The 144179-nt window shown below is 38.4% G+C and overlaps 1 protein-coding gene across 2 annotated transcripts; it reads right to left on the bottom strand.

The window, feature by feature from the left end:
* Positions 1 to 28469: 28469 nt before the first annotated feature.
* Positions 28470 to 134191, bottom strand: PCNX1 (pecanex 1). Of its 2 annotated transcripts, XM_063289839.1 has the most exons (36): positions 133897 to 134191; positions 118896 to 119104; positions 115916 to 116021; positions 115224 to 115269; positions 113390 to 113479; positions 108233 to 109918; positions 95691 to 95823; positions 87749 to 87933; positions 72482 to 72572; positions 71752 to 71809; positions 70825 to 71042; positions 69991 to 70144; positions 67606 to 67638; positions 66762 to 66933; positions 63578 to 63688; positions 62177 to 62268; positions 60550 to 60659; positions 59346 to 59451; positions 57719 to 57811; positions 56540 to 56690; positions 56111 to 56252; positions 53185 to 53362; positions 52177 to 52285; positions 51829 to 51958; positions 50336 to 50394; positions 48946 to 49161; positions 47842 to 48095; positions 47080 to 47310; positions 45246 to 45346; positions 43616 to 43766; positions 42145 to 42375; positions 39735 to 40009; positions 38861 to 39066; positions 34320 to 34759; positions 33303 to 33443; positions 28470 to 32673 (listed from the first exon to the last, which is right to left on the bottom strand). In XM_063289839.1, exons 1-36 carry the CDS (start codon positions 134047 to 134049, stop codon positions 32533 to 32535), a joined length of 7002 nt encoding a protein of 2333 aa, XP_063145909.1. In that variant the 5' UTR covers positions 134050 to 134191; the 3' UTR covers positions 28470 to 32532. The 2 variants fall into 2 exon arrangements, with proteins under 2 accessions (XP_063145909.1, XP_063145910.1); XM_063289840.1 differs by lacking the exons at positions 87749 to 87933; positions 95691 to 95823.
* Positions 134192 to 144179: the final 9988 nt, after the last annotated feature.

Raw genomic sequence — 144179 nt, 5'->3', positions numbered from 1 at the left:
CAAGACATTCATTGCATGAGTCAAAGATGGTGTTCCCTTCCTAGACATATACATAATTGGACTAGACTGACAACTAAATTGTCTTTTAACGTTACTAAGCCAGTGGCAGCACGTGAGTTACAAGACTAAGACGAGTTGTACAGTACACCCTGTTAACTCCCCCAAACCAGGAGGCCAATGAGAGAGTTCATAAGAACAGTTGGGAGAGTACCACTGCTATTCCCCACTATCAGTTGTCCAAGATGACCAACTCAAGCCCTATGGAGTGGTAGAGGCACGCTGCCTGCAAATGCTTTTTAATTATTCTTTAGGATGATGAATACTTAGGGTAACGGTGAGTCATAAACCAGTTTCACTGTAGTAAAAGAATTTGTTTCCATGGTAACAGCTAATGTTTCCAGAGGAATTTTCCACAAGACGAATTATCCTGAACAACAACAACAAAAAAGGCACACATACACAAAACCCAGCATATTTTTAAATAGGTGCAAAGTGTTGTGCCCACACCATACCTCTGTTAAATAATCCATCATTCCAGCATCCATCTATACAAGTGCAGGTTCATATTCCGCAGAGGGCGGAGGAGAGGGCATGGGTAACAATACAGTATGTACCTCTAAATATATAAAATCTGCACATTGGTTAAGTACTTGGATTTTTCAAGAAAGCCTCAACCACTCTGAGCCCCTCCAGACATACAGACCAACATCCAGAATTCCCCAACTAGTGTAACCATTGCTGACAATTCTGGTAGTTGAAGTCCCCACATCTGGAGGGCAATCAGGTTGGGAAATCAGTTTCAAGAAAGTACATAGCAGTTAATTTGGTGGGCAAAACCCATATGAATTCAGAGTTGGTGATTAAACTACCAAAACAGCTTAAAAGGACAGCACAATGCCCAGTGCCTCAATCAGCAATTCTTGAGTAAATTTCTGCAACATTTGTGACTATATGCCAAATTGCTCCAGAGGGATGTTGCAACAACAGATACGTTGATGCATAATATCTATTTTTAATCACCTTTTCAATTTGAGAAAATAAAACATCTTTTTAAAGAGTTATAGTTCCCAACAATAGGTGGGAACTACACTACTATCATACTAAAGGTAAAGGTAAAGGCTTCCCTTGACGTAAAGTCCAGTCGTGTCCAACTCTAGGGGGCGGTGCTCATCTCCGTTTCTAAGCCTTAGAGCCGGCGTTGTCCGTAGACATTTTCCGGGTCATGTGGCCAGCATGACGACACGGAACGCTGTTACCTTCCCGCCGAAGCGGTACCTATTGATCTACTCACATTTGCATGTTTTTGAACTGCTAGGTGAGCAGGAGCTGGGACTAGCAACGGGAGCTCACCCCGCCACGCGGTTTCGAACCGCCGACCTTCCGATCGGCAGCTGAGCGGTTTAACCCGCAGCGCCACCGCGTCCCTACTATCATACTACTATCTGCTTTTTGGCTCTCTCCAGCTAATCAGTTTTCCTAAAGGTCAGGAGAGGATGGATTGAGTCATTCTGAGATTTTCAAGAGTGCCTAGAGGGCTTTTCAAAACTGATCAACTAAGTTTGGAATCCTCCAAGTAAATTCTGGCTCTTGCACATTTATAAGAGTGCACTATTGAATTTATAACCATGCAGTCCACATCTAGCTGAAATCAGAGCCACCAGTGATTTAATATTGAATAGTTCAGAATTATACAACATCTCATGCATAAATTCAATATTACGAAATGGTAAGAATATTATTAGAAAATGTGGTTCAGGATTTGTTAAATGTATCTTAATTGAATACTTTTCTGAAAAAATAGAGTTGTTGTCAAAAGATATCAGCATGCTCCTTTTGAAGCTCTGCTCACCACCTTGTCCCCTTCCTTTTTCTCCTTGTTCTTGAATTCTCAGCTGCCCATTCCATGTACTTGAGAAGTGGCAGGAGTAAGGAGAAGGAGCAGCAATCACCACTGGTTTATCTCTGGCAGATATGCATGATGGACATAGAAGGAAGCAAAGAAATTGATTAAGAATCATAAAGTTAGCATTACAAACAAACAAACGAGCATATAAAAATGGAAGCAAAACCAGCAGCCCCATGCTTCGTCCAACATTAGCTCCACTTAAATAAGAAGTGCACCCCTTCTCTAAAGGGAAGCTGGGCCTATTTGACCTTATTGTCCTCATGCTGCTGAGGCTGGGACAGAAAGGCAATATTGTTGGTAAACCATCCACCTTAACTATCAAGGACACTCCATGTTTTGTTTGGGCAGGGTAATCTTGAATATGGATCAGAGTCTCTGAGGCTATTCATTCTGGTGGACTTCAGCCTGTTTTGGATGGAGTAATACCCTGAAGAATTAGGTTCACAAGAATTAGGTAGTAACTGTAATAAGGAGAGCCATTGTCATATTTAAGCTGATGCACCAGCTGCATTCATTCCTCATGAGAACAGACCTGGCTACTTTAGTTAGATCCAGATAGGATTATTGCATTATACTCTGCTTACGATGGTATTTGAAGAGTTTCTGGAAATTGCAATTAGTCTAGAATACAACCACAAGAAAGTTGGTGGGTATTTGCTGGGAGAGCCATATGACATTGGTCTTAACAAGGGCTGCAGCAGCTTGTTTTCAGGTGCAATTTAAAGTATTGACAACAGTGTTGAAAGCCCTTGAAGATGGGACTTCTGGTGGGAACATGGTGGACTGAACAGTTGTACCCGTGAGTTCCGCGGGCAGAACTGGCATCATGACAGTTTTCTTGGGCTCAGGATGAAGCCCAGGAGCATTTTTCTGGATCAAAGAAAATGTGCGGAATTGACCCATTTGTCCTCCGGATGGCAAGTTGCAGCCAGGAGATCATAAACAGCATTCACGATTGACAAGTAAGACTTCGCTGGGGAGGCTGAGATGTCACCATTTCCAAGCTGTGCTGCAGCCTGAAAGGGACATTAAGTCCAGTATCCCATTTCTAAAGCACCCAATTTTTTTTTAAGTATTTCTACCCTAAAAGAGGCTTTCTACATTAAGGAGAAACAATCTTTCTTGGTGCTTATTGTTATTTTTGTGATTAATTTTTAATTTTTTTTTAAAGCTTTGGATTTTGTTTTCCATCCAATACTAAGGAGGGTTCAGAGTATGTTATAATCTCCCTGTTATTATCTTTTGCTAATTCTGAAGATTTTTGCATTTTTCCTACACATTGAATCTGCCGTTCTGAACTTTCACTTTCCTACCACTACTTTCTCTGGGGAACTGTCTGTTACCTTATCTTAACTCAGTTTCTATTACCTTTCACTTCTGCTGGTTAAGTATCTAGGAGGCGCCATAATTTACAGCCTCAGACATGCAGGATCTTAACCAGACTTCCTCTGACTTTCACCGAGATATTGAAGCAGATATTAAGCTGATTTTTTCTGATTCCTGCCAAGTTATTATGCAAAATATTCAGAGCATTGTGGAAAATATGTGGTCTAAAATGTGCCATCTTGTTGGGGATGTTGGGGATGAAGCTGAAGAATCTAACAGCAATGGAAATGTCTCTCTTAAGAGTGAGATTCAGTCTTCTGTTGAAATCCTGTCTGAAATTGACAATGCTGAATTGAAGAACTTAAATGGAGAAATTGAGCTGCAAGACATGAGTGAATTTGACTTTCTGATGGAATGTTATGGAAAAGAAGGAGTTATTATGTATGGGAGGTTTTTTGAAGAGAAGTCTGTGTTTGTGAGGGGAGCAGTTGGGCTGTTTGATTTCTTTAAGAAAATAGCTCTGTGCTTATTATGGGGATATGTAAATGTTTTGGTCTATTTTGAAATGGGTTAAGGGACCAAAAATATTTATCTGGATGGGTTTTTGTTTTTTGGGGCTTTGGATGATTTTACTTATCGTTAATGATTGGGATTATGATTATTAAGGTTTTTAAAAATATTAATATTAATTCATGTTTCTTGTATTATTAATTATAATGGCAGACAATTTACATGCTTTTTTATTTTTGATCCTTATCATAGTAGACAGGAATGTATAGAGTAGTAGTAGGAAGGGAATAATTAAGTAATTGTTATTTGGGGGGAGGAGTTGATTAGGTGATTTATACTTTTTCTTTTCTTTTAATATAAAGGGAGGGAGCAATGGCATTTAGTGATTTTTATAATGTGCTAAGGGGTTGGCTTGTAGAAATAATGTGATTTTGGTTTAATATAGAGTAAGGTATTGATTATGGAAAACTGCTGTATATCCTTGCTGTTTAAAGTCAGAAGTCACTTCTTTTTCTAATCTATTCAAAATATTTCTTTTGTGTTTTCACACTTTTTTATTTCTTTTTAGTAGTTTTTTTGTTGTTCTGTATCTTTTATCTTTTTCTGAAATTTAATAAAATCATTAAAAAAAAAGAAAGAAAGAAAGCCCTTGAAGACTTCGGTCCAGAATATCTTAGGTAGTACCTCCTCCCATACCAGCCCATCTACTCCTTAAGTTCTGAAGGGGAAATCCCAACTGTGGAAGAAGTGAAAGGGGCTTCTCAGGGCCACATTTAAACTCTGGAGCTGGCCTCTCTGTGAAGCCAGGTTGGTGCAGTCTCTGCTGGTGTTCTGCCAATATTACTGCTCGTGCCACTGCATTTTGAACCAGTGGTAGCTTCCGGGTGGTCTTCAAGGGCCGCCCCATGTAGAGTGCATTGCAATAATCCAATCATGAGATAATGAGGGCATGAGTGACTGTCTGAAGGGCCTCCTGTTAACATCTCTCACTTCTGTATGATTTATCATTTTCTTAGGGGTTTTTTGTCTTTATTTTTATGTTTTTCATTTTGGCTTTTTTGGCTTTTAAATATTTTACATTTTATATTAGTTTTAACTGTTGGATGATACACTTACATTAGAGGGTGAGATAGAAATGTTATATAAATAAATAATCATGTGGGATATATTTTTAATTACCACAATGTTTAATAATAATAATAATAATAGAAAATGAATACAGCTACCATAATTTCCTTGAATGAACAAAACTGGGTGGGTGAGAAGGGGTTTGTGTGGGGGAATCCTGACTATATATCAAGGCTGATCAGAACCATTCTTCTTCCCATTTGGGAACAAAGGTTTGTGCAATAACAAAAATCTAATATTTTTAATGCATCTTTCTTTAATAGTTGTTATTAAATTACCTATAAGTTGAAATAACTACATTTCCTATGGGGATATTGGTGGAACATCCACAATTTAGTTACAGCTGACATTCCAAACAAATGTTGTGGAACTTCTCAGCTGCGGTTGGATTAGAAGCTCAGATATGGATGATCCTCTGGAGTACATTCAGAAGGTCCCTGTTGGTTAATCTACATATACAGCACCCAGAATTGTGCAACTGCTAATGTATGCTGGAAGAGTTCAGTGCACAGATTTGCTATATAGCTTTGGAAATTCAAGTAACTTACTTACTGAGATGGGAAGAGTAAAACTGTCGGGTAATGTTAGACTCTGGATATGGTGGTCCCATTGGGGCTTTTCTCTTGCAATGGCAATATTTTATTTATTTATTTGTTTATATTTCAAATTTCCATCACCGCCCATCTCCCCCGAAAAGAGTATGTCTTACTCTACTTACTTCAAGGTTGCTAAGTCAGCCCCCCTGCTGTTTTCTGCTGAGATCTCTTAGAATTCTCCCAAGCCTTACCCTAAAAACACCCCCACACCTCAAATACTGACCTGATTTCATGAATGCCAATGCCAGGGATATACAGAACAGCCTAAATCCAGTCCATGTCAGCATTCGTTCAGGTATTAGTTTGGTCCATTTTTTTTCCAGTCTTTTTAAAAAATATTCTTAATAACCATAATATGTCAAATATGTAAAACAGTTACATACAACTGTTGTATGTAATTTAAACATATTTTATACACATCTTTTCCTAATATATGTGCATTTGTATGCAACTATCACATATATATTTTTTCCTATATAACCTGCCCAAATACATCTATTGGCCCATCCATCCATCCATCCATCCATCCATCCATCCATCCATCCATCTTTCTGCACACATGTCCACATACAGAACCAAGAAATATTTTAATATGGATACTAACAGTCTCTGTGAATTATGTGCTATTGCACATAGGAGTTTCTCAATCAGGCCCCAATTAATTTACGCTGACAGAAAATGTTCATTTGTGTGCAACATTTCTCATTAGTTCATTTTTCTCAGACTTGGCAGCCAGGCCTCAAGAAGAAAAATTGCAGTATTCCTCTGTGAATTTTTCTGAGCTAGCATGTGGAAATAAATCACATCTTCAGTACCTCTGTCCTCCTATAGAGTTTTGTCACCAATTATAAATCATGAATGCAAGTCAACAACCAGCAAACAAAAGGCTATTGAGACTTTAACAATGTTGTCAAAATTCCAACATCTACCTCTCTTAAATGAAAGATTACAAGAACTCAAAGAATAGAAAAGTTTTTCACTGTTCAACTTCTGCAACTACGCCTTTTATTATGCATGCAATTGCCGCATCTCTGAAATTTGCACCCTTTTGAGTCTTTTAATAGCCAATAGGTTTATGCTTACTTTACATGTAGCCTTATACTTTAGGGGGGGGAAAGGAAATAAGTAAAGAATTTGATAAGAAAGACCCACCCTGTCCGTAAACTGTTTTAACAGGTAAAAGTACTCCAAAATGGGTTACCAGTTCCTGTAAGCAGAACAATATTCACCAGGATACAGCGGGGATGGGGAGGAGGGGAAGGTTTTACCAATCCTCACACCCGCTTGCCATCCCTGGAAGGTTGTAGATCCATCACCCCCTTCTCAGTCTGTGGAAGTCTCCCCTGGACTAACCTCTTCTGTTCGTAGAAGAGACGCCTCTGGTCTTGATGCTGTGACTGAGCTAAATGATCTCTCTACTTCACTTGCATCATTTGATTTATAGCAGGTGCTGCTACCTCCCAAAATGTTTTGTTCTCTACTGTAAGGAAAATTAGGGCTCAGTATCTTAGACTTCAAGATAATGAATGATGTAAGGGGGAAAAAACTCAGGGCAAGGATTAATGTCCCTGAACATAGGCATCAAAAGGGTTTAAACCATTTTCATCCTAGCTTCAGACCACTGAAAGCTCCAAATGTCCTAGCATTAACTGAAGCTGCTCATTTAATACTACCCCTCGTGCAATAATACCATTGGGGCTACACATTTTTAAATCTTTAAAACACGTTTAACCCTTTCTTTATATGGACCCAGAGCTTTCAAGCCATCTAGAAGCTTGGGAGTTATTCCAGCAGCTGCAGTGCACTCGGAGCCGTGAGCTTCCTAGTTATGAATTAAAACCAAACCCACCACATGTTTGTCTTTAATCTTCCGTGTTCCTCAGTCAATTGTAGTGCCATAAAATAAAAGGAGTACAATGCAGTTCTGATCTGGAGGGTTTTATGGCCACTTGGCCCCACTGCTCTGAGTGTGATTGTGCAAACCATCCCCTCTCCAACTGGCAAGCGCTTGACTGTTAGGTGAAGCAGCAAAGCAAAGCAATTGCACGTAAGCAAATTAGTCACAGCCACAACTCACAAGTCAGTGTGATCACTGCCAAAGTACACATTCCTGAAACATTCCTTTGAAATTTGGCAATTTGAAAAACCGTACACAAACCAGTGGGCTAGGACCCAAGCTGCCATGGCAACACTCAGTCTATCAGAAGCAGTATTTGTACCTTTTATCTTCTCTGAAATTTGTGGCAAAAGAAGAGGAGACAAAAATGCTGGCAAATCCCTCTACCACCACCCTCAGCTTCTGCCCTTTTATACACACACATACACACATGCCTGGTTGCAGCAATTGCTCCCTTAATTTGATGCTGCCTGACTTCAGATGGGAAAATTCAGCTGGGTTGTGTGATGGGGCCAAGTGCAGGTAGTCCTCACTTAATAACCATTCATTTAGTGATGGTTCAAACTTACAACAGTGCTGGAAAAACCAACTTACAACTAGTTCTCACACTTATAACCATCACAGCATCCCCGCAGTCACATGATCATGATTTGGGCACTTGGCAACCAGTTCACATTTATAAACTTCCCAGTATCCCGTGGATTGCCATTTTTTACCTTCCCAGCCAGCTTCTGGCAAGCAAAATTAATGGGGAACCATGTGATTTGCTTAACAACCACATGGTTCACTTAATGCTCACAGTGATTCACTTAATGGCCACTGCAAAAAAGGTCGTAAAATTGGGTTGATTTGCTTAATGACCACTTCACTTAGCAACCAAAATTCTGGTCCCAATTGTGGTCGTTAAGTGAGGACAACCTGTAAAGCTCTCCCATTGCTCTCATTCCTTCCTCAAAGAGTCTAAGCTGGAAGAGGCAAACCAGCTGTACAGTCTCTGCCTGGAACCATCCAATATTTGAGTGACCACAGATGATGCTTGTCAAAGCTCATTACACTTTAAATAAGTTTATTAATACTAGGAAAGTATTACTGCTAAGAAGGCAAAGACCCACTCATTACCAACAGTAATTGCCGCTACTATTTTGCACTGATTTTGCGGGGGGGAGGGTCCTAATAAAAATAATAGTGGAGCCTTCTGCACCTTCTGGGTGCTTTTGGGACTACAACTACCGCACCTCCGGAGAAAATAGGAGACAGGATCTTTAGGTATGCCACCTTGAGTTGTACAGAATAAAGATGGGGTGTTAATCTAATAATAAACAAACGATTGATTGATTATGTCCCATGAAGTTGGTGCTGATTCTCAGGACATAGATAGATTTTCTCCATGACAATCTGTCCCTAACTTGGCCCTCCAGGTCTTCCAATGGCACACGCATTGCCACTGTAACTGAGTCCATCTACCTTACTATTGGTGATCCTTCCACCTTTCCCAGCGTTAGAACCTTCTCCAGAGAGCTGGGTCTGCACATAATGCGGAGTCTTCTCCACAAAATTCTGATCATGTTGAAGTTTCAAAACACGTGGAGGAAGCTAGTTTGGGAAGGGCAATCCAACCCAAGGCTACTCTTGGAATTCTTTTTCTTCTTACAGACCAGCAGTGTCCTTTATTACTATAATTTTAGCAGAACCATAACTAGACTAACAGCTTAGGAGCCTGGGTGTGATGGACTTTGCTAAGATTAGCCTTGCTGGGTTGTTTCTGGTGATGATGGTAACTTGCTTAAAAGCAGAGAGTTGCTTTAATAGTTGACTTAAAAATTGTGCTCCAAGAGTGCACATTATTGGTTCCTCCTCACATTGGAGACAGGTTTCAAGCAGGGTGCCACAAAGATCAGCCCTGGGTCCCCTACTTTTCAACATTTTCATTAATGACTTGGAAGAAGAGGAGGCAGAAATACTTACAAATTTGCAGATGATACAAATTCGGAGGGATGGCTGATATTCTAGAGCAGTTTTTCTCAACCTTGGTGACTTCAAGATGTGTGGACTTCAACTTCCAGAATTCTCCAGCCAGCAAACTTGGCTGGGGAATTCTGGGAGTTGAAGTCTACACATCTTGAAGTCGTCAAGATTGAGCAACACTGCTCTAGAAGAAGAAATACAATTTAAAATTATTTTGATGGCTTGAAAAAAATGGGCTGAAATGACAGAATGGAATTTAGCAGAGACAAGTGCAAAATTCTTCACTCAGGAAATAAAAATCAAATGCACAGGTGCAGGATGTAAAAAAGACTTCAGAAGGCTGGTTGATTGTAAACTGAATTTCAGCCAGCAATGTGGTATGTCTTCAGAGAAGGTAAACGTCATTTTAAGCTGCAGCAACAGAAATATAATATCCAAATCCCATGAAGTAATTGTTCCACTTTATTTCAAATTGGTCATACCCTCCTAAAATACTGTGTTGGGTTCTGGTCACTGTATTTGAAGAAGATTTCAGAGATAGGACAGCACTCTTTAAATTGCTTAAGGGTTCTTTCTTGCTGAATGACTTTCACACCTGCATGACAATATAGTCATTCCTCTTGGCATGTTGATGCAGTTAAGTTGAAAACTTCACCTGCTGAATTCCTGCTTGTCGTGCAGTTTTTATGATTCACAGGAACTCTGTTAGGGAAATATTGGCAGCTTGCAACAATATCTCCATGCCAAGATGATACAGAATCTGTTTTGCTTTAAAGAGCTTCATGGAATAGAACACAGGAAGCAGCATTTTATCAGATTGGACTTAGAGCTATCCTATCTGGGCTGCAAAAAAAAAAAAACCTAGATGGCAACAAAAAGATACCAAAATAGCTCTTTGCTCCCATGTTGTAATGGTTTTCCAGATTTTTGCAGCCCAAATATGGTAAACCTAGTAAGACTGCTTGTACAAGTCTCATGTCTGTGGTCTTTTGACTTTTTCTTTTCTTTTCTTTTTTTTGTCTTTCGACCTAAGGCAGAGTTTTTCCACATTAGCTGCTGGATTTTTGCTGTAGAGATACCAGACATACTGTAGATTGGAGATGGGACCTTCTACATGCTATCCTAAACTAAGATTCCAGGTGAACTGCTAATATCACTGTAGCATTTTGATGAGGTCACAAGAGGAACAGCACCCAATGAAGTCCTTTGAGGAAAGCTAAGTAGAGGTGGACCTTGTTAGCAGAGGTGCCAGCAGGATCCAATCCTTTATCAAAGGGGCAAAAGCACCATTGCAATGTAAACTCCACCCTTTCATACATGAAAGTAATGCCACCAAGACTTTGGAGATAAAATGTAGCCCTCCTTTAAGCATGTTTTCATTCTGTACCACCCTTTGATCAATTTAAAATCTATTTAATCACTACCAAACTCATCCCAAATCCAGCAATGATAATGCATATCAAGGAAATGTTAGCAGAGGCCAGGAGTTTATGCTTGGTAGCTCTTATGCATTCTTAAGTAGTTTAATTAGCAATGTAATTTCCTGTAGACCCCCAGTGCTCTTTTGAGAACAAAGCTGAATTACAATTACAGTTCTCCTTGGCTGAAAAAAAGGAGCAGCAGGCAAGAGCCCGATGAAGCATAGCCATTTTTCTGCAAAAGTGGTATAATGAGGGAGCAGCAGTGAGCTAATGCAAGCATATGGAACTATTCATAGGCATGGCCTATAAACTGAAGGCATCATGCGTCATTAGGTGTTCAGTAGCAGAAAAAGCAGCCTGTTTGCTGCAAAGGCAAAGTGCTTGCATTTTGTTAAAACAGAATAGGGGAAGCATCTGAGAGAGTCGCATTTGTTTGTTTTTCTTGGAAATTCAACTAATATACCAAGTGCCACTCTTCTATCACGTCTGGTCACTTACTAGTCAATTTTGTGGAAGCCCTGGGTAGACAGCCTTTGTTTATTTTGAAAGACACTTTCCAAGTGCTGCTGCATTTGATGGGGTTGATGTTAATTCAGACTTATGAGTGGAATCCTAAACATCTGCTCCAGAATGGGATCCCTGCATAAAGATAGCCCACGCTTAAAGCAAGCTTTTGCTGGTCAGATGAGATTTGAAGCATAAGCTTTGGTGGGCAGGAGCCTGCCTTTGAGGTACTCATTGAGTGTCTATTCTGATACTGTAGGCTACTTTGAAGTGTGAAGAGCAAGAAAAATCACAGCAGTGTGAACAAATTTTTAACAGAATCCCTTACAAATGGAAGCCTTTTCCTGTCACTCTGGATTGAATAAATGATTTTGAGGCCACCTCTCTTTAAGCCTGGGTCCTGACTAAAATACAATGGATATCAGGAAGTTTGTAATTTGACAAGGATGTGTCAGGAGGTAACAGATCTGTCCCTTGAGATTTTCCCTAGCTTGATGAAATACACTCCCTACATGTTGTGACTATGAATTGGCGTAATAAAAGTGAGCATTTTTTATAACCAGCATGACTTAGGGGGAGGGGTATGATTTGGAGAATAATGATTTTACCTGTTCAGCCCAAGATTTCTATATTGGAGGAAGAATGTTTATAACACCTGGATTCCAAATGTTATTTCCTGAGGGTACATTCCTTCCAACTCTAGGCAGAATAAAATGTAAACGCACTATCTAAAATCATATCCATATTTGATAATACAACAACTGTCTGGTTTCCTCTTAGTTCTGTTTTTCACTTACCAAACAGATTCCTTGGTGCAACCTGAAACTACTTCCACGCCTGGCAGAATCTTATCTGGATGTCTGGATCTACTCTCATATTTCTTTTTAAGGTTGCAACTAAATTTTTATTTAATTTATTTATTTTTCAGATTTTGCCATCGCCCATCTCCGCTCACAAGAGGGACTCTGGACGGTTTACAATAATGCCAGTTCCAGAGCTAGAATTGTTTTACTTTGATTACCATCTAAGCATGATGAAGAACAGCTCTTGAGAATTCAAAAGATTGTTCAGTATTCTGTGACCTTGCATTGGTCTTATTGGTGAAATGTGGATTTTTGAACTTTTGGAATAGTAATTTGTTGACCTTCAGGAAAGGATCGTTACCTTGTTGTGGTGCTGGAGCTTGAGCACCTCAATGATGCCATGAGATAAACCGTGAAGGGCCACCCAAGATGGGAAGGTCATGACAGAGAGGTCAGACTAAATGTGATCCCTGGGGAAGGTAATGGCAACCCACCCCAGTATTCCTGCCGTGAAAACTAAATGGATCAGTAGAACCAGAGATATGTCGGTATACCATTGGAATATGAGACCCCCAGGTCAGAAGATGGTCAAAATGCTACTGGGGAGGAACAGAGGATGAGTTCAACTAGCCCCAGATGTGATGACGCAGCTAGCTCAAAGCTGAAAGGATGGCTAGGGGCCAACGGTGCTGGTGGTGAACGGCGAATCCGATGTTCTAAGGATCAACACACCATTGGAACCTGGAATGTAAGATCTATGAGCCAGGGCAAATTGGATGTGGTTATTGGTGAGATGTCAAGATTAAAGATAGACATTTTGGGCGTCAGTGAACTGAAATGGACTGGAATGGGCCACTTCACATCAAATGACCACCAGATCTACTACTGTGGACAAGAGGACCACAGAAGAAATGGAGTAGCCTTCATAATTAATAGTCAAGTGGCTAAAGCAGTGCTTGGATACAATCCAAAAAACGATAGAATGATCTCAATTCAAATTCAGGGCAAGCCATCTAGCATCACAGTGATCCAAATTTACGCCACAACCACAGATGCTGAAGAAGCTGAAGTAGAGCAGTTCTATGAGGATCTGCAGCACCTACTGGACAACACGCCTAAAAGAGATGTTATTTTCATCACAGGAGACTGGAATGCTAAGGTGGGCAGTCAAATGACACCTGGAATTACAGGTAAGCATGGCCTGGGAGAACAAAATGAAGCACTGGGTACCCCAAGGATCAGATCCTCCCACAGAGTCCTCCTTGTGTAGTAACAATACCTTCAGAATCCTCCTCTAGGTATATAGCTGGAGAAGGTATTACTTGGTAAGACTGAAGATCTTTTTTTCCTGCAATACCCACACTTTTAAATTCTTTCCAAAAGAAGGGTCATATTTTCAGTGCCAAGTCAAGAAATTTCCAGTCGATTTTAAATTTCTTATGCTGTCATGCTTTTTTTACTTTGTTGATATAGTTGTTTGCAGTTTTTTTAAACTCAGAATCCGTATTGAGAAGCCTTTTTTTTTTAATTCATTTGTCAATTTTTTATCACCGCCCATCTCCCCCCTAAGGAGGGACCCTGGGGGGTTTACAATAGAAATAAAATTTAAAATTCAATACAGACTATAACTAATACATTAAATATAGATGTAAATAAAAGATAAAAATATAAAATGCAAAAAAATCCAGATGGCAGTAACGTTCTACTTCAGTCCATGAATATATAAGAGGCCATTCTAGGGTTCCAGCGATACCCAAGAATGACTATTCATTTTAATAATGAAGGGTAGGCTAATGAAATTAAAGAGAGTTAATAAAGAAAAAAAAACCCACTGTTCAGCAGCAGCAGATAAACAAACAAACAAAAAATGGGACAAACAATAAAAGACAACGTCACTATTGACATTGTTGATATTATCTTCTGATTCTATTTTTCAAAAGTATCCTTCGGTATTTCCAATGTTAGAATGTTTGAGTCATTCTGTAGCTGTTAATCAGGTTTATGTATTCTTCTTTAATTAAAATCTTTATTTCCCTCTATTGTCCAATTTTTAAACTTGTTTATCTCCTTTATCGCTTAGAAAAAATCAAAACAAGTCAACTTTCCCATGAGAAGGATTCTTTATAATTAATTCCAAAATCTTATTTCAAATTTATCTGGATCCTTAATCAATTTATAACTTTCTAAAATCAAAATCTCAATTAGCTTTTTGCTGTTTATTTCAATTTTTAAAAGTTCTTAATCTTGTAGTTAAAATTTTCTTTCATTAAGATTGAAGGCAGATTCACCTGGTGTTTTCAAACTTGACAATCCAAAGCTGAAAAGTAGTTAATAAGCAATTTCCAAATGTGATTAGAATAGAAGGTATGTGAACTTAGTGTCCTTTTAAAGATGCCAACTGCGGTTTGAGCAAGATGGCTATTCTCTTGTCTCCCAGTGCTCAAAAGCCGCTGGAGACTGCTGTCTTACAGTCTCCTCACAAGGAGCAACTGTCTGGAGCACTGGTGGGCAATCTCCCATCCTCTCTTTGTCCAGAGAGGTTCAAAGAGTCAGTCTACTCACCAGCTCTTTGTTCTTTGCCACAGTTGTCAGCTCCGCTTTTCACAGAGCCATCTTCAGTCTGCCATTTCTTCCTCCGGAAGTCTGTCATGATGTTCTCAAACATCTTTCCTGATGCACAGCCCATTCATACCCTTGGGAACCATCTCAGCTGAAAGCAGTGAAGCAAGTCAAGAGTTGATGAGGACACAAGTGGAGGAAAACTTGTCTCAAACCTAATCAAACACTAGTAAGAGCTGGTTGTTGAGCCTACACTGCATCCCCCCAGAGTCACAAGGCAGAGCTTTTTTGTAGAGAGGTCCTTGACAGAAATCCGCAATAATTGATATATGAGCAAAAGGAGCTGAAACATTCTTTAAGACCTGGAAAACAAGGTAATATTCAGAAGCCTCCCTGATTCACTCGAGTTGAAGAAGGAGGGTAGGTAAAGCACAATCAGGCTTGCAACATTGTTATTATAGCCAATCTCATACAGTTTGAGCCTTCCTGTGGAGTTGATTTTCTGGTGTGGTCTACCTAGTGGGCCTGACATTTTCTGAGCAGTTTGGGAATTTTGGGATCTGGCTCTGCTAAAGATCCTATAGAACCCTCAACAGCTCACTGTGACATGTTGGCTAGACAGGTTGAGGACAAATTTGATCAAATTCACCATGACTTGGTCTCTGCAGTTTCTGTAATTCAATCTATAGATGTGTCCATGACCCCATCTGGTCAGAATTGTTTGGATGCATTTCACTTCTTAAGGCCAGTGATACAGGCAAGCCATGGAGCCTTCATTTGTTTGTTTGTTTATCAAATTTTATCACTGCCCATCTCCCCCCAAAATGAGGGACTCTGGGTGGTTTGTAAGTCTGCTTACCACTAGAGACCAAACAGCAAAGCACAACACAAAAGTTAAAAGAAGGAGATCAAATAGTAAGCTCTTAAAAAATCAAAGTCTAATTATTATCAATTATCATGTCTCCCTTACATAATCACTACTGAGCAAAATTGGTTGTTCCTATAAATGAATCCACTAATAGGGGGGGGGGGGAAGACACTTTCTTCATATGGCTGGCTCCAATGAGCAAAAGAGTTATTAGGTGAGGACACAGGGTTAGTACTTAAGACATCACAAGAAAACATGAGAAACTGATTCAGTTGGCCCTTTGGAACTAGGGCAGAGCCAATCTTATACTCCTAGATGTTAGGAAATTATATCTAATCAACAAAAACACTCTCCAGTGCAGAAAAGACACAGTATAGGTAAGATAGTTGACTAGAGGAAAAGGTCTTCTGTCTCAATCATCTTTGCAATAATAGAAGAATAAACTTTGATCTTTCTGGAAGATCTTGTCAAGAACATCCTGTTTTATCTCTTAAACTGCTTCCTCATATTCTTGTTGGAGCAGAAATTGAGCTGAAAGGCCACAACAACTTTAGTCTAATTAACATATTTATTCCAGGAAGAAGCAAAACCATAAACAAGAATTAAGGGCTTCAGACTTCTGAGTTATTTAATTTCAGCCAATGCTGTAGCCAGCATATTCTAATATGAGCCTGGAGAAGAGAGTCTGGTCTCCAGGTATAACAGAGCATTAGGTACACACTGGGATCACACAGCATTGCCTTTATACAGTATATTTGGTGTGAGCTCCTTCAAAAGCTCTTAACTCTTTATGTATGCACAGCTGTATGTCGTAAAGCAAAAGGCTGAAAACCTTGGCTCTGAAGAATATGACTGTGGCAGCCACAGCGTTATTTCCTTTGCAGCTAGCAAATTGCATTATTGCTTTAGATTTTTCCTCCTTGGCCAGATTTGAAGTCTTATTTACAGTTATCCAAGATGGTTCCCTATAACAAGTATCTAAATTAGAACATACCTGTTTTCAGATAATAATGATAGTAATTACAGTAATAATACATGTCCTCCCTCGTTTTGCCAAAAAAAAGTTTCTCCTGAGGACTTGTCAGGAGAGCCATTGAGTTTTTATGTAACGTTTTTATTTCAACAAGCTAACAAAAGCATTACTTTTTCTACAGCCAGTTACTGAATGCGGGGTATGCACCTCAGTCTAAAGATAAGATGACACAGATTCAGTCTTAACATCTGCTTACTCTGAGCTATATAATGCTTTGATTATATTTTTATTGTCTAAGTGCAGATATCTGTAATTCAGTTAAGTTTTAATAGATTGCCTTAATTCTCATACTCATATGTAGTGGCTATTGCTTATTATCACATTACATGCCCTTGTATTCTTCAGCCTGCCCTCTGGCCGTGCTGGCTGGGATGGATAAGAATTTAATACACCAAGCAAATACCAGGATGAAGAAGACAGTATGAACACTGACAACATCTCTGTCTTGAAAAGGTGAAAGGTAAAAGGTCCCCCGTGCAAGCACCGAGTCATGTCTGACCCTTTGAGGGGATGCTGCTTTCACGACATCTTCTAGGCAGACTATAGAGTGGGGTGATTTGCACTGCCTTCCTCAGTCGTCACCTTCCCCACAAGCTGGGTACTCATTTTACCAACGTCGGAAGGATGGAAGGCTGAGTCGACCTGAACCGGCTACCCGAGAATCCAGCTTCTGCTGGGATCGAACTTGTGTCGTGGGGAGAGTTTTTGGTTGCAATACTGCTGCCTACCACTCTGTGCCACACAAGGCTCTTAATGTCTTAAGAAGACATTATTGAAAAACACTTTCCTGCATCTATACCACATCAAAGGACACAGTAATGAGGGGATATTGCTGAAACAGCAGTTGGTGAACACATCCTGGAGGATATCAACATTTCTGAAAAATAAAATTAGACTTCTTTTTTTGGAGTCTGTGGTGAGGAGAGGTGGGAATTTCCTGAAGAACTTTGCTTCAAGAGTGGGGCCAAGCTCTGTCCAGCAGTACTGCTGTCTGAAATATCAACAGGTGCCAAGTGTCCATGATATCCCACGTCATCCTAATTTTCCAGCATGGACTTGAATCCTGGGATGGGATTGTATCTACAAATCTCAGCATCTGCAGAATTTTGAGGCATTTTCTCAAGCTACCCAGTAAGAAACAAATAATTCTTACAAAAGTTAATTAGAAGCGTGTTTGTTTGGAAGTCTTTTCCCAGCCTTGTAACAACAGGGAACGTCAGCATATATTCTTAGGCTTAATTTGCTTTGCACTGTAATCCATGTACTTAACCTATACTAAAATGCAGGTAGAGAGAAAGGGGGGGGGGGCAAAGCCAGCAGTAATTAACTGTTAGCAGCGGGTTTTGAAATTGTAATTTAAAAAAACAGCTGCCAGTTTTGGTCTGGCATCCCAGTGTAACACCACAGCTTCATAAGCATGCCTCATCGACTTTCAAGATGAAATACTTCAGACCAGTTGAGGATTTCTTGCAGCTTTAAAATTAAAAGTCACAGATATTGACACATTAAAGGGGATACCCCTGTTTGTGATATTTTGTTTGCTTTGTTGTTGGATTGCTATCTTGTGATTATGTAGTAGTTATTTTTGTACTTGTTTTGGTTAATTGTTTTTGTGTTTGGACGTTATTTATTGTGTGACCTATCCAGAGTCAGTTGGAGTTGAGTGGCATCCAAACTGAATAAATAAAAATTAAGGAGTTGGAAAAATGAGCAGGTCCTTTACTGAAGGCAACACCTCTACTATCCTGGGGGTTACATTAAAGTTTAGCAACAATTTATTATTAATAATAGCTATTATTTTGAGACATTTATCTACCCACTTAATTTCTTAATGTTATCTCCGCCTCCTTCCAATGCAATCTAAATTTGTAAAAGCCCTTCTCATTTAAAATTCAGTATTTCTCTTAGGGAGCGTTCTATAGAGACATCGCACTGAAAAGGGTCATTTAGGCTACTGAGGGTTAAACCTCCTGTGCGGTGTAGGAATCCAGACAAATGTCTAGATTTTAACTGAACAAGGACCTCTGTAGGAGAACCCACCATCTCTACAAATAATTTGTACCTCCATATAGATCAGGATTATTAAAAAAAAACAATAACAGGAAGGCCTAAAACAGAGAGGAAGTAGTGAGTTGGGGTAGAGGAATGGGAGATTTCTTTAAAGAAATTAAAAGCAACATAACATATCAAATGATTCTCAGGAATGTCTTCCTGTTAAACAACATTTGTTTGCAAAAAAGTCCCTCATTTCTTTTCTCTCTAATGCCCTGATTTTTAACATTATATCATCATAGACTACATGACTCATTCACTCTAATATTGATATAGATACTATCCGGTTATATCTGCTTGTTTATGTTGTCCCTTAGAGCCGGGTTCCTCAACCCTGGCAACTCTAAGCTGTGTGGACTTCAACTCCCAGAATTCCCCAGCCAGCAAAGCTCTGGGAGTTGAAGTCCGCACAGTTTAGAGTTGCCAAGGTTGAGGAACCACTGCCTTAGAGTACAAATTGAAGAGGGTTGATAGGGCTGAATGTGGTTCAGCAGCACATAATCAAACACACAGCAAAACTGTAGTTGAGCCTGTGGAGCACATCACTTTCCAAGGATGCATTGTCTTCAAAGCTGGGTTATCTTAAGTTGGTCAAACATTATTGACCAGCTTTAATCAAGATCAATCATTGACCTGATTATGTGTCCTCTATCTGATCCTGGCACCTAACTAGAAGCCTGAATCTGGTAAATGCAGACTTCACTTCACTGTGAATACAAGTATTTATGCACGTTCTTTGTTCAGACTCAAGTCTGATTCTGAGCAAAGAACATATGTAAATATATTTACACTAAAGTCTGCATTTACTCAAAGTTAGATCAACTAGGGCAGTGTTTCTCAGCCTCAGCAACTTTAAGACCTGTGGACTTCAACTCCTAGAATGTGTGGAGTTGAAGTCCACACCTCTTAAAGTTGCTGAGGTTGAGAAACACTGAGGACACCTAACCAACCCCAATATTATTTGACTAGCTTTAACCTCTTTGGAAATACATTTCATTCTGAAAAAGTCCTTTGTTGTTTTGAGGCTGGAAATGAATTAACACCTTGACCTACAGGCATCTTAAGCACCGAAATTCTAGTAAATTTGAGTTAGTGCTATGCTTCATTATATTCTAAAAGAGACTGATTAGTTTTGCTCATCTTTTGTTTTGGTTCTTTCCTAAGCATAGGAAATAAGAAGGTGAAGTTTGTTTGTTTGTTTATTTGATTGATTGATTTCTATAGCTGCCCATCTCAGCAAGTGACTCTGGGCGGCTTACAACAATAAAACCATAAAACAATTAAAACAATTATAATTAAAACAGTTAAAATATAAAATAAATACAAAATAAATATATGGCTGCCAAGTGAGCAATGCATAGATATTAATACAGCCAAGAGACGGGACCATCCACACGCTCGAGGCCCCAGGCCCAGGCACAAAGCCAGGTCTTTACGGCCTTACAAAAGGCCAACAGGGTGTCATGAGTGCCGTTGAGCTGAAGTCATCAGCGCAATGGCACACATGACAATAGCAAGGAAATAGGTGAAGGGGCTCAAGATAAGTAGCCATCAACCCACAACGACTAACGGCCAACAAACAATAACTAAACGGATCATGGAGCACACCCAAGCCATCAGCGCCAATACATCGGAGATCGCCCAGCTGACAGCAATCACCAGAGGAATAGAAAACCTGATGATGGGCGATCCCGGAACGCCAGCGGGGCCTCACAACCCCTCACCCACCGGCAGGGCAACGTATTGGACAAAGGGGGGTGACGTGACCGCGAGTGAGGGGGCGCTGACCGGCGCGGGGTATTTAAACCCCGCACCGGCGCGCTCCTGTCACTCTCAGCTTTTTTCTTCCGACGCTGTAACTGCGCTGTGAATAAATCAGAGCCTGATCCACGAACCAGTGTCTGAGTATTATTCAGAGGCAGGCAGCGCATGACACAGGGTCAGGGGCATCCTAATTTCTGGAGGGAGGATGTTCCAGAGGGCAGGGGCTATGGAGGAGAAGGCACGCCTTCTAGTTCCCACCAGCTGACACTCCCTGGCTGACGGGACCTGCAGCATACCCAACCTACTAGATCGAATTGGACGGGCAGAAACAACTGGGAGAAGGCGGTCCCTTAGGTAATCCAGCCCCAAGCCATGAAGGGCTTTAAAGGTGACGACCAGCGCCTTGAATTGCACCCGGAAGCACACTGGCAACCAATGCAGCTCACGTAGCAGTGGTGTTACATGTGCCGAGGAGCCAACACCATTTACTATCCGTGCAGCTCCATTCTGCACTAGTTGAAGCTTCTGAATGCTCTTCAAGGGCAGCCCCTTGGTTGGTGATTTTATTTATGCTCCTGGCCAATGATATCTGCAGGTATAGTTTAAAAAGTCAAGATGATGGTGATAACAGTGTGATGGAAGCTGCATCTTTTTTTCCTCACAGTGCTGTGGTCTCCATCTTGACTTTTTTGACCTTACCCTGTGGACAGTCCTGCTCCTGTTATTTATCTGTCCGTCCATCCATCCGTCTGTCTGTCTATGTATTAAATTTGTACACTACCCAACTCCTAATAACTATTAGGTGAACATATTGACCTAATTTTAAGAAGAGTAAAATAACTTACACAGTATCCTATTTTTCTTTATATGTTCCCAACATAAAGTTGGATACCTGCATGTCAAGTCAAGAGTATTTATTAATCAAACAAACAGGTGATAGCTGTTTTACTTTTGAAATGCACCCTTAAAGTTGGCAAGAGAAGCTTAAGCACATAGGCAGGGATGTCTGTAGCATATGGTCAAAAAAGTCAAGATGGCGGCCAGGACAGTGTGATCAAATCTCTACTGGTTTTTTATGTGCATTGCACACATAACCCACATAAAAAACAGGTGAAGGTTCAATCACACTGTCCTGGCCACCAGCTTGACTTTTTTTACCTTAACCTGTGACACCTCTGTGGGCCGTAAAGCGTAAGTCTTATGAGGGAGTAGACCTCGAGACATCTGAGGGAAGTCACACTGGAAGAGCAGAGATCACAGCCAGGATCAGCCCTGGCCTCAAATATTTTGCTGCTTGAGATAAAGTAGTAATGACTCTACCATCTCAGAAAGTCAAGCTACATAGTACACAAAGTGGGTTATTTTAAGAATGAGGCAAAAAGGGGGCTTTCTTTCACCCTCCTAGCCATGAAGATGATGACAGTGATACATATGGCAGTTGTTGCTCGTCCAAGGAAGCAGCTTATGACAACTGCCCATTCAAGCCAACAAAAGAGAAAAAGCAAGTTTGCAGCCCAGGAACTGTCCTTAACCACCAGACAGCTAAGCAGTCTTGTAGGAGAGAGACAGCCTCTCCCCCTGGGCTATTAGGTAAGAGGGGCCTTTCTCCAGGGTGGTGGCTTTAGATAATAGCCAAAAGCGGTCATTTCCCCAAGCGTTGAACTGTTAGCATGATTTGGTCTTGATTTTAGTCCTGATTTTAATTGCATGGATTTTATTGTTGTGCTTTATAGGTTTGCATCTTGATGCATGGCTTGTGAATACTGCCTTGGGTGCTTATGTAAGCAGAAATGTGGGATATTAATAATCATGCTGTCAAAGGACAAGGAGAAGAAAGGGGAATTCAGTCCTGAACATTCTGAACCTGAGACGATCACTACATGTATAATTGTCTTACTGTATTCCAAGGAGAAAACAGCAAGAGTCACAATTCTCCTCACTAATTCTACTTCTAAACACTAATCCCACCATCAGGGTTGGAGCAGAAAATGTTGTTGTCTCAGTGCAACTTGGTTCTTAGAGACAGGATTCCATTTGTACCTTTCATCACATGCTCGAAATTCTGCCTGTTGCCAGTAGGCAGAATTTGTTTCTCTTCAAATATGAGCACTTAAACAATCACAACTTCCTCATGATTCCTGATTTTAGGAAAATGATATTTCAGGCTTGCTGTCTCCTCAGGATGGGTGGGCAAAACCAAATAAGTGTTCTCTTTATTTCTCCCATGAGAACCACCAACTGCTGCTCGCTTCAGCTGTGTGTCCAGATTAACAGGGCAACATTTCATTTTCTTCATAACATGTTACAAGAGCTTTTATCATTTATTTCATAGGTTTCATATCTTGTATTTCATCAGGGAATACAAGAGAAGTAAGGAAGTGACTAAGCAGTATATCACAGTACCAGAAAAACATCTCAGCTCTTCCACAGCCACAGACTGACTTGGGTGGGGTTGTGTCAAATATTTGGAGGCTGCGACAGGTCAGATTTATCAAGACAACATTTTCCAGAGCTTTTCTTTTTTTAGCAGGAATCAGTTTTATGGCTTATCTTTCTGGATTATAGAGCAACCATAGATGATCGCAAAGCTAATAGCTGCTGCAGCCTGATAGGACTTATCTCAGTTGGTAAACATTAGTACTGAATTGCCAAAATGCAAGATATCTGTTAGCAGAAGCAATTTCAGGATTAAACAGAGACTTCTGACTTTTGCATGAGTAACTCCTCTTCCCCCACAATCGGCCAGTTAGAAAGCTGGGCCGAGTGAGGCAACTACATGAGGCAGGGGATGTGTGGGGAGGACAGAAAGGCTTCTCTTGGGGTTCCAGACAACAGCTTGCAAAATATTGGGTATTAAATGCTCAGTCAGAAATGTTGGGCTTAGGCATTAAATGCTCAGTTGGAAATGAAGAGTAAGAAATTGGGCAGGTCTTCAATCAAATGTAGAGGATGAAGCTTAACTATGGAAAAGAGCTCAGGATAGTTAGTGTAGTTTCATACACCCTATTCCAATCTTAACTTTTCGCATGATGTAAGACTGCAACTCCAGTCATCTCCAGCTACTGGCCGTCTTTTTTTTTTTAATCTGTTCAATCGTGTCCGATTCTTGGAGACTGCCTGGAGAAGTCCCTTGGCCATTTGGATTGGGCTAAAAAGACGTGTGGTATTACAACTTCTGGGGAAACAACTGGAAATGGTTTGAATAGCTCTGCTTGGATTCAGTCTTGACCATGCCTACAGCTTACCGAAATCCATAGATCTCTTCTCAACAAAGTAGCCCTTAAAGTTTGCATGGTAAAAGCTGGAAAGGAAATTGCTGTGTACAAACTTGTAAAACAGTAATTATGCTGCACTGTAGATGCATCGTAACAAGTTTGTGGGAAAGCAAAATGTTCTCCTCTTTGCTTATCAGAGTCATCAGAGCTACTTGCCTCCCAGGGCCGCAACTAGGGGGAGCACTGTGCTGGGGGGGGGGCAAAATGAGTGCTGGGGGGGGCGCCAAAATGCGCACTGGGGGGAGGCGCCAAAATAGGCGTGGAATCCATGTTTGCCCTGGGTGACACAGACCCTAGTTGCGGCCCTGTTGCCTCCACCCACGTAAAATGCTGATACCAACTTGAGAATCACAGTATAGGAATTAACAGAAGGGGGAGCATTTGGGAGATGGGAAAGGATGGCAGGAGGCGTGCATGGAAGAAGGAGGTGGCGTGGAGGTGTGCTGTGAACCACTCACTTCAGTCAGGAAAGCTGTCATTAAAAAGGTTTATAACAACATCACTTGTGGCCTTGAGCTGAGTAAGACATCCTACTACAAATTCCCTGATCTGGTGCTGCCCCTGTTATTCTCCTGTTGGTCGTGATGGCTGGGAATTCTGGGAACTTGAGTCCAAGGTCTCTGGAGATTGGTTGGATTGTATTAAAAAAAGGCAGTTCTACTGCAGCATGAAGTCTCCTGCTAAGAATGCCTAACCGTAAATGGATGCATTATATTTAAGTATAATCTTTAAACCCAAAGAATGTCATAACACTCTCTTTTTAGACATCTGGATACTTTCACTGGAGACAAACAGAATGGCTATAAATCTCTGGCACTGGGAGAGGAAAAGAGATATTAGTGAAAAATGTTAATGCAAAACATTCAATATTAAGGGCAACTGCTCAGACTGGAAATTCAGAGCCTATTTATAAACAACAGCTCTAAGCAATCACAGACAAAATTAGAATGGCAGTGCAAGATTATCTCAGACAGGAGATGGACAAAATAATTCATCCTCTTGATTTCCCTGTAGGGGAGTTCCTCCCTAGAGAAACGGAAGAGTACAATTGTAGGATTGTGCTGTCATCCAGTTCTAAGGCTCACTTATGTAGGAACATACTTTGCAGCTTCAGGGAAAATATAAACCAGAGCTTTGGTAGCTCATAACTAGTTTGGATAAAAGAACATTTTGATTTATGGCAGCTTATATAGTTTGCAAGGAGGTCTGTTCGTGTCTGTGGATTCTATTGCGGTAATAGGGTACTGTAGATGTTTTGAAAACAGCTTGCTTTAACTAGCTAGTTGATACCCATCATGGCTTCATTCCACTGCACCCATTAGCGCAACACTATTTCAGATGATTTCATATCCATCTTCCTGGTGCTAAAGTGTTTTCATCTCTGTGTAGAAGTCTGAACAGTACTTGTGCTTACTTTAAGAACTGAAGCTTTGCAATGAATCCTATTCACTGTTTACTGTGAAATTAATTCCACTATGGTTTACGGGGCTCACTCCTAGGATATGTGCAGTGATAGGTAACACTAAAAGGCTGGATTGTTACTGCCATCTGCTGGAGGCATCGTGTTAGTCCACAAATAAATTCAAGGGGGGAAATCCAAACCTGGATTATTTTGAAAATGAAACAAATGTGCTTTTTGCTTGAGAACCTTTCATTAAGAAATAGGTATAGCAATAGCAGTAACATGTAAGCATTTTACCACAGGAGGAGATTTAGAAAACATGGAAAAAAACATGATGTGCCTTGGGTTTGCGCAGGGCTCAAATCAAACTCGACTTGGAAATCTGATTCCGTTTCCCATTGAAAATCATGGAAATAAATAGTTATGATTTTTTAAAGAAAAATGGATTAATCCACAGGAACAGGGGGAATTAATCTTGCCAGATTTCCAACCATGGATGATGCCATTTTTGTGAATAAGACTTCAAATCTGGTGTGTGTGTGAATTGCTTGTCTTTAACCCCTGGCTGTTCTTTTAAAGTGTGTGCATGGTAATTTGTGCAAACTATGTATACATCACAGGAATATCTTAGCCAAGATGGCAGGCTTCACACAGGGACAGCCATAAATATCAGACATGCAGACACTTAAAACCTTATTCAGAAACTGGCTGATTTGACAGGTCTTACAGATGATTCAGCAAGATTGGTCTCTTTATTGCGAACAGAAATGGAGCCATAAACACAGGGAAGATTTGTCCACTGTAGGACAAAGAAATCAATGCCCTTATAGAAGACCTTGCTCCTGATTTCCCCCCAAAACCAAAGGATTTTGGTAAATCAGAAGTTGGTTTTCTACTCAAATGGCACCAAATCATAGAAAGCACAACATAACAAGAATGGATGATGAAGGGGGAATATCCAACAGCAGGGACAAACTCCAGCATTTTCCAAATTATATGCCCTGGGTTGCAAAAGCCCCCATCAGTCTTGTCCTTGAGAGAGCAAGAGCTAGCAAAAAGTGCTGGACAGTGGCATACAGTAGTCTCGTATTCATTCAATACACTTTCATAAAGCACAAGAATTGGAGAGCTTGGTAAAAATCACCCATTATAATTATCAAGTATAAATCAGGAAAACTCAACTTCCCTTTCCCTGGGTTTTTTTTTTCCCTTTAATGAAGAAAAAAAAAGCCTTGGCTTGTGGAGAAACACAGTAATTTCATAATGAGACACAGGCTTATCTCAGAAGATTTACAAGACTAAGTCATAAAAGATATGGCTTAGGTACAGTGCATCCATCCATTATAGTTTACTTTTATATGTAAATAAACAAACAATAAATCAGACCAACATGCATTACTCCACCAAAAGAATTCTGGCTTAACACTGTGTTGAATGCAGCCATTTTGTGTCTGTCTGAATTACTAGAAAAACATCAGTAAGGTGATTTAGCCCTAGTCCACATGGAACAGTCCTGGATTTTTCCAAATCAGTTCATTCTGGTTATGGCTGTGGCCAAATCCAGTGCCTACGTGAAATACTTTTTAAGATACTAGATTGGGATTATGGAAATCCATGTTCAAGACCTACCTTAGCAATGGAAGCTCACTGGGCACTTTAGACTATTTAGCCCCATCTACCTGATAAGAATTATTGCAATGGGAAAAGTTAGAGGAGTGGTCTGTATACTGTGGTGAACTCCTAGAAGAAAGGCTTGATATAAATCTATAGACTAGATGAATCAAAATAAATGGTCAGTCCTAGTAAAAATCACCATTAAACAAGCCTTTAACCAATCACATCAGTAATTTTTATTTTTAACATGGCCCAGTACAGTACTTTTGGATATGCTCATCTTGTTTTTATGAACCTTTAGATTTAACCAAATTATCTTCCCCAAAAGGTACTTTTTCCCATCAGAATGTGATAGTAAAAGTTCTCAAAATATTCCCAAGAACTGCTGTGCCTTCCAATTCTTGTTCAATTTGCAGGATACAGCTTCATCAATATAAAATGACCTATTCTGGCTGATAGATAAAACAAAAGCATGTGGATGTGAAATGATAGTTTTGATATTTCTTATGGCAAATGATGTACATGCCTTGGCTAATTTTCGTCCCAATTTACATAAATGTATCATTCATAACATTCCACATACCCTTTGTGTATATGCCTTCTTGACACTGATGTCTTCACTCCTACCATTTCCCATTCTATCCTGATAAGTGTATCTTCCCTTTTTACTTCTTACATGTTGTAATTCTTCCCTCTTGTACTCCAAAGTGTATTGTACTGCCAAATCACATCAGTTCCTCTATTAAAATACTGGTCTTCATCCCTCATCTTCATCTAGCAGAAACTTCTCTCTCTCATCTTCCTTTAGCTCATTTCTATTCCAGAATTATACACCTCTTTCATTGTTTTGACTATACAACAATTTCTAAAATGTACTTCCTTGCCTTTCTTATATCTAACATTGCTTCCTGAAATTTCACTTGCCAGCACCAGCTCCTTAAATCATCTTCAGAGTTGTAATCAAAATCTCTGGAGACCATCTGTGGAGGAAGAATGATCTAGTAGGTAAGAATGAGAAACTGGGAAGTCTCTGGATCAAATCTTAATTTAATCATTCACTACATGGCCATAAGCAATAATTATTCCTTGGTTTGTCTGGTTTTATTTTTTTTTATAAATTTGCAAATACGTTTATAGACAGGAAAAAAAAGAATGATAAAAAGCAAACTAAGTCATCTCTCTCCAGGTTTTGAATGCTTGACTTTGAATCTTCCTATATTCTAAGTCATGTTTCTCATACAGAATTAGGGTTTCCTCCACTTTATTTCTTCAGACAAGTTTCTCAAATCCACCTACTCCTCAGAGTTTCAGTAATAAATCAAAATGTTGCAAGCTGAGGATCCCAAGAGCTGCTGCTAGAAAAGGTCACTATCAGAGAGTTTCTACTTATAAAGTAAATGCTATTGGTCAAGTGATCTTACTCAGCATATAAATGTGTTAAGTGTTACTGAATATTACTGTAATCTTATATAAACCCAACCTCAGATGTGGGAGTGTAGAAAGAAGGGGATGTGCCCTGCTGAAATTTATCATGGAATGATAAATTAGGAGAATGATGATAATAGCAGAAGCTAAAGTATAACATTGGTATAATAAAATGCACAGCTGGTAAAAATGCAAAATATTGAAGCAAAACCTTTAAATAAATGACAGCTTTGGAGTTCGGCAATGGAAGCATACATGAAGTCATTTCTGTTCAAAAAACAGAATAGAAGGTATATTAACCAGAACATTTTTCACCATTATTCTTCAAGGGAAAAAGAGTCATGAAACATCTATATGTGGTTGTTCAAAATTCTTTGATGTGAAACACTAAATGTGAAAATAAAACAAGGGACAACAGGAGGATTTTTTAAAATTTCATTGTTTCTTCACTGTCAATACTGTCCTTTTCAAAGCAATATGTTGCAAACAAATCCCCTCAACTTTTCCCAGTTTTAAACAGTGACAATATTTACAGGCTGTTTCAAACAACACCCCCCCCACGCGCTCAGACTCTCACGGACACATACAAAGTACACATAACCCTATCCCTGGCAAGTTCTCCATATGCTGGTAAATGCAAAGCACTTAGTCCATTTCCCAACTCATTATATTTTCTCCCTCCCTCCATTTAATGTAATAATAAGCAGTTCATTGGCTGAGTTTCATAAAGATGCTAGCAGGTTTAACTCTCAATCTCTGTGACTTTCGTCATCCACTTGGTTCATGTGTAAAGTTAGTAGAAATGTCTAAATCGTATTTTCAAAAATGTGTTCTAATGAATGGTGCATACAAATCTATGAAGCCTTTTGGAGCAGCCATCTTTTTAAAAAGCCTTTTAAAAAATCTGGGTGAAAACTAGATAATGGGCAGTAGTTCCCACCAAGGTCTTATGTACTCATCATCATTTTACTAAGGCACATATTAAATACTGCTTACACTGTCTAGTATCAAAGGGCTAATGGCATTAGGTTACCAATCACCAAGTAAGACCAGACAAGTAGAACCTATATGATAGGTAAGAAAAATCTCTCTTAATAAAATTAGGTATATAAAACCATGGTGGCTGAACCTACAGGTAATATGAAATATTTAGGTATGCTTTGAAAAGCTCTGTCAAGTGCACTACTCCATTGGTAGAGCTATTATCACTTACAAATGTGTAGAACTAAAGGATTGGCATCATTGCATTATCTCATCTGTTAAGGCATTTCACTGCCAGCTTGGGTAAAATTTGGCCCCCAATCCAAATTTTCAAAGGCCTCTTCCATAACATTCTGTACCATCTATTTAATATTTTCACGCAACATTGCAACCATTAGTTCCCCAACAGCAAGCCTGGGTAGAAAAGCTAACAATAATAATAATTAAAAAAACCTTCTAAAAGATGTAATTTTCCAAAAACATTTTCCTTCCCTCATTATCTATTCCTAGGTTACAAGAACATCTACAGAACACTATCTTGAAATTTAGCAAGAGCAGGTTTGTGTTCTTTATGAATATTAAAGCATTTTAAGAGGTAAAGGAAATTTCTCCTTTAATTTCCCAAAACATTAACTGGGAAGCTAAGTATACTTCTGTGTTTTTACATTAAATTAGTGCCTAGTTAGATTATCAGCTTATTATGCATATATTTATAAACATTGATAGTAGGCAAATTGACTTTCACAAACTCTTTCTACATAAATATTATCCAAGCTTAGTCTGGAAATTAATTCAGTAGATTACTAGTTTTGTACAAGACTTAATATCAAACACAAAAAAAATTGTAAAGTTTTCAGAATGCTTGTTATAACTGGTTGGAGAAATTGATGGAGAAAGCCACCAAGTCCACATATGAAAAGCTGCAAAAAAAATTTGGCTTCCAAGCTCATATACTGCAATAAGCAAAGAGAAAAGTTTCATAAATTCTAAACAGTTAATCATACATAAAGGAACAATCCACCAAATTCTTGGGAGATGAGCATTTTCAAAACCTGAAAATAAAACTGGATACATATATATATTCTCAAGAATGCTAATTAGATGAGATCTATACCTAACAAAGGTGTGATTGAAATTACGTTAATCAAGTAATTTGTTTTCAATTATTTAAACTAAATTTATCACATTCTAAATGAATCTACATATAATCATTTCAAAAGCCTTGAATTTATCATTTCTTTTAATATCCCTTTTTAGTTTCAAATACAATCAGTAGTGCGTAGTATCCTATGTCATGTCACAGAGTGCCATTTTTTGTTCCTATTAATGATTAAAAATAGGAAAGAAAAATCTTATCAGAAAAATCTAACTTTCCATATTACAGTGTTCATTGCCTCATTCAAGGTAACTTAAGAGCACCCTCTTTATCAATAAATTTAATATATTTAAAATTATTGATTATCTTTTTGAAAGGTAAATTGCATTTTCTTTCTATTTTTGGGAAAGTCAAGATAACTGAATACTGAATTGTCAATTAAAATGTGAAGAAAGATAGTTGACCAAAACTCAGAAAATGACTTTTCTCCTGTTTATAAAATTATGACAATACAATAGCATCAGGGATTAAACTGGAGGCATTTAGATATTAGCAGGTGATGTACATTTTACCAGAAGAGCAAAAACTTTCTGAAGCTTTTTTCTACATTTTATTATTCATGCTGCTTTTTCCCGCCCATTTCTTGGTTTGTGGTTTCAGATGCTAGCAACAATTATCTGCAGCGATGAGCAGCTTTGCAAAGTGTGTGACCTGGTCAAGATCATAATGCAGTAAGAATAGCATTTTCATCTCACTGCTACAGTACTTAGCAAGCCACAAAGGCTGTTTTTCATGGAATCAGACTGTCCATGTTATGACATTATTTGACTACATTCATTAAGTATGTAACGGTTTTGTTTTCACTGCAATTTCTTCCTTGTAAGATCACCCGTGCATAATTAATACTGGAATAGTTCAAAAACAAAAGATGGCTGCTTCTAAAAGCTACAACTGCAAATCGTTCCGTTTCCCACTGATCCCCAGAGTTTCAGATCACACAAAGGAAACAACCACTACATATAAAACTTTCCATTAACATTGTGAGCAAGTCATAGAAACAGCAAGTTAAAAAAATTGCAACTTTGTCCCCTTACTCTGTTGCTGTTTGAGTAACTTGTTTCCCTGAAAACACACACTAAAAATCCCAATCAGTAAAAATCGATGATATGCAACATAAATCAGTTTCACAGTTATATGCCAAGTACAATTATTACAGAATATGTAACTACTGAAAATAAATTCAAGTCACAGAACATAATAGAAACTAAAGGGAGCTAAAACGCAAAATGGTACAGGTAATATGATACAACATGCCTTCTGATTTTTATCCTTTAATTTTTAAAAAAGTAAAATTATTTTGCCTAATAAAGGAGTAAGTCCCAACACAGAGATAAAGTCACAACCTTATTTAAAACAATGTATGTCATCCAGTTTTCCATAAAAAGAAAAGCAAACTTTTTCTTCCAAAGGAGACCAGTAACGTATTTTTGTTGACTCTATATTGGAAAGTAACAAAAGTAGATGAAGAAAATGCATAATTGTATGATTGAGCCCATTTTAAAAAGATAAAATTACTGCACATTTGCACTATCAATTTGTTTCACCAAGAGCAGACCTCCCTGGAGTTTTCTTCTATAATTACTGGTACTCCATCACATATTGTGAATAGGACAGAATAAATATGCTGCTGGGCAACGTAGTATATTAAGCTGAGAATGAATCAATGATACTTCCTACCATCATATGAATATGGAGGAGGAGGTGGTTAATTCTAAAGGCAATTTAAATAATGTTATTTTCTTCTTTTTATATATTTATATACATATTCTATTTATATATGTATATATATAAATAAATGTTCTGAGCAATCTCAGATTTTTTTAGTGCATTGCCATAAAAAAAAAAATAGTGCAGTTTTCTCAATGATCTTTTTTCCACTTAGAAGAAGTAAGATTTTTTAAATCTGGTCACGCTTGCAATTAATAAAACATTCCATTCAGCTTCACATTGATCTTAACATTTAAACAGTTTTCAGTTGCTTTAAAAAAAATGAACTGAATCTACATTACTGAGACAAAACATTTTTGGCAAGACAGTTAGAAAAATGAGATGCTCCTATTTTAAAACTTGGAAAATGTGGGGTTCTTTTAAAGCATTGCAATGGATAAAATAATGTATAAAGCAAAAGATATATCCTGTTTACCCTTCATGCACAGTATTTTCCTCAGTAGCTAATTTGAACAATATCAAAAATGACCCCTTAATCATTTTGGAGGCTGACACCCTACCCTTAACTTGGTTTTCAAGTCTCTTCCTATTACTTGAGCGGTTAGGGTATCCTTCTGAGACTCCTTACTTCATTTCTAAACATTCTGGAGATGGGTAAGAAGTTAATTGTCCAAGAAGGTCACACTTCAGCCCCAAGTTCCAGGACTCCAGTTTCAATCACTGCAACATACTTGTCTTCAATTTGGACGAGCAAGATGGTTCTGTCTATATGGGACCTATGCCCTGGATCTCTACTGCAAGGCACCCAGCGGTGAATCACCTAGCAGGGGGGGCAAGCAAAGAAAACACATTCAGGCAGTGACACTAGAACTTGATCATTCTGAAATAACTTTATCATACAGACTATGTGGGGATCAAGGTTAGGCTTCCAGGTCTTGCTTATCTATATTGCTGCTCCAGCACACAAACTACTTCAGTTCTACTCTAGGAAGTTATTGGTAAGAACCTCCTCTTTGTATCTTTTTCTAGTATAATACTGGGAATAAAATAACAATAGAAATATTCCTATATTTCACATGGGAAAATACCTTCTAAAAAGCACTCAGAACTGAAACAGGCAAACAGGGAAAGTCATTCTTTGGTAAATCGTGCAATTCTTTATGTATATTTGCCTCATATGGATTTACCGTCCTGCGCTCTTATCTTCCAAGGAAGTTTATGAAGAATTGATTGGGTCTTAAGTTGTTGTTGTTGTTGTTTTTAAAAAGTTAAGGTTTCCAGAACTCATAATGCAGAGACAGTGTTATGTATATTCCCTTAAATTTTTTATAATTTAGAATTCGTAGAATTGGCTTTTTCTTATTGCTCCATTTTTTGAATTCACATACATACATTCAATATAACCTCTGAGGATGCCAATACCAAAGGCTGTTGATGAATGAAACTTACATGGCCTTCCATGCCTTCCTGAGGACTCCAGTCTTTCCAGCTGTTTCTTCCAGCTCTTAGTCTTATCGTTTCATCTGGCCACTGCAGTTCTTTTCTTTTGGATAAATTGATCCCTTCCAAAACCTGGCTAGGATCTATTATCTGCAAAAGAAGCAGCTTAAAAATTAGTGCCATGCAAGAAGTGAGTTTGAAATGCCCCATTTTGAAATAGTTCAAAACATTTTCAGTTTGAAATGTTTTGCATATCGCTCCTTAAAAATTATGCAGCCATTCATTTAAAGCATGGTTAAGGGTCTGTGGTCCTCCAAGTGTTAATGGATTCCAAACCCGATAAACCACAGACGGCACAGTAAGGGATGAAGGGAGATATATTTCAGCAAACTCTAAAGGGTGACAGGTTTCACACTCCTATGACTAGATTGAGTAAAACACAGAGGAAAGATGATATAATTCAATGTTTCCTATTAGTGCTTTTCTCAGTTTCCAAACTTGGGTCATCAGGCTTGGATCTCAAGTCAACACTAGACAGGCAAACCTATTCAATGTAAAAACATTGAAACATGGAGTACAGAAGAAACGAATAACTACTTAATTTATATCCTCCACCTAAAAGCATTGTTGTAACATTATAGAGAGCTGGTGAACCAGCTTTAATGCTTCACTTAAACCATATTTTTCTTCAATACAAAGATCTTTATTCTCTGCGCATAACTTTGCCTTATTCATTCTCTGATCTTTAGCGAAGACTTTCTTTCCTGTATACTCTAAAGTACCATTTTGGAAGTGTATCCAAAGCACAGCACAGCCCTAGAGAATACCAACTTGTTAAGGTGTATTACATCTGAAGACACTGTGCATTAAGAATTTGTTTTTCACTCCACAGTGTTGCATTTCAGATATGTAGAGATAATTTAAAATTTTTAATTTTTTAATTATCTCTACATAACTGTCTAGCAACAAAAACAGTCATTAGATAATAAAGGGGATATAAGATAGATCTATTCCTGTTTTATCTACCTGAATTCTGTAAACAACGTCATCCCTTTTGGTCTGTGTTTGGTTCACAGGGCTCACATTTGTGCCTGCCTGTGAATCAGCGACATTTGTCATTCCATCTGTCCCTAGAAAGCCAACAAGGGCATGCTGTTTGCAGGCTGGGATGCTCTGACTGGAGCTGCTTGAAGAAGGGAGGCCATGCTGCATGTTGGCAACACCAGTCTGGTTAGCAGGCTCCATTTGGTTCACCATGGACAGACGGGACTGTATGGATGATGGAAGATTGCGAAGGGAAAGCTGGCTGGTGGAAGAGCGTCGGCAAGGCACAAAGCCTGTGGTGGATGTCCGGAGGGATGAATGGCGGCTGCTGTAGCAATAAGTTGACTGGCTGGCAACCGAAGCACGAGCAGGGGAGTGCCTGATAAGGCTTGACTGCACAGAATGAGCACTCTGGCTGGTGCCTAAAAATAAAATACACGAGCAAAGAATAAATGGAAGTTTATATTATACAATATAGTTTTGTTTATTCTTTTGTTGTACAATTCCAATGATCTAAAACTGAACAGAAAATTGAAAACGCTATTGGTTTGGACGTTGACTAAAATTCAAATTAAATTCTGAATAGTTTCCTTCTAGAAGCAGCAACGCCTATTAAACTGATTTCACACACATTGGAGAAAGGGCATCCAGTAACTATATAGGACTCCAACTGCTTCCATAACAAACTTAGATTCTTCTTTTCCCTCCAGGCCTTCTTTTATGGCTGGTGCTCTTAATAACTGGCAGATATAGTCTGTTTACTATTGCTCTGTATGACAGCTTTCACCATGTAATCAGCAACTTATTTGTTCTGGACATTTTACTTCTTTATATTATCATTTGAGGAGGAGTAAGGAACAGTTGTAATTGAAATTATTCAACCCCCATTGCAAATCAGGTTGATTGTCAAAATGTACAGACTTTCAGCTGTTTGCAATGAACAAATCAAACAAAAGCAATTGAAATAGCTCAACACAACGAATGCTTCAAGTGGTGTCCCCAAAGTCAACTGAAAATGCAACTTATCATGACTTCTCCAGTCTCAAAATTATTCAACCCCTTCATGGCAAGCATCATCAGTACTTAGAAGAGCAGCCTTTTGCTGTTATGGCCTGCTGCAAATGAGATGCATAGCCAGACACCAGCTTCTGGCAGTGTTCCTAAGGAATCTTAGCCCATATCTCATGAGCAATGGCCTCCAATTCAGTAATATTCTTGGGTTTGCGTGCTGCAACCGCCTTTTTCAAATCCCACCAGAGATTTTCTATGGGGTTTAAGCCAGGTGACTGTGATGGCCACTGTAGAATCTTCCAGGACTTCTTCAGCATCCAAGCCTTAGTGGAATTTGAGGTATGCTTGGGATCATTGTCCTGTTGGAAGGTCCAATGACGTCCGAGTTTCAGCTTCTTTACAGACGACATGACGTTTTCTCCTAGGATTTCCCGATACTTCATTGAATCCATCTTGCTGTCCACACGCTGCAGGTTTCCAGTGCCAGAGGATCACTGAGCATCACTGAGCCACCACGTTTAACTGTAGGCAGAATGTTCTTTTCAGCGTATGCTTCATTCTTCTTCCTCCAGACATACTGCTGATCCATCAGGCCGAAAAGTTCCAGTTTTGTTTCATCACTCCACAGAACAGAATCCCAAAACGTCTGTGGCTTATTTATATGATTTTGAACATATTGGAGCTGACTTTTCTTGTGCTTTTGGGTCAATAGTGGTGTACATCTTGGAGTTCTGGCATGGAAACCTTCTGCGTTTAGTATGCGCCTTACTGTGCTCACTGAAACCTCAGTGCCTGTTGCCACCAAGTCTTGCTGCAGGTCTTTTGCAGTCACTCGAGGGTTTCTCTCCACCTGCCTTCTCAAAAATCTGGTTGCAGCCATTGACAGCTTCCTTTTTCTGCCCCTTCCAGGTAGTGTCACCACTGTTCCTTTAACTTTGAACTTGTGAACTATGCTTCCAACGATGTCTCTAGGAACATTCAGTGCCTTTGCTATCTTTTTGTATCTTGTTCCTTGTTTGTGAACAGCGATGATGACTTCTCTTACCTTTTTGGACCATTCTTTTGACTTAGCCATACTGTATTTCTAGCATGCAGTAAAACATGACACTCAACAAACCCCTAGCCACTTCAGGTATTTCATGTGTCCCAGCTCAGGCACACCTGGTGCAACTAATGAAGCCTTTGATTAGTTGCATCAGGTGTTCTTGAGACAACACCTGTTTTGCATACTGTATGTGTGCTGTTGTGACGGATTCTATTCAGGGGGTTGAATAATTTTGAGACTGGAGAAGTCATGATAAGTTGCATTTTCAGTTGACTCTGGGGACACCACTTGAAGCATTCGTTGTGTTGAGCTATTACAATTGCTTTTGTTTCATTTGTTCATTGCAAACAGCTGACAGTCTGTACATTTTGACAATCAACCTGATTTGCAATGGGGGTTGAACAATTTCAGTTACAACTACATAGATACGACTGTTTCTATATAGTTTAGTGATTCATTAAATCAATAAAAACATTAGCCAAGTGAAAAGCCAACAATGGCCACCAAGGATGGACCCAACAAGACAATGAACAGAAACTACTCAAAGGGCCATCTAACCTCCCAACCCCCAGGCCCTGGAGCACATTCCAGTTTTATCCTTTATGGAAGACCAACAGGGTTGGAGCCAAACTGGTCTTAGGGAATAAGGTGTTCCAGAGGGCAGGGGCTATGACAGAAAAGGCATGCTTCCAAGGTCCCATAACATTCTTTAATTGAAGGGACAGGAGCACGCCTTTCCTGTCAGACCTAGTGGGACAGGTAGAAACAACCAGGAAAAGGCAGACCTGCAAATAACCTGGCTACATTCCATTGAGAGCTTTATAGGTGAGCACCAACACCTTGAATTCCATCTGGAAGCACAATGGGAGCCAGTGCAACTCGTGGAGCAAAGGTGTAATATGGGTGTACCAAAGTGTGCTCATATCTGCCTGTATCACTGCATTCTAAACCAGCTACAGCTTCTGGATAGTCATAAAGGGCAACCCTGTGTACAGTGCATTGCAGTAATCTACTCTTTAGGTGACTGAGGCATGAGTGGTCAAGGAAGGTGTGCAACTGGCACAGAAAACCAAGTTGTGTAAAAGTCCTTCTGGCCATAGCTGTCATCTGTTCTTTGAACTGAAGTTGTGAGTCAAGAATCTCCCAAATTGTATGCTGGATATGCTTGGAGTAGTGAAACCAGAACCAAAGATGGAAAAAACACTGGATCTAAAAGACCCACAGGCACTTGGTCTTGCCAGGGTTGAGCTGAAGCCTGTTCTCCCCATCCAGACCGCCCCAGGCTCCAGACACTGAGATAGAACCTCCACATACCTCATGAGCAATGGCCTCACTTGGTCTGCCTGGGATGCAGGTATAAAGCTGCATCAGCATGCTATTAGTATCACCACGTGCCATTGGATGAGCTTGCCCAGTGGCTTCATGTAGATGACAAATAGGAATGGGGAGAGCAGTGAGCCCTGATGGAAGAAGGGGTCCTGGGCTAGATCTCTCACCCCCATCAACACTGACCAGAACTGGACAAAACAGTACCTCCCATTCACCAGAGCTGGTCTAGAAGTATACCATGATCAATGGTATTGAAGGCCACTAAGAGATCAAGAACAGCCAACTTGAACACACCACCCCCACCCCTCTCCCACCAGAGGTCATCCAAAAGTGCAATCAATGTTGTTTTGGTCTCACACCCAGTATGAAACCCAGCTGAAAAGGGTCAAGATAATCTGTTTCCTTCACAACTCTCTGAAGCTGCTGCACAACCACCTTCTCAACAGCCTTCCCTAGAAACAGAAGATTGGAGGTGGAATAAAAGTTATCCAAAAAGGCTGAATTCAGTGATGGCTTCTTGAGGAGTGGGTGAACCACTGCCTCTTTAAGCAGCAGCAAGACCACTCTCTCACTCAATGATGAATTTACCAGCAGGAGGATCCAGCCACGTCACCGCCCAGGAAGCCTTGGCTAACCAGGAGGAGCACAGGTCCAAAGCATAGGTGACCGAGGTAACAGTTCTAAGAACCCTTGTCTGTGTCATCAGGACCAACAGGATCAAACTCATCCCAGATAACCAGGCAGGCTGAGTCTCAGTCATTTCCAGAGGTTCTGCCTCAAGGCTGGAGTCCAGCCTTGATCTTATCTCTACCAAACTGCTATGTTAGGATTGGTTTGAGAAGGCACTTAGAAAATACAAGCAGCTTCATGAATTTAAAAGCTAATTTCTAGGTCTTTTATATGTGTGCTGATCTTCATGGAAAAAAAATACACTCCACCTTTCCTATTACCCTCCACTGAATCACCAAAGCTGTAAGGGGATGGGTGGTATGGGACCTGTGGATTCCAAACACTGTTAAACAGCAACTGCTGATGGGAAGATGAAACTTAAAACCAACAACATTTGAAAGGCTAATGCTGCCAGTCTGGCAGTGAGGTATTTGAACGTATACTCTTCCATACACTTGCTCAGTTTTACCTAGGGTGACAGGATGAGATGTGACAGGAGGATGCGGTCCTACTCCAGATCCCTGCCCAACAGTTGCATTCCCTCCTCCTTGAGATACGCTGCTCTGAGAATCATTGACAGTTGCACTGTTACTTGTGCAGGAAGCACCACCTCCAGCATCTGAGTCTTCAATGTTTCCCCCACTGTTGCAGCCAGCACCACAGCCTTTTCTTAGCCTGAACATAACAAAAAACCAATAGCAAGCAGACAACAAGATTCTAACAAAATCTTCCAAAATAACTAGTATCTTGACCTATTCTCTTCATGTTTATTTCTCTTACATTTAGACCCTACTTTTCTTCCAGGAATTCAAGATGGCACACATAGTTCTCCATCCCTACATAGTTCTACCTCACAACAATTCCTTGAGATAGATAAAGCTGAGCAAGTGTGCCTGGTCCAAAAGTTAATCAAGACAACACCAGTTCTCTCAACTGTATTGGGTGCTGCTGCAGGGATGGAAGAAACAAAAAAAAGGAGACATTGTACTACCCAATTTACTTCCAGAAACAGTATATTCCAGAAAAAAATATGTACCAGGGAATATCGAGAATTCTGTGCCTGGAGCAGAGTTTTGCACAGAGCAAACTTTATCCATAGATAACGTTTGCAGGAGGTAAACAATACAACTGAGATAAAGTGCCTGTTGACAAACTCAACTTGACAAGGTACTGGAATGGGCTTTCCAAATTTCTAACAAAAGCAATATTCCTGTTTTAACACGAATCTTATGCTGGGTTTACATCATAAAAGGGAAGTGGTAAAATAAAAAACTTTATAATGTGCCATTGTAATTAAACATACTAACATGAGCAATTGTACTCTGGAGACTTCTGTAACTCACCTGTGCCATGTAGATACTATGAAGTTCTTGATGTTTCCCAGACTAATGGCACCACCAAGAATCTCTCTCAGCTGTTCATGACTATCAGAATATGAAGTAGTCAGAGGTGAGACATAAATTGGGTAACCAATAGGTTGATCACAAGATGAGTTAATCATGTTCCTCAAAGCTTGTTTTGCATTTTGGATGCTCCCTCTTTCTGGGTTTCGATTGCGCAAGAAGACCAACTCCTGCTGTTGCCCAGCCCAAAGGCCACGCACACATTCCTTATTTACCTGCAACACAGAAATGGGGAAGGTATGTCCAAAAATAGTGCAGCAAAATGCATAATTCAGACAGAGTAGCTATAACTACATGAATCCTATGAAATAAAATATTCACTGATGATTTTACCAAATAAACTTATTAATACAAAAGTGGTCTGAAATTACAACTATTTTTTAAAATGCACACTGAAAACAGGATATACGCACAGAGACATATATACTTCAATCCTAATCATAAATCCCTCAAGATTTAAACACTCTTAAAATTGCAGATTAAAGTTTTACCTTTTAATAATTAACCACAATTAATTAATTAATTCAGAAACTTATAGCCTCTGTATTTAACTTTACAGAAAGCATCCATGCATATATTCTTCTTCTTCTTTTGTATCCAGATCAAACCTTAAGCTGCCAATATGACGCCACCTTCTTGGCTTTGTCATTGGCCCAAAACAAGTCATTTTCAGTACACACTGTTGGTAATAATCAGCAGGTCAGCAAGTGGGCTGAATTCGGTATCTCTCCACATTCACACAGCGTGTTATTATCCGTCAGCAATCCCCATTTGAGCATATTAGTCTTGCACTTAGGCACTCCAACCCTCAACCTATTCAGAGTCCTCCAAATAACATAGGGGAGGTCAAATCCCTCAGCCATATTCTCCTCTGGGACTCTTCCTTGGTCAGTGATTTCTCTCCTCCATCTTCCAGTTCGGTTCTGCTCTTGTGTGCCCTCAAGAGTGTTTGTTCTTGCCATGAAACTCCTCCTAGATTTTAGTCGATGAGTCTGAGGCTCGTACCCATACAGAGGGTGCCGGGGATCCTTCTCTTGTTTTGTTCTCTCAGCATCTGCTGCTATGCCTCTCCTGATCTTGGGTGGTGCAACACCAACAAGGGGGTACATTTTCTCAATTGGTGTAGGTTTAAGACATCATCTCACTATTCGTACTGCTTCATTTACAGCGATGTCAACTTGTTTCGCGTGTGTAGACGCACTCCATCCTGGAGCGGCGTACTCTGCTGCAGTGACACTCAAGGCCAGAGCTGATGTTCGTAATGTGGGTGGCCCGGCTCCCCATGTGTAATTTGTCAATTTCCTAATAATGTTATTCCTCGCACTAACCTCGGCCTTAATATTCAGGTGCTGATAACGCCATGCATATGTTATGTTATGTTATGTTATGTTATGTTATGTTATGTTATGTTAATTTATTCAACTTCTACACTGTTCCAATCCAAGCACAATTCTAAGCAGCTTACATTTTTTGATATAAAAGATTAAAACCATACCAATAACAGAAGAAAACGAACAACCCCAGCATTTTCCATTGTGGAAATTTTGCATTCCTGTAACTTTTCTCTATTGATTTTGTTACTTTTTTGCAATTGTTACCTTTTTTTAAAAAGCCTCTTCTCATTTCCCTTGTTTTACTTATGGCACTCCTGGATTTTAGAAAAGGACAGTCTGCCTCCCTATTTCTACCTTCTTGTTCTTCTACCATTGAACTTCCTTCCCTGCTTTTCCCTTGTTATTCCAATGCATCCTCAGCATTACTTAATCTTTTCCCCACTATTGAAGTTTCTCAGGTGGAATTCAATTAAGATCTTTACCTAGATACACATGGTTTAAAAATCTTCCTGTTTATACTTCTTAAGACTTTTGTTAAGTGCCTATATCTTGATTAAGTACTGTGAATCCCAGCTCAACCTCTTAACCGCTAATATGTCATCAGGATGTTCCCGTTTCTATTGCTCCCTCTCATTTGTTTGCATTCTGCTATTGATTTAAAATTTACTCATGTAAAAGAAATATATAAAAACTGTATCACTATGCTGTAGGAAGGAGGATGTACCAAGGTAGTGAGAGAGATGCCTGTGCTACAATTCTCCCGATTCCAGAATTAAAAATAAAATATAATTGCTTTTTGCCTAGTCTGCAAGTCCTGCAAATTTCCTTAATTAAAGCATAAAAAACGTAGAACAATTTAACATAAAAGAACTGCTTAGCAAAATCACAGCATTTAAAAAGGAATCAAAAGTCAAAACACCTGTTTCACACTATCAAGTAACAAATGCCCACCCTCCCCACTTATTACACTTATCCTGGAATACGTGGTCTCACCCGCCCTATTAATAGTATCTTACTTTAATGACTCTGAAGATTAGATAGCGCTTGTTCAGCATGATGATCTTGTATTCATTGGTGCCATCATCCATCACGTGGCGAAGGGCAAGCAAGGAGGGAGAATTGGAAAGAACAGCACTTCGCCAAGCAGGGTCCCCCTCATGAGCTATAACCAGGTTTTTTTCATGTGTTGTGATAGCTTCGTAGAGAATAGCAGGATCCTCATATTCATCTGGAGAGGTGAAATGATCCTAAACAGAAGAGTAAAAGCACTGTTCAATATGAGCATTCACTGTGAAAAGGGAAATTATTATATTCTAGTCTATGCTAAAATTATAGAATCACAGTTTATATCTTGCCAATCTCAACAATTATTCAAGATTACATCTAGTTATCAGCTTAACCAAAACATCTAAACAATGAAGAGTGCTCTGTGTCCCTAAAGACTGACTAATTTACTTCCATATAAGCATTCATAGATCACAGTTTAGGTTTTAAGTTGAGATGTAAAAAAACTCAGCCATGAATTTCTCCAAGGGTGGATTTGTGAGATTTGGCACCATGGCAATACCAAATGCAGTTAACTAACATAGTTTTTCTCTTGTCAAAAAGATGTAAAAAATTGCATTTATTTGTGAGAAATGCATCTGAAAAAGAATGTATGCTTCTGAAAGTCTGATATTAAAAAATGGGAAAATAACCAAACAATGGAGACCAGGGAAAATCTGATACAGCAATACCAGGGAATTTTGCATTCAGTGGCATTGCAAGGCATAGACTGCTTCCCTTCAATTTCTAGATGCTGAATTCTTCCCTTCTCCATTTAATTCCAACCATTTCCTCAAATTAGTTCACTCTATGTACTATGCTTTTTCTTATATGAGGTAACCTTGTAAGGAAAAACAGAAGTTGTTTTAAAAAAAACAAACAGATCTGTTAAAATACCCATTCAAAATACACTCTAGACTGAATAGCTGCTCCTGCTAACATGGACAGAAAAACAGATTCACACAATTTATATATCCCTAATTGTAAAGCTATTTGTGAAAATAAATCCCCTTCAAGCAGGTGACTGAAAATTTTTCAAAGCCAATTTACTTCTTAGAAGTGAAGTATTTTCCTGGATAAATTATCCTAAATAAACTGACAAAGAATGGTATCACCAATCAATATCCATTTATTTATCGGTCTACTGGAGCACCATTCTTTGTATATATGTCTATTATGTATACAAATACATATGTGAATCAAGCATCATTTACTGAAGCATAACACTGAACTAATTTTTACTCTGTTTTCTGTTATTATTTTCTTAGCTAAACATTTCCTTGCACATTACTACAAAATGACTCCCCTTTCAAAAGCTCCATTTGCTCTTGAATCAAACTTTTACCAACGGGAGGATTGCAACAGGTCCCATGCCCACAGTTTGAATTACAACAATCTATGCCACTTTCAGCTGATGCGCATACACGCAAGCATTCTTTATACCTGATGCAGTTTTAGTGACATGCGTATTCCAGGGACCACCACTTTTCTCAGTAATTCCATGTCCGCAAAAATCCATTCATCTCGAATTGATGAGATACGAAAGTCCCCTTTAAACAAGGCATGGAGTCCATACAGGAAAGATTCCAGATTACTGTTTAGTTTGGGAGAGAAACCCCAAACATTAAAGCAAGCATTCAGCATTCTAAAATTAGTTGAAAAAAGTAACACTTTCATTTCTATATAAATAGTGCAGACTGCCAAAACAAATTAGGATTGCCATTATAAACAAATATAAATCAGGAGAGTTTTTTTTTTAACTGACAATCATTCTTCAGTTCCTCATCTGTCCTGGCTATGCATTCAAGCAGTGGCTGAAATGCTAAAGGAAAACTAATAATCCTCAAGTTACTTGGCAGAAAAGTGGCTTAGTTTCTTTGGGTAATGAGAACAGCAGTAGTTCTGTCTGGGAACTTCCATTGCCTTGTACTCTGCAGTTATTTACTGAATAGGCACCTGGCCTATTTACTGACAAATTATTTATATGTCTCAGAGTCTTTAACCATTAGGGGAACTCTTAAGATTTCTGATGTTCCCTACCATCATTCACTATGTTAGTTAAATTTCTTTATTCATTTTAAAAGGAACTGACAATATAGTAACAAAAGTCATACAGCAACAGTGGAGAATATATGTAGCTCAGGATTGAACTGTTGGGTTCTCAGCATTCTCTGAGTTCCCTTTTCTTCTTCCAAATGTTTATAAACTGAGCTTGTCTCAAAGACTAACTTAGTGCTGGTCAGTGGCTGTAATAAAGTTAAAGACCCAAAAATGCAAGCAAATTCTTTAGGGGCTTGGCACTCTGAGAAATCAGCCATTAACAGACACACTGAGATAAGGTCTAGCTATGAACCATTCAAAAAAGGAAGCAACCAAAAATCAAAGGAAGGGGCAAACGGATCTAAGTACATCCTTTCTCATCCTGCTCCTGTTAACCAATGTCAGATAAACAGGAACCAGCACTAAATAAACTGGTCCCTCTGGTGGGAGGAGATGGGAGGTGACAAATTTGGTAGGTAGGTAGGTAGGTAGGTAGGTAGGTAGGTAGGTAGGTAGGTAGGTAGGTAGATAGATAGATAGATAGATAGATAGATAGATAAACAGGAAGAAACAAATACTCCAATCAAGGACAAACTACCATATATAAACAGCCAGCGAATTTCACTCCGCCATTCACTGATGAGGTGAGCTAGCCTGATTGTGAAATATCTGGAAGGGGAAAAGCAAGCTCAGAGAGCGCCAAGAGCCTAACCAAAAATCATATTGCATTAACACTGTCGCTAATTTCAAAGAGTTGCAACTTTTTATTGAAAACATCTTAAAATAATCTAGATGAGGGATACAGAGGCCAAAAGGCAAGACTTAGGTGTTCTAAAATACTAAATGTTTATGGACGGAAACTGCAGCAGGAGAAGCTTCCTCTCTCTGTTTAGCATCCTGTCAGAATTTGTCACTTATGTTTAGAGGCTGAAATCAGCTACTGAAATCTGATGTGTCAAATTTTAAGAGCAGGAATGGAAAAAGACATAGGCATAGTCTAGGGGACCTACTCTGGAATAATAAGTGACCGTACCTAGCCATATGATGTGAAGCAGTTCCCAGAGCTCTCCGACCCAGAACAGACAACCCATAGCAAAGGGTAACCAGGGAAGAATCCTTATCTGCGCTGAGTGGCTTTGAGTAAAGAAAAAAACAGAAAATGAAAACGTTAGGCAAAGCATGTAAGGTATTTTTGTTTGTATAATACCATTATGTTCCATCATATAACTCAAACTGTAATGTTTCATATACAGTATGTTTTCCTACTTTCTTAGGAAAAAACCCCACAGGGAATAATACCCAACATGGGACACACACTTTCACTTTAATAAAAGTGGCTGCAAGGCTTTATCTTCCATCATCAGGAAACGGGAGCTTGCATTACTGAGAGTAGATTCTTGGTAGCAGTGAATTCTCTTCAGATGTAATACAAATACTTTAAGCCAACATGTAAGTGGGACTCTGCCAAGTGGTCTCTGCCACATTCCTGACATCTCCTCATATAGCGTGAATATCTATAGCTCTGCATGTGAAGGCCTCCTCTCTGCAGATCAAATGAAATCAAATCTTAATTACAGTCATAGACTGGCATAACCTCTCTGCAGAAATTCCAACTTACATAAATATCAGGAGAGCAGCTATATGGAAAATGCTGGAGGTGAACCTATTCAACATATCCTCACTTTTGTATTAATTTATTTGGCCTTTATCTACCTAGTAGACTCATAGATCAATAATGTATGCTGATATCTTCAGCCTGATATAGGCAGCAATATTGTTCAAGATGGTGGACACCTTCTATCTGAAAAAAAACTGTAGTGCTTGTGGCATTTCAGTTTTGAAAACCAGAGTTTATAAAATTTATACCAAGGTTTATAAAATTATGCAAGGTTCATAACTGAAGTGGCAACATATTGGAACAGTCAAAAGAAGCATTTCTTCATACAATTAATAATTAGCAATATAAAGTAGATTTCCAGAAATATGTGAAGAGTATCAGCTTAAATCCATCCTTCATGATTTATCAAAGCCAAATTATGATAGCCAAATGCATTTTCAATTTTTAAAAATAATACTTTTCTGAGTATGAACTTTGGAAGGACATGCTCACCTTGTGGATTTTCCAGAGAAATCTTGGCCCTATTTTAAGCAGAATGCTGGAAAACCACCTTGTCTTTGGTACACAGGTAGGCAATATGGTGGCAGTAGTTATCTCTTTTTTCTACTTCCTAGCCTTCCTGCTCTGCCTGACATCATTACTTTTAGGTCAAGAATCATTTAGTCACTTAGGTATTCTTAGAAAATGAAAAAATGCTTGTTTGAAAGTGTGCTTACCTTCCCAGAAAAAAGACAGGTAGGGTCATCTGTGGGACAGGCAGCTAGCAAGAGTCACTGAGAGCAACCTAATGGATTTGCCTTCTAATAAATTGGTATTTAACCTGTATCACACCTCTATCGCAAGCCTCTACGTCAGAAGAATTTGTTTCTCAATTACGTTCCTTTCCACAGAATTTTGAATAGTATGTAGTTAAAATATATTTACCACCCATTTTGAAGTTGATTTATATGTCATGTATTCTGAAGTTACTATGCCTCTGTTACCATTTTGTGCAACTGTGAAATTGGTAGCCTTTTTATGCTTGCTGTTGACTGCTGTATTATTCACTAGAACAATGGGAAATTTTTAAATTGACTCTGGGAGGCTTAAATACCTTAAATAAAAAACATTTTCTTAACCAAATGCACAATTACTTCCTCAGTGTATGTTTTTACATTTTAATATGCATTATTTTTCAGGATTTAGATATTGTTTGAGAGGTAAGACACCAAATCTTTCTAGGATTCCTTAATCATTCAAAAGTACTTACTTTTTCTCTCTGAGAGCAGCAATATTCTACCCAGTTGAGATAAATTATACAAAAACTCTCTCTTGAAATCCCTGCTAGGCGATGATCATAATCCTCGTCAATATTAGGATTAAATGTAGGGTCTACATCAACATAATTTTGGTCTGCACATTGCTGCAGCCCTTCCTGCATTGTTTCATTTGATAACCATTCCTCTAGCTTGGGAGAAGATATTACATAATAGATGATACCCTACAAGATAAAAAGCTAAAGGTATTAGAATGTACACATCTGATCATAACTTTTAAGTATTTACAGAAAACTAAAGGACTAAACATATCCTCTGTAGTTGTTGAAACTAGCTGGTTTATTCACCAGATCCTAACCATAGCAGTGAAGGAAAAGAAAAGAAATGGAGAAAAAGAAAATGCTCTGATGTATTAGTTTTTCTGCTGGTTTATACAAACAAAATGTGAAACCATTTATAAGAATAACTTGCACAGTATTAATTATTTTTGGTTTCTCTGGGTGGGAGGATGGAGATTTACGTTTGAAGTTCAGACTCTGCACACATTCAACCCCAAAGCAACTCCACTCACTAATACATTTCTAGCTAATATTTTTTTCCATAGGCATGTTACCACCTATTCTTTTGAAAATAATTAGAATAGCGGTATATATGGATACAAGTGATAGCATAGATATCAATAGCTTGGATAAAATCAGCTTCTTACATATTTGTAAAGAGGAAGACAATTCTACATTCCTGGCTTACAGATGTACCTTGACATAATAGGTGGTGAGTATTTTCCTTAGGTCAAAGACCTGAAGCATGGAAGCAGCACTGTTGTCAGTGATGCTGTAGCCCTCCAAGACATACTTTGTGACTAGAACTTCCCAAGCCAACCAACGCTGGCCAAAGGCAGCATTGAAAGACAACACATGAGGGATATGACCAGGTTCACAGCAACAAAACCCTTCATCTTCTTCAACCCCTTCAGTAATAGCTTCTACTTCTCGTTGCTGACAATAAGTTCCTGAAATGAAAAAAGTAATTCTTAGAATAAGGAGCATTAATGACAACAGCTCTGATAGTTTAGTAGTAATGATTGTACTTGCTATGTGGGTAGGGAAAGGGATGAGAAATATTGGGATAGGTAATTAAGGACCTCCATGAGTTCATGGTTCACTTAATCAGAGATATCTGGATCGTACTTCAGATATTTTAACTACAGTGCCATACTCATTGGAAAGATGTCAGAAATTACTAAAATAGAATTCAGTGATGACAAAACAAGTAACAGAATTTTTGTTGAAGTGTTTGAAGAAAGTAAGGATTAAGTGATCTGAGGTTATAGAATGAACTCTGTTCAGCTCTACAGGTAGTCCTCGACTTATGACCATTCAGTTAACGACCATTCGAAGTTACAACAGCCTCAGAATGAGTGCTTTATGGTCTATAAAGCACTTCTGAGAGTCGCAAAATGTCACATCCCCCATGGTCACATGATCATATTTCAGATGCTTGGCAATCGGTTGCAGCATCCTGTGGTCATGTGATCGTGTTTTGTGACAGTTTTTGCATTTTCCAGCAAAAAGCACCCACTGGGAAAGCTGGATTCACTTAATGACTGCCATAAAAATGGTCATAAAATTGGGTCCAATCACGTGGTGACTTGACTTACGACTGCAATGACTTAAGATGGAAATTCTGGTCCCAACTGGGGTCATAAGTCGAGGACTATATGTATTAATTTTACCCAGACTCAGACAGCACCTCAGTCTAAAATGCGTATTAATCCAATGGGCTAAATTTGCATTTTACAATGTCTGGAGCAGAAAGTAGTACAGGAAGATTAATGAAAAGTGCATCCTCACAGATTTTACCTCTAAATTCAAGCCCTCTCAGTTGGAAGGTGACTAAGCCATTGCCTATCTCTATAAGGTGTACAAGTGCATTGAGGTAGTCGGAAGCAAGAATAAAGCAATCTCCAGTACTGTAGTTCCCCCATCGCCCCAGGAGTAAGTCTCCACACAGGCTGTGCTGAAGGGACCGAGTTAAATGTTCATAGAATATTGAATTCAAGTTATTGTCATCAGAACCTGCATGGAGGGGAAAAAACAGTATCATTAAACTGACACTAAAAATATAAATTTATTTTTACAATTCTACTGAAAGATCACCCCAAGGTATTAAACAGACCAGGATAGATGATCACTTTAAGAACTTTTAGCCGAATAAACATAGCTGCCTTTTAGCCATGTTATTTCCACTGCTAGTAGTGTTAATATAGTTCCCTTGGCCCCAAGGTAAACTTTTGAGGTAGGGCACCCTAAAGGTGAGAGAGACCAGGAGTAGAACCCCCTATCCTCCAGGAACTCAGGATAGTACCTACAGCACTCTCTTCTCCATTTTTTTTCTACAATAGTGCTATAGAAAGTTAGCCAAAGTCGAAATAAATGTATACTCTCTAACTCCTAGCAACCAGGATTAACCTTTGCCTTGCTTAAGGTTAATTAGTTATTTTTTTCCGACAGTTCTCCCATCTTTGGATATATTCTTTTTGAAAAGGGGAATCCAAGCAAGAGGACAGGTTACTAGAATATGTCTAAAACAGGGATTGTGAGAACGTGCAAAGAGGAATATTCATAAGGACAGCAGCAAAACTTCAGTTTTTCTAGAAAAACAGAAGAAGAACATAAAAGGAAGGCTTTAGATTTATTCAGATGGGAGTCATATAGATACTGAAGGGCACAGCAACCGGAATTACTAGTTGTAACTTTGAGGTTGTAGCTTAGAAAAAATATGGTTCTTTAATTGAAGAAAAAGATTTTCATCTACTAGTTGATGAATAGTATGTATCACATCATTTAAGAAGTAAACTGATAAAGATTTCAGATAAGATCAATGAAACAAGCAAAGATATCTGAATGCTTAAGGAAAGTAGTCTCTAAGAATGACCTGTATTTATTGCAATTGAATTTCAAATAAATCGGTAACAATCTCTATAAGACAAAAACTCCTATTAAGATTTATCCTCCATAATACACTTCTCAAAGCTAGAATTCTAATGCATGTTATAAAAACATGTATATTCTGTTACATATACACAATATAGTTATCCATTAGAAAGAGCTCCCCCTGCCCCAAAGATGCAAAAATGTCATTATCTTTCGTCAGGTTAAGTTTGAACCCCCACCAAAAAAAGTATGGACTAAATTGAGCCATCACACAATCTACTCAACAGCCTCATGTGCCTACTTCTGTTAATATTACCTGGGTTTCTGTCAAGCTGAGAAGCCAGTCTTGTGTTTGAGTGGTCCACTCGTTTTGTGCTGAAAAAGCAAAAAGTAAAAGAGTAAGAGTTACTTGTTCTCCTGAAATGCCTTGAAATGAAACACCACAAGGTGCTTATCCTGTATCTTTTTCTATCATTCTACCTTCCAGATAGAGGCTCATTTTTACATGCCTTCTCTCAAAACAAGTAAGGGGAAAGCTCATGCAGATGCTAGTATACCCTGTGGGGTTAACTGGTGACCAACTGGTGACCAACTGGTGACGGTCCAAAATATTTGATTCCCAGTGTGCCATTCCTCTTACAGAACTGAAAACAGTGCTATGAACACTGCTAGTTCTAGTCATGTTTTTCTTCTTTCTGATAAGAGAGGCTGAGCCAGGTATGTTTTCTGAGTATGAAAACACATCCTGTCAGATTTGACTTGCCATCTTTCTCAGAAAGCAGACATATGCATATATGGACACTGATCACCAATCTTCCACCCAGAGAGAGAGAGAAGTTTGTTTAACAAATTCATATAGCCGCCCATCTCACAGAGCGTGACTCTGGGTGGCGTCCAATACATAAAAACCATAAACATCATAAAACAGTAAGTAAAAACAGAAAAACAAAAAAAAAGATATAAAAAGATAGCAGGAGAGATAACCATCACTAAACATCACACAACCATCTGGCTGGCTCACCATGAGACTTCCAAGGTTGATGGAAAACCCACACCTTGAGGGCTTTCCAGAAGGCAAGTATGGATGGGGCCAATCTCACCTCAGTGGGAATGACATTCCATGGTGTGGAGGCCACAGCAGAAAAGGCACACCGCCTGGGTCCCGCCAGATGTAGCTACTTAGTAGATGGGACCTGCAGCATACCCCTCCTGCTTGAACTGACGGGATGGATAGATGTAACCGGGAAGAGGCAGTCCCTCAAATAACCTGGTCACTCACTTCCAAAGTTCTGAATGATACTTTAATGAAAGTTTGTGGCAACCAGAAAACTAAAATTTACAACTGCCACAAAGATCCATTTTTAGAAAGGCATTAGAATAAAGAAATCAAAATATTGCTAAAAAGCAGGAGAAACATAGTGAATAATAGTTGTTTAAATTCTGGCAAGACTTGCTAGAAAAACATATCAATAAATTTCGGTGAAGTGAGGATGGGCAACCTGAAGAAAGCAGAAGCCTAATTCTCCAGCACTGTGAAACTCAGAAATCTATTCCGCCCATCTAAAAAAGTTATTTGTTAAATGGAAATATCTGAAGTTCTGTAAGTTTCATTTTTTTCTTTAAAAGTTACACATTCAGAATAGTCAGTATCAAGAAAATAAACATTTTTTGTGCCTCCGAGTCATTAAAAATATTATTTTAAATTCTAGAGTGAACCAATCCAACAACTTCATGTAGAAATATCCTATTTTTTAATGCATTAAAAATATACAATGCATGAAAGCCTTGTATGATTTCAGTAACACCTACTTGTAATCTCTCTCCCAGAACTTGACGGGTCTGACGTAAGAAGTGATAAATATTGCACTTCCCAAAAAAGGGTTCAACGGAGTAGAGAAAAAGGCAGACACGACTGCCTGGACAAACAGCATCGCAGAATCTATCAGACACTAAAGTTAAGGGTGCCATAATTGTTACCCAGGTCACTTATTAGCAGGGTAGAATGAAGCTGGATATTAGTCCCTTATCCATTTTTCTTATAACACTGAGCAAGTAAAATCATCTTTGCTTTTCTAATCACTTACTGTATATTTTCTCTACTAGGTTTCAGACTTCAGGAGATCAAATTAAAATATGTTTGAATTTCAAAAAGGATACGGGGCACAGCAAAAGGCTGGGCGAAAGCATGGAAAGCAGATCCCCATGTGATTTGCCAAGGAGCAATATAAGTGTACACAAATCTCAACTTGTAAAAAAGTTCCCAAAGCTACAAAAGAAATCAGAAGAAAATATAAAATATAAGCAGCAGCAGCAGCAGCAGCAATACAGAAGCATAATCATGCATGGATTTTATTCCCTTGAAGCACGTGCAGAATTAAGTCTTGATTAAGGGAACTCAATTTGAGGGAGCCAGACCACCACATCCCATGTTTGTGTATAAGCATGCCCCATTAAACCCATTAAGGACTACTAACAAGAACAAAACAAAGTGGAATTCTTCTGGGTTCCCTTTCAGGATTGAGGGGAAATAAATACCATGAAATTGCAAGATTTATTTCACATTGTAAAACTAGAAAAATTTAAAATGTAGAGTCACCTTTGAGTCAATCTTTACTTCTGGTGATTACATGGACACACCCATGTATTTTTCTTGGCAACAATATGGAAGTAATTTCTATTGCCTTCCTCAGGGATTTTTTTTTTAATTTCACAGTTTTTGTCTACAGCCCTAAGATTTCCTGTTAAGTCTCCAATCCAAGTAACTAATATGTCCAATTTTACTTAGCTTTCTGAGATCAGCCAAGATTGACTAGGTGCTACATTTACCCAAGTATCACAAAATGCATAGGGGATAGCCTATCTTTATCCCTTGTACCATAGCAACTCCTGATTATCTGTTTATTTATTAAACTTGTGTACTGAAACCTACTTGGTCTCTCAGCTATTAACAAGGCAAATCAGAGTATATATGAACTAGATCTGTGTCATAAAGGGCTGCCTGGGCTTTATAAAAGTTCCTGAGCAAGAAGATGGCTCTGCTACACAGAAAACCTTTTTCCCCCTTTGTTCTGGCAGATGTTGAGATGTTCACACTAGGCCAGGTCCTGCCAGCTCATTTTAATGATATGGAATAGAATGGTTGTGCTGTGTTTTATTTGACTTTACCTTGCTGAAGAGTATGGACATGAAGAACAAGTCTAGCAGCATGGTCTCGGAGAATCGATTGTAATCAAACGTAAAGAAAAGCACTGTAAAAATTACAGTAACATACTGGTAGGTTGGATTGCTAAAAGATGAGCGCAGCAACTTCATACCAGCTATAGTAATCATTAAAGCACCAAATCTGCAATGAGAAAAATATAATTTCAGATGAAACCTGAAGCCAAAGAACTTCCTGCTTAGTTCTTTCTTTCTCTCTCCCCCATTAGTTCCTTCTTGCCTCACTCCTCTCTAATTGCTTAGTTTGTTGATTGTTCTCTATCAACTTATTTTCTAAGAGTCCTGTATATGAGATTTCCTAACTCCCAGGATCTCTTTTGGGTTCTCAGCATGTGGCTATATCCAGAGGCATTTGTAGCTAGCCATGATGATGTTAAAATGACAAAATGTGTATTTAACATCAGAATGCAAGCTCCATCCTTTTCTATTTGCTTTGCAATAATGTATGCAAATCTGTAAGGGGAAGAATTTGCACTGCAACTTCAAGACCCCCATTTTGTCGCTTGCCCCTCTGTGGATACCCATGCCTACATCTAGGGGTATATGAAGCCTTAATCTTACCCAAAGAAAAAGCTAAATTGTATGTGTTTTTAAATTGTATGTATTGTATGTAGAAAAAGCTAAATAAATAAATGCAATAAATGTAGACTAAATAAATACATCAAAGACAATACAGTGTAAACATTCAGGTGGATTTGTTTCTGGACAACTGGAATGTTCATGAACAGCCTATGCCTTCGTACCAACTCATCCAATCAGTGTCATAGGCTTCACTGCCACATACTTGTTTTATTTTCTCCTTTCTTAAAATGATACATAGGAATCTTCCCTTCTCCTCATTATATACCAATGATCAGTTAATAAGGTAGATTAGGTTGAGATGGTAAAGGGCTTCAAGATCCTGTCATCATAAGAAACGTTCTGTCAGATGAGACCAAAGGATTAGCTACGGGGGTAGCAGATACCCCACCTAACAAGTAGCCATTGAGACTGTATCTCGGATACATTAGTCTTATTCCATTTTAAAGCTAAGTCAATTTGTGCCTATCATCTCATATTTTAGTAGCAGATTCTGTGATTTAATATGGAAAGTCTTTATTTCTTCTGTTCCAAATCTGCTGCAATTTAGTCTGACTTAATAATGCCAAGCTATACCATGAAGAGAGGGCAAGAAGCTTCTCCCAATCCACTTCATCTACACTCTGTGTAACTTCACAAGGCTGTATAATAGCAACACTGAATGCCCCCAAACTGCAACCTCTGCTTTTAAGGGAGTTGCTGTAGCCCCCTGGCCATTTTGGTGTTCTGTTCCTTTACTTTTTTCAGTTGCAGAAATCAGAACACACCCACTGGGTCAATTTTATTGAGCCATTTGCCATGGCCCTTTAATTGGTCAGATCTCATCAAAGTATATGTGTAGTAAAAACATATGTTCCATTGTAGATCCCTTTACATTAATTTACTATCAGCCCCACTTGCGATTTTGTTACCTATTAAATTGGAAGGGTCTTTTTGAAGTTCTTCATAATCCCGTTTTTATTGTTATCACCCTGACTGTTATCACCCTGGAGTCATCAGCTGGATTAACAAGCTCACTGCTCACTCCTAATCCTAGTTAATGTATTAAAAAGCATTGATTCCAGTACAGATACTTGGGGAATGAAATCAGCTAGCCCTGAAAATGGATGGCGCTAGAGCATCAGGACCATATCCAGCCATCACACAGTTTTATCCAGCCAAGCAAATGATTAGAAGTCGTGTTGAGGAAACAATCTCAACCTATCCTCAAATGGAAAATTCATTTTTTATCTCCCTCCACTGTAAGAACTGCTGGTGACCAAATCCACTTTAATACTCCAAATTCTCCACTCCTATAAAACTAGATGTAGAAAGAAGGGTTTGAAGCCAGACCCTCTGTCTGAAGAGATAAGGAGAGGTAGAGAAAGCATGCCCAGTACAGCTTCTGGAATTCTTTCCAACCCCTTAATAGCAGCTGCACTCTGGGCCATATGAGTGGATGGGAGGAAGGAGGGAGGTTTAAGAATGGAGCAGTCGGTAACATTCGCACCTTTGGCCCAATTGTTTCCCCACAGTGATGCACTGGGGAATTTTTCCTGGGATGTGTTTCTCTGTAGCTCCAGGTTGGATCCAGCCCAAGTTTCTCCTTTCATACCAAATTTGGTCCCATTCTGTTATGAATTTGGAGAGTCATCTCGGTGAGAGATAGACAGGCAAACGGACAGAGTTCTGAGTCTTTTTACATACTTTTTTCTGATATTCCATTCAATTGGACAAAATAAAAGGTAGCGTTCAGTCATACAAATATTAATTTACAACCTGATGCAATAATATGGAAGGTTTCAGAAAGGTTTGGAATCTCAGAGCCATGGTGTTTGAAAGGAGGGTAATGCATCAAGAAACCTAAACCTGAGAAAGGATAGATGGAGAGTTTGTGGGGCAGTTTGTCGAGATTTAGACAAGAAAGAATTAATGGGAGATCTGAATCTCCCTTCCTAACAGTAAGAGAACTTCCACGATGGAAAAAAGTTACCAAGGGAAATTGTGGGCTCCCTTTCCATAGAAGAACCTGCTTTCTGCCATCTATTTCAATCTGAATTTCTGTACTAGGCTGAGGTTTGAACTCAATGGCTTGAATGAGACTTTCCTATTTTACAGTTCTGTGAGAGGGTCACTAAAGCCAACATTCACAGTGCTGAGGGTGAAGAGGGGTTGAACAGCGGGGAAGTGAAGAGAGGTTCAGATGCTGAAAACAAAGCCAGAAACAAAGTTCCCCAACAGATATCTTTTTTCCAAAATGCTAATCATAATTAAAACAAAGGTAAAATAAAGATGCATGCATTTTTCTACTTACTCTGTACCTAATCTCTTTGGACTAGCAATAGCCTTTGCACTGCTGCTGAGCTCATTGAGGACCACCAAGGGATAGATTATATTCTTCTCCACAAAAAGAAGCCATATATTAACTTTCTCAAACCACATAACATGTGCGGCATCTAAGAATTCAAAGAGCACATTATGGAATCAAATATTTCTGGAGCATGAACAGAGTATCATCAAACTCAGTTCTCATCCCCCAAGCTGAGCAGTCCCTAAGACAGCCGAACCATCTTTTTTTTTTGTACAGAGAATAAGGTTTCTGTGGCAAAAAGAAAAAGTAATATGTAATCTAACTGTAGATAGAGTTTTCTAATAAATGCAGCTTAATTATAGAAACTCAGTATATTGAGTGATAACGCAAACAATATTTAGAGACAAATCTACTGCAAATTGTACTACTTACTGCGGACTTCAAATTGATAGTATTCCCTGGTTTTCAGTAATGGATGAGAGAAACAGTGCCATGGGAGCTGTTTCCGGAGCTGAGGCAGCACATAATGGGTCATAAAGCCAATTAAGCCCACCAATGCATACAAAACGTAACTTAAAACAGGCTAAAAGAAAAATTTAAGAAAAAAGAGTAAATCTCAAAATCAGGAAAATAAATCATCATCCCTTGCAGAATTGTGTTACTTCATTTCATTGCAAATAGCAGCTCTGGCTAAAAAGCTATTTTCTCCTCTGCTTTTCCCTACCATCTAATGTTGTATGTCAGAGCACATCAGAAACACCTGATACAGTCCTATATCAGATCCTAGCTGCTACCCTTGATTAGGCATATATTCTGAGTTTGAGGGAATATGATACCATCTTAAGAAAAAAGGGTTTTCTTATATATATACAGATTCTGCATTTCCCTTTTAAATGCTGCACAGATATTATACTGCATGTTGTTATTACTAGTTAAAATTAAATTCTGCTTTTTGTCCAGGAGCTCAAGACAACTGAAGAACTTCTTCCTCTGATTTTTTTTCACCCACCCTTTGAGAAATAATGTGTGTCCTAAAGCGAGCTTAGATGACGATGATTAAAACCTAGATTCTTCTCCAACTCCTTAACCACTGATTCCACTGGAAGTTTGCCATTCAGCCACCCACTGATGTGTTTACTATAATCCTTTCAGCATTTGCATATTTATGGCATGTCAAAGTATCAGACAAAACAAAAACAAACCAAAAAAAGTGAGATTCTTGACTGTTCAGAGAACAAAGTTTCACTACATCATACTTTTTAGCATCCCAAGTTTCCACATTTGCTCATATAATAGACACATCAGTATGGTCTGAGAATGTTGCACAAGCAGGAACATGGAGAAATTAGAGAAGTTTCAACTCTCAGGCTAGCTGATATCTTTTCCCTCTTGCTTAAAATTCCTAAGATAATAATGGGTGCTAGCTGGAATGAACTCAGTAGTACTTAAGGCAGGAAAAAAAAACTGAGACGTACATTGAGTCAACATGCTATAACTGAACCTGAAAACAAGCTATTCTATACAGCTGAGCAATGAAAATAATGTCCAAGAAAGACTTATAAAAGAAATGTATATCATTATTTTTAAGTGGACAACAGAAATAAGTGTTACCTGCAGTACTGTGAACCCTGTGCTGACATGGATTGCAAAATAAAGCACACCAATGACTATGCAAACAACAAGATCAGATTGCAAACGTTCACTCTAGAAGGGAAAAAAAAGAAACAAAGAAAATACATCTGCATATCAATAAGGTTCTATAAAAAATCCATCTTTTTATTACTCATATAGTTACTACGAGGACAATTTCAGAATAAAGTGTGTCAATTAATATTTATAGATCCCCCCCTTCAGTTTTTATTGACATATTTGTGGAATTTGAGTTTAGGTACAGGATGACCTGCCAGGCTATATAAAGATAATTAGCTTCTGAAATTTTTTTAACAATTATTAGAACAGAATATCATAAATCTTTGCACAACCTGAAAAAGTCATTTAAACACCTGAACTGCATGCATAGCTTTGCCACAGAGTATTATCAGAGCTTCATGTGGCTTTTATATATACTTATAGCAGAATATATAGGGAGAGATTAAGTGAACAAAGTAACACCAAAGTTTGGTGGTTGTTTCATTTATTTCATAACCAAAGTCATCCAATAATAAATGTGTCCATGTGAAAAAGTAGTCATTTCTTAGATTCAGTAACTAATTTCACCAACCGCTGCAACCAAACATTCCCTGAAATTAGTGATTAGCTTCTGATATTACTACTTAGGAATTTTGGTCCATTCCACCATGGTGAACTGCTTCAATTGAATGGCATTTGTGGATTTTCTTACATTCATAGCTTATTTCAGGTCCCACAAAATATTTCTATGAGATTTAGGTTGGCACTTTGACTTGGCTAGTCCAAAACATTGAGTTTGTTCTCCATCCATTATCTTGTAGATTTGCTTGTATATTTGGGATCACTGGCTTCTTGTATGACCCATTTGTGCTTCACTTCAGCTTCATGTGACAGATGATCTGATATTCTCCTGTAGAATTCTCTGACAAGATCAGAATTCATGCTTCTTTCAACAATGACAAGTGATCCAGGTCCTGAGGAAGCAAAGCATCCCCAAACCATGGCACTACCAGCTCCATGCTTGACTAATGGTATGAAGTTCTTATAGCAGAATGTATTGTTTGATTTACACAAGATATAATAGCCTGAAAAGTTGATTTACACTAGATATAATAGCCTGAAAAGTTCCAGTTCTGATTCAGTGGCAAAGACATGCAAAAATTTAGAAATTCTGAAATGGGTCAAATATTCTTTCCACAGAACTGTAGAAGACATGGAACATGCATGTTGGTATGCCCTCCAAATGTCCTGGACAATATCTCCCATAGGAGATATCTCTCATATAATGAGCAATAATTAGTATTAATAGTTCAGGCAGTATCCCCTGCTCATGAAATCTATTAATCTTCTCCAGTCTGACAGGGCAGATTTGGATTATAAATAGTAGAGACACTAATGGTGTTCGTTCTATTGGAATATAACTCTATACAACCCCAAAACATCTGTAGGCATCAGGCTGCAACCAAGGTGGCTATTATTTCTGAATATTCCAGAAATACTGTATATCAACTATTTAGTTCAATATTTAGTATGCATTTAGTGCGCATTTAGTATGCATAATAGCAAACTTGTCAGTATTATTATTAATTTGAAATATGATTCAACTTACCACTGAATTTCTAAGTTTTTCAGGCAAGGGGTCTTTGACTTCAGACAATGGATCTTCTGGATTTTTATCTTCTGAAGTAGGAAAAAGCTTTGATTGCACTAAAGAGCTGAAGTAAATATTTGTTTTAAACAAAGTCTGTACAGAAAAGAACTGTATTACTCATTACTGTATTCTAAGCAAATCTAAACCATCCCTCCCATTTTAAAGGAAAATTAGCCTTCCTTTTCTAATAAAATAGTCAATCCTGGGGGTGGCTAGTGCCTTAAAGTGGTTCCTGTGTATTTATGAATCTGAATCAGAACTTTTAATTGCCATCTTGGATGCTATTTTATTCTTTATATTTATATTTATACTTTATGTAATATATCTTGTTTTTATTGTATTTTAATCTTTTTTAGCTTTATTGTAAACTGCCCAGAGTCCCTCTTTTGGGGGCGATGGGCGGTGACAAAAATTGATTAATAATAATAACAACAATCCATTTCTGTCAAAAAAGCTCCATCACTCTTCAGTATTCCCACTGTCTGGGTATGTTTACAATGCTGCAGATCAAGTGATTAAAGCATACTTCTGTATACTCCCCACAGCAAGGTGCCATTCATAGTTTCACCAAAACTGTTGAAACTTGAAAACGTAAATGACTATCACTCACTCACTATTACATATTTATCTTTTGGATATCATCAGAGATGTTTCAGCTCAACATTTCAAATATATTTGTAAGTCATTTAAAGTATTTCTGTGTATTTTTTTTCGCTCACTGTTCTTATGCAAATAATTGATCCTACGAAGCTCTGGGTGTATCATACATATTCTTTGTGTCCTCTAGCCTCCCTGAACAAGTGAATGAAACACTTTACTTCAGAATCTCTGAACAATGGAAGGAGAGTCACCTCTTACTACAGAAAGAGGTGATGGGCTAATGGACAGAAGAGATGATTGCATCCCCATATACACAAATGCTTCAGAATTGTCATTCTTTATGGCTGTAATCAGGGTAACCTGGCACTTTTAAGGAAGAAATTTCAATGCAGCGAAGAGTCACAGCTCCAATCCTATATGTATTTACTAATAGATCCAAGTGAGGTCACGGTGACTTATTCATAGAAGCAGCTTTAGGCTTTTAAAAAATCAGTTTCTTCTAATATTTCTCAATTAGAGGAACGAAATTTATGCAATATAGGAAGAGGAAGTCACCACTTACAAAAGGACAGAAGGATCACTACTTTGTCGGCTGAGATGATAGGATATTGCCACTAATGTACCACAGAACACTGAAAAAAGCACTGGAATATGTTGACCATCCCAAGAATCCTGTGGACAAATATATATATATATAGCTTTATATATATATGACTTGAGTCAACTTACAGAATGACTGAGTCAACTTACAGAATAAAATGTCATTTTTATTTTAAAACAGTGATGCTATTAGAAATTCTGCACTCAAAAATTAATAATCCTATCAATGTGTGTAGATAAAGCACAAGGCTATTTGTCTTTGGAATTATCTTAAACCTGCTTTCTGATTCAATACAAAAAAAAAAAGTAATGTAACCATAAAATAATCCAACTCCAAGAAAACAGTGACTCAGGACCCATAGAACTCCAACTGAGAGCTCTGAAACAAGGCTACTTTTTATAAACCAGGAGTAAGTATCTGTAATATATATTCTCTAGAGGAATAGTGTTCTACAGCTGAGCAAAGACTAATCCTCTGTCAAAACTAATTTGATATTTTCTACAGCCACCATGACAAAAACATGGACTAATATCTGTCCATATCAGATCAATATGCGTGTAATATATTCTTCTCTATCTGATTTTCAGAGTTTTCTCTCTTCTTCCTCAGTCCCTCGTGCCATGTGCTCAGTATAAAGATCAGAAAGTGTTTGGAAGAATTTTAATCCCTTGGGAAAAATAAATGGAGGACTTTGGAATGGTCAAATCTCGGATTTAAGTCACGCACATACCATGCTCTTCCAAATTATAAGCAAAATTAGGACAAATGCAAAATTGAACAAGTTATTTTCTAAAATTACATGACATTTTAGAAACAAATACAAATGTGGCCAACCAGTTGCCACTAGGACATATACATGCAGGGTGTGAAGATAGCAGATGTCCCCAACTTCTGCTTTTTAGCAATTTATATTCAGAAATACAGTTTCTCTAAATCTGGAGGACCCATGTAACTATGTCTACACATCTGCTCTATGAACCTGTCAACTATCCTGTTAAAATTTAAGATATGAATCTATCTATTTTTGAAAAGCCTTCATGTTCTAAAAAAGGAGAATGAAGCAGTATATTTCCATATGGTCTAGATTTAATTATAAGCTTAAGGGCTAAATTAATTCTCTATGGATCTTTTTTCTTTGTTTTTGTTTTTTATTTCTTTTTTTGCTAGGTTTAATTTATTTTAATCATCACAATATACACAGAGAGAGAGAAAGAGATTCTTTTTTCACTGCAAACCATTATTGTATTTTTTTCCTGATGTTGCTGTATTATAATAAATAATAATAAATAATATCTCATTTAATTTGTCTAAGGTAATAACCATTACAACTTTTATCAATGAATATTTAAAATGTATTTTGTTGTACAAAGTTGTGAGATTTTTGTGTGCGCCTTGAAGCTATTTCAAATTAAATTTACTGGAAGATCTCTGGGCTTTTGTATTGTACGAAAGAAAGGGCATCTTATCTCCATCTATAAATACTATGATATCAAATGACAACATTTATCCATTTTACAAAAGGACAGAATGTAAGAATTTTAAATCTAACTGTACTATATAAAAATATAGCACTGGTGGTATTACTCACCTTTAGAGCCCCATAACACAATCCATATAATAATGCTACTGCCACAATACTACAGATAAAACTGTAGAGTGCTGCAATGAGGCTTGTCGTGGCTAGACAATAAGATGATAATAAAGGAATGAGTAAAATGAATCTTGATGTAAGAATTAAGCATTTATTATTTTGAAGTTTGTTTTTAGGTGTACATCTTCTGGTAAGTTATTTTTCTAAACTAAAACTCTCCTTTGAGTGACATCTAGTAATTTCATGAACCTGGAAAGCTAATTCAAATAAATGACTTCTTCCTAAATCCCAAATGAAAGTAAGTAAATTGAGGGCATTTCCAGACATTTTTTAAATCGTGAACATTGCTATACATACAATATAAAGAATTTAAATGAATTCACTTTCAGGAAATAATTTTTTCACATCTTCTTAGTTATAAAAAAATAAATTATTATTACTTCTTAAATCATATATTCTTAATTAATAGAAGCACTATAATTTGAGGAGATTTTTGGAATTCCTAGCAACTTCTATTACAATTCATCAGATTATGTGTAACACTATTCTGGTGCATGAAAAGTCCCTATCAGTGTTTTGGTTTGTCCAATTAGCAAGCCTTGAGATATTATTTTCAGATTAATCAGTTGCCTGGATAATGCTGAGACAATAGAGAGCAGGCATAATGCCAAAAGAGAGCTAGTTTGGTGTAGTGGTTAAAGACACCAAGCTAGAAACTGGATACTGTGAGTTCTAATTCTGCCTTAGGCACAAAGCCATCTGTGTGACTTTAGGCCAGTCACTCTCTCTCAGCCCTAATAAGAAGGCAATGGCAAACCACTTCCAAAAATCTTGGCAAGAAATCTGCAGGGACTGGCAGATGCCAAGAGTCAAAAGTGACTTGAAGGCACGCACACATGCACACATACACACAATGCCAAAACAGGGTTTGGCATACAAAAGCAAAATTGAAGTGAGCCCTAGGCTCATGCACTTCATCCTCAACTTTCCTAATTTGTAGCAAACCATAATCTACTCTTGTATTTCAACTGATACGTTACGGTATACATTTTCTTTGCAATTGACATACAGTGGCAAACCAAGTACTGTAGAGAGAAAATCTCATTCCGAATAAAATGACAAAAAAATGTATAAAACCAAGAATTGTTTCATGCACTCCAACATTACATCAAAATATGATAAAAAATATGTTTGCTTATATAAATTAGTACATAACATACATAATTATCTGATTATCAAGCCATTGCCTTGTATGAGTACTTAGCCAGATAATCTGGACAGGCTAAAATGTGATACGCTTAAAATTGACAGCCTGGATAAGCACTCAAATTATTTTTAGAAACACACTGAAAAGTTGTTTACTGCTCATTTTTCATGAAATAGAATGGTTTAACTCACCATTGCCACCAAAGACATGAATATCTAATTGTTCACAGAGGTACATCACAAATGTGTTCACCTGAGGCAGAAGTCCAATGAAGAATACTATAGGGAAACATAGTATAAACACTATAGGAGACAAAAATGATAAAAAGTGGTAAGTACATATAGAACTGCTGACTAATTTTCCATATTTAACTATGGTGAATAAATGTTCTCTTTCCTTTGGAGAAAGAATTATTTCAAGTAGCTCTTGAATTTCATTTTAAGCTGAATACAAGCGGCTATGTGCATAGTTGCAGGAAGCATACACTGTTTCCAGACCCACTTTCTACATAATAATCATAATAGTAGCAGCGACTATCTGTATTTGTAAAAATGTATTTGTTTAAGTGCAGGCCACTAAATAAACAGCAAAACATACTGACATTAATTACTGAACAATTAAGAAAAACTACCAGTACGTTAAGACATAGACACAACATACTCAGTCCTATGACCCAAAAACGTATCACTCCTCTCAAAAGCTCAACCAACCTTTTTTCTAACTTGTTAGCAGCCTACACAAATTTAGCAGTACATTCCCTAGCAGCTATTTTGTTTCGTTCAAAAGTAGCTTCACAGAAGCACTTCTTGTGTGTGTGTATGAGTGAGAGAGAATGAGACAGTATGCACAAGCTAAATCTTTCTTCTTTTTTCCTCTTTACGTTAACATGTTCAACAGAAAAGTACTATGAGGTCTGAGATAAAAACAGACTGAGATGATTATAAGGAGGTAAGCTAGGTGGAGAAAAGTATATAATTGGTGTTTACAGGTAGTCCTTGACTTACAACAGCAATTGGGACCAGAATTTCTGTTGCTAAGTGATGCAGCCGTAAAGTGTGACCGCATCACTTAGCAACGGCAATCCCTGCAGTCCTGTTGCTATCGCTAACTGAATCCCACTGTCATTAGGTGAGGCAACTTCCTGCTGGCTTCCCACAACCAAAGTCAGTGGGGAAGCCAGCAGGAAGTTGCAAGTCCCAGGCATTTTAGAAACAAATACAAATGTGGCCAACCAGTTGCCACTAGGACATATACATGCAGGGTGTGAAGATAGCAGATGTCCCCAACTTCTGCTTTTTAGCAATTTATATTCAGAAATACAGTTTCTCTAAATCTGGAGGACCCATGTAACTATGTCTACACATCTGCTCTATGAACCTGTCAACTATCCTGTTAAAATTTAAGATATGAATCTATCTATTTTTGAAAAGCCTTCATGTTCTAAAAAAGGAGAATGAAGCAGGAAAGTGGCTGCTACTGGGTGAGGGAGGGAGCAAGGGGGTCTGCAGGGTGCATGAAAGGTGTGGCACGGGTCAGATAGGGGGTGCAAGGGGGTGAGGGGGTGCGCAAGAGGCACAGTGCAGGTTGGGGAGGGTGTACGGGTGTGTGTGAGAGGCAAGGCACAGGTCAGGGAGGGTGCGCAAGGATGCAAGGAGGTACGGGTTGGGGAGGGTGTGCAAGGGTGCAAGGGGTTGCATAAGAGGCGCTGCGTGGGCTGGGGAGGCTGTGAGGGGCTACGTGAGAGGCATGGGTCAGGGAGGGTGCACAAGGGGCGCAGTGCAGGTCAGGGAGGGTGTGCAAGAAACACAGCGTGGATTGGGGAGGGTGCGCGAATGGCCAGTGCAGTGTGAGTGCGGAAGGGCTGGGAGAGGGTATGTGGGTGGGGGAGGTTTACCCCAGTGACTTGCAACCTTCCCTGCCAGCTTCCCCATTGACTTTCTGAAGGCTGCAAATGATCTCAGGGCGCTGCAACCGGTCGTAGGTGCAAGTTGGTTGCCAAGTGCCCAGATCACGATCACGTGACCGCAGGGGTGCTGGGACAGCCGGAAATCTGAGGACCAGTCGTAACCACCATCCGTTCAGTGTCGTCGTAACGTCGAACAGTCGCTGAATAAATTATTCTGGGTTGAGCACTACTTGTAGTGGAGATACCACCATGGTGTTTTGTGATACCACAAATAAAAATGGTAGTATTTCCACTAAAAACATACATTATGACAGATTTTAAATACATTTTGATCTAAAGACAAAATTGGGTCAACAGTGACACATTTGGGACTCTCTGGCGTTGCCCTCAGTTTCATTAATCCAAGGATAGGACACTGGGCCACATGCATTACAGACTCATTCTACAGGCCTCCAACACCCTAGGTTGCATTGCTGAAATTCGCTCACATAAATGGCTGATTTTTGATAGCATGCGTTTTTACTGCTTTTAGCAAAAATAACAATGGCAATATCTGTGTTAAACTTCTGTAAACAAAAGGCATCATATTTTATCTTTAAATTCTTCTAATTCCCAGTGCAAAAAACAAAGAAGCAAACAGAAGAGCTGAACACTTTTGGCCATGCCCGCCCAGTTGCATCATATATGGAGAGACATGCTCTCCATATGGCCTTCAAAGGCCAATGTATTTTTAAAAAATATCCACAACCCAGGCTGAAAAAGGTCACCCATTTCTTCACTAAATGATTTATTAGATGGTCGATGGAAATGGTTGTAGCACATGAAGCGAAAGATCCCTTGACCCTCCATACAATGGAAGGATACTGAGGATACTGTTGGCATAATAAAATGATGAAAGTCATAGAGAGACATTTGTTTTCTTATACAGGTAGTCCTTGTTTAGCGACCACAATTGGGATCAGCAACTCAGTCATTAGGCAAGTGCTCACTAAATGAAACTGCAACTGTGCTTATGATCCTACTTCAGCTTTCCTTTGCTTTGCAGACCTGAGAAGGTTGTAAATGCAAGGATTGGTCGTAAAGTTACTTCTTCATCACTGTCATAACTGCGAACATTCGCTAAACGAGGCAGTCACTTAACAAGGACTACTTGTACTGGTTTTCTTCCTATGCTTCGATTAAATTCTCTAGCATATAAATCCTGTATGTTCACTTAAACTCTATTTGTTCAAAGATCTTGGGACTGGTGCATCAGAACCACTTAATCCTATTTAAAGAGAGAGAGAGAGAGAGGTTCAACAGAGCAAAGATGACGAAGTAGGCAATCAGAACTTACATCAGGGATGGGAAAACCTATAGGCCTCTAGATGTTGCTAGCTGGGATTGCTGCATTTTTGGTTCAACAACATCGGTTAGGCTACAGGTTTTCTAGCCCTTACCTAAACATACCATATGGAAAAGTTACTCACCCATAATCAAGTCCCTTGCTGAAAGCAGCAATATTGGATTCGTGAAAGCCATTCCATATACACAGAACCGTGCAGAAAAAGAGCTCTTGCTGCCATAGTCCAATAGCCAAATGAGACTGCAGCATATACAGAAGTAAACAGGCCTGCTGTAGGCTATGATTCGGTTATGACCCTGGAATACAAGTTTGAGTACTGCAACTTAAGTTGTAAATCATAACTACTCCTTTCTTCAAAAGTCAGTCAGTTCTGAAACATTTTGCATGCTAGTTCCACCGAAGACAGAGCCTATGCCCTTTCTAGATGAAGGAATAGAGTTTGTTTTCACACTCCAATAAGACATGGCATAGCGTCATTTGAATTCCGTATCAGTTACATAGGTTTCATACTCCGTGCAAGTAACAAAGATTCAAGTAGTATTAATTTCCAGTTCTAAACATCAACATATTTTCTGCAATCATTAGGGTTTTTGCAGCTTCTACTAAAGTAACACAAATTACCTTAACTCTTTTGTGACTTTCTTGAATTCATATCAGACATATAAGGCATCATTAAAACACATGTTGTTGCATCTGTGTGTTTGTTGTTGTTTTCCTATGTTCTGTGGTTAACACTCCAAAAACTTTCTATTTAGAACACGATCTTCATTTTGAGTAGATTTAATTAGTACATTTTGAACCGTATACAGGCCATTTGAAAATGAATGATATATAGCTACGATTTCTTTAAAAAAACATCTATCTAAAAGTGTAATTTCTTCTTAATGGCAATGTTTTTGAAACAGCAGCAATAGTTGTGGCAATTTTTGATTTGTCAGACTACATAAAGACCAGATGGGAAAACTTACGTGTCGAGGTGATGAAGAATCTGGCTGAACACTCTGAAAAAGCAGCAAAGACAACAGAAAAACATTATTTTTGGTTTGGAATCTCCTAAGATAATCATCTGAACAAATGGTATCTAAAATGACTTCCATGGACACATTAAAGCTTTCAGGACAGCATTTTTCAAATGTGAAAAAAAATATCTGGAACATCATCCAGAGCTAAGGGGGAAAGTAAAAAGCCTATTACAGTTTAGATATGTTTAGTCACAACAGAAAAAACCCAAATCTCTCAGGGAACAATAATCTGGCCCATTCTGCTGCACAAACTATCACACTGCCAGTTGATCTTGAATGCAAGAAGATATATCAGAGATGTCACACTTTCAAAAGAGGGAAAGAGTTACTTTCCTTGGCCACTCCTGCAATGACACAGCTCATCTGTGAGTAAGTTGTCCTCCATGACCTGGTGCATTATGACCAGATGAACATTGTGGAATATGTACAAATCTTGCAGCTAAAGAACATTTAGGAAGAACGTAGACTACATCCCTCCCAATTTCACTATATACTTAACAACCATAGAGTTGTCTGCTACTTCCTGAAAAATCTGGCCATGGAAAAGTCTCTTGAAGTCATGTAAAGCTCTAAAAACATCAGGACCTCAAACTTCTTAATGTGTAGAGGCTTCTGTTGTTAACCATGATTCTTGAAACTGAAATGCTCCCTCATCCAGTTAGGGATGCATCCATGATGACTATTACCGATGGAATCAGGGACAAATGGCATACATAGCAAAAGATTGTCTAGATTTCTCTACCAATTATGGCAACCTTCTTGGGTTGGCCTCTGACAAATCAAAGGGAAAATGGTGTCTATTTTTCCACCTCAATATCTCAGCAGGAGACTGACAGGATCTTGGATCTGAAAGATCATAGATCTTAGTATCTCAGTCCCTTCAAGTTCAGAGGTGGCACTGCATTTTATTGATGAATCTGCCAGGCATCAGGGAGGCCTGTGGTGCACTGCATTACCTGGCTAAGTTAGCACTGACAATAGCAACATCGACTCATTCCTAAGCATAAAAAGACTTGGCATCCATTGACAGTATTGGACTCCAAGAATTGGATCTCAGGCCTGAATGGTTTTCAACACTTATTCCTAAGAAATCACTCCATGTCAAGAACAGTGATTTTTGTGGGCTTATTTTGTAAAATTTGGCATTCTGGCAAGACCTTACCAATAGTGCTTTCTTAAACACAGGAGATACAAGCTGTGGTCATCCGGAGAGGGAGCTTACTCTTACAGTGCTGATACTTGTAAAGTAGACCTTCAAGACCATGTGAAATCAGCAGCAAATTGCCAGTTCAAGTTCCCACACAAATAAGTACAGAAACTAGCAGTAAAGTGAAGAAGGAGAGTGAGAAAAATATTGGAAAACTATAATTTTTGCTCTGAAGAAGTCCACCCAATGTGCTTTTATGTAGCAGCCAAAGGAGAACTGAAAAAAAGTGTAGCAGCTGCAGCTAGGACATGCATGACACACAGGGGAGAACGTGGCTCCTGCCAAAGATCTGTAAGCTCCTGGACATTCCAAATCAAGTCTGTATAGATGTAAAATCCATTACTCATAGTGTGACAAAAAGAATTCAGAAATATACAGAGAAGCCTAATGAACAAAGGAAGAGCAAACTGTTTTTCTATGCGGGTTACCACAGAAAGCAAACAAAGTTGGGCTGCTCCCTATGGAAAAAAAAAAAGCCAAATCGACCATCAAGCAATAGCCTCATTTGGAACAATCCAAATATCTCAAATTATGAGTGAGCTTTTGAATTATTCATAAAACTTCTGCATATTTCTTTTTAAAGATATTATCCAAATGTGGTTTTTAATAATTTGTAAGCTTGCAGGTTTTATGAATCTCAGTTCAAAAAAATCTAATTGTAGAATTAATGATATTTCCGAGTGTAGACAAGAGACTACAACATCCACATGTATTAAAATTTCCTGTGACAACTAAACATCGGGAGTAGTGGTTTCTTAATCACAGTTACAAGAACAAGCCAGAGTCAAATCCAATCCAATCAAATGATTTCAAGTACAAGCTTGTTGATGCAACCATAGTTGATGCAAACTCCTGAGCTATGGCTGGTTTACACTTAAAGGAAATTTCAATCTCATTCTCTGGCATACAAAAAAATAGAAACTGAGGGGAATATGAAGGCTGAGAAGATTTGTTCACATGTTGGGAAACATCATTCCATATTCCCCTTCAAGGTGCTCTTTCAATTTCATGATACAAAAATAAGCTATAAAACAGGGACACATTTTGAAACTACTGTGTATTAACTCACACAATTGACAATGCTAATAATTTAAAATTAAACAATAGTGAGGATAAAACGTTACCTTCAGCAAAGAGTACTGGCAGCTGGCAATCACCAAACAAAATTGGAAGACCCAGATATCCTTGAAGAAGCCTTCTATAAGGAGTACAGAACCTAGAAAAGCCACTTGGATAGCTAGGATGACAGCTAATACATTTTCCAAGATCTCACGATTCCTATGGACAAAGAGATGTGTGTGTTAGCGAAATGCTACAGTCAAAAGGAACAAAGAATGCAGGAAAGCAGAACAAATCAAACAAAATTTTGTATTATTCTATAGCCTCTTGGATTTTATATTTAGTTATTGCATCTTATAATTATAATGTGTTTGATTTTTAGGAGATTTTAACATTTATGGCTGTAGTTTGATCTTATTGTAAACCGCCCAGAGTCCCTCTTTTGGGGGAGATGGGCGGTAATTAAATTTGAATAATAAATAAAATAAATAAAATCTTATTATCCATACTTAAAGGAGACATTTGCTTATTGTTGGCTTTCAAATAGATTTCAGATATAATCAACTACGTTTTCACTTGAATTCAAGTGCACAACCTATTCTATAGATCCAAAATGGATCATCATTCAATTCAGGTTTTAATCAAATCATCTGCTAGTCCAAATCCTAATAAGAAGATACCACCACCACCTCTTTGTTTTTCTAGATTTCTTTTCCAATCAGTAGTAAATACTTTGTGATTAGTGATCATGCTCAGTACTCAGTAAACTATTTTATGGTAATCTTATCCCTTAATGCTTTGGTATTTTTACAAACTTTAGATTTTCTCCAAGCAGACTAATAACCTAAACACAGAAGCAAAGATTCTGTTTTAGAACAGTACAAACATACAGGACTTACCTGTCAAACAAAGCCAAAAGAGTCAGTCTATCAAAATTGATACCAATCCAGACTTTGGGTAGGATCCAAAAGCGATAATAGTGTTTCACTTTTTGGGATGCTTCCTCTTGTGGTTGTAGATGGTCCTGCAGATCAGGGCTTAGGTCCATGTCTTGATGCTCCAGAAGATCTGTATCTATGGTCAACAGTCTGTTCAGTCTGATCTGGGGGAGGGAAAGCTACAATAAAGTTAATAGGGTTTTGCTTTCATATTTTACTTCTTCAGTCATGCTTTGAAAGAACATAAATGTTAGGAGAGAGATCCTGCTAGGGGATGACTATTTTATCCCCCACCATCTTTATGAAGCTCTATGATCACTGGGGGGAGAGTTAGCCCAGGAAGATATACCTGAGTGATAGTTGCTTCAGACTCAAAAACACTTAGGGTATGTCACAGGATATCTGGATTGGCTAGTTGTCTCCAGCAAAGAAATACTGATCTTTTCTAAGGCTAAATAAAACAGCCGAGATAGCATACATGCATATCAAGCTACAGGAATCTCATTTTTAAAGCTACATCAAGGGACGAGACTAAACATCTAGGAGGCTGAACAGAGAGTCTTTAAGGACCATAATAATCATGACCACAGTCTTGAGTATGGGCAGTATGTAATCCAATCCATATGCTGAACAAGGCTTGCATATCATTTTCTCATCTGTACAAGAGCATGGGTACATTGACATATTAGCCCCAATATATTAAAGCACCTGTGTCATTCTGATTATTTGCAGCTGTACTGTCTAGCTGCTGACCTGTACCCATTTAATTGGACCAGCTAAGTTTAGAATATAAAGAAAACTTTATATATATGTGTGTGTGTGTGTATATATATATATATATATTTGATCATTTGCTTGCAATAAATAGTAGCAAATGCAAAAACTTACTAAATCATGTGGATAAAAACGAACTGAGGTAGAACTTGATACATGAGAATCCGTGTCACTATAACAACAAGAACATGACTTTAGTTTGATACTCTATTTTCCAATTCAATTCACTTTTCTATTTTAAAACATGGTTTTAAGGACAGCTTGAGCTAAGCTAGTACTTTCCAGATCTCCTGGATAACAGTTTTTGGTTTGTTTTTTTAACCACCCCCAGCCAGCATGCTTATGGAATTTTGCCATAATGATTGGGACTGATAGAATTGTAGGCCAACACATCTGAAGGTCATAAGAATGGAGAAGTCTGCCGTTGGATATCTCTTAACCTAATTTAAATAAAACTGTTTCAGAAAAGGTATATAAAAAAGGATGTACCAAACTGTGTAAGTTGCCTCATTACATGATGCACATACACACAAATGCACATGTTATATTGAAACAAATGTTTGATTTTGGCTGAATGTCTAATTGGAGATCATGAGACAGGATGACTCTCTCTCTCTCTTTCTCTTTCTCTCTGATGCACATACACACACAAAAATAATACTGGTCTACAGTTTCAATCATAAGTAAGTCTCAGTTTCAATATATAAACATTATTATTTAATAAAATATAAAAAACTAAAAAAAATGCTTTCAGTATCAAAATGAAAACCTGCAAGTATTATCCATTTTACATGTAAAATTGGCATTACTGCATAAACTACAGCAACTACTTTCAAAAACACACCAGATGTTAGATGTTCTTCTTGCAGCTGGCTCAAAATTCACAAGCGACATATCGCAGCCCCCTGTCTCATAGAGTGTGGAACTGAACTTACCTATTGAAGAGAAAGTCAAGAGAGATTAAATATCATGACATCTTTGAACACTGTAGTAACAAACATATTTTACACAATTCTCATCTACATAACATACACACTAATTTAAAAATCATGAATAAGAAAAACCAGTAAGAAAGATCCCAAAAAAGAGATTGTAACTAGGAATATAGATTAACACACACATGGCCACTTATGAAGCTCTTTAATGTACATACACATTTTTCATCACCCTGTCCTGGTCGGGGCCTTGTATCTAGTTGGCACAGTCTGTTAATACAAACATTAAATACCCAACATTGAGACAATTAAAATATTTACAATGGGATTTTTTGTTTAAATACTTCACCTTATTGGGCTTACCAATTCCTAAAGCAGTAACTTCCCTGTAGGAGAAAGCTAGTATGTTGGATCTATGTATTTGCAGAAAAATAATTAAAAAGAGAGTGGGGAGGAATTTCTCTTGCATAATATTTGAATGTGAGGTCATTCGGTGAAATTAATTGGTAATATGCTTGGAACAGACAGAAGCAAGTGCTTCTTTGAAATCATGCTAATGTATGTCATTTGCTGTCATGATACATCTACTACCAGATGAAAACATGGGATGATTGCTTCCATTAAAATCTACATGTTAGCTACACATGATTGTTAGCCATTGATAGAAACAATTATTAAATGGTTCCTAACTCAGATGTTCCTAAACAAAAATAAAGGAAAGATTAAAAGACAAGTGCTTGATTCCAGCTTCCCTACCTACTGTGAACAAAATGGCCTCATGAAAACTAAATCTTCTCTTGTTATGTTATTATGTATTGAAGCCTACTCTTTGTACCTTCTATCTAAGAGTGTGTGTGTATCTGTGTGTGTGGTATAAAAATACCATAGACTGGTATTTTTAAATTAGTATATGACTTAAAACAAAATGTGCACCCTTCAGATGTATGCAATCCTGGGAGTTGGATGTGTCCTCAAAGCACCCCCAGTGAGGATGAGAGTAAAATTTCCGAACCCCGCTTTTTTGTAATTTGAGGATTTTGTGGGATTTTAAAGGGTGACATGGGTGCTTGGGCCTTGCAAAGCCCAAGATAGTCACTGCATCAGTTAAAAATCTGATTAAAGTTGGTTAAAATCACAGATTTTCATGATTTTTTGTTTTTTAAGGGGCAATGCATTATATTTCCTCATTTTACCCTTTAAACCCCTGAAAAACTTTAAAAGGACCTTGAATCATATTCATTCTGGTGATTTCCTTATTTCACTTGTTCTTCTGAATCAACCAAACCACAGATAAAAACAACTGGCAATGTCTTCTTTTTATCAGCAGAGGGAGATATAACTCTGCAGTTCATTAGAGTGGAATTCTGCTGTTACTAAACATCACACCAAAATGACAGAATGAAATTAAAAACTAATCAGAATATAGAAAATTGTAGGGGGAAAAAAAGGCTCCACTCACTTTTCAAGTGTAGCCATTGACATGCTGTACAAAGTCCACTACAGATTTTGAGCAAACAGAAGCTGTGCATTTCTGTTTTATAATATGCACATCAGTTCTTTTGAAGCTGCACACTCCATTGTTTGAAACAGGGAATGAAGGAGTCGCAGAATCAGTTAAACCTCTCCTCAGACAAAATTCACCATAGTTTGAGTTCAATACAGAACAATTATATACATACATATATGCCTATCATGTTCTTCCTGTTCATGAAAAAGATTGATATGCAGAATCCACGAAAAGTGTAATAAAGAGTAAGCCAAAAAATTAAGATGTAAGAAAAGAAGAGCAAAGAGCAAAGAGAAGAGAAAAGCTAAAACTACTGTACAAATGTAACATGGTCTATATTTTTCCATACCTTTCTAGCCTTGGAAAAACACATTCATCTTCTACTGTATCCTTACATAGATTCATATACTGCTTTCTATTCTTTAAATGTCTCATTTCTTTCTTCTTTCTGAGAATCTCATCAATTCTATCCAACCGTGCTTATTTTGGAGTTCCCCTTCCTCTTGACCAATTCACTCTTCCTTCATATATTTGTTTTGTAACTTGATCTTCATTCATTCACCCTATATAAGCACATCATTTCAACATATTTCTTTCATACTGTTCACTCTTATAATTCATCACCCAACACAGGCCTTCACTTCCATGCATATATTCCTAAACTCCAAATCCATAATCTCAGACTACCTTCATTCATTACTTTCTTATCCTTTCTCTTATGTTTCACCAACATGCAAGATACGTATTTTTCTTTCTTTTATTTGTTGATTCACATTTTTTGGGACAGTAGATATCCCTCTTACATTCCAAGTTGTAATCTTCTATATGCTATGGTCATGGCCTGATGGAATCTTAAATCTATCATAATTTTGTTCATATAACTTTTTAGTAAGGAACAGTATAGATGTGATTACCAGTCTTAATTGCACTCATGTGACAAGTGGCATCTCCTGTTAACAGAAAGGACCGGAGTTTTTCAGCTTCAGCTTATTTTGGTCAATCTGTCATAAATGCCACTGAAGTCCAGTTTTACCCTAAGCATGTTCACACTATTATATGCAAGACAAAGTTTCTAATTAGAGATTGCAAGCATCCCACCAGCCAGAAGGTACATGCAATGTACAGACACACCCTGAGAATGTTATGATAACCCTATTAAGTGAATAAAGAAATATAAATACAATAATTTCTGTAACTGACTTGACATCAGCTTTCCAACTACTTTCTAGTTTAGAAAATACCAATTACATAGGATTATCATATTTATAAATCCTGTTTGCCTTGCTGCTTATATTGACAGAAAATCAAATTCAGATTATCAGACAGAAAAGTTTCAGCAAAACTGCAAAAGATTTTTAAAAATAAAATCAAACTCAGGCCCTCAATGTGTGATCTATTTTTGATCTAGCAAGCCAGTAATTCATCTGTATTTGCAAGGATGGCAAAGATACTGGCTGTGTTTTGAGAAGAGTACCAGCTTGCTTACAATTACAATACTTATTCAAAACTCTCTCATTTAAGGGCAGTTTATACAATACAGAACAAAACTATTTAACAGTATTAATTCACTTATCCCCCTCTAGACTCCAAATATGGCAATACTATGCATTTGCTGACATATTATCCCCTTTCAAGTTTTCTCTGAAGAACATGTGGTAAAGCTGTTATATTAAATTTCAAAATTTGGCAGCAATGGAGCAATATCTAATTTGGGAATGCAATGAACACTGCTTTTCAGACATTTCAAAATGTATCCCTAATAGGGCTGTACAATGTATGGGAATATGCAAGGGCTCGAAACTAGCATCGGTTTGTAACTTAAAGCAATCATGTCTTTTCCTGGGATCATGTAGTAGCATTACGTTATGGTTGTTTTAGAGAGCTGCAGACAGGTGATGTCTTTACACAGCCCTATTACCTAGTAACTAAACTGAAACAAAAAGCAACCAATGTAGATTTTGTTTTTCCTCCAGCAATCAACTCAGCTGTGATTATTTTTAAAACTGAAACAATTAATATAGCAATCTCAGCAAAGTCCTCTAACCACTGAAATGTAGGTTGAGGTACTATTTTAATTAGTATATACTGTACTGACATCTACAACTTCTGCACTCCTTCACAGCACTTTCAACTTAATCTCACACACAGAGCTAAATCTCCTTATTTATTGTTAAATGTATATGCCACCTTTGTGTTTTTATCAATACTCAAGGCAGCTAACAACAGTAAAGAATGAAAAGTATAAAATAAAACTTAACGCAATACAATTAAAATTAAAAATCAGTCATTAAATAATTAACAAATAAAAGCTTGGCAGAAGGGATGTATTTTTTTTCCATCTTCCTAAATAATGGGAGAATAGGGGCCAAATGTATCTCATTATGAATTACATTCCATAGTTACACAAGAGAAGTTCCTTTCTCATGTATCAGATAGTTAAGCTTCTAGAAGCATAGGCATCTTCAAAAGGCCTCTCCTGTAGATTTATGTAACCAAGCAGGTTATTGCAGGAGAAGGAGTCCTGCAGACAATCAGCTCCTAACTCATTTAGGATTTTAAATGTTAACACATAACCTTAAATTGTGCATGGTAGGCAACTGGCAGCCACTACAAAACTTTCAGACATCATATGATCCTTGTACCTTGCGCTTGGCCACTGCTTCATGCTGTTTAAAGGGTAGTCTCAGGGGCATCCATGGGGGGAGGTCAAAAAAGTCAAGATGATAATTGCAACCATATGATTGAAGCCTCTCCCCTTTGTATGTGCGCAATGTCGATGGATGTACAGAAAGGGCTCGGCTTCAGTTGCAACACCCTTCCTGATTTTTTTAACCTCCATGCAGACACCCTGAGTAGGCTCATGTAAAGCACACTGCAGTGGTCAAGGCAGACTATAAACAAGGCATCGGTAGCTATTGCTAAAACTGATTGACCCAGGAAGGGTTGCAGAAGGCACACTACCTGTAATTATACAAAAGGCACTCCTCAGCATAGCCATCAAATCCATTGACAGCTGGGGTCAAGGAGCACTCCCAAAATGTATACCTGTTATATTGGGGGGAGGGGAAAGAGATGAAAACTTCCCTTCGACTGTAGGGGCCAAACAATTCTTTCTCGTCTAGTTTTAATTCCAGTTTATTGTCCCTCATGCTGTCCATATTGCCAATGCTTAGGCAACATTCAACATTGTTTGCTCCCTTAGGCTTTGATCAGAGGGAACACTAGACCTGGATGTCATCATCTACTGGTAGAATCCCACTCCAAAGCTCTGTATGACCTTCCACTAATGGTTTCATTTGGATATACAGTAAATAGCAAAGATGATGAGGTAGGATTCTGTGGAACACCATCGGTCAGTGACCTACAGACTGAATATAGTCATCCAGCACCATTTTTTTAAAAAATTAGTTTCTAAATTTAGTGTTAATACCCAAAGCATGGAGGAAAAAAATCTGATACAGGGGACCTCCCTTTACCCACCAGGTCCTCCTCCAGAAGATCCAGCTGACTTAAATTCTCAAAGGAACCACTATCCCTGCTTTCCTGGAACACTGCTGGATGGGAAGTCAGAAATAGAGATCCTGCGTTCATAAGTTACATTTCCCAATTCAACATTCTCATGTTCCAAGAAACATAATCAATTAATGATCTGTTTATTGAGGGATATAAATCCTTAGCCCTCCCAGCAGCCCCCACTTTTGGTCGAGGAAGGAACTGTGCTGGTTTGAGCATCCATATTTCAACTGCTCTTAACACTGAGATCATGTCAATAGACTCATTTGAGAATTTTGCACAAACAGTCATTCTTAACTTTTCTGCTGAGAAATTGCTCCTCATTAATTTTTACATACCACCCAACATTACTCAACCATGCACTGCAGAAATTTGGGCAAAAGCAGAAATTTACATTAATAATATTCAATTACACTTTCCAATTGCCCATATTGTTATAGCAGGGGACTTTAATGCTAGACTAGGCCCAAATGATAATCAGTTGTTTGCCAAATTCCTTCAAACTCCACCTAATCTGCAGACTGTCTCTTCCCTCTTAATTAGAGAATCTAAGGATCATGTTGGAGATTTTAGGGGCCTATATATGTTGCAGACATTGTACAAGTTGGATCTCCAAATTATGAATGGCACCATCATTACCAACTATCCTGCAGAGTTTTCACATTGGGCTGGTACAAGGCCCTCTTTGATTGATTACACTGCCATATCAAGAAATCTATGTTCCTCAGTCCTTCGATTTCAGATTGACAACTACCCTGAGAGTGATCACTGTCCCAACATGCTGTTTTTGAAGCCCTTTGGTGTTCCCTTTTTGGAAATAGACCCTATTCCATCTGAAGATACCCCCATGGATCAAATACGAATGAAATGGACAGCTCACATGAAGGATAAATTAACCCAAATGCTCTCTACTGATAAGGCACTCCAACTTCATACAGCTACTCTTGATGACAGGTCCTCTGACCAAATTTTGCCATCTTATACTCAACTAGTTCAGCTTCTTCAGCCAATCCTCTCCATTCACCCAGCTGGTGTAAATAGGAAAATGCTCTTTCAACCAACCTTGGTTTGATAGTGAATGTCATGCAGCTAAGAAACAACTGATTTCCTGCTTTAAGGAATATAAAAATAATCCTCTCTCTTATTCAACCCAGGATCTGTTGCTCCTCAAGAGGAAATATAAACAGCTGCTACAGGCAAAGAAGAGGCAGGCTCTGAGAGAGTCTTGGAATCAACTAATTTCTGCTACCCATTCTAAGAATTCAGCTTTATTCTGGAAATGTGTAACTCTCCAATCTGCTTCCTCCACTTTACGAATCTCGTCTCTTATTCCTGCTTCAGCCTGGGAAGACCACTTCAGATCACTGTATACACAGGGGGAATCATTTCATCTGAAGAGAGGATTAGACTATGAAGCTCACTTGCTCCCCTCCTGGCCCCCCATCTCAGGCTCTGAGATTATAAACCTGATTAAACAGCTGAAATCGGACAAAGTTCCAGGATATGACTTCCTTTCAGCAGAGGTCATTTGCAACAATTTAGATTGGTGGGCACCCGTTTTGACTTCCCTATTCACCTATATTGACAATTATGCTAAGGTCCCTGATGATTGGGGTCTAACTCTGGTGATGCCAATCTATAAAAAAGGAGCCAGAGATTTACCTGCCAATTATTGGCCCATTAGCCTTCTAAGTGTGGTTAGCAAATTATATGCTAGACACCTATACAACAGGCTCCTGGATTGGGTTATAACTGAGAATATCTTGGCTGATGAGCAGGCAGGCTTTAGAGAAGGTCACTAAATCTTTGACCACGCTTTAACTCTTCAACATCTAGTCAAGAAATATTCCTCCAGAGCTCGTTCAACTCTATGCAGCATTAATTGACCTTAGATGTGCTTTTGATTTCACTGCTAGAGCCAAACTATGGGAAAAATTGAACTATTCCTCAATTGATAGAAGATCACTTGTTCTTATATATAAGCTTTATGAAAACTCTTGGATGAAGGTGCGATGTAATATGTATGGACATTGCACCATGGAAATCCCAGTCAAGAGAGGAGTGAGACAAGGGTGTATTCTAGCTCCCCTTCTTTTTAATCTATATATTAACTCTCTCATAGACATATTGAATAGCCCATCTCTTCATCCCCCAAAACTGGGAAATAGACATATCTCTGTTCTTTTAAATGCAGATGATGCCGTGTTGTTTTCTTGGAGACAGACTGGCCTGAAGCAGGCACTCTGTATGCTTGCTGAGCACTGCAGAGAAGAATGGCTGGAAATAAACTACTCCAAAACCAAGGTTATGGTTTTTGCCAAGTGTCCTAAGGCACATGTCTGGTGGCTAAAGAATCATTTAATAGAGCAAGACAAGACCTTTAAATATTTGGGGATTGTTTTTCATGCCACAGGTAACTGCAAATTCCACACCAACTACGTCAGCCTGAATGCACAAAAAACAGCATCAGCACTACAATCTTTCTACTTCTCCAAAGAAGCTCAAGATATACCAGCAGCGATTAAAGTTTTCTTAGCTAAGATCCAAGCTCAGCTCTGTTTTGGAACTCAGGCCCCTACAGGTCATTCCTTTCTCTTGAAAGAATTCAATCCAAGTTTCTAAGATCTATCTTTCAAGTACCTCGCTGCATTCCCAACGTGGTGCTTCACCCTGAAGCTGGCCTACTAAAAATAGAAACTTCTGCTTGGGTTTATATTTTTTCTTATGGCTCAAGCTTTCTTTTTTCCCAGTTGGCTTGGCCCCTTTGATTATGACCAATAGCTTTCAGTCTTCTCGGTGCCAACACCAAACTGCATTTATATGGCTTTTCAGGGGCAGCCATCATCTTGTTGGGCTATGAACGTGCACTAGCTGATCTCAAACAATGGGCCATCGATTTAGAGCTACAATCAGACTTATCAGTTTTACCTAAAAACATTTGGGGGGGGGCCATTCTGCACATCTCCAACCAGCCAGATATCTTAGCTGCATAACGATTCCAAAATTTTGAAGGGCCTTACCTTTGGCTACATTCAATGCCCTTCCAACAGCTGTTACTGAAGGGAGATATCGAAATATCCCTTTTGATCGAAGACTGTGCCCATGTGGCAGAGCAGTAACTGAAACGGTGGAACACGTCATTTTATACTGTCCTGTCTATGCAGATGCTCACCAGGAATTATTATCTCCATTTTTTACTAAACATCCAGGTTGTTCGGATTCTTTTTATCTCAAGCTGTTTCTATCAGACCGATCTGATTTTACTTCATTGACCACAGCTAAATATTGCTCTATAATTTGTATAGCACACTGCAATATCTCCTCTAATTTTTCCTAGAGTTTTTAGAATTTTAAGTGTTTTTTTTCCTTTTATTCTAATCAGATTTGAATCTTGTGTTTTATTTGCTGGTCTATGACCGAATAAAAATTTATTTGATTTGATTTAGGGACATATGATTCTGCCACATTTTGGATATCTAAACACTTGAAAATGATGGTACCTGCCCTATAGTGCATCTTGTGGCTTCTTTGCCCTTCCCTAAGTATAGTAAGATAAGCCAAAATCTATAGTCACAATTAAAAAGTAATAAAAATGTACATAAATGAATTCAACAATCTAGATTTCCCTCAACAGAGCTTAGATTTTCTCAATGTTTTATTTGCTTTCTTTAAGGTATGTATTCATGTGAAAAAGTAAGTGCACCCCATATAAAGTTTTTCTAAAAAATATATGGACATACCAATATTTTATCCTCATTCAAACAGTATATAAAGATGATGTAACTGAACAAAAAAGACTATGAAAAATTGACTTTGCAATCATTTATTCAACAAAAAAGTAACAAATATGCCATTTCCTTCTGTGGAAAAAGTAAGTACACCCTTGACTTTAATGCCTAGTATTGCCCCCTTTGGTGGAAACAGCCTCAAATTGGCATTTCTTATAACTGCCTACCAGTCTCTGACATCAATTGGGAGGAATTTCTTCCCACTCTTCCATGCAGATTTTTGTCAGCAGTGTGATGTTTGACGGGTTTCAGCCCATTTCAGTCACCCCACAACATCTCAATGGGATTTGCTGTAGATACAGGCTTTGACTTGGCTATGCCATATCCCTCCGTTTCTTGGTTGTTTTTTTTTCCAGCCATTCCTTGGTGGATTTACTGGAATATTTAGGGTCATTGTCATGTTGCAAGTTCCACTTTTGGTTAAGCTTCAATTTTCTGATAGATGCTCCCACATTATCCTCAAGCACCCTCTGGTACAATGAAGAACTCATACTAGATTCTATGATGGTGAGCAAAGCAGCCCCAGACCATAACATTTCCACCACCTTGCTTTACAGTTGGTATCATCTTCTTCTGGTGGAATGTTATCTTTGGTTTTCTCCAGACATGTCTTCTGGTATTGTGGCCAAGTAACTCTATCTTTGCCTGTTCTGTCCAGAGCACATTGTTCCAGAAGACTTGGCCTTTGCTTAGGTGTTCATAAGCAAACTTTAGTCTTGCCCTGATGTTCTTTCTGGACAACAAAGGTTTCCTTTTGGCCCTCCTCCCATGTAGATCTAATTTATGTAATTTTTTTTTAATGGTAGACTCATGCACTTTGACATCAGTAGTGATGAGAGCTGCCCATAGGTTACATGACATTCTGAGACTTCTTTCAGCATTTTGCATTCTGCTCTCAGGCTGAACTTGCTGGGATGGCCTGAACAGTTGTTTAAAATCTTCTCCACTTGTAGATGATCTTCCAGGCTGTGGAATGATTGATGTCCAATTATTTGGCAATATTTTAAATCCCTTCCCAGACCCATAGGCATCTATAACCTTCTTTCTGAAGGTCTCAGAGAGCTTTCAATCTAGGCATGGTGATACCAAACACTTCAACAACGAAGTGCAATTCAGACTAAAATACTGAGGCTTTAATAAGACAGGTTCCTCTCTAATAATGTTCTAAGCATTTGTACCTGGTCTGGTGCACCTGGCCTAACTTTAGGTATTTCAGGTAGTGATAAATGTAAGGATGTACTTACTTTTTCCACATGAGAAATTGCATTTATGTTTATTTAAAGTACACAGTGGACTACAAAGTGCAAATGGTGCATGGTATTTGTTATATTATATCCCCTTCATCTATCAATATTGCTGAAATGAAGAGGGTGTACTTACCTTTTCACAAGATAGTAGTCTTAGATAATAACTTTCCTCACACAGGAAAAGAACAATGACTAGAGCAATTTAGGAGGAGCAGAGAAAAATACAGAAATGAAAGAGGAAGAAAAACAAAACCTGAGTAAGCTATAGGTAACTGGTCAGGACATATCTACAGATGGACATACTAAAATCTGGACTCTGAAAGCATACGGCAAGAAGGACTAGGTGTACATATTTTCTTACAGAAATCTGGAAACAATAGTATCTGGAGAAATGTTAATATAGGCCAGCACACAATATTCACCTACTATATACATATATACAAACATGCACATGCATACTCACAAACACTCCCATAATACATGTGTAACACCAAAAATAGAGGTTGCCTTGCTTTGTTCCACGAACTACAGTTACAGTAAAAGTATTTTATTAAAAACACTTAGTGGACAAAGACAGCAGGACATCAATTACAATGGGAAACATAGAGGGAGCTATTGTCCAATCTGGATCACATGACCAGGAGACAGTTGTGCTTAAAATGCAACAGATAGCAACATTTCAGCTGCTTCTCCCATAGGGATGCACTGGAGAATTTTTTTCTGGAATGTTTTCTCCCACAACCCACAATCAGATCCAGCCCATTTTCAAATTCAATCTTTCTTTTGCCAGTTTCTCCCATCATACCAAATTTTGTCCCTTTCTGTTCAGTTATCAGAGAATTACCCTGGTGGCAGATGGACAGACAAACAGAATTCCAAGCCCTTCTATATAATTTATTTCCAGCTTTCTATTGGGTTGAAAAGAATAAAAAGCTAACAGAATCTTGAAAACAAGAGATCAGGTTTCAGTTTTACCATCCTCATACAATGTATTCAGCCTAAAAATGTAGGTTCACAGTTAGAAGAAAATAAATTAGTGGTCCCTCTCTTTTGATCACAACATCTATCCCAATACAGCAATACCAAAGACTGAATAACTTACTACTGATAGTATTTAGTTGTGGACCAGAACACAACTTTTAAGTTACGTTTATCTAACAGAAGAATGTTTATCAAGTCTGCTGAACACAGCATACCTTCAATTCTAGTATATTTTGTCATTTCTCAGCATAAATGATTTACTCATTGCAACAGCAATGGGTCCCTAGATCAAAGTTGAGGTATCAAAAGATGACATAATAACAGAATATATAATGTGACTGTTTCAAAGAGAGATATGGTAGCATCTTTTTTTTAAAAAGCGAACTCTTATTACTGAAAGCCAACATTTAACCACTTTTAAGTTAACTATTTTTTACAGCCCCTCTATATGCTTCCCTGTTCTGCCAAACAATGTCAAGTATGATAACAGTGGGGTTAATTGTACACTCCAGTGCCATGGACATCTGCCTTCTCACATTTTAAGCTATTTGATCTAAGCTTCCAGCATGCAAACAATAGAACTCCAAGGATGTTACTGAGCCACAATTACAACTCTGAAATGTCCTACCAAAAGAGGAACAATCTCTGAGAAAAAAATATTTCCTAATCAGAAGTGGCAGACTTGTACTACTCTTGAATCAGAACTCGGTGACATGAAATGAGGAAGTCCCTACATCTGAATCATAGCAGTCATCTGCCCATTCACTCCAAACTTAAACAGAAAAGTAATACATTTATTACTACAAGTATTACTTTACAAAGTAATATTTCGCGCAACTCCATGTTGTGCTCTAGTTATGCCCTTTCCTGGAACAAGAGGCCCTTCGAACAGTCACTCATGCCCTGGTTATCTCCCACATAGACTACTGTAATGCGCTCTACATGGGGCTACCCTTGAAGAGTATCCGAAAGCTACAGCTGGTCCAGAATGTAGCCGCATGGGTAATTCTTGGTGCCCCAAGGGTGGCACATGTAACACCTTTACTGCGCTAGCTGCACTGGGTTCCAGTTTGCTTCCGGGTCCAATTCAAGCTGTTAGTTATGACCTTTAAAGCCCTACATGGCATGGGGCCAGGCTACCTGAGGGACCGTCTCATCCCCATTACATCGACCTGTCCCACCTGGGCATGCAGAGAGGGCATGCTACGGATCTCATCTGCTAGAGAGTTCCATCTGGTAGGGTCACAGAAGCATGCCTTCTCTGCAGCAGCTCCTGCCCTTTGGAACATTCTCCCACTGGAGTTGAGACAGGCCCCATCGCTCCTGGACTTCTGCAAAAATTTAAAAACCTGGTTTTGTCATCATGCCTGGGGGAGGAAGGAGAACAGCTCCTCTTGGGGACGGCTAGCTCCCTAGAATTACCGTTTTGCTTATGGATTGAGAGAGAACTCTGCCACCTGGATTCTATTATATTTTAGTATATTTATATTTTATATTTTATTGTCTATTTATATTATTGTATAGCATTTATTACACTGTGGTTAATTGTTTTTACTGTAAACCGCCCAGAGTCCCTCCTTGAGGTGGAGATGGGCAGTGATAAATTTGACAAATAAATAAATAAATTACATTCAGAGATTACTGTAGCTCCAAACTTTTCCTATTCTATAGCTACCACTAAATGCTGCAGTGTAGGGTGAGTGATATTACATGAGACAGATACCAGTAAAACAGTCACATTCCAATAGTCAAAGCCATAGCATTAGAATAAGAACCCCATCAAAACATGACGTGATCCTGAAGTTACTCTAGCAAAACAGTAGATGGCACCTCAAATCTTTCCAATAGCTTTCCTGATCTTTTCTTCATTATACAAATTATTTTTGAAAAGAGCACACGCATGACATTAAAAATGCATCATGTTCTCAAAGTTATCAGCATCCTATTGTCTGATTTAACTCTGGAATACTAAACCATAGAAAAATGAGGACACAGTAGCTCTCTTTCTTTGTGAAAGAGAATGCTAATAGAGGATGTTCCCCATTTTGTCCTTTGGAGAAGTTAGAATCAGCATAATTCCTGTTTGCTTACTGTTGAATAAACAATTTATATGGAGGTTCCAGCTATTCATGCAAGATAAGAATTCACAAATATTTTGTGGTTCTTTAGTAATAACATCTACTCTGGCAACCTGATGAAGAATTAAACCAAAATGAACAACATTAAAACGGTGATCTGAAGGGCAGGCCAAGTGAAAAAAAAAGTATAAAATAAGAAGTATTGGTCTAAAAGCTTATAACTGGTTCCATACACTTGATATGCCAATATACTGGGAAAGATTCTCCTGAAGTAAAGTCAGATTGTACAAAATCACTATGAAACAGTTCTTCTAAATCCTTGTCAATGATTTGGAAATTCAAAAGGACATTGTGCAGCTCATATCCAAAATTAGTATTTTTCCACAAGATAGCTATGTAATAAAAAAGCAAAATGAGGAAAGAGAGAGGTATAGCTTCCTGATTTAAAGGTCTAATTTTCAACCAGTGAATAACTTCACCAGGATCCTTCTGTTTATTTCCCAGCACTGTTCTTTTAGGAAGAATATACAAAATATTCACTTCATTTTATGACTGTGCTTGCAGCAAAACAGAGTTTTGCATGATCAGTGAGTGACTACTATTGTCACCAATTGTTCAAAAAAGCACACATTACCAATGTGAGTTAACTTTCCTTAGCTCTCCTTCTGGTTCCCAGTAAAGGTACCATCTTCCTGTTAATTTATTGAATTTCTTAAGACTTAATTTTAGGAAAATATAAATAGAATTGTAGCCTTAGCAAAATAGCATGTTATAATTTACTCAATATTCTGTAAACATTTTTGCAATCTGCAAGTTGTTGTTTTAAGTATACCCTTCTTCAAAATCCTCAAAAACCAATCTTATCAAATTACTTTATTCCAGTTAATCATGAGACGGTAGCTTCAAATTCTAATACTTTGCCACAAAGATGGAGTAGAAAAAGACTGCAAAATGAGACATCTGCAACACCTAGATGAACTGTGATAAACCTGGTCATAAATAAAAACCTCTGTTTTCAAAAATCAAATTTTGGATGTTGTAGCAAGGGGGCACAGCTAGCATATATATATCATATACCCCTAACCCCAAAACAGGACATTCCTATCTGAGATGGTCATCCTCTTCCACCAAGCAGGCAGCGTTGGAAGGAATGCACATGGAGCAGTGAGAGAAGAAGGGACAGACACTTGGCCAGACAAATCAATCTTGGTGATTGAAGGAGCAACAGACATCCCAGCCAGTTTGCTCTTACATCAACTACTGAAAGCACCGGTGTTTAAATTTAGCGCTGCTTTTATATATACACACAGGGAAGTCATAATTATTTCCCACCAGATTAAAATATTAATAGGATTTTAGATAGTGGATGACAATTCAGCAATCATCAGAGGTCACATGACACATTTTATGCTCTAGTACAAATTTAAATAGTCCAACATGAAACAGTCTGTGGAAGTCATTTCTATGAAAAATTGCAATTATGTTTTAATTAAAAATTAGTTTGCTGAATTATTAACAGTACAAATAATATTGTGGCTTCTCCAGCTTTATAGTTCTCCATATATAGTTCTCCATATCCAAACACAAGTTCCGCTACAGAATTCAGAAATGTTGATCAATACAACAAAACAATCACAAGTCTCAGTATTGTAAAGAGGACTGTAAACAATTTACAATGGGAACATTTAACACAAAAGTATATTATAACAACACATTTTGAAATACTATTACTTGCATTCTGGATATTAATGCTGAAAACTGATTTATTATAGTTCCATGCATAATTAAAATCTTTAAAATAAATGCAAAAAGTTGAGACATGGTATTTTGAGGTATTTTAATATAAGTAATTCAATATCTTCAATCAGAGCTAAAACCTAGCTAATAGTTTAACCTATGAAGTCTTGCAAAAGAGAGAACCAGAAGAAATTTGCTATAAGAAACACATCTCAACAGTCTGAAATAAAGCCAAGACTAAGCAAGTTTAGGTAGAATGCATTATGAGCCACAAATCTACGGAATAAACACTTTGATTGCACCAAGTTATGTAATGCCTGCATACCAAGTTCATTGTGCAAACTGCTGCTGCCGACAGCAGATGCATTGTCATGTGTTGCTTCTAACTGGACACTCCCATTTCTCACCAGCAAGGAGGTGCTAGCGCTGAGCACTGCTGCCTGGGAATGGGGGCGTGACTGGACTTTGACTTTGGCTGTGGACTGCTGCCCTTGCTGAACATCTTGAAGGCTACGAAAGAACATGGATGGTGGAGACATTACAGGGAAGAACACAGAAACAGCAGCTAGAAACCAAGTTAACACTTCATTTTGTATTAAGGTTAAAAGAGAACTGCAATACATTGAACTAGCCAATCTAAATGAAGAACATTGTTACAACATATCCAGGAAGTTAAACCAAAGTTAAAATCAGCTGGATAGCCATTCCAAACAGTTTACTAGACCAACTTGGAGTTATTACTTCAGAACGATTTCTGCTTCACATAGTTCTCTTCTAAGCAGTATTTGAAGGTGCACAATTATATCATAATATCAAAGTGCAATGTAGTAGCATGGTAACTTTTTAAAATGTAAGCTTTGCTTTTTTGCTAACAAACAATTTTACTCTTTCATGCAAGTTTACAGTAAACTTTTAAAAGACTATACGGAGTAAATGCTTTGCTCAACTCAAATAATTTAAAAATAGTTTAAAAATAACAATATATATCTGTTGCTTAAAAAATTCATTTTATTTATTTCATTTTATTACTTATGTATAGTGAAGAAAACAAATTATTAGTACATGTCCAGTTTCCCTTTTTTCTATGTCCCTGTCAAATGTGCTCTGTTTAAAGGGTTGTCCAGGGCAGATTCAGAGGTGCACATAGTAGTGAAGATGAGAATAAGGAAAATTCCTGCTGGACAAGTGAATAGCCATGTATTACATAAAGCCCAGTTTTCCTGAACACTGAACAAAATTCTGATATTGAAAAATTACATGCACTGTGAAATGAGCCTATTCTGAATGCAGATACTTGATACCCAACACATATATAATCTATAGATCCAAGCCTAATTTCAATTGTGACTTACAGTCATAGTTATGTAACCTTAGTTATTTAACCTTAGTTTGTTTTTGGTGAGCATAAAACAATAGCAATCTAGTTTACAGGTAACTGCAGGAATCACACAGAATAAGATTATGTACAATCTTGCAAGTCATGATTATGACTGTAATATTAGCATCTTTAACATATTATGCCTGCAATATTAGCACATTTTAAAAGGAAGTCAAAAATTATGTATTTTACTGCTGGACTAAATTCTACTGAATTAAATCAATCTTACTTCTTGGTAAATTAATAAGGGGCTATTATATATAGGGACTAATATATATGTCTATTTATATATCCATGAAAGAAGATTTCAAGTGTGATATGATCCCTTCATAAAATTTACAATGCAAAATCACATTGTGCTGGAAGTAATAAATATGCACAGGTGTTTATTTTAAAACTACATAAAATAGGAATGAAGTATTCCCAAAATGAACATGCAGCAATCTCTAAAAGTGTAATTTTCCTTTTTTAGTTATTTAGTTATTTATTCGATTTATATTCCATTTTTCTACATACATTTACAGGGTTGCATGCTCAGTCTTGCACGCTGCACTTGTGCCTTGAAATATTATTATTCTGTGTTCATTTATTAATTTCATATGAATAAAAATGCAATTGTTGTAAAATATGCATAATCTATATTTCTACAATATACAGTATTTTATATGAAAAAGAACTCTTGATTTTCAAAACAATCAGCTTAAAAACAGTATTAGTGCCAACAGAAAAAAAAACTCTATATAAAATATGACTAACAGCAATCTGTTGATGAACAGTAAAACCACAGATTAATGTTTAATTATTAATATTGGTTTCTCAACATCCTTCTATAACTCCATTCCTTACCCAAATAATAATATTTCAGATGCAAAGAATATTCCAGCAAAAAAGAATCTAGCTTGATAAATTCACATTGCCCATAAAATTGAAGCAATATTTAAATGACCATAAGAGGTCCATAAAAAGTTTCATAATTATTCCTTTCATAGTTTTATATTACTCCTTGGTTCATACACCTAATTATCCAACCATTCTTTCTGCATTGTAGAACTTCTAAACCTTTAAATCTTTCCTGATTCTTGTGAAGAATTTTTTCAATTTTTTTTTAATTTTTTCTCCTTACAGAAGAAAAGGAGACAAAGGATTGTTGGCTTCCTTTATGTGTTAACTGACTCTTCCATTAAATGTGCATTTTGGAAATAGATTCAAATGATCTATTTCAGTTCCATTAAAATGTTACAGGAGATTTTACATTAAGAACAATTATAAAAAAATGAATCTAAGTTCAAAACTGTTGACCAAATTATACTACAGAAACACATGCAATACAAACCCTTAAATTTCATATGGTTGAATATGCATAATTCCTAAAATTGTAGTCTTTCTACTACTATCCTAATCTTTTAAAGAGTCTTACTATCATATTTCTGTACAATAAATAACTGAATATCAAGGATACATTTTAAAGAATCATTTGCAACCGAATAACAAATTGGTCCCAACCCTTTAAAATGGATAGCCATATTTCTAGAACTATAACTGAATTTTTTAAAGGCCATGACTCTCAACTTGTTGCATTACTCCATATTCATAAAACTTGGGTCAGAATCAGAAAAAAGGTTTCAAACATCCTAATCAAGTAATAAGAGCATACTTTGTTTATTGTAAACAGCTTGGGTAAGAAATGTCCGTGGTGGTATAGAGCATATTAAGCATATACCATTGTGTTATTTAGTGCCTTTGTTTAAAATATTTTATGTTTTTAAAAGATTTAAAACATTATGCAATATAATGTTAATCTTTACACATGCAAATGCAAGAACAGAAAATTTATTTAATGCTAGTGTATATTTTATCATCATTTTTCAAAACTTTTAGGAAAAAAAGTATATATGTGTATTTATATAATGGGGGTGGGGGTGTTAAATAGAAATTTTATATCAGAACAGACTATTGTAATACCAGGTTTAAAAAAATACATTTCACACAAGAGAAAGTAAAATTTATCAAAATGGAATAACTCTCACAGGAATATAGTTGGGTAGTCTTTGGGAAAAAGTCATCTTAGGTTTCCTGCTACTTAGACTGTTTTTTGTGACGTGACTTATCAGAAGCCTTCATGAATTACAATTTTAATAAATATTATTTACTCCCAAGCCTTTGGTACTCCATTCTACTGCACAAAAATTACAAATTAATAAATCACCTACAGTATAAGTTTCAGCCATGAACTTTACTAAAAGAGCCCTAAGAAAATATTCAACAAGATATGAGAAATTATAATGGATATGAAATGCTATTGATGAATATTTCCAGTCAAACTATCATTTAGGGATGCATTTTCAATGGACATGAAAAGAAGTATCACCATACAACATCCAACCCAGTAAGAACAGTGTTAGTCTCCATGATCCATAAAAACACTGTTATTCAGTGGTTTAGCAGCAGCCACAATTATTTTTTCCTATTTATATATGATAATGCCTTCTTCAGTGTAGATACACTGGGTTTTGGATGCCCCTTAAAAGCTAATGCTGAACTGCAACTCTAGACTTTTTAAGTTCCACCAAGATATTCTACATAGAGCTGGGAAATTCCCACCCGATCCAGTTAGTGCGCACTATTTGGCTTGACAGACAAATGCTATACCTTAGGTTAATTCAGCTTCCCATGTGTCTGGTTCTTTATTTCTGGGTTGCCTGTAATTTTTTTTTATTCTGTTTCACAGGTCAGGAGAAAAACAACACTGCATAGCTGCCTCAAGTAATGGTACGACAGACTGCATAATAACTTTATGTTATCAAAAATTTAAAGAGTTTTATAATTGTATAGAAAACAAGCTAGAATTAGTTCAGACAATTTTTCTCCAAGATGATAAAATATTTAGGAGTCCACCTAAATTTAGGTTGAAGCATCTGTACTGTCCATTATGGCTGGGAATCCAAATTTGACTCAAGGACTGAACAGCAGATCACATGGCACCATGAGTGGGCTTTAGGGAGAATCCCTCCCCAAGTCCCATTTCCTGAGCCAAGCCCCACTCACTCGGCAGTCTTTTTCTGCCTCTGTGCAGGGAAAAAGAATCTTCCTCCATACTCAGAAATGAATAATTTTTAAGTGCTAAACTTCCATTGGCTAGGTAATGTTTGTAGGCCATGGAGTCATTTTATGTTATAGCAATATTGTGATTGAAATTGTTCCAGACTGTCCTAAATTTTACAACTGTATTTCAATTCTTTGATAAGATAGAAAGGAGAAGTAGATATGCATTCAGGTGAAAGATCAACTACACGGCTGAATTTGGCAGTTCATTAAGTTTATTATTTAGGAATATCCTGGTACATCACAAAAGAAGGTTGGAATGTTTAAAATATGAGGGGACAATGACTTCAACAAATAGTTACAGTGAAAAGAAAATGTTAGAAAGGTTCCACCAATTTTTTTCATTGTTGCTTGCTTCAATTTAACACATTTAATTCACTTTTCCCCCCTACTTTCAAGGGATGAAGATGCTTGAAGAAATCCATTACTACTATTCAATGCTACTATTTATTATTTAATTACGACCTAATTATACTGTTCCTAAAATGTTTTCATCTGGAGAAAAAATTCTTGTCAAGAGAACAGGAAACAAGCCACTAAGACATCAATACATTATTTCAGCAAATGAGAGTTTCTCTGTTAAAAGAACTGCACATCTTCACATGAGTTATAAATCTGACTGGAACTATACTTTATTGATATAGGCTATTGTAACAGAATCTTGAAAGGCTAAGGGAGTTTCCTCCTCCTTCCCACTTATACTACAGTGAATTAGAGAGGAGTCAATCTGAACTTCTTTCTTATGCTTTTGCTACTGCGTGGGCTTAAAGTATGCTTTTGTTTATGTAACTCCTGCTGCCTCTGCCTGGCTTCCCAAGGTGATCTCCATGGGTTTCTACAGGTACTTTCTTGTGGACTTCTACAAAGTATAAGTAATGCTTTCTACTTTGGCCACTTCAATTATACCTGAAAAACCCTGGAGTGGCAAATTTAAAATCAGTTAGATGCCATATAATATGCATTTGTATTGGCAAGTGGAATACCATGATGAATATATCCAAAGAGTTTTTGTATCAAGATTGTACAACTAAAAGGTCAACTCAGTAGTGTTTTTTTATTCCACTTACCCATAAAGGAGCATGGAAGATATGGCTTATTACTATACTCTTAGAATCAAAAATGAAAAACATTTACTTTCATCAGAATTTCAACAGTACTAATTGTAACCAGAACCTTTTATTTCTTTATTATACTGTCATGCTACCCATTAATGGGAATTCTCCAGACAGTGTACATAATTTAAAATTTATAAAACTAAAATATGAAAACAATACAAAATATTTTCCTAATATTGAAAAAAATAATTTTGGAGTGCTTCAGATACTCACTGTATTATCTATAACTTGATGTCCAGTTTGGATTGCTTTTAAGACAGTTCTGAGTAACGAAGGTTAAATGACAGACTTAGGAGTTGATAAATTTGCTGTTCTCTACTTCCATATAAAGAAATTACTTCAATATTATTAATTATAAGGAAGTATTTAATAATCTTATAGGAGGAAAATTACAAATACTCTTCAATTAATGACTATTAGCCAACATACATATCATTTGGACATGGAATTCATTCACTCATTCACTGATTTGTAATCACAGCTGCAGCTTAGAAAAGCAATAAAGCCAGAAGCATATATTTAGCTTCTCCTTACAGAAACAGTGATTTCATATGAAATACTGACACGTATGCAAAATATATTTGCACTCACCTTACCTTGTAAAATGACTAGAATTATTTTTTTGCAGAATTGTGTGTTCACATTTTTGTTCTAGATTTCATTATATAGTTCTGTTCTATAACACTTCATGCATTGTTATATTTATTCTATTATTCTGAATGCTGTTGGCTTTATTTCAGTTTCTTATTAAAGTATTGTAACTGATTTTTAACAAGGGCCATTGATGCATCTTATAAGACTCTCAAGTGCAGAGGAAATAATGATGATGGCATGGAACCACAGATTTTGGCATAGGAACTATATGAAGAGCCCTTGGTGCTCTCTGAGCTTGTTTGTTTGCTTGCAAACATTTCATTACCTGACTAGGTAACATCATCAGTGCTAGTGGGTGTGGGGTTTGCTCCCAGTTTATATACAGTAACTTCCCCTGCCAGCATTGCTGGGGGGTGGTTTTCTCCTTGGTACTTCCTTGATTAGGGCATTGTGTTCTGCTTGATTCTTTGGTGTTAATCCCTGCTTATCTGGGTGTAGGCCACTGGAGACAATTTGTTCTGGTCTTTTTGTTTCCTTCTTAGAATTTTTTTATTGTCTCTTTTAAATGGTGTCTAACCATTAACAAATCCAAAAACACTAGGGAATTCCTGGAAGCTTGGCATTCGGACAAATCAGCCATCAATAAACACATAGAGATAAACCGCATTTATACACCATTCAAAAGAGACAATAAAAAAAATCTAAGAAGGAAATAAAAAGACCAGAACGCATCCTCTCCAGCACCCTAAACCCAGATAAGCAGGGATTAACACGAGACAGACAATCAAGCAGAAAACAACACCCTCATTGAGGAACTACCAAGGAGAAAACCACCCCCCACCAACACTGGCAGGGCAAGCTACTGTATATAAACAGGGAGCAAACCCTTACAATCACTCACCAGCACTGATGATGTTACCTAGTTGGGTAATGAAATATCTGCAAGCAAACAACCAGGCTCAGAGAACACCAAGGACTCCACAGTACAACCCCGAGCTACGTATATTTTCTTCTGTTGGTATGCTTGTGTTCTGTTTTGATCACACCAGCTTCCCCCTTGTTTCAGCTACATAACCTACAATATGCAGTTCTCAGCCCCTCCCCAAATTCTGTGTTTATGTTTTACAAGAATAGAATAGCACTACTACATTTTCCTGATTCCCCCATTTTGTTTCCAGCCTATCACATATAGTTCCAGAGGGTCCCTCAATCTCAGGAATACTTAAAAGGGATGCCAGGAAGAAACTGTTCAGTGAGAAATGCTCTGGTTATCTATCTGCATCAAATCTAACAAACTGGTTTTCCAAGTTGAAAAAATACATTGCCTATAACAATCTGAAGTATCTGAAGTGATGCTTAAGAATTTGAATATTGTTTTTCTAACACTGCACCAATACTTCTTTCTCTTGACACTTGCCTTCCATGTGTATTCAGTAGCATAGACAAGAGAAAATCTTTGACAGCTGTGAGATTTATAAGCATCAAAATTATAGCAGTACTTTACAATTACAGCCGATATTTATTTCAGATTTTATATATTTTAAAGAAATCTCTATACTACAATTTTGGGGGATTTATTCTAATATTTGATTGTTTATTAAATTTGAGATATATTTTGCATTTAAAGGCTAGTCAGAGATGAATATATTGATAATGTCAAAAATATTAGACTAATTTAAGATATTTTGGTTTCTCTGCACTGGTTTACTCTATGTAACTGATAGCTCATGAATTATTTAAAGCAATTTCTGTATTTAGTATCTGTAGAAAAAGTAAAAAAAAATTGACAAACTTAAATGAAAGAGCTAGTTTTAGGTCAGTTTGTTAGCATTCTGGCTGTCCTAGATGACTTTCAGTAGACTAATCACTTTGAAAAGATGGACGAAATAATGAACAACCTAGTGTACACATGCACAATTGAAAAAAATATCACAAATGCATGCAGTAACAGCTTAAGGAGATTGATTGGTTGGGATAAGGAGAAAAGGCAAAACAAAGCATGCCTACAACACCATTGGGAGTTGGAAGCAGTGATCAGCTGCATGCATGTTAGATACTGTGGAACACAAATACCATACCTGAGGGGAGAGCCGATGAGCAATGAAGGAGGGATAGGGTTACTCCCTGCATTGTGACGGCGCCGTACTGCCTGACGCCTAAATGTGCTGCGTTCACGACGAACTGTGACTGCTTCATCACTGGCTTGTGCTGCTGCATCAAGATAGACCAAGTCAAATTGAACCCCAGACCAGTAATGTTTACACCATCCTATGCTTCCCCCACAAATCAATTGTTCTTTCTCTTGCAGTTCACTGACAAGTAGAGACTATGAGGATGGAAGGTCACCTTAACAAACATACAGCTAAGGTTCTCCTATTTCAAGCAGAGTGGTTAAGTCAATTTAAAAAAATAATTTGATTCCACAAAGCCAATAGTTTTAAGCACCCATTGAAAATATATCTTGATTTGAAACAAAATCTAAATTAAATAACAGTTGATACTGATCTTTTAAATAGGGCCCACAAAGCTTTCTAAAAAGTTATAGCCAACCCTTCTATACTGAAATTGAAACTGCTAGGGAAGAATATGGGGGGGGGGGGGACCTTAAATCTCCCTTGATTTCGTGAAAGAAATTTCATGCTTTTTTGAACCTATTTTTTAGTTTGTCTACATGTACAAAAAGCAAGCAGAAACCAATTTCTCAGTTGTTCTTTTGCCTCTTGGCAAATGTAATTATGATATGCAAAAGAGCACGTGAACTACATGATCAAAGTTTGAGGCCATACCATATAGAATCCCTAATTTAATTTTATTATGTGCCATCAAGTCATATTCAACTCCTAGCGACCATACAGATAGCTTTTCTCCAGGACGATCTGTCCCTAACATACCCTTTCAAGTCTCCCAAATATATCAGAACTATTTTCTAGCAACTAATTAGCAAGTATGCCTGTCCTGGGAATATATGAAATACATTTGGAAAATGTATTTCAAATAATTAATTTAAATTTTGAACACCTGATTCTAAAAATATCTTCTGAGGGCAGAGACCTGTAGAAATCCCATGAGAATCTTTCTAGTGTATTTTCAGTTAATGGAAATCCTTGTGGAACACTGTGGTAATGAACCTTCCACCAATGATTATCCTTTGGGGGGTGGGCAAATGGGGAATAGGAGGTTCAAGTAACTGGGTTTTAACATGTTGCTCTTGAATGCTTCTGAAAATAGATTTCTTGCCTTCCTAGGAACCAGGGGCATTTGACTCCGTAAGAGGAGAGAGGGCCATGTGTTTTTAATATGCTAATCATACTATAACAGCTGTATATACTTTGGCTTCAGAATGTTACCGCCTTCTCAAACATATTGTAACATATCTCATAATACAGCAGCATTTACTGCTGTATAAACTGAGATACATTCATAAAAGATTACTTTTAAAAGCCACTACTGAATTCCACTTTGAAAGAGTGACATTCAGAAGCAAAGAGCACTTTCATCAGACCAATGCAATTTCTGTACTGAAGTCTGTGTCCAGGTACGGGAGGAGAAGAATGCAAATACATAACTAGTTCAACTGGTACCAAGCCAAAGTTCAGCATTAATCCTATAATTCCAACACTACTGAGTACTACAGACATCTACATTCCAGAGTTCAGCTTTATTATTGTTTTCCTGCAAGAGCTCAAGGCAATGTACATACCTTATTTCCACCACCACCCCAATTTTATCCTCAAAGCAAAAATAAAAATAGATTAGGCTAAGACTGCCCTAAGTCATTCAAACCTCCATAGCTAAATGAAGAACTGAACTGGGTCTCCTCCAATCCCAGTTCAGTATTTTAAACATTAGATCTTAATGGCTCTCAGTGATGGAGAGGAGAATCCTCTGAGGGTGTTGATTAGCTTGGTGAAATGGGATCTGAGGCTTGTTCTGCTTACACTGAATTTTCAGACAATTGCCTACATTCATGAAAAATGAAAAACATAACTTGATAGAATGACACTCTATAGTTTGTTGAACAAGCCATTGTTTAACCATGAGTTCGTACATCACTCTAAGCCATACACATACATAAACATCTTCCGTTTAAAGGGAGCATGCACTTCTAATACACTGTACATAGCTGGCTTCGCCTACAAGCAACCAGAGTGCCACTACTTAGAAACCATGTTTCATGGTTTATAAAATGGGTATATCATCTAAAGACCCCTCTTCTGGCTTAGCCAAAACTGTATATACCCAAGTTTGCAGTACAGGTAGTCCTTGCTTAACAACCAGTTGCTTAACAACCGCTCGAAGTTACGCTGGCCTGTAAAACACTTCTGACCATCACAAAATGTCACACTGGCCCCCTGCAGTCACATGATCACAATCTGGGTGCTTGGAAACCTGCTCACACTTACTACCGGTTGCCAAGCACCCTGTGATCATGTGATTGCCATTTGCAATCTTCTCTGCCAGCTTCCCCAGAAAGTCAGTGGGGAAGCCGGCAGGGAAGGCTACAAGCTGCTGCTGCTGCCTGCCGAGAGGACTCCCTCTCATCTCTGGGGGCTGTTTAAAGAGCTCCCAGCCAAAGGATTCCTGCTCCATGTAAGCAGACACAAAGGATTTAGCCAGAGAGACACTCACGCACAGCTTGTGCCAGGCTTCCCAGGATCTCTCCTACCCCAAGGCACCCCGTGCTCCTTACCTGGGTCCGCTTACCAACCCACGAGATCACTTAACGGCTGCAACCAGGAGTGCTGATATTGTGGTCATTGAGCGAAGCAGTCATGTGTGTCTCACTTAATGACAGCTTCCCTCAACAACTGAGATTCTGGTCCCAACTGTGGTCATTAATTGAGGACTACCTGTAGTTTAGTTTAAACATAAGCTACCAGAAGGAATTACGATACTTAACCATTTTGTGAACCAGAATGGATTGTTTGCAAGCAATGTCCCACCAATAAAAAGAGCCATGTACTGACAATACCCTTTGTATTTTAGAAAAATATATGTTACTGATGCAAGCAAAAACAAGAAGAAGAAAACCACAAAAAAAAACTATCAAAATTGTCCTAAATGATGCAAGCACGACAATGGTATTACAAGGCTCTTCCCAATCCTAGTCATCAACCACCTGGACTAGAGAGGAATTAACACTATTGATAGTTTTCCTAGGCATGAGAAGCAATGTCCATTTTAAAACATTGTAAAACAAAATAAATGTGGAAATCCACAGTGATTATGGATCACCAGTAAATGCTCAGAACCCTGAAGTTTTTCTTTTAAAAAGAAAAACCAACTGATCACTGTGTTACTTCACACTGCTAAATCACTGTACCTATTTTAGTAGAGTTGATAGATAATACTCTCAATCAGCTTCATTTTATTTATTTATTTATTTATTTATTAAATTTATATCACTGCCCATCTCCCCCAATGGGGGACTCTGAGCGGTTTGCAATAAAATAACACTAAAAACATAACCACCTAAAATTACCATTAAAATATAAATAAAAACAAATGTAAAATCCAAGTGGAGATGGAACACAATCACTAAGAGGTGCTATGGCACCAGCCATCCCCAGGTGGAGCTATCACTCTCCCCCTCCCAAGCAAGGCGGCAGAACCAGGTCTTCAGTTTCTTTCGGAAGTCTGAGAGCAAGGAAACCCATCTCAGCTCCGGGGGCAAGATGTTCCAAAGGTCGGGCACCACTGCAGAGAAGGCTCGCCTCCTGGACCCCGCTAGATGAAATTCCTTTACTAATGGGGTCCGTAGCATGCCCTCCCTGCCTAACCAGGTGGGACAGGTCGATGTTATGGGGATGAGACGGTCCCTCAGATACCCTGGTCCCATGCCACGTAGGGCTTTAAAGATGATACCAACACCTTGAATTAGCAAGGAAGCAAACTGGTATCCAATGCAGCTCGCGTAACAGTGGTGTCACATGGGCTGATTTTACAGCCCCAATAACTGTCCGCGCAGCTGCATTCCTGACCACTGAAGCTTCTGGATGCTCTTCAAGGGTAGCCCCATGTAGAGCAGATTGCAGTAGTCTATATGGGGGATGACAAGGGCATGTGTGACTGTTAGGAGGGCATCTCGGTCCAGGAATGGGTGTAGCTGGCGCACCATCTGAAGATGTGCAAAGGCCCTCCTGGCTGTGACTGCCACCTGCTCTTCGAGCAGGAGTTGCAAGTCCAGGAGGACCCCCAGGTTCCGCACTGGCTCCGAATGGGGAAGTGCCACCCCATCCAGAACCAAAGAAGACAACTTCCTGGAACCTGAGGGGCCATCAATCCACAGCCACTCTGTCTTACCAGGGTTCAGTTGAAGCCTGTTGCTCCCCATCCAGGCCCCCACAGCCCCCAGGTACCTGGAAAGGGTGGAGGGTATATTTATAAATATATATATAAATAAATATATTTATCATATATTTATTTCTATCAGAAAATTAGGATATAGCACTGCCACTGAATGCTATTATGTAAATACTGTATATGTTAAAACTATTCCTGCACTCAGGTATTCCATATTAATATCAACTTTCCTCTTTAAAAATTATGCTTTAGACAGTTTATTGTCTGTTAACATAGGTTCAGTAAAAAAGGAAATGAATAGGCTGCATGTGGGTAAACAAAACTTCATGGTGCCGACACCACAGAATGACTTCTATATTGAGATCAGGCAGGCCTCAGATATGAAGCATTTTTACCAACAACCAAAGACACATACATCTGTCTTGGCATTTCTCTCACTATCAGGATGGGCAGTTCTCCCTGGTGATATCAAATATTTTTTTAATTTTTAATAATTTATTCAGGGATTTATTGAATTTCAAATGGTTTTACCCTAAACTGCTCTGTAATTTTCTTTGAAAATAAAAAGTATATATAAATTATACTAAATAAATATACATCATACTGACCACTGAATCATTTTTAATCTGTTCTGGGTTCCTCATTCAGGCTACCACATTCATAAAGAGCCCATTATGCTGCTGTTTTCTCCTCACTCCCTTAGACAGGAAGCATGTAATGGATGGGTTAGTGTAAATTGTATAGGCTTGTTTTAGATAAGAGTATTTCTTCTCAAAATAGCTCATTATATTTTATTGCTCATTTACATATATAACTTTATCTTACATAAAAATTACTATACTTACTATATCATATTTAATCACTGGCTTTTTCAACTATATACACAAATCTTAACTAAATCATATGAATGTTTTAAAATTCAAATGAGGGAAACATTCACAGGTGATTTTTTTCCAGGTCTAGGCAAATTATTCAAGGTGGTCCTTTGCTGAATTATTTCCCAGCTTTAATATTTTCTTCAAAGGAAATAGTGGCAATTTGATATTAATGTAAAATTAATTCAGTTTTACGAAAGCCACTGGGTGGGGAGGGGGTAAAGAGGTAAAAGAGAGATAATTGTGAAGTTAAAAGTTGAATTCCAAAGATACCAAAAAACGTATTATTGGCAAAGCATCTTCCCATTATGTATTGCACAAATAACATGCAAGGTACAAAGGAAACAAAATAGCATATTTTGAAAAGCAGCTTTAGTTGGTTTTATTTTTTTTTCCCCAATGTTGAGCATAAACTGAATTGCACTGTATCCAGAAAATGACTTTTTTTCACAATCAAGGAAAGAATTACATAATGCTACATTATTTTAAAATAGTGCTATTTTATTGTTTCTTATATACGTTATATTTGCTTTGTGCACCATTATTTCCATTTCTTAAAAAAATTATGGAAATAGGCTTCCACTCTACAATCCATGAACACACACATTTTGATTTTTTTCCCCAACCCCTACGTTTAAATATACCAAAAAACTTCTGCATTGCAAATAAAACTAAGAACAACATTTGCAATTCTGGAAAGTAATAAAGAATATGGAAGTTCTATTAGGACAGCAAATATTAAAAACCATCTAACTAAGCCTTGCAAATAAACCCAGAGTAGTTATTACCCTGCAAAAAATATTAAGAGTTGCTAAAGCTGGCAGAGGATAATAGGAGATTTGCATTTCTATGCTAAGTATAGATGGGGATATAAAAACTGAGTCTTTTTTCTTCTGAGGGTACCGCTGCATATACTTCCCTTATCCAACTTCCTACGAGGTTTCACATTTCTAACTCAACTCCAGCAGGTTACAGAAGAACAGAAAGTAACTCTTGTATCTTACATGCTGACCTATATTTAAATGGCAGCAGTAGTTTCTAAAGTTTGCTTTCAGAAGATATGAATGAGAAGTGGTTTATATAAAGCCAAAGTAATCATTACTGTATGCATAAGGTATCAGTTCTTAACAAACATAAGATAAATCACAATAGTTACCTGAAACGAAAATGATTTTGAATTTAAGATGATTGACACTTCCTTTGGAAGATTAGACAGAGAAAAATCATTTAACTCCATTACCATATTCTCAGTGAACATATGCTATCTTCTTTTAAAGATAAATCTGGGGGAGGCGGGGGGAGACTATTCTTCCTATCATATACATATCAATGTTTGTATTGTAATGAATGATGTCCAGATGATTTCATAAGAAGCACACCACAAAAGTCTAAACTATGAATCAAATCTTGCTTGTATCTTTGGCTAATCCTTGCAAATTACAGGGTTATTATGAAGACCTCACCATTGGGAATACTGTAACTGTATTAATTGCCCAAATGTACACTAAAACTTTCTTCACTTCTGAAATTCGAATTATTGCCTGCATGCTACTCATAATAAAGTTTAGTATTGTTAACCATAAATAATGAACCTATTAGTCAGCTATTTTGCCAGTGAATTGTGTCAACACTGAATAAGAAAAGCTTTGTTTCAAAAGCTTTGTTTCAAAAGCTTTGAAATTTATACCAAGAGAACATGGAGTAAACACAATACTCTGCCAGTTCCTAATCATGACTATCAGAATGTCATGCCATTTCAGTTTTAAAGCTAGACCTGGTTAGCATGTTTGTTAACAATATTTATCTATCTATCTACCTATCAAATTTGTCACCACCCATTTGTCACCACCCATCTCCTCCCACCAGAGGGATAATTAGCTCAAGCTACACTTGACAAGCCCTCGTTGACCCATGATGGACAGAGCCACACAAAACAGTACAGGATTCTCCATAACCTAACTAGGCCTATTAGCACTGTTACCTTTCGATCCAACCAGCAAAGAAGTGGAAAATGGGGAATCAAATTGAAGGTAATATTCTATTAATTAGATGAAGTCAGAAACAACAACTGGAGTTGTACTCTTAAGAGTTAAGATATGTAAAGGTAACAAATATATCATAAATGCAGAAAAACACTATTTTAAATTCAGCCTCTTTGCATCATTAATTCTGATAACTGCTAGAATAGCAATTTCCTAGTTCTGAAAAAGCTTATAAAGCATTTCATTATAAACATGATATAATAAAGTTTTATCTGTAGTTGTTTCTAAAAAATGAACAGGCACGTTTTATTTTTAAAAAGAAAATGATGCTAAGGATCAACATAAACAAGTCTGGGACACCCTTATAAATTGTATGATTGTCTTGTTGTTGTTTATTCCTTTAGTCGCTTCCGACTCTTCGTGACTTCATGGACCAGCCCACGCCAGAGCTTCCTGTCGGTCGTCAACACCCCCAGCTCCCCCAGGGACGAATCCGTCACCTCTAGAATATCATCCATCCATCTTGCCCTTGGCCGGCCCCTCCTGCTTTTGCCTTCCACTCTCCCTAGCATCAGCATCTTCTCCAGGGTGTCCTGTCTTCTCATTATGTGGCCAAAGTATTTCAGTTTTGCCTTTAATATCATTCCCTCAAGTGAGCAGTCTGGCTTTATTTCCTGGAGGATGGACTGGTTTGATCTTGCAGTCCAAGGCACTCTCAGAATTCTCCTCCAACACCACAGTTCAAAAGCATCGATCTTCCTTCTCTCAGCCTTCCTTATGGTCCAGCTCTCGCAGCCATACGTTACTATAGGGAACACCATTGCTTTAACTATGCGGACCTTTGTTGTCAGTGTGATGTCTCTGCTCTTAACTATTTTATCGAGATTGGTCATTGCTCTTCTCCCAAGGATTAAGCATCTTCTGATTTCCTGACTGCAGTCAGAATCTGCAGTAATCTTCGCACATAGAAATACAAAGTTTTTCACTGCTTCTACATTTTCTCCCTCTATTTGCCAGTTATCAATCAAGCTGGTTGCCATAATCTTGGTTTTTTTGAGGTTTAGCTGCAAGCCAGCTTTTGCACTTTCTTCTTTCACCTTCATCATAAGGCTCCTCAGTTCCTCTTCGCTTTCAGCCATCAAAGTGGTACCATCTGCATATCTGAGATTGTTCATGTTTCTTCCAGCAATTTTAACTCCAGCCTTGGATTCCTCAAGCCCAGCATGTCGCATGATGTGTTCTGCGTACAAGTTGAATAGGTAGGGTGAGAGTATACAGCCCTGCTGTACTCCTTTCCCAATCTTAAACCAGTCCATTGTTCCGTGGTCTGTTCTTACTGTTGCTACTTAGTCGTTACACAGATTCTTCAGGAGGCATACAAGATGACTTGGTATCCCCATAAGAACTTGCCACAATTTGTTATGGTCCACATAGTCAAAGGCTTTAGAATAATAAAACAGAAATAGATGTTTTTCTGAAACTCCCTGGCTTTTTCCATTATCCAGCGGATATTGACAATTTGGTCCCTAGTTCCTCTGCCTTTTCTAAACCCAGCTTGCACATCTGGCAATTCTCATTCCATGAACTGCTGGAGTCTACCTTGCAGGATCTTGAGCATTGCCTTACTGGCATGTGAAATGAGTGCCACTGTTCGATAGTTTGAACATTCTTTAGTGTTTCCCTTTTTTGGTATGGGGATATAAGTTGATTTTTTCCAAACTGATGGCCATTCTTGTGTTTTCCAAATTTGCTGGCATGTAGCATGCATTACCTTGACAGCATCATATTGCAAGATTTTGAACAGTTCAGCTGAGATGCCGTCGTCTCCTGCTGCCTTGTTGTTAGCAATGCTTCTTAAGGCCCATTCAACCTCACTCTTCAGGATGTCTGGCTCTAGCTCACTGACCACGCCGTCAAAGCTATGCCCGATATTGTTATCCGTATATTCTTGCCACCTTTTCTTGATCTCTTCTTCTTCTGTTAGGTCCTTGCCATCTTTGTTTTTGATCATACCCATTGTTGCCTGGAATTTACCTCCAAAGTTTCTAATTTTCTGGAAGAGGTCTCTTGTCCTTCCTATTCTATTGTCTTCTTCCATTTCCGTGCATTGCTTGTTGAAAAATAATTCCTTATCTCTTCTGGCTAACCTCTGGAATTTTGCATTTAATTGGGCATATCTCCCCCTATCACTGTTGCCTTTTGCTTTCCTTCTTTCTTGGGCTACTTCTAGTGTCTCAGCAGACAGCCATTTTGCCTTCTTGGTTTTCTCTTTCTTTGGGATGTATTTTGTTGCCACCTCCTGAACAATGTTGCGAACTTCTGTCCATAGTTCTTCCGGGACCCTATCTACTAAGTCCAGTCCCTTAAATCTATTCTTCACCTCCACTGCGTATTCCTTAGGAATATTAGTGAGCTCATATCTAGCTGATCTGTGGGTCTTCCCTAATCTCTCTAGTCTGATCCTAAATCGTGCAAGAAGAAGTTTGTGATCTGAACTACAGTCAGCTCCAGGTCTTGTTTTTACCGACTGTATGGATGTCTGCCACCTGTGGCTGCAAAGGATGTAGTCAGTCTGATTTTGGTGTTGTCCATCTGGTGAAGTCCATGGATAAAGCCGTCTCTTAGGTTGTTGGAGGAGGGTGTATGTTATGCAGAGTGAGTTGTCTTGGCAAAATTCTATCAGCCTATGTCCTGCTTCATTTTGTTCTCCCAGGCCATGCTTACCTGTAATTCCAGGTGTCATTTGACTGCCTACCTTAGCATTCCAGTCTCCTGTGATGAAAATAACATCTCCTTTAGGCGTGTTGTCCAGTAGGTGCTGCAGATCCTCATAGAACTGATCTACTTCAGCTTCTTCAGCATCTGTGGTTGGGGCGTATATTTGGATCACTGTGATGTTAGATGGCTTGCCCTGAATTCGAATTGAGATAATTCTATTGTTTTTTGGATTGTATCCAAGCACTGCTTTAGCCACTTTACTATTAATTATGAAGGCTACTCCATTTCTTCTGTGGTCCTCTTGTCCACAGTAGTAGATCTGGTGGTCATTTGATGTGAAGTGGCCCATTCCAGTCCATTTCAGTTCACTGACACCCAAAATGTCTATCTTTAATTTTGACATCTCACCAATAACCACATCCAATTTGCTCTGGCTCATAGATCTTACATTCCAGGTTCCAATGGTGTGTTGATCCTTAGAACATCGGATTCGCCGTTCACCACCAGCACCGTCGGCCGCTAGCTGTCCTTTCGGCTTTGAGCTAGCTGCGTCATCATGTCTGGGGCTAGTTGAATTCATCCTCTGTTCCTCCCCAGTAGCATTTTGACCATCTTCCGACCTGGGGGTCTCATCTTCCGATGGTATACCGACATATCTCTATGATTGTCTACAAAAATGTTAATTTTAAAGTTTATGTAAAGGCTTGGGAATCATATCCTTCTAGTCTAAGACATGTCAGTGTGCAATACAATTAATCAGACTGTATTGCAGACTGTAACACTTCTATTTGCTATATCTCTTTATAATAAAATAAAAATAAAAAATAAGCCTTTCTGCATCACTGATTGTAATAATGCTAGTTTATATTTATACTTTACTGAATTATTAAAAATGTCTTATAAGTGAAGAGCTAGTGATTATCTTCCCATTTAACTTCAAATACCTTAAGTATCAAGCAGCAACTACTTTGATAAATTAAGAGGGATAAAATTCAAATATACAGAGTCATATATATATAAACATTTTGTGCTAATTAAACTGAAACAGCCAGCCAAATGAATGGAAGTTATCAGAAATTCTCGCACTTCGGATTTCTATTAACATATAAGCCAAGTTATATTAGCTGGCAGTATTTACATTCATTCTTAGAAACGTATGAGATATTAATGAAGAAAAGCTTACAAACCAAAATTGTCAATTGCAGATGCTTTTCTTTTTGTCACCCTATTGTTCTAAATTGTGTTATGCACATTGGCAACTTTATATGAATGTTCAGGTTTATACAATACATAAGATAATATTTTGCAAGAGTCTCTAAGCTGGGAGCTGCTGATGTGTTTGTGATGTGCTACTACTAATAGACTTCAAACACTCTGAATGTCAAGTATTCTTAAAAGTCAACTGAACTAGAACTTCAACAGACCTATCAAGCAAATAGTTAACTAGCCAATAACATGCTTAAAGAATAAAAAAGCAGCCATTCTAGGGAAAGAAAAATCTCCTTGGTCTTCAGAAGCTTTGGACAATATACTGAGAGGACAAAACGTTGATTTCACTGCCCTCAAGAAACAAGCATGGACCTTAAGAAATTGTTCTGTAAGTCTACTGCAAAATATATAGATTGAGAAATGCTGAAGAAGAAATTAGTATCTGTTTAATACTTATACTAATTCAGCATTAAAATATAAATTGCATCCATGTTCCCACTGGAATATTTGGTGATGATGAATATCAGTCCTAAAGCTAATAGGAATTGTTATGTTAAAGAAGCCATATTTACATCAAGAGCTAATGTATGGGACTCACAAAATGGCCAGACTGTACCACACTTTAAAACAAAAGAAACGAAATCTATGTTTTGTTCAGTCATGACACTAGTACAAAGAGATGCCTTGCAACAGACAAGCTTGACAGGAAAGATGTTACGAGCAAAGCAACTATTTAAGAGCTTTAGGAAAAGGAATGCAAGTATTTTCAACTTTACCTCATGTGACTGTATTATTACAGATGAAACACAGTAAAAGTTAAGTATTACACTAGATAACAAATACAAAGTATCATATACTTGGGTGCCAATAAGCCTACAGATACCTCATTGGGAACCTGCCAGATTGCCTACCCTGCCAGGCTTTTTAAAATTTAATTTTTCATTAAAAATCAATGGGAAACTGGCCCTAGGCTGTAATATTGTTTTGATTTACCATAATTTTTCTGGGTACAAGAATTCATAGAAAATTAATACAATAGATAGCTATAGCCCATTGTTTTATTTGGAAGTCTGCTCACTAAATCAGAAAATAAATGATAACCTGAAGTAGTAGGGATTATATATTTTTGGTAGAAGGAAACAACTTCACCAGTTTGTCTTTTGACAAATGAGTGTTTTGTGGTAAGGCCTGCCAAGACATCCACTTTGTAAAAGCATCAATACCATGTTCTCAACATTCCAACGTGTGCAACCAACCTCAACAACTCTATAGTTTTTATTTGTTCAATCTTTCTCAGTTCATGTTGAGGGATCCAATAGTAGTAATAGTAATACCACACTATTTACTATTTAATGTTAATTGAAGCTGAGCTTCAGCTGAACTCAGAATAGCAGTAGCATAAAATGATCTTAAAATGTAAAACACACAAAATATAGAAGAACAAAGTTGAAATTTCTTATAAGACCATATAGACTATTTAGAGAACAACTGCACTGATAGGCAGCGCTATATCTAAGTATTCCAGTTACTTACCAATGCTCCCCTTTTCCTGCTCTTCTCTTTCAGTAAACATAGGTTGGTTTGGTAAGCTATTCCTAGAGCGAGTGACTGATTCTAGTTGTGAAGCCCTTCCCAACAGAGATAGCTCATCAAGCACCTCTCCCTCTTTGGCTTCTAAATCAGATTTAGAAGTGGTTAGTTGTTTTATCGTATCTGGCATCATTAGATTTGGATCGTTCAAGCAGGCTACCGCACCACTATCCAAACTTAATACCCTCGTACGACTCTTGGCACTGTTTGTATTGTGAGCCTGTCGGGTTGAATGCTTTTTGACAATCGCTTCAGAGCCCAAGTGGATTTTGTACGAGTTTTCCAAGTCTGTGCCTCTCTCTTTGGCAATACATTTTGTCTTTAGGGCATTGAACTTTCCCTCAGGAGACTGGCATGAATGGGAGGTTGTGCTGGAAGAGCTATCACTGCTGAACTGGTGGGCTGACTGCATGCTTGAAGTTCGGCTCAAATCACTTTGATCACTTGAGTCTTCATCATGGCAAAAACCTGCACTGTGGGGCTTGGTACCAGATACCCCTCGGAAGGAAATATATTCTTTGTGTCGACTTGTGTCAAAACTACTAGCCCGTTTTTTCCCTGTCCTTCTCCTGCTGGACTTTTGAGCTGAAGCTGTCCGATGAATTAAGCTACATGATTTAGGTCGTACATCCCCCTCCTTCTGCTTTTCTACCATTTCCTTACAAGTTCTTGAGTCAACCATAGAAGATTTCTCTTTACGCTCATCTCTTTTTGCAGCAGGGTTTCCAGGAGGCTGTTCTGCTTGTGTTGTTAGTTCATTTGCATGAGGATTCTTATTTGCTTCTTCTGAAGCAGAGGTACTGAGGGCCCTCTGATTGTGCATCTCCTCTGATGCATTCAGGCATTCTTCTACCTGAATGCAACTGCTGGTATTAGGTTCAACTGTAGTTCTTTCCCTACTCGTCCTTTTGTTAGTAGCAATGTTACAGTCATCAGAATCAACAGCACAGTCCTTTTTCTTGCTGCTTTTTTTCTCTTCTTTAGGTGACACCTCATGCTCTGATAGCATGCTTTCTATATGAGTAGAACTTGTCTGTTCACTTTTATAGCTGCTGACAGTACTGATGGTGTCACGATCAGTCCCACTACAATAACTCTCTGTTGAGCCGCTACTTCTTGTACTCAGGCTTCTCAGGCTATCCACACTTCTATCTGCTTGTAAAGATTTACTCTTGCTGCTTTTGGCTAGCAGCTGTGGACTACTACACTTTAGAATATCATCCAGTTGAAATACACCAGAAGTACACGAGTTCTCAGCTAATGATTCTTTGGATCCTGTTTGAGGCTTGCAGGCTTCTAGTTCACTAACAGTATCCAGCCCTCGCCTTTGCTGATAGAGAGGAAAGTCATTCAGTGATGCATCTGGAAATGCAACAGCTGAGCTGGAAGTCCTTGGCACACCTCGCGGCCTATGATCTTTCCTATAGGAGTGTGAATGCAAAGGTACAAGAGAAGCCATTTCAGTGTCACATGCATTAGACACAGAAGGGTCTATATGGTGATTATTAGGAAGGCACACTTTATCAGTGCTGTCCCTTGATAACTCCTGTGCAGTTGATAATGAGGGCTGAATGGACACAAAAGAATCAACAGAGACCAGATGGAAAGTCTTCCGATCAGCTGTCAAATCTGTTTTTAAAAAATGAAAAAGAACATTTAAGAAGTATGCAGACAAATGCCCTATAGTAGCTTCCCTCAAACGAATAAATGTTGACAGGTATAAGTAGAAATAGTATATTCACACACTATTCACACTAAGAAGCTGCTATAAAATACCTTTTATTCTAGATTCCTTTTTCAGCTAACATGCACATACAGAACCTGCTCTAATAAGTATGACTAAAATCCACAGTCTTTATGTCTATCACTTTCTTAATTATTCACCATTCAGCAAGTCTGTGTGTGAGAACATCACAATCTACCAAAACCCTAAACAATGATAACCAAGACAACTATTATATAGAATTAATGCAAGCTCTAAAATCAGGTGGAATAAGCATTTTACAATGCCAAAAAAAAACTTTAAAAAGGGAGTTGCATCATATGTCATTTCAATGTAAGGTACGAAGTCAATATACTTTTAATATTTTTAAAATATATAGAGATGTGTCAAAGAATAAAATAGCAAATGCAATCCAATCTTGCCACTAACAAAGTTTCACTCACAGAATTGACCTATGGGATGGGGGAGTAAGGAGAAAATCATTTATATCATTTCCTCCTTCTTCCCCAAATTCCTAGCAACATGTCCAGTGTACACTTTGACCTTCTGGAACAGCTTTCCAGGGACAGGAGACACATGAAGTATTAATAAAAACTCCCTCTCCTTTTTCTATTTCTTTCAGCAGAAATCCAGCCTGGGTCCAAGACTCTTCTGTGAATAGAAAACTGCTTTCCATTTGGAGAAGGAAATGTCTGGATCCAAACCAACACGTCGAGCATTTGGAGGGCAAGTGTTTTTGTAAGTATTCTTTTCCTTGCAATCCTAACAGGTAACTTGCAAGTTCTGTATGAAATAAGTAGTTGAACAGTTATCTTCCGTCTCTACAGCTGTCCAATATAGTCATCATTTGAAGGTGGTGTTGGTAAATGCAACATATAAATATATTGGCATCAAACTTGAAGCATGGAAGAGGTACAAAGAAGTATACCTGAAACAGAGCACTATGGACATTTGTATAATAAAAATTACTAGCATGCATGGAATACAATGAGCATGCTCAGGATAAAATTGGGTTTTGGTTGAATTTGTGCCAAAATAGTCCTGTCCTGTCCTCACTATTAGCTGGGAATACTACACAGGACACAGTACAAATAAAGCTGGTAAATGTGCCTGGAAAGGTATTTGGAAAATTCTGACTGAAAGAGGTAAAAGGTGACAACGAGCAAAATTTGAAAAATGCAATGTGCTTTTATGCTGGGCCAAGGTTGTGCAGATAAGATATTTGCTCCTTAGTAGGTTGTTGTGGAATGTATGAATATGAGAAGACTTACTGCATGCATGTTTTTTTAGAAAAAGCATACGATAAGGTGAATGGACTTGAGTTATGGAACATTCTGCATGAGTACAGAGTTGTAGGATGGTTGCTGAATGCATTAAGACTGCAATATTATAAAAGTACAGCATGTAAAAGAAAAAAATGGAGTGCTCAGGAAATGGTTTAACACTGAGCAGGGAATGACACAAGAATATGTGATCTCTCCTTGGCGTGTTAATGGATAAATGTAAAGGACTGTAGTGATGATAAAGGAGTATTTGTTGGGGATGTGATTGATGCCAATTTTGGCTGAGAACCCAAATAGTTTGCAGCAATGTAATATTGCATGATGCAATAAGGCATCAAGATCTGAAAATTAATGTATCAAAAACAATGATAGTAGTTTTTGATAGAAAAAAATAGAGTGAAAAATGCAAGTTATATAGAAGTGCCAAAAACTAGAGCAAATAGATGAATTTATCTACCTTGGTAGAATGTTTACTAAAGACAGAAAAATGGATGGAGAAAATTTAAGATGTGCAAATACCGATAAAAAGTAAATGGGTAGTTTCTGGTCTATCCTGAGGAATATTTGTTGAAAGAAATGTCTGCAATTAAGTATAAAATTGTCTGCTTTCTAACACAGAAGTGAGAGTCGGGTATCACAAGATAAACATAACTGCAAATTGAAAACAGTGTGGAATGGGTTACTTAAAGGTGTGTATTACATCAGGAAGAGATAGGATCAAGAATGAACAAGGACTGAATGAATATGGGCTGAATACAGAAGTGGATAATTATTATGGAAGTAGTATGTCAAGATAGTTTGGTCACATAGAGTGTGAATGAGAACTGAATTCATAATGAATGCATGAAGGAAGAGTGAACTGGTTGACAATAGGAAGAAGACAGATGGTCACAGAATGAATTAATGAGATTCTAAAAAAAAGGAGAGAGAGGTGGCATGGTTAAAGAACAAAAGGCAATGTATGAACTGGTAAAGGACATGATGGAAGCAAGAAAAGTTTGTCAAGTTAGATGTTAATCTGACTAATGCCAGGTAAAAAAGTGAAACAGGAACCTTCACTTCTATGTGTTGTGTATTTTATTTGTATGTCATATACCACTGAAATGGCATATTGCATAACTTGATACTTTCTGAAGCAAGCAGAAGACCTCTGAGTCTGAAGGTTAGTTAAATAGATTCACAGGCATGTACAGGAATATCTTTCTTAGGTAAGGTAAATTTCTAAAACAGATATTAACATTTTGGAATAAGAGGCACATTTTCAGTCCCACTAGGTAGACCAAACCAGGAAATCAACTCCACAGAAAGACTAGAATGCCTTTATTGAGACTGGCTATAATAACAGAATCTTGCAAGTCTGATTGTGCTATACTTCCCCCTTCCTTCTTATACTCCTGGGAATCAGGGAGGTATCTGCCTAAACCACTTTCAAATATTATCTTGCATCCCAAGGCTTAAAAAATGTTTCAGCCCCCTTTGCCTAGGTAACGGTTCTTGCATATTTCTGTCAAGGTCATCTACCTTACTCTACACATACACCTCAATTTGTGAATAAAAAAAATTGTAAGAAATCAGCCTTGGTAATCACAATGAATTAATTTTTTGATGAAGTCTAGATAGCAAAAAAAAAATTGCATAAATATCATGCTAAGTGTATTAGCTCACTTGATTACAGATCTGGAAGCATGAGACATATACCATATGGATACATGTAAAAATCACTTCATCAAGTTTGCTGCAGATAAGCCTTCTTTTTTTTTTTTAAAGGAGTGCTTAATTCTAACTCTTTGCAAGCTATTTTCATTAAGATTCATATCCCTAGCATATGAATCCACAGAAGAAAACACTGTATGACACATCTAACACCCTCTAAGGTTTGTCAGAAAAAATTAAAAGAATAGCAAAAGACTTCTGATGTAATCATCATAACTTTAGGCTTGCTTATATAACAGACAAAATGAACAGTTAATACTGGCAAGCTGCATTTAAATGGCTATTATCTTGCAAATGAAAATTTAAGACAGTTATTATTCATTTTTACTAAAAACATATTCACAAATATAACACATAACAGGTTGAACAAGACCTACATACCTTGCTCTTCACTCCCTTCTTTATAAAGACTAGAACTCTGGCCAAGACTCAGACTGAGATCATCAGAAGTCTTTGCAGTGTCTGTATCACCTAGGTAATAGAAATAATGTGTTAGTTCAAAAAGCACTACCCTGTAAGCCTAAGAAGAAAATAGATTTTAAGAAGTGTTTTTAATTTTCTACATATAATTGTAATGATATCAATGGTACACTCCAGTCTGTTAATGCATCATATGAGCAAGGATGCTTGCTTACTCCTGCTGTATTGATGTAAGACTACACTGTGACAGCACAACTAAAAGATCCGAAGAATAATGGGGCATCTCCATCATGTTAAATTATATTACGTTGCTGGCTAGTATGCCTGTGCAACAACAAAACTGATCAGAGAAAAGACACATCATAGAAAACTGAGAGTCTGCTAGTGTTATATCCCCTAATCAAGAAGCTGCAGAATTTACAGCATGGAGGCCAGTTGCAGTCTGTGCGACCTCATCATATTCAGGGCTTACCTTACTGTTTTCAGTGAACAGCCCCTGACAATCCCTGTAAGAGGACAGCACTAGAACGATTCTCATATATGATATGCTGAGGACATTCATTGCAAATGAAATCCCAAATGGTCAGTACATCCTAAAACCAAAATAAGTCTCACCCTTCACAAAAGAATGAAGGAGCACTGAATATCACCACTAAATGCACTGTATGCAATGATAACTGATGGCCTGTCATTCCTGAATCCATTCTTCCATACAAAATCACACACACTGAGGACGCAGAGCAATCAGCAGGGACTAGGGACATGTTTCAATTAAATTCCTTATATCAACAAAACAAGTTCATCCAACATTATATCCCCAAGATTTGGCTCACCTTATGCATTCTTTAAAGGAAACTAAGCTGAAGGTCTTCACCCCATGTGAAGTGATGAAGACGGGAAATCAACTATATGTCTTCTTGTTGGATGCCCCATGCCCCGAAATTCTGTGCATTGCCTCCTACTTGGTTTTCGGAAAGTGCTTAAGACTTTACTATATTCTAGGGCAACTGAATGCTAATGATGGAAGTTAGTTCATTCTGTGGCATTAGCTGTGTTTTATTTCTATTATATTCCTGTAAACCACCTCAGGCTCACAAAGTAAGTGGTATATAAAACTTTATAAATATATTTGTGTAAATAATTAAACAGGTATATTTTCAAATGAAACATCAAAGTAACTTTAACTGAAGATTGGAACAGAATGAATGCATCCAATGATACTGCAAGGAGGGGAAACCTGTATGGAGGCACTGCTATGACCTGACTCATTCCAACTTTATGAACATGGCAAATGCGATCTGAAGAAGTGCTTTAGAGATTGGCTTGATAGTTCAGAAATATTTAGTTATATTAGGAAACAAGAATTATTACAGAGCTTAAGATGAAATAATGCCATCTTTAATTACTGGTTTTATTGCCAAAGGGATGAATATAATCTATAATTACATGTAAAATAACTAGAGTTGTGAAAAGTTCAAACAATTTTTGTACTTGGAAATACTTTGAAAGACACTCTAGAATAATAAGTTGCATTCCTGGAAGAAGCATGCTAGTGCAATAGGGAAGCAAAGGGAAAGAATTCCTGACATATCAATTTTAGGGTGAATAAAAAAAAACATTCTATAGTTTTCAGTAAAGTTAATCTGTATTTTTTGTCAAGCCCTGAGGACCAATATGATGTTTTCTGTTCCTTATATTGTGCTTTATTTTCCACATATCAACAATATAATGGAAAAACTTTTCATTACTAATAGGATCTGCTGAGGTTATTCGAAGATGAAAATTAGAATGTTACCTTTAATGGTGGCTGCAGTTCCACGACGAGATAAACCTGATCCAATCTAAAATGAAAGTGATAACCAAATGAGTTGCACAAGTTGCCTAGGCAAAATTGGCATATCTGGAATAAATACCTGAAATCCCCTTTATTAATAGTAAGGGAGTGGTACTTTTAAACTTTTTTAAAAAGGCTCTTTTGTAAACACAAAGAATTAATCATATAACTGCTTTTTCCCCTGAACCACGTTGCTATTTATGCTCCTAACAGGGCCTCATAAAATGTATTTTGGAATTTTAAATAATATGTATTATTAATAGCACTCACAACCATTAATGCATAAATAACTGCAATTAGGAATACATAAATACAAGCACACACAATGATTCTAAGAATCAAATCAGCTCAGGATTAAATGACTACAAAGAAGAGCAATAAAAATGACTATTTCATTGCCAGAATAGCTTCAACAAATTATGCTAATAAAAAAGAGAAACATTTTGGAAGAATTTGACAAATTTTTGATCTTGCAGTAGGCAATAGCTTAAAATCCTGGAAGTTGAAAGCAAAGAAAGCAAAAGGGTCCTTGGTAAATTAAAACAAATGAAGATAAAACTAAAGATGACCATGAACTTTAAAAGGTATTGTTATTTGGATAATGTTTTGGCTGAACTTAACTAAAAAAAAGGTATGTGTCCACAAACAGTTACCTGGTTATTTAGGTCTAGGCCAGCAAAAGAATTTCGTGAACTGCATCCTACTGGTGGAGTGGCTTCTCGAATAAACTCTGACATCTCAATCCCTCCACCGGGATCACTAAAAGATGAAGAAATTTAAAAGTTTAAGGTATTACTATCTATGTCAAATTCAAACAGATGGAAATTTTAGTTCTTACAATTATCTTTTAAAACTTCAAACAGAGATAGATTCTCATCTACATACTTGTTGGGATGAACAAACGATAAACTCTTGACACATTACTAAAAATAAATAATAGAATCAAAGAGTTAGAAGCAGCCATTTAAGCTCCTGAGTCCAACCCCTTGCTCAGTGTACAAATCCAAATCAAAGCATCCCTAACAGATGGCTCTATTGACAACATCCAGTGAAGGGGATCACATCACTTTCTAGAAAATTAATTTTCTGTCCAACTGTTCTTGTTTTGTTTTTGTTTTGTTTCTGCTAATACTTAGTTGAAATCTACCTTCGTCTATTTTAAATCCATTATTCTGTGTTGTAATGATATCTTGAACAACTGGTCTTAAGTTCTTTTGTGGGATACCCTTTCAGGTATTTGAGGAGAGTTCTCATATTCCTCCTCAGTCTTCTCAAGGAAATATACCCAGCTCCTTCAATCTCTCCTTATAAGTCTTAATTTCTAGTACTCTAATTATCCTCACTGTCCTTCTCTGAACCTATTCTAGTTTGTGTGAATCCTTCTTAAAGTGTGGTGCCCAGAAGTGGGCACAGTGTTTAAGATGGGCCAAAATGAAGAATTTTGTCTGTGATTTGAAAATTATACTTCGGTTGATTCAGCTTAAAATTTTATTTTCATTTTTACAACCACATCACCATGCTGACTCATATTCAGTCGCACTCTACTATTCCAAAATCTTTTTCTCAAGTACTGTACTACTGCCAAGCCAGATATCCTCCATGCTATAATGCTGCATTTGATTTTTGTTTTTCAAATGTACAATTTTTCTTTTGTTTGTATTCAATTTTATTCTATTACTTTCAGTTCATTTCTCTAACCTATCAAGATTGCTATTGGTTATTAGCTATCCCACACATTTTTGTATCATCTGCACTAATGAATACAGAACAGCAGAGGACTGAACCATATGGCTCCCTGTTTGATACTTTTATCCTGTTGATGATGAATCCTTGATGAGTTTGATTTTTGAGCCAGCTATGTACCCACTTAACTGTCATGCCTTTGAACCCCACCAATCAAAATCTCGTGGGTACCTTAAAGCAGCCTCTGAATAGGCATTAATATTCTCAAGGTTACTATTTTCCTCTGTATCCTCAACAGGAAATCAGTTGCTGGGACTAGGAGGAATGAAAAAGCAAAAAGTTTCCCATATACTCAATACAGTCATTTTTTGTGGCAAAAGGCCATATGCATCTGCTCATTTGTGCTGAAAAATGAAGGGACCTGATTGAAAATCTTGGGTTTCCAAGTGCTACTCTTTAGACTCTGGCCTATATAATAGCTCCAGAATGAATATATTCATAAGGAGCCCACAAATTTAAGCATAATGCAACCCACAATAACATATAATGATTTCAGCTCAATTATCAGGGACAATTCTGTGTATTATTTTCTATTACTTTCAACAGTTGGAATGGAGAATCCATAACACCTCAGATACTGAACAAGAACTCTGAAGAACACAAGCCAGCACGGTATATGATCTTTCATTAAAAAATATATTTATGAAATTTAAAGACCAACCCAATCCTCTACAACTGGGCAGCTTACAAAATGCACAATAAAAATACAATAAAAACACAACAATCATCAGAAGTCCAGGAAAAATCAGCAATTATTTAGGAAAAAAACAAAACAAAACACCAAACAAGCTACATCAACCACTCTAAACCAGGAGCTGGGGACAGAGCCATGTTTTAAGCGCTCACTGAAATGCAAGGAGGGCCATACAAATGTTTTATAATTCTTTTAATCTATTCTATTTTCAGTTTCTATAAATTGGAATGTATTTATTTATTTTAATTTATATAGCCACACCTCTTGCCAAAGTGATTCTAGGTGGCAAACAAAATATAAAATTCAACAGGTGGTAAGGTGTTTCAAAGAACAGACACTTGAACTGTAAAGGAACGCCTCCTGCCCCTCCCCCAGATGATATTTTTTAATTTATAGGACCCAAAGCATGTCCCTGCAAGCAGATCTAATAGGGCAGGTAGAAACAACCATTGAGAGGTGGTCCTTCAAATATCCCAGCCTCATGCTATGAAGGGCTTTTTAGGTAACAGCCAGCACTTTGTTTACTGGAAGCTGTGCAGGTTGCAGAGCAAAGATGTAACATGTGTGAAATGAGGAATGCCCATAATTGCCTGTGCCGCCACATTCTTAAATAACTGTAGTTTCCCAATGCTCTTCAGGGCAGCCCTATATAGAGTGCACTGCATAAGTCCTTATGGGAGGTGACCAAAGCACAAGTGACCATGCTTTGTGCTCTGGGGGCTGACTAAAAGCAAGGAACAACTGCTATAAACACTGAATAATGAAGAGAGACACAGTATAAATAAGGGTGTCAGTTTCCCGCTCTCCCAATTTGTCTATCCTCTTGAAACACGGGAATAAGAAAAGTTGTTGTTGCAAATATAATATGGCACAGGCAGGAAATGAAAATGAAATGGATGAAATATTTGAGCAGATTCATCCACAAAACTTTTAGTACAAATGTGTTCCAAGAGAAAGTCTGAATTTAGGCTGAACCTGGGCCAATCTGCTCAACTTTGGTATAGAACAGCTTTCGAATAAAGCCAGTAGATAGGTAAACTACAGCTTTAAGTCCAGTGGAAGGTAGGCCATAATATGACAAAACAAATATTGTTGCCTACAAGAAGGAATGAATCATTAATTAGTTTCAGCTTTTAATATCATCTTAGAATAAACAGTTACATGCATGTCAAAAATGACCACTGAAGATTTCTTACCTGGGTCCATTACTGTCCCTTCTCTTGGTGGAAGAGTCATTCTGCTCTGTTTTTGCACTCCTGTCCATGTGCTCACTGGCATTTCTCTCCACAATCTCACCTTCATCAAGTGCTCTGTGAAGACGGTAGTTGATCATCTTCAGAACAATGAAGAGAGCTGCTATCACTGGGCAGTAGATTGCTACTATCACCATGGAAGAAGGAAGGGCCTTTTGAAAAAGATGAAGAATTGGATACTAAGGAGGGGACTAGGAAAATTATTTTCAAACGTTTCGTTATACACACTATGGATCTGATTATGGTTATTCACAACTTGTCATGTACAACATATTCAGGCAGTATTTAACAATACTGTAATATAAATACACATTATAGGTGAAAGAAGCATAACTTTTCAACCTATGGCTAAGTTCTGAGTGCATGTTTTATTTGGAAATGAACATGAACTGATAAGGACTCTTTTTCAAAATGATACTGATGTGGAAAATGAAAGGAAAAAGGGCTGTACTAGAGAAGGGTACTCAGATGCAGGCTGGACAAATGCAGCTGTCCAGTCACAAAGATAAAATGTAGTGATCATCTAAGTATCATTTTGTGCCATGCTGGTTCTGGAACTGACCAGAAACGAGGTGACCCTCAGTCCTAATCCTAAACCAACACAATATTTATTATTACTGAATAGAAACAGAGCACAATGCTATCGATTTTTATTTAAATAGAAAACTATTAAGAAAGGCCAACACATTCACAACTGACCTCAAACAGGACATTTCTCAAAAATGAGATTCCACCAAGTGCCATATTTTGAGAGAACACGTGTATCATAAACAGAAGACATTGCACATGTTCTATTCAACTGTCAATTATATGCTTCAGCAAGGGCTCAATACTTACAGACACTACTTGACAGAACCATATATTGGGACTCATAACAAAAGATTATCTTATTTTCTTCAGGGCACAAACATATGTAGTCACTAGAAATGTTAAGTTTATAGTCAGGGCTGTCCAACAGAGAACATGTTTTATAGAACACATTCGGGTTGCATGCAAAGGTGATGAATTCACCTAAACACACACAGTTTTTGAATTTTAATATTCATCTTATTATATATCTTTGCATTCTATTTTATCTTATACTATTTTATCTTTTATCATTACCTTACCGTACTATATTTTATCTCAACATAGCAGTTCGAAAACATGCAAATGTGAGTAGATCAATAGGTACCGCTTCGGCGGGAAGGTAACGGCGTTCCGTGTCATCATGCTGGCCACATGACCCGGAAGTGTCTACGGACAACGCCGGCTCTAAGGCTTAGAAACGGAGATGAGCACCGCCCCCTAGAGTCGGACACGACTGGACTTTACGTCAAGGGAAACCTTTACCTTTACCTTTTAGTCTATTTTATCTCATAAAGTAGTACCTCACTTTATCTGATTTTATTGTATCTTACTGTGGCTGATGCCCATGCTTTGATATGGTCAACTGACTAATCAATAAAGTCTGTCTGTCTGTCTATCTACCTATCTATAATGAGAGACTGATTTAAAAAGTAATTGAAAGGGAAAATCAAGAAAGTAAAAGCTTTTCAAAATGCTTTACGATACTGAAAACCACAATTCAGCTACAGCATACGCAGCAAGGAAGTAAAGGGACCGCAGAGTCCAAAACACTAGCAGCATGGTTATTAAGTAGTAACAAGGCAGTAATTACAGTAGACATCTCCCAAGCTGATGTTCAACACATCTAAAGGGCATAACATCCACCATACCAACCTATATAGCCTCTACATGAAAGTATTGGTGAAGCCCAACTGAAAAAAGAAAACACATGCTTTATGCAAAACTATTAAATAAGGAATACAGCAAAAGGATTTTGAGGTACATATTTGCTAATAATTTTTAACACTAAAATAAAAACTATTTCAATACATCTGAGGCAGGAATCAGACAGGGAAGCAGCCGAACTGCTGGAGCACCAAAGGAGAATGAAGAGGTTACAAAGCAGTCTTGTGTTTGTCATAACTGAAGAACATGTAGGATAGTTACCTGTGTCTAAACCCAGACTAACAGATGAAACAAAGGTCACCAGCTTGGATAGTTTTGAAAGATAACCAGCCAAATTCACCAAGAATAAGACTATCAATTAGTACTAGTCACAATCATTATATATTACTTCTGGTATGTCATCTCTAGATATCAAATGTTAGGCAACATGAAGGAAATACTCTCCTGCTTGGGGGATTTCCAGACGTTTGAGGACTCCTGCATATGTTCATCATATCGGCTTAACTGCAGCAATGAGAATTGCTTGGTGCCACCACGGTGCAGACTGAACAGAAGCATCTTGTGTCAGCCTTGTAAGGTAGTCCAGACAAGAAGCATGCCCAGATGAACTAATTCTACTCTATTGTAAGGCTACATTAACAGAATCTTGCAAGTCTGAAAGTAAATTCTCCCCTGACGCCTTCACAGCCCAAGAAAGTAGGGAGGGTCCCTTCTGAGATGTTTGCCATGCCCACATTCCTTCTGTGGGCTAAGCTACCTCTTATCTGACTGTTGCCCTGGCTGTAGCTCTTCCCCCTGTCGCCCAAGGTCATTCCCACACACCATTACACCTTGTGACAGGAGTTTCCTCTTAGTCTGCACTGCAGCAGCAGCAAGTGACTTTGCTGCTGCAGTTAAACTGAGGCAGTGAGCTTGTGCCTTTTCACTGGGACAGCAGGCAGGCAGCCCTGCACTGGTAGGCAGCCTGCTCTGGACCCCAGAGCCTCTAGCACATGAAGGAGAGCCTCCCTCCAAAACAGTCTGAATTAGTTTCTCTCCTCCCTCCAAAACAGGTTGAATTTTCTTCATCCCTCAAAAAAAGGTTTAATTTCCCTCCTCCCTCCAAAAATGGTTTAATTAATATATGTTGAATTTCAGGCTGGCCAAGGTCTATGATTGCTAACTTTATAAAAAATTCAATTTTAAAAATAATAATTAAAAAGTATGTAAGTTCAGAATACATCCAGAGAAGAAGGAAAGAATGGAGAAAAAATGAAAGAGGAAGGGAGATTTAAATGCTTTTTGTATAATGATTTTGATAAAATAGTTTCTGGCAAAAGATGCCAAATTTCCAATAAAGAATATTAAATTAATTTTGAATATTTTGTACTGATAAGTTTTATAATGATTATGAATCTATTTGATATTAAAACATAAAACTGTATGCTTTTTATATATAACTAGTTCCTATCTGATTTATATGCATGTACTGTACTATATGTAATAAGCATATATAAATACTGAAAACAAATCGTCAAATTCATAATAATACGTCTTTTTTATTAGTTATATCTAGTTCCTAGTATGTTGTAGTATAAATAAGCAAAGAAATATATAAACATGTGTGGTTTTCTAAGCCAATATCTGGCCTGCAGGGATCCTTACGTATAGTTGTGGCTCTTGTTTCTATTTGAGTTTGACACCACTGATCTAGATGAAGCCATGACGCACCAATTCTTAGGGAATTAGTTTGTTTCTTGGGACCCCAGAGCATGTTATAACTTGTAGACCACATACAACATTCAAAAATCTTTATTGCAACTTGTCTTGATTGTCCATGACATTCCCACAACCAATTTTCTTCCCCACTGTTGCCACCTGTACTGCTTCCAGTATTGCTACAGCTGGGTAGGCCACAACTGTCCTGCCCAAAGGACTGCATCTTCACTCTCTGGACCCCCACCCATTCCTGTGTGAAAAAACACATTTTTACCTGCAGCTATCAGTGTGTGAATGAATGTGTTATGTGTGTGAATGGGCAAATATCTTGTCACGAGTCTACCTAAGAGAAGGGTTCCATGTGGTCAATCAGGAAAGAGTATCTCCCTGCCTTAAAGCCAAATCTTTATGTGCACATAAAAGCACAGGTTATGAAATACTCATGAACTCCCTGGCTGGACAAACCCTGAGCACATATTTAGAATGTTGGCCTTCTCCTTATCTTTGGCCAATAGAATGGTACTTAATTTTCATCCTGTCAGCCAATCACAGGATTGGGACAAGCTTGTTTTTAGTAATGGCTGTTAATAGCCCTTGGTGGTTCCAACCTGTATTAGCTCTGAAGAGCAGAAACTGTGGTAAATTAAATCACTGAGTACTTTAAGCTCTTATTTTAAAAATAGGACCTACTTGGCAAGGAAGTATGCATCAGATATTAGTGAACTATTGAATTATCTGTATTTGCAATCTTCATTTAGTGTCAATTAATAATGAAAAAGTTATTTAAAGGACTATTTTGAGAAATTATTGTATTTTATGAGCAGTATTTTTATATCATATATAATCCCCATCATTGTTCTACTCTAACAGCAATTACTGTTCTTGAGTTGTTAGCTTTTTCTTCATCATTCTTGACCTCTAACATATAAAACATGGCTTTTTTACCTTTTACATGTCAGAATTATTACATAACAATTTAGGTAAAATATTTTTCTGTTGCAAATATTAATATTCTGCACTAACTGCTAATGGGCAAATAAATGGGCAAGTGGAAAAAAAATGGAGCATCACTATCTTTGTTTTAAAAACCACTAAGGAAAACCTTATAGATGCTTCGATTTATAAGACTTCCATACATGTTGTGGGAATCAGAACTTTGAAGAACAAGAGTAATTCTGATAATTCTACTAAGTACTCATTATTATACTGAATTGTTTTTAGAATTTAAATTAACAGAGCACTCCCTTTATTGAGATTTACACTGAGGGCCTTCATTTTATTTCACAGAGGACAGCTTGGATAAAAGATAGTATTTTAAAATTTGCAATTAATTATTTAACCTCTTGGTCATACTAATCATTCAATGTACTGAACTCTAGAATTCATTGCATCATAACACTTTTAATGGAAAAGTGACACCTTGTAATTTCTTCTCGGAGAATTTGCACCTTGTCAAACTGGCTCAAGCTTACATGCTTACCCTGAAGCACCATGGTAATGAAAAAACACCACAGAACCCAACTGCCTCAACATCCCCAGAGATCTACTTACTTAATGCAACAACTCCTTCAGTTTTATTGATGAACACATCTTAGAATGTCCATAAACATAACTGATGGTGCAGAAACCAAGCTGAAAACTCTCCCTGCAAAATTTATTTTTAAATCATCATCATCATCATCATCATCGAAGCACCCTAAAATCGAAATATTTATTTAAGCCAGTTCAGGAAAAGAATCTTTCAGATGTATTCTTCATGACAAGTCTTTAAAGAATGCTTGTTGACTATGCACGGGGGGGGGGGGGGGGAGCCATTAACTTGACAAAAGGGTAGGTAAGTCTTCATGTACCCTCTGGTGAAAACTCTGTTATGAATTACTAGCAAACAATGATTAAGAACACTGTGAAGTTCAACATATATGAAAGAAAAAACTGCATGACGATTCCATCGTAGAGAGGCTAGAGGGAGAGATTTTTGATAGACTTAAAACTTGACAATAGGAAAAGGAGGCAACAAATTATTCAACCAGACTAATGGCAGCCTACTCTGATTATTTTTGAAAGGAATACTCTTTGGAAAAAAAGAAGTCCATTTACAACAAATTCTCCCTCTCCCCAACACACAGATCCATGGCCAACAGAAATAAATTCAAGAGAATGTTACCATGTTTAAGTAGCTGAAACATCAAGAAATGTTTAAGTAGAAGCTACTCTCAAATAAGGAAAAACACAGTTACTGGGAGAACAAATGTAAAAGATTGAAAAATCAGAATAAAAAAATTGAGGGGCAAATAATACGAAATTTTCCAAGCATGTGTACGAGCAAGAAACCTACTAGGAAGTTTGTTGAAACCTTACCTAAAGAAGTCTTAAGAAAGGAAAATTGCAGAGTCAAAATGACAGGAAGAGAAAATTAAAAGATGAAAATATGCACCACAACCCAATGTTTGTGGACAAAGCACAGTGTCAAACAGCAATGCCAAAAGAAAATTCTGCGAGGTAGTTGACTAATTACAAATTCATAAATCAATAGCCAGACAGTATAGATAGAATTCAAAAGTGAAATTGAGCTTGTATTTTAACAAAAAGAATTTAAATCATCCTAACTTCAGGAATACTGAAACCCTTTTTTAAAGAAGTGCTTCAAGGAACTAATAGGAACTGCAGACCTTCAGAGTAACTCTACTCCACAAACCCAGGTACAACATCATCACAGCTTGAATTATTAACACATGTAAAATAATCAATTTTATGGAGAATGAACCAGCATTAACTGGTTCAGCATAAAAAGGGATGTTCTGCTTCATCTATCTAAGGATATCAACAATTAGGCAGATAAAGGTAATCCAAAATAATCACAATTTGGTTTAGAAATTAATATACTATATTTTCATGTCAGTAGGATTTCTGGAAAATGCATAAACCCACCAAAATTAAAAATTCAATCCAATAAAGCTATCTAAAATCAAAACATAAAACTGTATCAGCCAGATTTAATTTTAAGTCTCTTAAAACCTTTTTTTTTAAGTTTGTGCAAATATAATTTAACTTGTTACTGAAAAGAAGCCAAAGTTTGCACCACCGCTGTAGGAGGACATAACAACTTTCAGACACCAGCACTGAAAATGCCGTCTGTCTGCACATGTTAAATGATTCTTTCCCAAATAATGAACAGAAAATTCTTTCATTATCTCAAGTTATAGACAGATGAATATATCAGGATGTAGTCCTTCAAATATTTAGACTGCAAATCAGTTAAGTTTTAAATGGAAAGACTAAAAATGTGAAGTGCAATAATTAGGAAACAAGGTCCTTTAAAATTGAAACAAGTAACCACAACACTTGCAGCTCCAGAATTTGCAGCTTCTGAACTATTTTCAAAGGCATATCCCACATGAAATGCTTTATTCTAATCCAAACGAAACATACAACATTAATCAGGCTATCTCTAGCCAGCTGATGAACTAACTATATGAAGACAGCAGATGATGCTCTGAGCCACTAATGTCAATTGGTCCTCAAGAGAATCTTTCAAGTTGAATATCTAAATTGTCAAAACTTTCCTAAATTTAAGTAGACCAAGTCCTTCATCAAGAAAAAAACAATTTGTCTTATAGGTTGCTAACTAGAAGAAATATGTCATTCCCAAAAGAGAGAAATAATAAATGATATTCTGTGAGTGAAAGATGAGCTTTGATAAAGTCACATTTGTGGATAACAGCACATTAACTGGAGAGTAAAATCCAAAGTAGCCAATCAAAAACTATAGATTTTTTTTAATCTGGATCGTAAAATTTAAAAAAAGTTCAACGAGTATAGGAAAGTCATATATTAGCACTAGACTAATGTTGGGCAAAACATTCTGGCATGGACCATTCCAACTGTTCATAGATCTGATAGTTTAATATGGAAAAAAGATGATTTATGGGCATATATCCTCTATAAAGCATTAAAGGTCAAGATAGCACTTGACTTTTACGCCCCAAAACAAATGTCCATTTTAAGATCCATAAGAGAAATCTGTTCCTGTTAATAATCTAAGTGTCTTATTGGATGAAGAGGTTTCCAAGGAGTCTTAAAATATAACCTCACATATAACATACTGTACCAATCTACCCTCTCTTGGGAATTAATACCTGTAGCAAGATTATCTCTATCTAGAAAGAAGATGCAGATGAAGTACCACCCACAGTTGGTGAAAGGCAATTGATGCCAAACATGCCACCTGGCTTTTAAGGTGAGGACTGCGTATCACAGCAATTCCAGACTGTATAACCTGGACTGACCCTAGCTTTATCCAATGAATCAAGGCACAGTTGTTCCAAGAGAGCCAAAAAAAATTATATTTCCCAGAACACACAATTAGCTTATAGAAATTCACTACTGTACACAAGGTAACAGGCAACCATTTTCAATAAACGTAACAGAATTTCAGATAGCCACTAATGGTTGAATAAATTATTCTTTATAGATAAACAGAATCTCTCTGCTCCTCAGCAAAATTTCTCTAAATATTATACATCTGGATATACATTAGTTATACTATTGCCATTGTGTTATGCCTATGGGTACCCAGAAGCAGCTGGCTAGGCACTTGTTGGAAACAAGGTATTGATTTAGACTGACCCTCCACCTGACCCAGCAATGGCTATTTTTTCATTGCATGTCAACCTACATTACATGTCAAGCTATAAAATAAGCTACATTGATAGATTTCCTCGTCATTAACCTCTTTAGCATTTTATTCTTTCCAAGATTTAGACTATGATTTCCTCTCATTCCTTGCCAACTCCCTTCCTGTCTGCATCAGAATGTAAAGCACACTCAATTGTCCCTATGCATATGTGATACAGTACACAGTTATATCAAGTCAAGAACTTACATGAAACTGACAGCAGGTTTTCAGCTTAATTGGGCAAGAAGGGCCACCATTTCTGAACAAAATAAAATTTGTGTTCTCAAAAAAAAAAAAAAAGGCAGTTTAGGATAGTATTCACATGTTGAGTAAAAAGGCAAGATCTAAACTGCCATTACAGTATATGTATAGAATTCATAACAAAGCTTCCATCATTATAGCAGGGGTATCTTAAAAATGTATCCAGACCCAAACACAATTCTTAATGTGGCAATCTGTTTTCTTTTTTGCTGTGGCTTTATAATACGTCTTTACATACATCTGCAAAATTGTACCTTTTTAAGGCTAAAAAGATTTTTCAAAGTACTATATTTGGAAGTGGCAGAAAAGCAAAACGGTTGATGCAGTGGTGAAAGAAAATCACATCCTAAAAGCCTGGATATAATTTTTAAGGTATTTCTGTTGTAAATTCTCCAGGTTGCTGATTTAGTTCTCATCTCCTTCTTTGTTGCCGACTTATTTTGGGCTACATGAAGAGCCAACAGCAGCAAAAAGGAATGAGCACAGAATGGCTGAGCCTACACATGGCATCTAAGACAGCCAAATCAGAAATTAACATTTCTGCCTCAATACATCTTTACACAGGACTTTTTGATTCTGGACAAACATTTCTTTCCCTATTAGAAGCAATATAAACTGTATACAGGTAGTCCTTGCTTAACAACCATAATTGGGACCAGAATTTAGGTTGCTAAGCAATTTGGTTGTTAATCTAATCTGGTCCCAATTTTACAACCATTTTTGCGGCAGTCGTTAAGCGAATCACACAATTCACACTATTGAATTTGCTTATCAGAAGACAGCTGGGAAGGCTGAAAATGGTGATCATGTGACCGCAGGATGATGCAACCATCATAAATGCTCAACAGTTGCCAAGTGCCCAAATCGCGATCACATGACTGCAGGAATGCTGTGACAGTCATAAGTGCAAGGAATGGTCATAAGTCGGTTTTTTCAGTGCCATCGTAACTCCAGACTGTTGCTAAACAAGCAGTCATTAAGTGAGGACTACCTGTAATACAACTGCATAACAATAGCAGTACTAATCTCATTTCAGAGACTTCCAATATAGAAACTGCTGTTTTGAAACAGAAAAAACCAAGTCATGCATGATCAGCATTTAAAAGGACTTTGTTTCACTAATTTAATCTCCTGCTCAATACAGAATCTATAATGTTAGATGCAGGTATATAAGCAATAGTGAAACAATTCCTAGAGTACGTATTAGGTTCCTCTCAAAAGGGGGAAGAACTACATCAGTCAAAATAGACAAACTTTATGCTCAGTAGGTAGCCTTATCCATTTTGTAATTCAATTAGCAAATTATAGGGTTTCTCTACAAAAAGCAAACAAAATTCACACTATATGATAGAGTGAAAGAGTTCTATAGCCAGGCTTTGGCCCCAGGTTGTAGGTAACCTAACTTCACCAGTCCAAATGTATGCCATAATATAGACCTGCAAAGGCTGATGAAGGAAATACTAAATTCAGTTCATAATTTTGAAGTTAATCACTCCTGTACACAGTCAGAAGCCATATCCTAAAACATTCTCTTTTCCCAAACTCTAAATAAATATTGCTGTTTTGTGTAATTGTTATACTGGCCCAGAGCCGGAATGCTTGGAGTAAACAGTACTTTGAAAGTAAAGAATGGGATGACCACAACACTACTATTTGGTACATAGACTGTACACACATGGCAAAATGTGCAATCCATAAAGAGTCAATTGTGATTTGAGGTATGAAAAACCAACCTATACTCACCATAATATTAAGACTGATGACCTTTCCTGTTAATCTAAGCCTACCAACTATTTCCTTCGCTGAAGATCTATTTATAATCTGTCTTCTTGCTTTTGTCTTAATAAGGAGCAGTTATTATGAAGAATTATATGTATACCTATCTTAAGACAGAAGTCATTGTTCTGAAAAATTATTCAATTTTATTGTCTTTTATGCTTTTCACCTGACAGAGCAGACCTCATAATTCCATATCCTACATGTATGCCTCAGTTGTAAAATCGTTATTTGGCTAGTATTTTAAGCACAAGTTTCAACAAAGGAAGGTAATGTAGTTTCCATATCCCACTGACATGTTACTGATATTTCTGTATACATGTACAGCTCTGAGCAGTATACAAAGTAAAGAAATATGAAAAACAGCAAAAAAGTAATCATAACAAGCATTATGATAGCCCAAACTTAACATAATGAGACCCCAAATGCTGTCTCTCTCAGAACCAGGTTTTCAGATCCCTGAAAAAATTCATCAGGCAAGTACTAGTCTATATTTGTGTAAGCTGTTCCATGGGAGGGGAGTCAACATTGGGAAAACCTAACTATGGTGTCCTACAGATAGTACTCCCTTGAGGACAGGACCTTTAGCAAAACTTCCTTCCCTTTTCTTAGTGGATGGGTAGATTCATTTTGGAACAGATGGTCTTGAAGATAACCAGGCCCTGAGCCATGCAGGGCTTTAAAGGTAATAACCACCAACTTGAATTCCACCTGGAAACTGAGTGGCTACCAATACAGTTCCTAGAATAGAGGTGTTATGTGGACAAGTATAGGTGCATCCACTGTTACCCAGACTGCTGCATACTGAACCAGTTTAAGCTTCTGGATAGTCTTCAAGGCAGCTACATTTAAAAGAAGTTGGAACAGTCTACTGTGGGGTGATAAGGGCATTAATGACCATGTGCAATGCCTTCTAATCAAGGGAAAATCGCAACTGATGCACAAAATGTATTTGTACAAAAGGTCTCCTGGCCATAGTCTCCATCTGCTGCTCAAGCAGGAGCCAAGAAGTCAAGAGAACCACCACATGACAAACCAGCTATGTATGGGGATGCAGAAGCCCATCCTATACATGGACCATCTCTGGATTCAGAAGGCCTTCATACACTCAGCCACACGGTACTGCTAGGGCTCAGCATAAGTCTGTTCCTCTCTGTCCAGACCCTAATCACCTTCAGGTGCTGAGACAAAAGTTTCACTGCATCATTTGTCCATCCTGATATAAAGAATAGTTTGTCTGAATTAAATAAACAGCAACTTTGTAAGAGGAGATTTTCATTTGATGGAAATACTATTATAGTATGCCCAATTTTGTCAGTCTGAGATATATACTTAATATTATATGACTCCTTAAAGTGCAAAGCTTTAATCATGACCACTACAGGTAGTCCTCGCTTAATGACCCTAACTGGGACTGGCAACTCGGCCGCTAAGAGAAGCGGTCACTAATGGGAAATGATGTGACCACAACTGTGCTTTTCACCTGGAAAGAGACAAGACTAGTCAGTTTCACAGCTTTGGTTTTCATTTGCCTCCTAACCACTCCCCTGCCCTTTGGAATGCTAGAGTGCCTGCTTACTGTCTTGTACACATCGAAAGCAATGTGATCGCACCAGCAGCTATGCAAACAGCTTACAGCACTCTCTTGAAATCCCTTCTCCAATCTCTCCACTCTGCGATGGGGGGGAGAAAAAGCAAGCAATTTCTGTAGGCAATCTCTCCTTTGCCAGCCGCTTCCCCACCCTGCAGAGTGGAGAGATTGGGGCTGGATTTCAAGAGAGCAAACTGTTTGCTCTCCTACACATCAAATGCAATGCAATCACACCAGCAGTGGGAAAGGGTCTGAAATCACTCTCCAATCTCTCCACTCTGCAGGGGGGGGGATTTCTGTAGGCAATCTCTCCTTTGCTAGACCCTTTCTCCCCTCCTTGCAGAGCACAGAGATTGGAGAAGGGATTTCAAGAGTACTATAAGCTGTTTGCGTAGCATGCCCACAGCTCCCAGCCATGGGCACATTGCTTTTGATGTGTAGAAGCGCAAACAGTTTAGTCTCTTGCAATCCCTTTCTTTCCAATCTCTCTGCTCTGCAGAGGGGAGAACCTCAGGTCAGGCACAGGACAACACATACTGACTGTAATGGCGATCACATGACTAAGGGACACTGCAAAGGTTGGTCATAAATTGGCCATAAAAATAATTTTTTCAACACCATTGTAAGTTTGAATGATCGAGTGGTTGGTAAGCGAGGACTACCTGTACAGTGAAGCTATGGGACTAAAGCAGTGCACATGGAAGACTTGCATTCCTTGTTTAATATATCCTCTCAAAATACCACTCAAAATGCTCAAATATCTCTGGAATCCTTGAACTAGAAAGTAAAATCCAAGCTGAGAAATGTTACTGGCCACATAAAAGCTCCTTAAAGATCACCCAGTGTCTATTAGTTTTCATAATCACACTGGCACACTAAAAGTATAACTTGACCAGACAAGTGCAAAATTTTGTAAAATCATTATTTAACTGTCTCAACATGTTTGCATCATTTATCTAGCTTTGAAATCAGACATCAGATATTGCAATGATTGATTGCAATCATTTCAAGGAATGCATAACAATCACAGGTAGGCATATGACAAAATATATATATGCCACCATACTGTGTGTAAATTGCTGCATCTATCCTTCCCAAACTATTCTAAAAATCATTGTTTGGCCACTGAATTGCTTCTCCCACAGCAACAAAGACAGTAGTAGATCAGAGTTAAACTCAAAGAGGCTACACTTAAAAAAAAAAACCTTCGTCACCAATAAAACAGTATTTAGAAATGACATTACTGCTTTTACTAGAAAACATTTAGCAATTACCAAACTATAATAGCTCATCTCAGCTCTAGATAGAACATCATGATCTGTCACTGTCTTCTGCTCCTTAGCTAATAGTCTACAGATGAAAAACCTATTTTCCCATCAATTAAAATTTTAAAAATCCAGTTTATGCTAAAATGACAATTATGAAAGCTAGCTAACAATGCTGACTGTTACCATACATCTTGTCCAATATTGTCCAGTAGCAAAAATACTATTATCCTGTCAAACCACAGTAGCTGCTAATGAAATGAGCAGATAACTACGTCAGTTTGTTTTTACTCTTCTAGTTGCAAGCTCATGCACAATTCTCTCTAGAGTCTAATTTGATGAACAACATAAATCTTTCACAAGTCAGCTTTTCTCTAGTATTTTATGTTTACTAGAACTTGCAGAGAATAAAGTGCAATAATGTCTGGTTGTCATGGCAATACCATATACTCACACAAAAAAAATAGTTTCCCCAACAGAAATGAATTTGGTAAGGGGAATGAGGCAGCATAGTATCTAGCATGTCTATTTCCCAATTCTGCTCCATAACTCTTAAGCTAATTATTGATTCCTGAAATCACATTACCAAAAATATCTGCATTATTGTTTATGCCACTACCAACATCTAGACTTCAGCAGCCTAAGACTATCAGTGATATTATAGTAAATGCATATGAATTTTTCTTTTAAAAGAAAGTGATTCTAAGAAATGTTTCATAGCTTTCCCATAAGATGACCTGGCTGGATTTAAGATACAATAATTTTATCTGTCTATAAGCAAAAGAAAGAATCCCATTGTCTCTCTTCATCAGCTCATTTATTAATTCACAGCATACAAATGTATGTAGCTTAAAGCATACTAGAAATATATGCTGTAGTCTATCAGTTGTGCATAGTCTTTCATCTCTTCCACAGTGCATGTTTTCCATATCAGCACACACACACACAAAAACTTCCTTTGCTTTAAGTTTTCACAGAAACATATAAGTAATTCAAACAGACCTCAGATATATACATTTAAGAAGTACATATAAAGGCATCTTAAAATAGCTTCTCTTTGTTTACATCTGTAACTTCAGGGACTTCTGCCATTCCCCTGAGTCAAGACAATAGCTGCCTGTTTAAATTAACAATATACATCAATATCAATAAAAATAAAAGAAGCACTGGGAAAAGCATCTGATGAGCATTTAATGGCACCTCCAACTGCAGGCCTTCTATTAAAAAAACAGAGCATTACTTATCCCAATACACATAGGGATGCATATCCAATTGTGTAACATTAGCACCAAAACTTCCCTTCCTCCTCAGCTGTTGTTCCTGTACTTCTAGGACTGAATCTCCCAACCCTTGGTTATTAATCCATGGTCCTTCACCACTACACACAGCAACTGTACATGTTGACAAGCTGCAGCCAATCCTGGATTCGGAGGGCACAGCCACTCAGCAAAACACCTCACGTGTAAGATTGCCACCCATTCGGCTTTACATGCAGAAGGAACATTGGTTTCCACACAAAGCATTTCCTGTGGAAAAAAATCCATAACGTGTGAGGAGGCCAAAAAAGCCACAGATCCACTTCAATCGACAGGACAGAGGTCACACCACCACGACCTTTTCTATTTGGGTTTTTAAGTAGCCGGAGTCGGCTTTGGACTTTTTTTTTCAATGTTCTTATTTTTTTCCGCAGACCAGCTCAGCCTTTAACCTCAATAAGGAAGCAATGGCCCCTTTGCCGACTGCATCGCCCTCCGCCTCCAAAATACAGTAAAAGCATCAGCGGGAGGGCGGGTGCGATGGTCTCAAGGCGGCTCCCCAGCCCAGCCGGACTGGGAAAACTCCTCACGTGGCAAAGGCGGTAGCCCCCAACCCGAACGCGAGACGGGAGCCCCTTCCCCTCCTTCTCTCCTGACGGGGATGTGTCAGGCCGGTTCCCTCACTCACCATGTACAACGTGAAAGGGAAGCCAAGCAGGAAGAGCCACAGGTAGAGGTGCAACGCGTTGACCCCGGCGCCCTGGTGCGGGTCTTGGTACCAGCCGCCGCTCAGAGCCGCCCACACACCTTGGCGCAGGATCTGCAGCACCTGGGAGCCCATGGCGGCCTGGCCCCAGCCCGGGTCCTGCCAGCCCCGAGCCCTGTTCCCTCTACCCGTCCTGCGAGCCCGGGCACAACTGCCCGCCGCCTCCACAGCCCGAGCCTCGCGACAACCACAAGAGCCACCCCCCTGTCCTCCGTCTTCCCCTCCTCCTCCTCCTCCTCCCCCCCGCCAACGCCGCCGCCATCTTACGTCCGGGCCCCGGACCGCCCGCCCGCCCGTCCGCCCATGGACCGGCAACCCTTGCGGCAGCCGACGCGACCTCATAGCCCAGACTGGGTTCTCCGCTTGCTGCGCGAGCAGAAGGCGCAGTGGCGGCGTCTTCGGTTTGGCGGCCGAGTCGCTTCGCGAGCTCGTCTTCCAGCGAAAGCAAAGGGCGAGGGAGGAATTCAGAGCCGCTAAAGTTTATTCTTGGCGCCTAGCGAATGGAGCAGGAGTGGAGGGTCTACCCAGCGGCATGCAGCCACAAATGCCATTCCCTTCGTCTAGTCTTTTAGGTTGCGTTGATCTCCCGAAACTTTGGCAAGGCTGTCGATTTCCCAGCCTCTGTCCCCAACTCCACTTGAGTTAGATTGCTCGTCCCTACCGAGCATCGCCAGCCGCCACCGTAGCTGGAAGTATGGGAATGGGGGCCAATGCCTTTAGAGGACTGCTGAGATGCGAAAGGCTATCTTATAGAAACTGCGAAAAGCAAGGAGCTAATAAAAAGGGGTACAAAAACAGCTCTCTTGGCAGGTGTGGGAGACGTGTCCGCCACGCGCAAAACGTGCACTTTCTTAGTAGCGTGAAGTACATAATTCGTTCGCAAACGCTTGAGGTTCGGATTTGGGCCGTAGTCCGTTGCACCCTCATCCCCGCGGAGCATAGCGAGAGGTCCGAATACCCCTGTGTAGAAAATGCTTATGCGCAAGGCAATGTACAGCGTTGGTGAGCAGTTTGCAGCTCACTGCGAATTTGAACTCAGACGATACGGTTCATTGAGTAAACCACAGAACTGCGGTACAGTACTGTGTCAAACTGTCCAGGACTTTTGGGGAGAACAAAGTAAAGAGCAACCTGGCAAAGAGGAACTGAAAGGAAAGAGCGTGGGTTTTATTGTTGAGGGTAGGACCAGGAGGTGAGCGGTTTCTCCTACTCTGCTCTTCTCGCGGGATTGCCAATTCTTGCAAGAACAGAGGAACGCCGAAAGCGTCCCCGTTGTCATAGCAACGAGACTCCCTTTCCCCCGAACTTGCTTCGTGGTCTGATGAAAAAGCTGATACTCTACTGGTGGATTGTCCCAGATCTCCAAAAAACGACCATTTTGTGACAGTGCTGCTTTTTATTTTTTTATTACTGTTGTAAATCTACTGTGGGGCACAGTCTCGCATTACTGAGATTCACAAAGCAGAATGATATAATCTCTATTGATTTGCCTGTAGTTCACCATGGTTTTTTCAATCCAGTTTTCTGATTTGCATGGTAGGCAAAATTATGGCTGACTAATTCATTGTTCAGGATGTTCTGCAATCCCAGCCAAAGACAAATGGCAGTTTGCTGCAAACAATGTGGGAAGATGTTAATTAAAACTAGTCTTCCCAGGTGATTATTACTTTGATTGACAGGAAGGCTCAGTAGTTTCACTGACTCTTAGAGCTGCATGAGAGCAGGAACTTCTGGTAAGGTCGCCTTCACCAGTAAGATCAGAGGGGAAGACTGAAGAGGAATCCACAAGGGCAGGTGGAGTTCCATAGGCCTGTGTGAGGGCGGGAGCTGGCACTGGGAGAAACACAGTGTAGGTCAGTGTTCCTCAACCTTAGCAACTTTTAAGATGTGTGGACTTCAACTCATGCTGGCTGGGGAATTCTGGGAGTTGAAGTCCACACATCTTAAAGTTGCCACGGTTGAGATACACTGGTGTAGGTGCTGCAGCAACCAAATACTCTGCAAACGGTCCATTACAACAAAAAGGTGGCAGGAAAAAAAAACTTGGCATTTAAACCTCAGCATATACAGATCTTTAGATTCTATAAACACTGTTCCTTACATAATTAGGTCTGCTTAGCACCTACAATAACATTACTTATCTATACAATCCTCATCCTTGAATCTTTTGTTAAATTTGTGAACATTTCCTAGAAATGTATTCATCCAAGAAGTAGCCCAGGCAGCATGAGGGAAGTCAATCCACCTAAGGGAAGATATTCTACTTCTCCATTTAGAAGAAAATGGCACATCTCTTGTTACCAAAGACACTGATTAGGCTTGGCTAGATTTGAAAGCATTCCTCTAGTTATTTGGGAACTTTCATAAGTCGACCTGGAGGTAATTACGTGGCTAGACACAAGGTGATACAGTCACCAATGCTGCCAGAAAGAGGAACATGACATATGAGTAGTATAAAACAAAGAAATTTTGAAATTGTCAAAGTAGAAATTAAATTTTAGGCATATGTGAACTGTGGACCAGGATTTACTATTCAGGGCCTGGAAGTATACAAAGGAACAGAATGGCAATAATACTCAAAAAGGACATCACTTAGTGCAGTATATGCTTGGATATAATCCAATAAATGATGGGATGGTATATTGGAATTAATGGATATCCAATGAACATCTAAGTTATACACATCTGTGCTCCTACTACAGATGCAAAGGTAGAAGTCTGAGAAATTCTGTGGCAAATTGCAAGAAGTACTAAATAAAACTTTTAGAAAGGACACAATACTACTACTGAGACTGGAATGCAACAGCTGGAGAAATGGTAGAATCCAGGATGATTTTAATTAGATAAATGCAATAACACAGGAGATATGTTAACTGAATTTAAAGAGAATTTATTTATACCTGCAAGGACTACTCACACACACTTCTGTTACTTGCCTTAAGAAACATAACTGCAGGTTCCATGGAAGTACATCACTGGATATACAATGTCAGACTCAATTTGGTGAGATCACAGAAATCACAGAATTACGGAGTTGGAAGGAATGACATCTAATCCAGTATCTTCTTAAAAACTTTTAGAGATGAAGAATCCATAACCCATGTAAATAGACTATTCCACCATTATAGAGATTTGATCAGGAGGTTTTCCTTATACTTAAGTGGAATATTTGTAACTTCAGCCGGTAATTATTATTTATGGCCCAAGTTTCTGTAGCAGAGAAAAACATTCCTGATCAACTTCCCTATGGCACTTTTTATGTACCTGAACACTGATACACTGTCTTCCCCTCAGTCTTTTTTTCCTCCAGACTGAACATTCCAAGTTACTTGCACATTTCCTCCAGTCCATTTATCATCTTTGTTGCCATCTTCTTAAAATCTGTCAATATCCTTCTGGAAATGTGGACCCAGAGCTGTAGATGGTACTTTAAGTATGGGCTCACAAGTAGACAGCAGAGGAGAATAAGGACTTCTTGTCTTTGAATCAATGCTTCTTCAATGCAGCCCAGAACTTTGTTATCCTGATAGCAGCTGGACCACATTTCTGGCTCATGTTCTTTTTTTTTATGTAAGAACTTTATTAATTTTCAAAGTATAATTAAAATACAAAATATAGAATACATAAAAGCTAGAATATAGAACTAAAGGAAAAAAAACTATAAAAGTGCAAAACAGACAGAAAACAAAAACAAAGTGACTTCTGACTTTCTCCAATACAGATATGAATAAGGTTACAAATATAATCTCTTACCGTTAGTTAAACCTTAGTAACATTATTTCCATCAAAACAAACCATTTAATTACTAAAACCCAAAATCAAAGCTTCATTTTTTTCTGACACAAGGAAGTAGTCCAAAGCGGTTGCCACATAAGAATAAATCCAGAAAGAGTATTTTCTCTTATTAACACTGTTAACTTAGCCATTTGGGCCAGCTCCATCAGTTTAATAATCCAATCTTCCACTGTAGATATTTGTGGATCTTTCCATCATTGTACATATAAGAGTCTTGCTGTGGTAATCATATATAAAAGCAAAGTCCCATGTTGCTTCTCAAGCTGCTTCTCCATCAAACCCAAAAGGAAAAGTTCTGTTTTTTTGGGGGGGAGGGTAAGTCCACTTTAAGAATCTTTTGACTATTAGCACATATTTGATCCCAAAATGTTTTAGCCTTCTCACCAAGTCCACCAAAGATGATAAAAAGTTCCTTCACCAAGAGAACATTTCCAACAAACATTCATTATTGAATTGGGAAAAAAAAAACATGGCCGCGAGTGAATGCTGAGCAGAACGCTCTGGGGTGTGAGCTCCAAATTTAATTTTTAGACTTTTACCCTAGCCTGCCTGCCTGCTGAGGTTGGTGTGTGTATAACCCCCTTACCTGATGGGCTGGTGTGGGATTGAGGGGAGCCCCTTGGACAGAGCAGCGGCAGAGGCTGGTAGGTCCTAGCAGGGTGTGGGATGCGGAGCCAGAACGACCCGGGACTGGAGTGGGAGCTGGAGCGGAATCTTCCAGCTGAGAACTGTGGTGGCTGGAACTGCTACCGGGGCTGCTACTGCTGGGGCCCCCCGAATGAAGGGGGAGGGCCCTGCTGGGCTGGGCTGGGCTGGGCCTTGATGGAGCCAGGACCCGGCTGATGCGGACACCAGCAGCACAGTGGACCTGGCAGCGACTGGACCTGGGGGATATCGGCGGCACAACAGGCCTTGTGTGGGCATTGGAGCTGCGGCCAGAGCTATAGCTGGAAAGCGCACTGGAGCCCCCTGAATGAGTTGGGGGGGCAGCAATTGTGGAGAGTGGTAGACGCCTGCAAATACCGGCAGTGCTGCAGACTTAGGTGACGGCGTTTTGAGCCATGGGAGCTTGGGTGAGTCGCCAACAGGAGCCACGCAGCCATGAAAAACTGTTCCCAGTGCCTTGGCCAGGGCTCCCCAGATAACTTGGAGGGCATTGGTCCAGCTCAACCAGCGTGAACATCAATGGCAGCAACTGGGGAGCAGCAACATCAGGGCAGCCCCTGGATAATTGGACTGTGTGGGTATCCAGCGACCTGTAAAAGAACTGGTCCACGGGTGTGAGTTTTACTTTAAGAGCTGAGACCTCAGGATTTATCATGGATCACCCACCATTCTTTTGGTCATCAGTAGCCTTGTCAGCCTTGTGGAGATTCCGCCAAGTTGAATGGGGTACCCCCTCCCACGTGTGAGAGGCGGGAGAGGGACTACAGGTTATTGATTGGGAAGGATTGTATGGAAATACTCGCCTCCTGAGTGAGAGACAGGGGGCGAGGAGTAGGGGTTGGTGTGCCCACTCCTAACTAGTGAGAGAAGCTGCTGGAGGCTGTCTCAGGGTTGGCGGTGGAGTTCCCCAGGCTTATTGTTCTGGGGGACTTCAACCTGCCATCCCTGCGGCAGGCCTCGGAGGCAGCTCGGGAGATCATGACCACCATGGCGGCCATGGACCTGATTCAGATTATTTGAGACCCAACTCGGGACAGTGGCCTCACCCCAGACTTAGTTTTCTTGTTGGAACAATGGCAACGTGATCTGAGGGGAGAAGTACATCTCTCCCCTTTGTCATGGTCAGATCACGCCCTGGTGAGCCTAAGATTCTCCTATGCCACCCCCCTCCGCAGGGAGGCAGGATCTATTTGATTGGTCCACCCCCGGCGACTAATGGACCCAGTAGGGTTTCAGAGGGAGCTGGGGGTTATACCCAGGGATCTGCTGCATGGTCCAGCAGAGGCCCTGGCTGCCGCCTGGAATAGGAAGGCGGCCGGGGCCTTGGACAGGATCGGGCCTGTGCGGCTTCTCTTATCCCACCGAACCGGACACTCCCCGTGGTTTACGGAGGAGCTGAGGGTTCTGAAGAGGATTAAGAGATGCCTAGAGTGCCACTGGAGGAAGACAAAGACCAGACCTGACCGAACACAAGCTAGAGCTGCTATTAAGGCCTACCTCGTGGTGGTAAGAGCGACGAAACGTCAGTATTTCTCCGCTCTTATTGCATCCACAGAACACCGCCCAGCAGCTGTTTAAAATTACCCGATCCCTCTTGGGGAAAGGGGACTTAGAGATCCATCTTCAGGGCCGAGCTGAGGAGTTTTCTAGGCATCTGCAGGATAAAATCGCTCAGATTCGCTCCAAGTTGGACTCTTGAGCGTGAGGCAGTATCTGTGGAGATGTCCGGAGAACATTCTTACTCTGCTATCTGGGAACAGTTTGATCCTGTTGGGCTTGAGGAAGTGGACAGGATCCTCTGGACTATAAATGCCACCGTTTGTCAATTAGATCCATGCCTGTCCTGGCTGGTGAAGGCAGCTCGGGAGGGGACATGTGGTTGGGTCCGGGCGATGGTAAATGCATCCTTGAGAGAGGGGGTATTTCCAGCAGCCTTCAAAGAGGCGCTGGTGCACCCCTCCTCAAGAAACCGTTGCTGGTTCCCAGCGTACTGGACAATTTTCGCCCAGTCTCCCACCTCCCCTTTTTGGGGAAGGCGGTTGAGAAGGTGGTGGCGTTGCAGCTCCAGAGGATCCTGGATGAAACGGATTATCTAGACCCCTTTCAGTCAGGTTTCAGGCCAGGTTATGGGGTGGAAACGGCATTGGTCGCACTTATGATCTCTGGCGGGAGCGGGATGGAGGCTGAACATCCATCCTGGCTCTTGACCTCTCAGCGGCTTTTGATACCATCGGCCATGGTATCCTTTTGGGTCGGCTCAGGGAGTTGGGGGTGGGCGGCGTAGTCTTGCGCTGGTTCACCTCCTTCCTCCAGGGCCAGTCCCAATTGGTGTTGATAGGGGAGGAGAGATTGGCTCCACTGCCCCTTCTTTGTGGGGTGCCGCAGGGTTCGGCTCTTTCTCCTCTCCTATTTAACATCTACATGAAACTGCTGGGCGAGATCATCTGTCACTATGGGATGAGGTATCATCAGTATGCTGATGATACTCAGTTGTATATCTCCATCCTGGGTGAAGTAAGTGATGCTGTGACCACCCTTCCGAGTGCCTGGGGGCTGTGGGGGCCTGGGTGGGCAACAACAGGCTTCGACTGAACCCTAGTAAGATGGAGGGGCTGTGAATTAACGGCACCTCATGTGCCAGGAACTTGTCATCTTTAGTGCTGGATGGGGTCGCACTGCCCCAGACAGATCCGGTGCATAACTTGGGGGTCCTCTTGGACTCACAACTCCTGCTCGAAGAGCAGGTAGCAGTCGTGGCCAGGAGGGTCTTTGCGCAAATTTGTGTTGTGCACCAGTTACGCCCTTTCCTGGACCGAGACGCCCTCTGGTTACTCATGCCCTGGTCATCTCCCATATAGACTACTGTAATGTGCTCTACATGGGGCTACCCTTGAAGAATATCCAGAAGCTTCAGCTGGTCCAGAATGCGGCCGCACGGACAATCTTGGGTGCCCCAAGATTTGCACACATAACACCTTTGTTGCGTGAGCTGCACTGGGTCCCAGTTTGCTTCCAGGTCCAATTCAAGGTGTTGGTTATCACCTTTAAAGCCCTACATGGCATGGGACCAGGATATCTGAGGGACTGTCTCATCCCTATTACATTGACCCACCCCATATGGTCATGCAGGGAGGGCATGTTACGGACCCCATCTATAAAAGAATTCCATCTAGTGGGGTCTCGGAAACGTGCCTTTTCTGGTGTAGCTCCCGCCCTTTGGAACATCCTTCCCCCAGAGGTGAGACAAGCCCCCTCACTCCTGGACTTTTGCAAAAGACTGAAGACCTGGTTCTGTCTGCAGGCTTGGAATGGGAGGGGGAATAATTACACCCAGGTATAGCTAGCACTGTAAAGTGATTATGAGGGGCCTATTTCACTCAAGGACTGATTTAGATCTTTTTGCCATGTAGATTTTATTATATTTGTACTTTTATGGTATTTTGTAATGTAACGGTTTTATATTTTAATCCTGTTTTATTGTAAGCCGCTCAGAGTCCCCCCGTAGGGGTGAGATGGGTGGTGAATAAATTTGTAAAATAAATAAATAAATAATTCCGTTACACATTTTTGACAACTTATCAGGAGTTAAATACTAGGGATATATCATTTTATAAAAATTCTCTTTTAAGTTATAATTCAAAGTAAATTTCAACCCTTTGTTCCACATATCTTCCCATTGCTCCGACATAATATTGTATCCAAAATTCTTAGCTCATTTAATCATACATTCTTTAACATGTTCATCTTCTAAATTCATCTGTAACAACAGTTTATACATTTTTGTAATGACATGTTCGTTTGTACAGAGTTCCATTTCAAATTGAGTTGTTTCATTAACAAATTTAAAATTATTTTTATCCATTTTAAGACATTCTAACAGCTGCACATAAGTAAACCAATGACATTTAAAACCTTCCAACTCTAACATTTCCCTTGTTTTAAGCTTTGGTTCACCCTCTTCAAAATTTAACAAATCTTTATAATTTAACCAACTTGTTCCTCCCACATTTTCTCTATTTCTGGCTCATGTTCAACTTCTTGTCAGTTACCCAGTGTCATGTTCACTGTTTCAATGTGCACTGTACATCGTAACGTTTCACATGCCATGGTGCTGATGCGCGTTTCTGTTTGGGAGGGAGCTGCTGTGAAACCTTGTACCAAGCTCTGTATCTGTGTTCATTACAATGGAACGTGTTTGGGTTATGTGCTCTGCTCAAGGACTTTTCCCGCAGACCATCAGAAGCCGTTAGGAGCACCTGGGATTGTGAACTTGGGAAGATTCTACGGGGGGAGGGATCTCATTTACACCAAAGGTTTTTAGTTTGCATTTGGCGTGCTTTTATCATTCTCAGCTTTCTTTGTGATCCTGCATACTATTCTTTAATAAATCAGATATCTTTGAATTCCTGCTCATGAGTCTGAGAGTGTTTTAGAATAGGCAATCATTACACCAAGGCCTCTCAGATAGTGGTCCCAAACCATGAATTTCCCAACTTGTATATGTGCCCTACATTTTCCCAACATAAATGTAATATCTTACATTTCTCCCTTTTGAAAAGATACTTGTTCCTCTCATCCCAGTTTTTTAAGCAGTCCAGATTAAATTGCAGTCTCATTCCGTTATCTTGGATATTGGTCACATCACCCAGGAATGTGAACAGCCCATCACATCTCCAATTTTCTGAAATTATCATGATGGCCAGGGAAAGGTGAAAGAATAAACCTTGGACAACAAGAAGAACCTATGATGACTGAATGCACACTTTCAATATTAATCAAAAAAGGACAAGGAAATTCTATCTTTTCTGTATCTACATTTTATTTATTTGTTTGTTTATTTTCTATCCCGCCTTTATTATTTTTATAAATAACTCAAGGCGGGGAACATACCTAATACTCCTTCCTCCTCCTATTTTCCCTACAACAGCAATCCTGTGAGGTGAGTTGGGCTGAGAGAGGGGGACTGGCCCAAGGTCACCCAGCCGGCTTTCGTGCCTAAGGCGGGACTAGAACTCTCAAGTCTCCTGGTTTCTAGCCCGTTGCCTTAACCACTACACAAAACTATTATACTTTGAAAATTAAGAATGTTTTAAAAATAAAAAAGAAAGGACAAGGAAATATATTTCAGTGAAGAATGTCAATAACTAAAAAATAACAGGAAAATTAGATCTTTTTAATAAAGTCAAAATCATAAGCAAAGTTGCAACTAAGATACAATTAGGTGAATGAGACTAGTAAAGTATGAAAAACTATATTGAAACTATTATAGGATCATAGAATAACAAACATTTATGTAAAGAATATGTTCTGGTCTCTGAACAGTAATGTTTATCTAGTTTAAGGTTGCAATAAATTATCAGGTTTAATCCTAAATTGTAAATTTGGTCCAAGTTTCACACACAGGGTAAACTGCACTTCAAGGAGCAACAAGAGAGAGTACAATCCCAAGAAAATATCTCAACAGTTAGGAGTTCAAGATTAGGAACCCACAGAAGTCTTCACAGACAGGAATAGTTTCTGTGACTTACCAAGCTCTGTAAATACTGTAGACTCTGGCCCTGCCTAAACACACACCTGATGCTGATCAGATCTGGTTTCCTTCAGCAGGTTATTTCTGAGGTCCAGCTGTCTTTTGCCACAATTGACCACTCCAGTGCTTCTCTGTTTTTTCTTGCTCTCCCTTCAGACATCAGCATTCTTGGTTGGAGGAGGCTTCTGGTCTATGTCAGAGTCTGTTTGATTCA

The sequence above is a fragment of the Candoia aspera genome, chromosome 1, assembly GCF_035149785.1.
Source record: "Candoia aspera isolate rCanAsp1 chromosome 1, rCanAsp1.hap2, whole genome shotgun sequence".
NCBI classification, from domain to species: domain Eukaryota; kingdom Metazoa; phylum Chordata; class Lepidosauria; order Squamata; family Boidae; genus Candoia; species Candoia aspera.
The sequence above is the reverse complement of the archived record's forward strand: the minus strand, read 5'-3'. Positions and strand labels throughout refer to the sequence as shown.

Bases quoted from the DNA above. Each gene is read 5' to 3' on its own strand.
- PCNX1 (XM_063289839.1), bottom strand. From the start codon at position 134,049: ATGGGCTCCCAGGTGCTGCAGATCCTGCGCCAAGGTGTGTGGGCGGCT. The intron at 59,452-60,549 runs GTAAGTGGTGAC...TATTTACTTCAG, and splicing joins AGTGATCCTTCTGTCCTTTT to CTCTTTAGTGCAATCAAAGC. The intron at 52,286-53,184 runs GTAAAGTCAAAT...TTTCTTTTGTAG, and splicing joins TGTCCATACTCTTCAGCAAG to CTTTGGGAACTTTTTTACAA.